The 143,248-nt window shown below is 50.2% G+C and overlaps 1 protein-coding gene and 1 long non-coding RNA gene across 3 annotated transcripts; one reads left to right on the plus strand and one right to left on the minus strand.

Moving 5' to 3' along the window:
- Positions 1-10,121: 10,121 nt before the first annotated feature.
- LOC117093571 (BRCA2 and CDKN1A-interacting protein-like) lies at positions 10,122-46,040 on the plus strand. Its single transcript, XM_033228881.1, has 3 exons — positions 10,122-10,267; positions 12,723-12,986; positions 44,855-46,040. The coding sequence occupies exons 1-3, from the start codon at positions 10,122-10,124 to the stop codon at positions 45,570-45,572; spliced, it is 1,128 nt and encodes a 375-aa protein (XP_033084772.1). The 3' UTR covers positions 45,573-46,040.
- A 20,833-nt stretch (positions 46,041-66,873) lies between these two features.
- LOC117093933 lies at positions 66,874-86,805 on the minus strand. 2 transcript variants are annotated; one of them, XR_004441300.1, is made up of 3 exons: positions 86,698-86,805; positions 86,439-86,543; positions 66,874-67,310 (listed from the first exon to the last, which is right to left on the minus strand). It is a non-coding gene; the product is annotated as an uncharacterized LOC117093933 (long non-coding RNA). The 2 variants fall into 2 exon arrangements; XR_004441301.1 differs by having other exon boundaries at positions 86,423-86,543.
- Between the last annotated feature and the right edge of the window lie 56,443 nt (positions 86,806-143,248).

Genomic DNA, 143,248 nt, shown 5'->3' on the forward strand with positions numbered 1-143,248 from the left:
TGTTTTTCTCTTCCTTCATAGCCACCATGTAGATGAAGAGTCAAGAAGTGATGGCCATCAGGTGCTTCCTTAGCATGGAACCTGACACCCAGCAGGGCCGCAGCCGTACAGGTAGTTCTTGGTGTGGCCAGTGGCGCTCCACTTGTTCAGCACATGGGTGAGAATGGGAGGAAGCTCACACCTGGGGCAAGGCTGGCCAGGAAGGAGCATACATGCAGGGGGTGCATCTAGGAGGCTTGGAGCACTCTGAAGATCTGCAGAAGGGGATGCCTGGTGGAGGAGCTGAGCAAGAGGAGGGAAGAGGGAGGCCGTGTCATCCTTCACTGAGATGAATGGTTCCAGCAACAGCCCAGACAGGTAAACAGTGGGGCTGGGGCCAGACAGGGCCCCACCACACCCCCGCTGGCTCTGCACTGGTGACAACTCCTGTCAAGGCTTGATGGGAGGCTGCTGGTTGCTTCTGCCCCTTTTGCCCTGCTAGGGGGTGGGGTTTTACTCAAAGTTGGGGAGCCAGTGTCTACTCTGTTGACTCCAGCTGCACGAGAGAGCCCAGGGGGAGAAAGAAGAGAGGTTCTCCTTTCCTCCACCTCCATGGAAATTCAGGAGGACACTAGTCCTGCCAGATGTTCTGTGCTGGTCAATGCCGCCTTCCTCCAGGAAGTCCTCCCTGACCAGTGCTGTTTATCTCTGCTTCTATTCACCACCACTTCACACCCTAGGAGAAACTGATCTCCCAAGCGATGGCTCCGGCATCCACTGTCTGTCTCATTCACTCAACACTTGCACTGCTGTTTGTACAACTGAAGTCCAGTCTTCCCTCGCCGGCTGTGTGGTCTGGTCTGCTCTAACCTTCGGTTGCTTTATCTACTTCATGGGAATATGAGGTAGATATTCTTTAAGCTGAACTTTGATCCTAGATCTGCCACTTCCTGTTTTGAACCTCAGCCTTGCATCTGGCAGATGGAGATCACAATGCTGGGGTCCAGATGAAGTGAGGCCCTCGTGTGAGGGGCTTGGTCCAGGGCAAAGACGGCAGGTACTTCCTGAGCATTAGTGATTGCCTCTTGTGACCAGGTGAGCACAGGGTTCACAGGCTGCCCTTGGACAAGAACTCAGGTGTGAAGGTTCCTGCTCCAGTCTCTCTGAGTTGGGATAAGGGATCTGGGAGAGAAAAATGGGGTGTCTGCTACATTCTCCAAAACTCTGTTAACCCAATGACCTGTTTACCTTTTGATGCCCCCCTTCAGTGTTTTTGCACCCACTGAGTATCTGATTTTGTTTGCTCCACTTTTTCTTTGTTTTTTAGCTACTCAGCTTAAAGACATTCATGCGTGATTTGGGGGTGATTAAATAAGGATTTCTTAACTACACAGTGTTTTGGTAAGAGACGGGTGTCCCTTTAAAATTTGTAAATTTACTTTGGAACACTTCAATACAATCTTTCTAGTTTTTTAGAGTTTAAGATCAAGTCACCAAAAGTAATTTTAGTTAATTAACCTTAAAGTGCATTATTATTTGAGGGAATTTTCAGTTTCATTTTTAGTTTCAAGACAACTAAAGAGATGTAAAACCACCCCCAAAGTAGAATTCACTGTAACAGGCAAAAGGCTCAAATGTTCAGGCATTTGTACTGAGGACAGAGGCTGCCTTCTCCCCCACAGGGGCTGATTTGGGGTCCTGAGGGGAGCTGTCAGGACACCCCAAGAATTGAAACTGGGGACCAAAGAGAAGGGTTACTGTGGTCTTCCAGTTGTTCCCTCAAACTTTGCAGGGCAGGGCAAATTAGAGTTGGGGGTGAAAACTATAAGTACAAGTCACTTAGGCGGGGACAGAGAAGACCAAAATCTGAACAGAACTGTAGCATCATCCTTCCATCTCATTCCTTCATCCATCCGTCCATCCATCCATCCATCCATCCAGTCAAATTTGTTCACCCACCACCCTATCATCCCTCCAGTCTAACCATCCACTCAACCACCCATCCATCCATCCATCCATCCAACCATCCATCTAGTCAAATTTGTTCACCCACCACCCTGTCATCCCTCTAGTCTAACCATCCACTCAATCACCCACCCACCCATTCATCCATTCACCCTGTCAAGTTTGTTCACCCACCACCCTTTCATCCCTGCAGTCTATCCATCCACTCAACCACTCAATTACCCATCCATCCATCCATCCATTCATCCATCCACTCACTCACTCATTTATCCATTTACCCATCTGTCCACTCAGTCATCCATCCATCCATCCATCCATCCATCCAATCACCCATCCATCCATCTATCCATCCATCCATCCACCCATCCATCCATCCATCCATCTACTCAATCACCAGTCCATCCATCCATCCATTTATCCATCCATCCATCCAGTCACTCATCCACCCACCCATACGTCTATCCAGTGAATACGTTTTTTTAAAGAGCAAAATAGAAGTAATAGTAAGACCCCTGGGGTATGTAAAAACAGAGAGTTTGAGGATTTGAAAGAGGAACCACGTGACTGAAAGTGTTGAGTAAAAAGCAAAGGGAGGGAGAGCTGTTTGGGTACCCGGGCAGGGACCAGGCAGTGCCGGACCTTATGGGGTCTGAAGTCTGGGTCTGGAGCTTGAGGCCAAGCTGGTAGCGAGGTGGAGGTGAAAAGGAAGGCAGAAGCCACAGAAAGCCCAGACCCTGAGGTCTCTGCAGTAGCTTTAGTGCCACCACCAATGACCCAGCAGCCGTGGCAGAGGCAGGAGCTGGGACTGGGAGAAGAGGGTTGGGTTTGGAATCTCCAGACCTGGGTGTGTGTTGGGCTCTGCTTCTAATTGTCTGTATGACCTTCCCAGGCCTCAGTCTCCTCATTGACAAAATGGACATAATCTTTCTATCTCCTAGTTTGCTGGGAGAAGCAAATGATGTAATGGTTGGGAGATGCACAGGTGAGGTTATGAGAAGCCAAAGAAATCCAGGTACACCTGAAGCAGCAGGTGCAGGGAGAGGGCGGAGAATGTGGGCGACTTGCCTAAGTGGCCAGAAGGCAGAGGTGGGGTGTGCCCAGGCTCTCAGACTGTCCGGGGGCTCTAGCTGTGGGGCTGGAGCCTTCTGATAGCAAAAGATGGGCAGACAATTCAAAAGGGAAATTCTATACTTAACCCCACTTGCTCAGGGGAATGAGTGGGGAGTTTCATAACAGAAACCTTCAAGAAAGGTTTCCATCCATCCCTCTGCCCCTGCAGGTGGGAGCCACCACCTATAACTGTACGACTTGGATCCAGCTAGTAACCTCATCGCAAAGTGAGGACAGTTGGGTGGCTAGGAGGTAAAGCAGAAAACATCCTTCTCTCCCCCAACCCTTGATTTGTTCCAGAAAAGTATTTAAGGCTGATGTAAAGTACCTGGCACACAGCAAGTGCTAATTCATCCAACAACATTCTCCAGAGGCCCTGAGTGGTCAGCCCTGTGCCCTCCCACCCATCTTGGCCTGGTAGAGGCCCCGTTGCTCCTTTCCCCTGGGACTCAGTGAGTTTTGAGGAAAGTAGGAGCAGTGACTCGGGAGGAGAAGGCTGGGGCACCAGACCCTGACAGCTGCCCCCAGGCTAATCTCTCAGAGATCTGAGCTGGGCCGGGACGCACTCAAGCGTGTGCTGGATTCGGGAGCATCCTGGAATCTGTAATGACTGTTTCTTTCCATCTACTCATGGCCTTTGCAAGCATTTGCTGAGCACAGGTTCTGGCTTCCCTAAGTGTGGAGGCCTGGCTGGGGGCCCTCGGGCCTCTGATTGGCCTGAACACCTGGCTCACTAAGCCCAGAACTGGGGAGAGAGGGTGGGAGGCGTTGTCCCAGACAGACAGGCAGACAGACAGACAGAGCTAAGATAGCCCCCAAGCTTAGTCACCGTTTCAACTTTTCACATCTGAACCCAAGACAGCAGATGTCAAACCCAGGCCCTGCCCAGACTCCCACACCCCTCTCCCCTCTCTGGGCCCCTCTCCATCCCCCACCCCTGCCTGGAGTTTATGGATGACTCCCAACCTTGCCCTGACACTGTGGGATCCTCACTTCCTGTGTTTATCTTGGAAAGGGATGGGGCTCTCTCCTCACACCCACCCTGTCGGCTGACAGAGCCACCCCACGCAGGTTACAGCGTGTACTCATGTGTGCACCATGAGTGTGTGTTTGTGCACATGGGCACGAGGGTGAACCAGGGCACGTGTGTGGGGCCAGGAAGCCTTGCTGTCCTTCTGGGGTCTGTGGTGTTTGCAGGTTCTCACTCGTGTGGGTGCCTTAGTGTGTGGGGGGGGCATCACAGATGCTGGGCTCCTACCAGGGGTACCCTCAGCACCGCCCCTTTCTGTCTTCACTGCATCCCCATTAAAGATGGCCCCATTTTGCTGGGAAGGGAGATGAGGCTCATTGTGATGAGGTCATTGAAGCAAAGTCAGAGAGCTGCTGAGTGGGTGGTGGAGGAGAGTCTAGAACACAAGACATTCCTTTTTTTTTTTTTTTTGAGACAGGGTTCCACTAACACCCAGGCTGGAGTGCAGTGGCGTGATCTCAGCTCACTGCAACATCTGCCTCCTGGGTTCAAGCGATCCTCCCACCTCAGCCTCCCAAGTAGCTGGGATTACAGGTGTGAGTCACCATGCCCGGCTAATTTTGTATTTTTTGTAGGGATAGGGTTTCGCCATGTTACCCATACTGGTCTCGAACTCCTTGACCCAAGCAGTATGCCAGTTTCGGCCTCCCAAAGTGCTGGGATTATAGGGGTGAGCCATTGGGCCCAGCACCCTTTCTTTTTCTTAATAGTTGTGTGATTTCTTCCCAATTAGAAAAATTAGAAGTACAAAGAAGAAAATGAAAATCACCCATAACTCTACTAGAGATAGCAGTTGTTAACATTTTTGTACATATGCTCCCAGACTTTCTTCATGCATACAAATACACACACAACTCATTTACTTAAAAAATGGAACACATACGGAATCCGTCTTTTCTTCCCTCCTTCTTCTTCCCTCCTCACTCCTTCCTTCCTTTCTCCCTCCCTCCTTTCTTCCTTCTTTTCCTTCCTTCCTTCCTTCTTTCATTCTTTCCCTCCCTCCTTCCTATTTTTCTTTTTTACTTTTTATTATAGAAAAACTCAGCTATACAAAAGTTTAAAGAATAGCGTAAAGAACCCCTAACAGACATTTTAAAACCTCCTCTCCTCTCTTCATCATGTGAGCAAATAAACACTCACGCCGTGACTTCTGCCCACCTATGAAGCCCTGACCGTCAGCCGTGTAGACCATGGGAGTCCCGAGGCATCGGTTTGTGATTTGTCTTGTTCAGGGCATGCAAGCTGAGCAGCTGTTTCTTCCCTTTCCATCCCAGCTCCTCCAGACTCCACCAGCTGGTTATAAACACTCATTTCTGGTCTCCTGAGCACAGGATGGGGCTGGAACAGGGTTTGGGATGGTTAGTTTGGGGGCACTGCCTGTCAGAAGTCACTGTCCTTGTCCCTGATTGCTTCCTCGGGAGGCATCCTTCGAAGGAGAATGACCTAGAACAAGGGGCACGGAGGCTACAAAAGACCCTGCTCCTGGTGCTGTGTGGCCCCCTCCGAGACCAGCGTTTACAGTTTACCGTCCACCCACCCATCTTCTGCCTGCAACACAGGAGACGGTCCAAGTCCCTCCCCCTGGGAACACTGGTGGTCGCTCTGCAGACCAAGAGAAGGTCAGAGGGGTCTGTGGGTGGGGGCTGCGCAGAGAAAGCCCCCTCCCTCCCAGGCATCTCCCCTGGTGGCATCCCAGTCCCCAGAGTGGCTCACCCTGTGGGGAGCTCTGGCTTTCTTTCCTCTGGGATGAATCCCTATCTTCCCCACCTGGAAGGAAATCTGCTCAGGGAGTGAACAGATGAATTCAGCCTTAAGTGTCACTGCCTGATGACCAGTTCTATGTCCTCCCCCGTAGCGCTCACATGTAACATACGGGAGAGTCCCAAAGGTGAGCAAGGCTCCTGGGGACTCAGGCAGTCGGAGAGGCACAGTGTACAAGCAGACCGTGTCCGGGCTGCAGCTGAGATACACTCAGCCTCAGTCTCCTCATCTGCAAAATGGAAATAACCCTTGCCTCGCCTTACTGGGTAGCTGTGAGGATTAAATAAAGTCATATGTGGAAAATGCTTTGCTCCTGGGAAGAGCTAAACATCATTTGCTGTTATCATCAGAAGAGCTGATGCCTGGGTCCAGAGCTGGTGGCAGAGCTGGCCCCATTTACCTAGAGGGCGCAAGGAACACATCCTCATGGGACCTTCACATAATTATTAAATCATTCAATAATCTATAAATGATAATAATTACAATTTAATTATCAACAATCTAATTGATAGGAAAATCTTCATTAAATCACCTATAATCACTACAAAAAATGATCATAAAGTGTGCCAAGTACATTAGGAAAACAGAGGGCTGGACTGGAGAATAGATTGGGTCACCAGTCGGAGGCTCTTGGAGGAGGCATCATTCAATCTGAAACCTGAAGGCCGAGGAGGTCTCTGGAGGGTGCAGAGCAGAGCGTTCGGGCAGTGTGGGCAGTGTGTGCAGAGGCCCTGGGGTGGAGGGAGATGAGCTTGCTGAGTTTCAAGGAACAGAAGGAAGCCTGAGTGGCTGGAGTAGAGTGGGCAAGGCAGAGTCCCCAGGAGTGGTGCTGGAGGGGCTCCGGGGTCATCTGTCATCACCCTGTCTGACTTTAGGCTCTCTCAAGGCCCCCTTCCCAGCATGCCAGTCCATTGCCCCTCGAAACAGGGCTCTCCGTTTCCTTTTGCCTCCCCCAGTACTTCATCTGAGGCTTTGCGCCAGGGCCTCTGGAAGCCCTAGACCCATGGGTGGGCAGGAGCCTTCTGGCCTTCTCCAGACATCCCAGCCCTGACTTTGCCTTGACCACAATGTGCAGTGGGCCCAGGGCCAGGCCAGGGCTGGGGGAGGCCGGTTTCCCTCTTGCTTTCATCTGCAGGCAAGATCTCTTTCATCGTATCTGTTGTTTTTAGGCCATGTGTTGGGCTGTGGACAGTGAATGAGAGATCAGGAACACACGCCTATAAATCTGCACAGAATGAAAGAAAGGTCCAAGAATCAGGGCGCCTGACACCCCACGGGCCCTCCCCCTTCCTCTGTCCATCTGAGGACTCCCTGGGGTCTGATGTCAGGGGACAAGCTAGGAAAACTAAGGAACAGGGGTGGGTGGCAGAGAGATGAAACCTGGAAGAGAGCCCAGAAATATCAAACCCAGCACAAGACGGGTGGGGGATTCACTCAGCACATTCGGCCAGAGCTAGACCAGAACCAGGGTCTCTGACGACGTTCCGTGGAGGACCTGAGCACCTCCTGGATGCGGGTCCTGGAAGGAATGAACAATCCCTGTGAGAAATGCCCCGATGTGGGATGACCACCTGACAGAGCAGATCCAGGAACTCTGGGCCAGCTGGGTGACCTCGGGCAAGTCGAGACCTCCCTGAGCTTTTCTGAGCTTTTCTTCTTTCTCTTCTGCAAAATGTTTCTGCCAGTGATGTTGGGAGGTTCTGAAATCACATGAAACCATCTATTTTGAGGGGCTCCTGGAGCTGTTGTATCTGTGCAAGCCTCTGAATCCTGTTTTTAAATTATTTGATTTTTTTTTTAACCAGTCAGGCGTGGGGCTTCATCCTTGTAGGTACATCCCATTTCTGTCTAGCCTGGGTTAAAGGTGGAGGACTGGGAAACAGACTAACTCACATGACATAGAGCAAACAGTGCAGCATGAATCCAGCGTCTGGTGTCTCCTCCTATGGCTGCGCAGATGGGCAGCTTACCACCAAACAAGGCTGCCGTTTTCCATGGTGAAATAGCACTGATGGGTTATAAAGTACCTCCGACACCAAGCTGCAGTCAGCTCTCACTCCTGACACCGCTAGACCTGCAATAATCCTGGTTACTCACCCACTTTCATGGTGATCCTTCTAGAATCCTCTAGCCTTGAGTGTGTTTTCCTGCCAGCTCCCAGAACCCAGGCTGACTCTAGTTTCGGAAGCCTTTCTCATCTCCCTTGAGTTTTCTACAATGAGCATGTGCTGCTTTTTCTATTTTTCAAATAGATTATATTATTTGTGATAACCAATCAATACAGAATGTAAGAAGAGGAAGTGAAAGTCTCCCTATTTTTCTCTCTCCAAACCTGGCTCCATGCAAGGCCTGCGGCACCTTGCTCCCGGCTTTTCTCTCCCTTTGGTTATGTATTGTTTGGAAGCACAGAATACCACCGAGAAGGCAGCAGCCAGCACCGGGGAGGGGTTGAGAGCACAGGCGCTGGAGCCTGCCTGTGGCCAGGACTTGAATCCTTCCCCTGAACCTCAGTCTGCTCATCTGTAAAATGGGGTCATTAGGGTACCTGCCGCACAGGGTCATTAGGAGGATCGAGTGAGTCCATGCACACAAAGCACCCAGACTGGTGCTGGGCGCACAGGAGTCATTATAGGCGTTTTGCTTTGTTTGTTTAATTAAAAACAAATGGCACCACACATACATTTCATTCTGTAGACTGCATGTTCATCATGGACGGCTCTCCGTGGGAGCTCAGGTAGGCCTATCTCATCTTGCCAACAGCTGTAGAGCCGTTGCGTGACCACACTCATGCTTTATCCACGTTTAAGATCAGGAAAAGTCACTTTTAAGAAAGGACCCAAGGTGGGGTCCTTAGGGAGCCTTTGGCTGCTGTTGATATCATTTCGTCCCAAGAAAATCCTTTGGTCCTCTCCTCGGTGGCCCATGGCGGCCCTGAGCCGGCCAGGCCAGCTCTAGGAAGTGGGAACCAGGCCCTGACCAAGAAGACAGCTGGGCCCAAACAGGGTTTGTCCCCAGGGAGAGCGTGGGTACAGATGAGAAGTGACCAGGCTCCTCCTGGTGTGGCCAGAATCCCTCAGAGAGGATCATGTGGGCAGGGCTAATCAGAGAAGGCTTCCTGGAAGAGGCAGGGTCTGAGTGAGGTCTTGAAGAGTAGGACAGAGCTGAACAGACAGAAGAGGTCTGGGGGAGAGGCACTCGTGGCAAAGACAAAGCCATTTGGGCTGGTGAGGAGTTAGGGTGTCTAGAGCCAAAGGGCCACATAAGGGAAAAGGGGGAGGACCTTGAACACCAAGATGCATATGGATTTGCCCTGCCAGCAGTGGGGAGCCACAGAAAGTTCTGGATGATAACAAATGATAACACTCTGTGTGACCCTGAGAAGGCTCGAAGCCTCTCCAGGCCTCAGCTGCCTGTGGGTGCTGGAATAGACCCGAGGGAGGCAGAGGGGACTACTTAGGTGCAGGAATTTGGGATCAGGCCCTGCTTCCTCTAATCAAGGGGACGCAGAAGCATGGAGGCAGTCCCAGAGGTCAGTCTCTGCCTTCAGATCCCCACTCCACAGAATTCAACGTTTCCTTTCCTTTTAACCTGCCGGCTTTCCAGGGAAATCTGATTTTGCAAACATGTTTTCTTAGCCAGGGGAAATGAGCACCATGCAAACAACGAAGATGACTGTGTGTGATAAGGCGTGTGGCTGCTCCAGCACGGTCTGGAGGGAAAAGAGGGACTGGTCGCTGCTGGCTGCCTTAGGTGGAGAGAGGACATCAGGCCTCAGAATGTCTGAGCTGGAGGGGGCCTTGGGAACTGTCTAGCCCTCAGATGGGAAAGTAGAGGCCCAGAGAGGGAAGGGGCTTGCCAAGCCAGGACGGAGGGCCTGAGTCTGCTGGGGCTCATGCCCCACACTCAGCTGGAGGGCTGAGGTGGGACTCCCTTTCTTTCTGTAGCAGGCTGGGCTGGTTGAACCCATGCTGGGATTCCCAGTCTGGCTGATGGTGGCCCTACTGGGTCCTCTCTGGTGGGGATTCACAGAGGTAGGGAGGAGCTGGGTACTTGAGGTCGAGAATGCGGGAGATGAGGGTGATGGGGGCAAAAGGTATGTCCCCCGCCCCACCTTGTTTTTGAGTCTTGATGAGAAAAGGACAGAGAAAGATGCAGCCCAAGCCATTGTCATGGAGGCCATGCAAGTCCCAGGGCCCTGGAAGGTCTGCCTTAGGGCCCAGGTGATAATTTGCAAACTGAAATTGGCCTAAGCCCACTGTTGACCACCTCCACGGCGATGTGGCAAACGTGGTGCCTCCATCGCCATGGCAAACGTGGCACCTGGAAGCTTCGGGTGACCAAGGTGGAGGGTGGCCACACCTGGTGCGGCATATTTACGGGAGCGTCTGTGGCCGATGCAGTCACCAGGCATCTCACCAAGAAGTGAAGAAAACTCCTAGCCAGGGGTTGGGCACAACTTGGGGGCGCCGGGAGTAACTGGCCTTCCAGCTGGGGCTGGGGAGGGGTGTTTGAAGGGGATGAGGTCTAAGAAACTTCTTCATCTGAATATTAACATAAGTGTGATGTGGGTACCTACAGGCTGGTGAGGCCTGGGCACAGCGGAATTCCAGTGAGTTGCCTGCCATCCTCCTGCACTCCGCAGCAGGGCCAGAGGCTCCAGGTCCGCCGGGAGGCCCCTCCACTCAGGAAGAACACACCTCCTTTGGCCCCTGGAACTGTGTTGGGAGTTTTCACAACCTGAGGGAGTTGATGTTGGTTCCATTTTCGAGATAAGGAAACCAAATCTCTTAGGCTGCTGTGCAAGTGGCCTCGCGTGTGGCTCTCCTTTCTTCCCAACAAGGTTGTCCTTTCTCTGGAAGCTGTTAATGGTGGAATTTCTGATGTTGCAACAGACTAAAAGCAAAGGATGTTGCTGGGCTATTTGTGCTCCTGGGGGCACCCACAGCTTCAGCTGAGCACTAGGAAAGAGTACCAGCTTCCTTTGCAGCCCCCCATTCCACCCCCATCAGTGACTGTGGGAACCAGAGATGTGGGGTGTTTTCCTACATGATTTCATCTTCCTGAGGACCATTCCACACAGAACAGGCTGCCCCCAGGGAGGCCCAGTCACTTCCCATCCCCGCTATTCTTGGGCAATAAGATGCCAAAGTCAGTTCAGTCAACATCTCGCACATGAGACTGGCATGACTGTAACATTCTGACCTGACTTAACCCTGGAAAGTGAACCAGGCACTTCCCTCTTCCCAGCCATTGTTCTTTCTAATCCTCTTTGGGCAACCTCTCTGAGCCTCAGTTTTCCCTGCTATAAAATGGGGATTCATAGAGATAATACCTCATAGGCCTGTTATCTTTCTCCATGGCTTGACATTGTCACTGAACAAACTCAGAGACAGAGGTTCAGCTGGGCGTGGTGGCTCACACCTGTAATCCCAGCACTTTGGGAGGCCGAGGCAGGTGGATCATATGAGGTCAGGAGTTCAAGACCAGCCTGGTTTAGTAGAGATGGGAAGACCCCATCTCTACTAAAAATACAAAAAATTAGGTGGGTGCGGTGGCTCGTACCTGTAGTCCCAGCTACTCAGGAGGCTAAGGCAGAAGAATTGCTTGAACCCAGGAGGCAGAGATCATGTCACTGCATTCAAGTCTGGGTGACAGAGCAAGACTTGGTCTCAAAAAAAGAAAAGAGGTGAAGGTTCACTTGCTTCCTATCCTATGAGCTCCCACCCAAGTTCCCCGTGGGCTTCTCATCCAAGCCAGGACCACCAGCAGCCCATGAGAGACCATGCAGCTCTCTGGACCTGGATCCCGATACCTTTACTTACCCAATTACTTACTATGACCTCAGAAAAGTCCCGCAGCCTCTAAGTGCCTCAGTTTCCACATTTGTAGAATGGGGGCAGTAATAGTACCCACCTCGTAGGATGAAATGAAACTCAGCCCAGGGCCTAGTTTTCAATCGCTACATAGTACATGGCAACCATGAGTGCAGCTGGGAAGCACAGTGAATATGGGGAATGGAAAGTGTTTCATCCCCGGGGAGGCCACATCAATCTCACTTTATTAGATCATAAGTGCTTTTAACAAGGCAAACAGCAGAAGGCAGGCAGCCTGCCAGCCAGGGCCAACAACCCAAGTCCAGTTCTCCAAGACCCTGGACATCAAAACAACAACACGAAAGGCCGAACATCAAAGCATGAACAGCAAGTCCAAACATTTCACTGTGCTCTTATCTTAATTAAAGCAAGTCATACTCAGAGTTTTGGATGACACAAGTTGAAGAGCAGGGTCTGGTTTTATTAGCTTTTGCTGACACCCACAGAGAAGTCTGTGACTTGCCCAAGGTCGCCCAGCACCCTGGGGCCAGAGCTGGGGTCCAAAACCAGACCTCAGCTGCTAGAGCCGGTGCGCCTTTCATAACCTCCCTGCCCCCACCCTAACCTGAGCTATAGGGACCCAGGGTTGTCATTTCAAGGGAGAAGTCTCCGTTCGTTCATCCAGCTACACACTGAATCATGTTTATTGAAGGCCTTCTGCTTTCTAGGCACTGTTCTAGGCTCTGACGATACAGCAATGAACAAGACAATCTAAAGGGGTGGGGAAAGCAGACATCAGTACATAATTATGTAGATAATCATAGTCACACATTACATAATAATGTTTTGGTCAACTCTGGACTGCGTATATGACCGTGGTCCCATAAGATTATAATGGTGCGTTCACTTTGCAGACACCGCCACCGTCGGGAGCCCCGTACTATCAGCCACGGTCAACCCCACTGTGTTCGTTGAGCAGATAAGTTTCCAAAGACAGCAGAAAACTTTCGTGCTGTGAGCACTGGAGAGAAAGGATTTGGTTATAAGGATTTCTGCTTTCACAGAATTATTCCAGGATTTATGCATCGGGCTGGTGACTTCACACGCCTTAGTGGCACCGGTGGCAACTCCATCCACCGGGAGAAATCCGATGACGAGAATTTCATCCTGAAACTTACAGGTCCTGGCATCTTGTCCATGGCAAATGCTGGACCCAACACAAACGGTTTCCAGTTTTTCATCTGCACTGCCAAGACTGAGTGTTTGGATGGCAAACCCGTCGTCTTTGGCAAGGTGAAAGAAGGCATGAATGTTATGGAGGCCATGGAGTGCTTTGGGTCCAGGAATGCAAGACCAGCAAGAAAATCACCATTGCTGACTGTGGACAACTCCAACAAATTTGACTTGTGTTTTATCTTCACCACCAGACCATTCCTTCTGCAGCTCGAGAGCACCCCTCCACTCCATTTGCTCACGGTATCCTAGAAACTTTGTGCTCTCGCTTAGTTCCCTTTGGGTTCCATGTTTTCCTTGTTCCCTTCTATGCTTAGCTGGATTGCAGAGTTAAGTTTATGATTATGAAATTAAAACTAAATAACAAAAAAAAAAGATTATAATGGTGCTGAAAAATTCCCGTCATTTAGTGACGCCCTATCAATGCAACTCATTACCTTTTCCATATTTAGATGCACAAATACTTACCATTGTGTTACAGTTGCCTACAGTATTCTACACAATAACATGCAATACAGGTTTGTAGTCCAGGAGCAGTAGGCTAAGCCATAGAGACCAGGAGTGTGGTATGGTGTACCATCTAGGTTTGTGTAAATGCACTCTATGAAGTTTGCACAATGACAAAATTGCCTGGGGATGCATTTCTCAGAATGTATCCCCATCATTACATGAGGCATGGCTGTATTTTGTTGCAATGGTAAATGCCATTTATTATGTCCCTTCTCTCTGAATCTGGCCTTGACTGACAGATTTCAATGGAATTGTTTGCTGTAATGCTTTCCAGGCCCAAAGCTACTTTCCCTTCTCCTGGGATGCTCATGTCTGAAACCCAGCTGCCATGGTACGAAGAAGCCCAAGCTGCCCCGTCGAGAGAACCATGTGGGGAGAAGCCAGTCAAGTCAGTCATTACTGTGGAGGGCAATCCCCCAGCCCCAGTCAGCCAGCCCTGGCTGCCACCTACACCACGGGGAGATAAGCTGGCTCTGTCCAGCCCTGCCCGAATTGCAAATTCACGAGCAAAACAAAGGATTGTTGTTTTGAAGCCATTCAGTTGTAGAGTGGTTTGTTATGTAGTACTAGGCAACTAGAGCGCCACCTTTTACCCTCACAGGGTAGCATAGACCCAATTATGAGCCTCATTTTATAGATGAAGAAACTGAGGCTCAGAGAGGTAAAATGATGGGCTCAAAATAACGAGTGGCAAAGCAAGATTAAACGACGTCAACTTCTGTGTTTTTTCCGTGCTACCCCTTTACTGTCAGCGCAACAGCAGGGCAACTGGGAGGTTTCCATGAACACCATTCTCACTCAAAAGCAGGAAACTCCAAAGGGGGATTCTTGGGCATGGCGAAGTGACTGGGGAGACAGTGGCTGAGCAGGGGAGCTTACAGCGGTCTTAGGGTCCTCCCGAGTGTACCAGGTAGATGGGAGTCTGCTCGTTGTTTTATAAGCAGAGGCCATGGAGGCCTTTTGAGATGAGAAACACAGGCTCGTTTGCCTGTTGAGGGCCTCTGTTTCCCCATCTGCGAAAGGGGGATGGGAAAACCACCCCTGTCCTGCTCTAGCCGGTGCTGGAGATGAGCGGGCCCCTGGTCAGCTGCTAGCATTCCATTTTGAAAGAAATGAGTAATAGCGGAGACTCCCACAATGAGAATTTTTAATGCAAGAAAGTCCGTGGTAGGCAAGAGGGAGAGGGCAAAGCCCACTCCTGAAAGCTTTGTAAGCAAAGCCCCTGCCAAACCGTGTTGCTTCTGAGGCCGGAAGCAGCTTGAAAGATTCAACCGGGGAGGGAGGCGGGGGCTCTGATTCTGGTCCCAGCTCTGATCCTCACCTACTGTGTGACCTTGGGCAAGTCACCGTCCCTCTTTGGTCCTTATATGTACAATGAGAGGATGGGCTGGCTGATCTGGAAGATCCTGACAGTGTCCAACAGGCAGGATGGACAAACGCAAAGAAACTGAGAAGCTTCTCTACCCCCCAACCCCAAAGCTTGCAGAATTTAGCTGTCAGTGAGGAACCGATCAATCCCTTAGGCTGTTCTAGAGGCAGTGATGTAGGTGAGTCTCCAGGCAAATTCTTCTCCTCCCCCTCCTCTCCTTCCTTCTCCATTGTCATCATTATTATTTATTTGCCTTTCAAATGGGCCACCCGGAGCTCTTTATAAAGATAAAAATAGCATAATTCAAAGCCTCCACCAGCCACCCAATCCCATCTGTGTGATGGAGGGTTGCACACAATCACTTTGTTCCTCCCAACTCTGACTCCTTCAGGGTCTTATAAAATGAGAGCATGCACTTTCAATGTTTAATTGAAGCCGATGAGGACGATGCCCATGCTGAGGGTGGTGGCTGTCATGTACCATCACGGGCTCTGTGCCACACTGTGTATAGCATGGTCTCATGTGCTCTTCTCAATAACCTTACAATGTAGTCAACTATCATTACTTTTTCTTTCTTTCTTTCTTTCTTTTTTTTCTTTTTTTTTTGAGACGGAGTCTCGCTCTGTCGCCCAGGCTGGAGTGCAGTGGCCGGATCTCAGCTCACTGCAAACTCTGCCTCCCGGGTTTACGCCATTCTCCTGCCTCAGCCTCCCAAGTAGCTGGGACTACAGGCGCCCGCCACCTCACCCGGCTAGTTTTTTGTATTTTTTTTAGTAGAGACGGGGTTTCACCATGTTAGCCAAGATGGTCTCGATCTCCTGACCTCATGATCCGCCCGTCTTGGCCTCCCAAAGTGCTAGGATTACAGGCTTGAGCCACCGTGCCCGGCCTTCTTTCTTTTTTTCTATAGAGACAGGGTCTCGCTGTGTCACTCAGGCTGGAGTGCAGTGGCATGATCATGGCTCACTGCAGCCTCATCCACCTAGGCTCAAGTGGTCCTCCCAAGGAGCTGAAACTATAGGCATGCACCATCACATCCAGCTAACTCTTTACTTTTTTGTAGGGATGGGGGTCTCCCTATCTTGCCCAGGCTGGTCTCGAACTCCCGAACTCAGGGGATCCATCCACTTCAGCCTCCCAAAGTGCTGGGATTACTGGCATGAGCTACCACATCCAGCCCCATTACTACTTTTACACAGATGAAGAAACTGAGGCCTACAGAGGGAAAGTAATTTGTCCAGGGTTGCAGAATTAGTGACTGGGATTCAGACCCATGCATCCTGACTCCAGAGCCTTGATTCTGAATTATTAGGCTTTTTGGTTTTTTTTTTTTTTTTTTTTTTTTGAGACGGAGTCTCGCTCTGTCGCCCAGGCTGGAGTACAGTGGCCGGATCTCAGCTCACTGCAAGCTCCGCCTCCGGGTTCACGCCATTCTCCTGCCTCAGCCTCCCAAGTAGCTGGGACTACAGGCGCCCGCCACCTCACCCGGCTAGTTTTTTGTATTTTTTAGTAGAGACGGGGTTTCACCGTGTTAGCCAGGATGGTCTCGATCTCCTGACCTCGTGATCCGCCCGTCTCGGCCTCCCAAAGTGCTGGGATTACAGGGGCTATTTTGCTTCCCAGCAGCAGCAACAACTACTACTACTATTGCTATTACCCACTACTATTTCACTGAGCACTTATTATGTGCTAGGCATGGAGCTCGGGGTTTTAATTCTGTTCTAGCAAATCCATGCTGCAGAACAAATCAGTTCAAAGTTGATTAGAACAATGAGTTATATGTTTGTGTTCATGCATCTGTAATTTGGATGGGGCTCAGTGGAGACTACTCATCTCTGCCTCAGCTGGGATGATTCCAAATGCCTGAAAGAGCTGGGGCCTGGCTGGGTCCCTCCCTCCCTCTCTTCCTGCAGGTCAGGGCCTCCACGTGACCTTGCCAGTATGGAGTCCCCAGGGTCATCAGTTTCTTTTCTTTTTTCTTTCTTTCTTTCTTTCTTTCTTTTTTTTTTTTTTTGTGAGACAGACAGAGTTTCACTCTTGTTGCCAGGCTGGAGTGCACTGGCACAATCTCGGTTCACCACAACCTCTACCTCCCAGGTTCAAGTGATTCTCCTGCCTCAGCCTCCCAAGTAGCTGGGATTACACGTGTGCACCACCACGCCCAGCTAATTTTGCATTTTTAGTAGAGATGGGGTTTCTCCATGTTGGTCAGGCTGGCTTCAAACTCCCTAACTCAGGTGATCCACCTACCTCGGCCCCCAAAGGGCTGGGATTACATGTGTGAGGGTCATCTCTTTCTTCAATGGTGGCTGGGGTCTCCTAGAGACTAACACAGAAGCAGCAAGGTCCTTCTGCCCTGGCCTTGGAGGGCAGCGGCGTCACTCCTGCTGCATTCTGTTGGCTACAAACAAGCATAACGTGGGTCCAGATCCCAGCGGGATGGGAAGTGAATCCCCCCCATCTCAGTAAGAAGTTTGTCAAAGGACTGATGGCCATCTTCAACTCACCACACTTACGTTCTCATTTAAGAACCTTTATGGCCGGGCGCGGTGGCTCACGCCTGTAATCCCAGCACTTTGGGAGGCTGAGGCAGGCGGATCACAAGATCAGGAGATTGAGACCACAGAGAAACCCCGTCTCTACTAAAATACAAAACATTAGCCGGGCGCGGTGGCGGGTGCCTGTAGTCCCAGCTTCTTAGGAGGCTGAGGCAGGAGAATGTCGTGAACCCAGGAGGTGGAGCTTGCAGTGAGCTGAGATTGCGCCACTGCACTCCAGCCTGGGTGACAGAGTGAGACTCCATCTCAAAAAAAAAAAAAAAAAGAAAAGAAAAGGAAAAAGAACCTTTACAATAATCTATGGGATCCATTTATCCACTCACATCCTTTGAGCACCTACTGTGTGCCTGACACTGCTGCAGGCCCTGGAAGACAGCAATGAATGTGAATGTCATTACACACCCTTTACAGATGAGGCGATGAAGACTTGCTGGAGTCTCAGGGACCAGCCCTTTCCCTGTAGACAGACCCTCACAAGTTCTTTACAGTGAGCTCATGAGGGTGGTACTGCGACAGCCAACCTTGAAGTGGAGGAGCGAGATCGCATGCTGGCCAGGCACTTGCTCAGCAGCCCGTCCTGCCTTGCCTTGGTGAGTCCCAAGGCTGCACTTCACTGTGACAGGGATGCATGGGTCCCACCAGACTTGGGGGGCATCCTGCAGGAGGTGCCAGGCTCATGGAGAAGAAGCTCTCGGTGCTGTTCAAATGCCAGCCCTGATACAAGCAAGGGAGGGTGGGTTGCCTGAGGGCGGGAAGCGGTGAGGGAGCCGGGATAATGGCCCAGCCTGAACCTGTCGCCACGGCAACCGCAGGGGCCGTCTGGAGCCAGCAGCCTGCCAGGCCTTGGCCCCACAAAGCCCGAGAGGGAGGCAGAGGGGGCGGGCCCGGCGGGGCATAAATCAGGGAGTTCTATGCCCCTGACTCCGGGCAGACGATTTATGGGACTACTCCAAGCCCACGAGATGCACAGGGGAGAGCTGAGAGGGTCTCCCTGTTCCCACCGCCCCTGGGGCCCCTGCTTGGACTGGGGTGCGGGTGCGGGGTGGGCAGGAAGAGGCCCCTCCAGGCCACCCTCAGCGCTGCCGGAGGCCCCTGCCCCCACCCGTCCTATAAGATACCTCTGCCCACTGTACCAGCATGCAGCCCCCACACCAACAGCAAAAGCCTCAAGAAAGAGATACCCCTAAATCCTTGAAACGCAGGCTGATATTTTCTATCTTATTCTGTTCTATTCCTTTTTTAAAATGCTGGTCACAACTCACTAAATTAATGTCATGACTCATTCATGGTTTGTGACCTGCACTGATCCAAAGGAAGCCAGAGGGGGAAACTGAGGCTCACCGACTCCCTCCCCTCCCACACCTGGAGCAGACTTATATGCATCAATCAGCTCCTCCAGTCTCCCCACACACCTGGCTCTGCCTCAGGGCCCAAGCTTGTTCCCCACCATCCATTAGAGCCATTCAAGATGGAACCAGCTTCCTTGGAAGGTAATGAGCTCCCCATCTCTGGAGTCATCCAAACAAAAGTTGAATGACCACCTGCTTCAGGGGATCCGAGCATCCCTTAGAGAGAGGCCAGACTAATGCCTCTGAGCCTGTACAGGGTGGGAGGCAGGAAACGCTGACTACTTTGCCCACATAGGGGCTGAGCCATGGACAGGATGGGAGAGAGGCTGCAGGCCAGCCAGCCCCACTGGAGGGAGCTCAGAGCTTCAGGCTGGCTCAGACAGACAAGAGGCAAAGATGGTATCAAGAAGGTGAGTGGCCAGGGATGGTGGCTCACACCTGCAATCTACCTCAGTACTTTGGGAGGCTGAGGCCAGAGGATCGTTTGAGCCCAGGAGTTCAAGGCTGAAGTGAGCTATGATTGCACCACTGCACTCCAGCCTGGGTGACAGGTGAGACCTTGTCTCAACAAAAGAAGGTGAGTATGCCTGATGAGAGCTTGGCAGAGACAACAGGGACCACTTAAGAGGTCCCAGCACCCGGCCCCCTTCCTCCTGGCCCCTTTGCACTCCCTGCCCAGACCTGCAGGGGGCTGTGCCTTCCCTGGCTCCGCCCCTACTCCTGGAACAATGTTCCCAGCCCTACAATCACCGTTTTCCCCCTATCTCCTGCCTCTTTCAGCTGTCTACCTCCAGAAACAAGTTCCTCTTAACCAGGTGGTGTTGAGATGCTAAGAATGACTGATGACGGATGACGGCGTTTCCGTACAGCACAGAGGCCTGCTGCTCCAGACTCAGACAGACCCGGATCACAGGCCCAGCTCTGCCACTCACCTGTGTGTGACCTTGAGCAAAAGCCTTGACCTCTCTCAGCCATTTTAGTCAATAACATGAGGCTATCATATCTACCTTGTGATCATTGATAAGGGAAGAAATTCAGGGTATATTAAGTTAAAAGGGCAAATATGTTCCCATGTTTGTTAAAAACAAAAACAAAAGCAAACCCTTTTATTTATATGTTCACTATACATGCAAAACCTTGGAAGGAAACGCCCCAAACAGGTGAAGAAGGGTCACGGAGGGGGAGAGGTGGATGATTTTCATTTCCTACTCTATACACTCTTTGAATTTTTTTTTGTTTTTTTGTGACGGAGTCTTGCTCTGTCACTCAGGCTGGAGTGCAGTGATGTGATCTCAGCTCAGGCAACCTCCGCCTCCCGGGTTCAAGCGATTCTTCTGCCTCAGCCTCCCAAGTAGCTGGAATTACAGGCACACGCCACCACACTTGGCTAATTTTTGTATCTTTAGTAGAGACAGGGTTTCACCATCTTGGCCAGGCTGGTCTCGATCTCCTGACCTCATGATCTGCCTGCCTCAGCCTCCCAAAGTGCTGGGATTACAGGCATGAGCCATAGCTCCTGGCCTGAAAAATTTTAAACCAATAAGCATGTACTAATTTTGTAACCAAAAAATTGAAATTAAAAACAATCTAACCCCAGCCCCCGTTCTGGCTGTGAGGACCTAAAGGGTAAATGCATACAGAAGGCTGGTGGTGGCGGGGGTGGGAGGCAGCCCAGCCCCCACCTTCTCATTCATTTTTTCTCTTCAGGGGTCTTGTTCATTCCCAGTTTGTGTGTTTCATAAACTGGTGAATTAAAGATGTGTAAAGATTAATAAAAAATTAATTAATAAAAAATTAATAAAAGATTAATTGGACACCAATAACTCTCCTTCACCCCAGAAAGCATTTTTTTGAGCACTGTCCAGTCTCCCGCAGGAGTGAACAGTGGAAATCCAAGGACAGAGGGATTTGCACCTCCCTTTAGTGACCCCCACTCCCTTTAGGGACCCCCAAGGAAAAGGCAGCCTTTAAGTTTCACACCTGTCTCAAGAAGTGCATGCAGTTATGATGGCCGTCTTATAGCGTGAGAAAGTGAAGTTCAACACTAACGCCTGGTCCAAGGTCAAAGGCTTGTGAGGGGCGGGGACGGGGGAGTCCAAGTCCTTCTCACTCTGACTCCTGTGCCCAGGGCCTCACAGGGCTTCCCTCGGACCAGGAAGTGGAGTGACTGGGTGGCTGGAGAGCAGTGCCACGGGAGGAGTGAAGTCGGTTCCTGCCAGCCTCCTCCGCAGCCGGCCCATGCCGAGTCCTCTTGCTCATTCCATCTTCACGGTGGCCCTCTATCCCCTCAGTGCCTCCGCACTGACTGTTCCCTGGCCTGGAACGCTCTTCCACCAGATGTCTGAATTTTTGATTTTCTTAATGTGCAGGTCTCAGTCCCAGAGGCTACTTCCTCAGAGAAGCCTGTTCTGACCATCCGGGAGGAATGAATGCCATCCCTGTGTCCTCCAGGGACCTTGGCCAACCACCTACCGCTGTGTGTTCCCTGCCTGCTCTGTTGGGCATTATCCGCTGCCTTGGGCCTTGCTAGGTCACCATTTGCCTCCCTCTCTGAGTATCAGGTGGGGAGCTGCACCGCATGTGTTTAGAAGGTGCCTGCACCACACTGTAGGCCCTCAGTAAAGACCCGACGGACACTGTTGCTGGTCCACCCATACCCCCTCAGAACCCCCTTCCTGACTCCCAACATTCCCAACTGGCAGCACCTGCAATCCTCACCTGGGGGCTTCTCTGGCAGCCTGAGCCTGCCTTGTCCACACATTACTCAGACCAGAAGTTTCAGGGGTGGGTGCTCCCCAGGAGAACCCTTCAGGCAAGGACAGACGGAAGCTGGTGAAAAAGACCCCAGCCTGAGCTGGGGTAACTCCGAGGCGTGATCCCCCCATCTCCTTGAGCAACCCCGAGGGACCGGGCCTCAGTTTCCCACATTGGAATCTGCTATACATGCACACTGCCCTATGTTGACTCTCTCCCCTTCTCTTCTAGTGTCCTAGCAAACTTCCACAAACAAGGTAGCTTAAAGCAACAGAAATGGACTCTCTCACAGTTCAGGAGGGTAGAAGTCTGAAGTCAGGATGCTAGCAGGCTTGATTCCTTCTTGGAGGCTCAGAGGGAGAATCTCTTCCACACCTCTCAACTTCTGGTGTTTGCTGGCAATCCTGGGCGCTCCTTGGCTCATGTCAGCATCTCGCCGTCTCCCTCCATCATCACATGGTGACCCCCATGTGTGTCCCTGTGCCTTCACATGTCTCCCTACCCTCCCTGTATGGTGATGAGCCCCAATTCCCTTCATTGAATAAGGACACCAGTCACTGGATCAGGGCCTATGCTAACCCAATATAACCTCAACTTGATCACATCCGCAAGACCCTATTTTCAAGTACAGGGTCACATTCCCAGGTGTCAGAAGTTAGGACTCTTTGTGTGGGGAACACACGATTCAATTCACAACACCTTCCCCATCTCAATCTTCTCAACCCCAAGGTCCTTCCGGAGCTTCCCTTCCAAACTACTTCACTCGAATCCTTGTCCCCAGTCTGCTTCCAGGGAAGCCCAGCCGAAGACAAAATATCTGTGGAATACATGAAAGCATGAATGAATGATTCCTGATGGAGGAGGAAGCTGAAACTCACAGGGGTGACAGCCGTTGCTCAGGATATCTGAGCTGGGATTTTACCTCAAGTTCACTTGTTTCCAAAGCCCCCCAAGAAGAGAGACTATGGAGAGCTGCCTATTAATATCATGGTTGCTTTGAAAGGTAGTGAGTTCCCCAGCTTGGCATGGTGGCTCACGCCTGTAATCCCAGCACTTTGGGAGCCCAAGGTGGGCAGATCACCTGAGGTCAGGAGTTCGAGACCAGCCTGGCCAATATGGTGAAACCCTATCTCTACTAAAAATACAAACATCAACCAGGCATGGTGGCAGGCGCCTGTAGTCCCAGCTACTCAGGAGGCTGAGGCAAGAAAATTGCTTGAATCTGGGAGGTGGAGGTTGCAGTGAGCTGAGATGGCACCACTGCACTCCAGCCTGGGCAACAAAGTGAGATTCTCTCTCGAAAGAAAGGAGGAAAGAAAGGAAGAAAAGGAAGGAAGGAAGGAAGGAAGGAAGGAAGGAAGGAAGGAAAGGAAGAAAAGGAGGAAGGAAGGAAGGAAGGAAGGAAGGAGGAAGGAAGGAAGGAAGGAAGGAAAGGAAGGAAGGAAGGAAGAAGGAAGGAAGGAAGGAAGGAAGGAAGGAAAGGAAGAAAAGGAGGAAGGAAGGAAGGAAGGAAGGAAGGAAGGAAGGAAGGAAAGGAAGGAAAGGAAGGAAAGGAAGGAAAGGAAGGAAAGGAAGAAAAGGAAGAAAAGAAGGAAGGAAGGAAGGAAGGAAGGAAGGAAGGAAGGAAGGAAGGAAGGAAAAGTCCCCATCCCTGGAAGGCTGCAACCAGAGACTGCTCAGGGGATCCCTGCACAAGGCTAAGAGTTGGCTTGGGTGACTTCAAAGGCCCTACTGGCCCTGACATCCGAATCTGCATTTTCAAAGCATGTGGTAAAACATCCAGGCCTCAGGGTCAGCAAGCAGAATAACCTTCCCCTGACCTCCCTAGAGCCTCTCAGCAAAGCCAAGTTTGTCCAGAATCAGCTTTAATTTGATGTCTCTTCTTCTCGTTTATTAAAGGGACACAAAAAAGAGAAAACCACTTGAATGGTCCTCCAGGCGGGCTGGCTATAAATGTCTTCATAAGAAGGGCCCAGCCTGGACTTTGGTGCCCAGCAATTACGGCTGCCGTGCACCCCGCCCAGACGACCAGCCTGAGGCACCTCTTTGGTCTTCTTCTTGCCCAGGCAGGTCACAGCCAGCAAGAGTCCCTTTAGGAGAAGAGCCCAATGACCCCAAAGGGCCAGCTACCTAGCAACTCAAAAAGCACACCCAACTACTCTTGTCCAGCGCAGGGATCGCGTGTCCCACAAGGGCACAGCAAGCTCAGCTGGGAGAGTGTGGAGGAAGGAGGGTCATTGGTGAGTTCTCATACACAAAGCACCCCGCACCCCTTCAGTTTCCATATGAGACTCCAGCCTTCCACAAAAGAGGGGAGGAAAGGTTTGGCTCCCCAGTTTCCTCCTCAAGAGCCGTGCACAGCTCTCTGCTGCCTCATGTACAAAGCCCCAGTCCCCAGTCTGGGAGAGGAAGAGATAGAGTTAGAGAGACCTAACAGAACAGAACAACGGCGACAAGCACAGACTCTGGTTCAAATCCCAGCTTCCACACTTCCGAGCTGTGTGGCTTCAGGCAAGTCGGTGAACCCATCTGAACTTCTGGGTCCTCATTTGTTAGATGGGTTGATAATAATGGTATCTACTTCATAAGGCTGAAATTTAGAGTTAATCCATGAAAAGTCCCTAGCACAGTGCCTGCTACCAGGCACTACTCAATAAAAGCCGGGTTTAATACCTGTTGAGTACTTGCCACGTGTCCAGCACCATGCAGGGCACTCCACACTGTCACATTTTATCTTCATGATCACTTGTGAAGTAGATGTTATTATTGTTCCCATTTTGCTGAGGACAACACTGAGATTTCTTTTTTTTTTAATTTTTTAATTATACTTTAAGTTCTAGGGTACATGTGCATAACGTGCAGGTTTGTTACATATGTATACTTGTGCCATGATGGTGTGCTGCACCCGTCAACTCGTCAGCACCCATCAACTCATCAGCACCCATCAACTCGTCATTTACATCAGGTGTAACTCCCAATGCAATCCCTCCCCCCTCCCCACTAACACTGAGATTTCAAGCAGTCAAGTAGCTTCCCCACAGCCTCACAGGAAAAGGGATGAGGCTGGGATTTGGATCCTGGTTTCTCTGATTCTAGGAGCTGAAGTCTTCCTGGGATCCAGGCAGCTCCTGGATAGAAAAGGAAGGTCTGACCAGGTGCAGTGGCCCACTCCTGTAATCCCAGCACTTTGGGAGGCTGAGGTAGGTGAATCATGTGAGGTCAGGAGTTCGAGACCAGCCTAGCCAACATGGTGAAACTCCGTCTCTAATAAAAATACAAAAATTAGCTGGGCATGGTGGCATATGCCTGTAATCCCAGCTACTCCGGAGGTTGAGGCAGAGGTTGCAGTGAGCCTTGAACCCCGGAGGCAGATGTTGTGCTGAGCCAAGATCACGCCACTGCACTCCAGCCTGGGAGATGATGCAAGACTTTGTCTCAAAAAAAAAAAAAAAGAAAAAAGAAAAGGAAGGTCTGCATCTGGCTCTGCCCCAGACACATTTATTCATTTGTCCCTTCCTTCTGTCGTGTATTCATTCAACAAACATGTAGATGGTGTGTCAGGCCCTGCAGATGGAGGCTAACGAGAAACACAGAGACCGTGCTTTCAGCGAACCCACGGCCTACTGTTCCTTCTGGCTTCCTCTAGATACCATAATTTTCAACTATAAAGGTTCTAGAATATACTAGTAACCCTTCCAAGCCTAGCTCAAATGCCTCTCTCAGAAAAGCCTGTCTCAATCTCCTCCCACAACCTGATAATCACAGGTGACATGTTATAATGCCAGTTGTGTGCCAGGCATGGTGCTGGGAGCCATTCAGGTATTAGCCCACTAGGCGAGTAGGATAAAGCAGCCTCCTGAACTTTCTGACCTCTGAGGCAGAAGGCACATGGTAGATCCACGGAAAATGCTAACTGACTTACCGTCCCTCTTTCTAGGAGCACAGTCCATTGCACGTTTGTAAAAGACCAAATCCTTCCAGTGGTTGAACTTGACCTGCCCCAGCCCTGACCTCATCTTCTACCACTCACCCCCTCCCTCACTCTGCTCCGGCCACACTGGGCTTCTTGCTCTTTCTAGGTTCTCCAAGCACACTCGCACATCAGGACCTTTGCACGTGTCCTTCCTTATGTCAAGAAGTCTCTTCTCCAAGATGCCACCACACCTGGATTCTTCAGCTTCTTTATGTTGATACTCAAATGTCATGTTATCATTCAGGCCTTCCTTGATCATTCTGCTTAAAATGACAGCTCCACCCCACCCCCTAACCCTGCTTTTTCTTTCCCATAATATTACCTATCATTGTCTGATATATTAGACTTTTTTTTTTTTTTTTTTGAGACGGAGTCTCGCTCTGTCGCCCAGGTTGGAGTGCAGTGGCGCGATCTTGGCTCACTGCAACCTCTGCCTCCCGGGTTCCAGCGATTCTCCTGCCTCAGCCTTCCAAGTAGCTGGGATTACAGGTGCACACCACCACACCCTGCTAATTTTTGTATTTTTAGTAGAGATTGGGTTTCACCATGTTGACCAGTCTGATCTCGAACTCCTGACCTCACGTGATCCGCCCACCTCGCCCTTCCAAAGTACTGGGATTACAGGCGTGAGCCACTGCGCCAGGACAGACATTTATTTACTAGCATTTATCTCCCCACTCTCCACTTTTCCCTCCCAAGAATGTGAATTCTAAGAGGTCAAAAATGTCATGTGTATTTTGTTGATTAAAGTGTTCTCAGATCTTATTACAGTATCTGACACACAGCAGGTACTCAAAAAATGCTTTTGAGTGAACAAATGAATGTATGTCTGTGGTTCCAAAAAAGGTTTTATTCATAATAAGTAATAGTTTGTGAATAGTAAGTAGCCAATAAGTGTATGTGGCTTTTACAAACAACTTTGGCAGGGTGTGGCGGCTCATCCCTGTAGTCCCAGAACTCTGGGAGGCTGAGGAGGGAGGATCACTTGAGGTCAGGAGTTTGAGACCAGCCTGAGCAACAGCAACTCTGTCTCTACAGAAATATTTTTTAAAAGGTCGGGTGCAGTGGCTCACACCTGTAATCCCAGCACTTTGGAAGGCCAAGACGGGTGGATCACATGAGGTCAGGAATTTGAGACCAGCCCGGCCAACATGGTGAAACTCCCGTCTCCACTGAAGACACAAAAATTAGCTGGGCACGGTGGTGTGCGCTTGTAATCCCAGCTATATGGGAGGCGGAGGCGGGAGAATCACTTGAAACTGGAAGGTGGAGGTTACAGTGAGCAGAGATCGCGACACTACACTCCAGCCTGGGCGACAAAGTGAAACTCTATCTCAAAAAAAAAAAAACTTTTTTAAGATAAAAATAAAAACAGCTTTACTGAACTACAGTAAGCTTGTACAGTTAGATGCATTTTGATATGTGGATGCACTTGTGAAACCAACACTACAAGCAAAAGAGCCTCTGCATAATTTTTCCTTCCTCCGACCCACCCTCTTCTCCAGGCAACCACTGATCTACTTTCTGTTACTAAAGATCAGTTTGCATTTTCTAGAATTTCATATAAGGGTAATCATACAGTATTTACTGATGGCTTTTTCACTCTGCCTAATTACATTGCTAGGCATCTATGCAGTCTCATATGTTAGAGTGTGTTCCTTTTTATTGCTCCACTGCATGAATATACCATAATTTGTTCATTAATCACCAGCTGAAGGACATTTAGTTGGTTCCAGTTTGGAGCTATTACAAATAAGTCTGCTATGAGTATTTATGAACAAGTCTTTGTATGAATAGATGGGTCACGTGCTTTTTTTTTGCTCATAGGTTATATGGTACATGCATGTTTAACTTTGTTAGAAGTTGCCAAACTGTTTTCCAAAATGATTGTACCAGCTTCCATTCCCACCAGCAGCGTATAAGAGACCCAGTCATTCCCCACACTCAGCACCAACACCTGCTATGATCAATCTTTCAGATACCAGCCATTCTAAGAGAGGTGTAGTGATAGATATCTCCTTATGCTTTAATTTACATTTTTCTAATGACATGTTTTACTTTTTTTGTTTGAGACAGGGTCCCGCTCTGTTACCCAGGTGGGAGTGCAGTGGCGCCATCATGGTTCACTGCAGCCTGGACCTCCCAGGCTCAAGCAATCCTCTTGTCTCAGCCTCCCAAGTAGCTGGGACTACCAGTGTATGCCACCACAGCCTGCTAATTGTTTTATTTTTTGTAGAGAAGAGGTCTCACTATGTTGCCGAGACTGACATGTTTTCTTTCTTTCTTTTTTTTCTTCAACTTTTATTTTAAGTTCTGGGCTATATGTGCAGGATGTGCAGGTTTGTTACATAGGTAAACATGTGCCATGGTGGTTTGCTGCACAGATCATCCCATCACCTAGGTGTTAAGCCCAGCATCCATGCTCTCACTTCTCCCAGCCACTCCCTGACATATTTTCTATCATACTTCTTTTCATATGATTATTTACCATCCGAATATGTGACTTGGTTAAATGACTTCAAATCTTGCCCATTGAAAAAATTAAGTTGGGTGCTCTCCTACTTGTGTTTTTGAGAGTTCTTATGTATTCTGGAACATAAGTCCTTTATCAGATATATGATTTGAAAAAATTTCCTCCTACTATGTGGCTTGTGTTTTCATTCTCTTTTTTTTTTTTTTTGAAATGGAGTCTCGCTCTGTCGCCCAGGCTGGAGTGCAGTGGCCGGATCTCAGCTCACTGCAAGCTCCGCCTCCTGGGTTCACGCCATTCTCCTGCCTTAGCCTCCTGAATAGCTGGGACTACAGGCACCCGCCACCTCTCCCGGCTATTTTTTTGTATTTTTTAGTAGAGATGGGGTTTCACCATGTTAGCCAGGATGGTCTCGATCTCCCGATCTCGTGATCCGCCCGTCTCGGCCTCCCAAAGTGCTGGGATTACAGGCTTGAGCCACCACGCCCGGCCGTGTTTTCATTCTCTTAACATTGTCTTGTGAATTGTACAAGTGGTTTTTATTAAAAATTTTTAATGAAGTCCAGTTTATCCACCTCTTTTATGGACCATACTTTTGGTGTTACATCTAAGAAATATTTGCCTAACCCAAGGTCATAAGGATTTTCTCCAATGTTTTCTTCTAGGAATTTCATAGATTTAGCTTTTACATTTACATCTATGATCCATTTTGAGCTCATTTTAAAAATAGAGTATAAATTATAGATAGGAGTTCTTTCTTTCTTTGTTTTTGCAAGTAGATATTCAATTGTTTCAGTGCCATTCCATAAAAAGACTGTTCTTTCTCCACTGAATTGCCTCTGCGTCTTTTTCAAACATCAGTTGTCCATATACATGTGGATCTATTTCTGGATTTCCTTTTGTATTCCATTGATCTATGTGTGTATTATTATACCCATGCCACACAGTGTTGATTACTGCAGCTTTATGCTAAGTTTTGACATCAGGGAGTGTTAAGTCCTCCCACTTCATGGTTTTTCAGGGTTGCTTTGACTATTCTAGGTCCTTTGCTTTTCATGCAACTCTTAGAATCAGCTTATCGGTCTTACACAAAAGACTGAGATTTTGATTGGATTATGTTGACTCTATGGGTTAATTTGGGGAGAAGTGACATCTTTACTATTGAGTCTTCTAACTCATGAACATAGTATACCTCTCCATTTGTCTAGGTTTTCTCGCACTTTGGCAATGTTCTATAGCTTTCAGTGTACACGTTTTGCATATTGTTTTTCAGTGTTTGCACCGTGTTTCAGTGTTTTCATGTCTTTTGAGGCTGATGTGAATGTCGCTTTTTAAAATTTTCAGTTTCTGTAGTGTTCATTGCTAATATGCAGAAATAGAATTGAATTTTGAATATTAATCTGCAATCTTGCTAAACTCAGTAATAAATTCAAGTGCAAATTAGTTTTTCTACACACAAGATTAGGTCATCTGCAACAGCTTTACTTCTTCCATTCTAATCAGAATGCCTTTTATTTATGTATTTATATATTTACTTTCCCTCATTGCTCTCGTGAGGACTTCCAGTACAGTGTTGAATAGAAGTGGTGAGAGTAGACATCCTTGTCTTATTCCTGATCCTAGTTTGTTAATAGGGTGAATTACATTGATTAATTTTCATTGTTAAGCCAAATTTGCATTCCTGGAATAAATCCTACTTGGTTATGATGTATCATCCTTTTTATATGTTATTGGATCCAATTTGATAAAATTTTGTTATGAATTTTTACATCTATGTTTATGAGAGATATTAGTCGTAGTGTTCTTTTCTTGCAATGTAATTTTCTGATTTTGGTATAAGGGTGACGCTGGCTTCATAGTATGAGTAGGGGCGTATTCCCTTCTCTTCAGTTTTCTGGAAAATATTGTACAGAATCAATATTATTCTTTCTTAAATATTTGGTAGAATTAACCAGTGAAGCCTGAGGTTTCCTTTGAGAGTTACTTGAAAAGAATATGTGTTTTGCTGTTTTGAGTGGTGTGTTCTATCAATATCAATTAGATCAAGTTGGTTGATAATTCCGTTCAGACTTTCTGTACGCTCACTGATTTTTTTCCACTTGTCCTATCAATTCTTGAAAGAGGAGTATAGAAATCTCTGATTGGCCGGGCGCGGTGGCTCAAGCCTGTAATCCCAGCACTTTGGGAGGCTGAGACGGGTGAATCATGAAGTCAAAAGATCGAGACCATCCTGACTAACACGGTGAAACCCCGTCTCTACTAAAAACTACAAAAAAACTAGCCGGGCGAGGTGGCGGCGCCCGTAGTCCCAGCTACCCGGGAGGCTGAGGCAGGAGAATGGCGTGAACCCGGGAGGCGGAGCTTGCGGTGAGCTGAGATCCGGCCGCAGTACTGCAGCCTGGGTGACAGAGTGAGACTCCGTCTCAAAAAAAAAAAAAAAATCTCTGATTATAACTATGGATTTGTCTATTTCTCCTTGGAATTCTATCAGTTTCTGTTTCTTCTACTTTAACCTCTTTATAAGGTGCTTTGAGAGAAGTTTTCTAGCTATAATTCAATTTCTTTAACAGATATGGGTTTACATCTATTTCTTATTTATTTCTTTTTGAGTGACCCTTGGTAGCTAACATCTTTCAAGGAATTTGTCCATTTTTTTTTAACTCATGGAATTATTAGCCCAAAGTTATTCATATTGTTCCTTTATTGTCTCTTTAGTATCCATAGAATTTGTAGTAACGTCACCTCTCATTCTTGATATTGTAATTTGCATCTTCCCTCTTTTTTGACTTGTGTGACTAGAGGTTTATCGATTTTATTGATATTCTCAATAATCAGCTTTTGGGTTTATTGACTTTTCTCAGGTTTTTCTGTTTTCTATTTCATTTATTTCCTCTCTGAGTTGTATTATTTCCTTTCTTCTGCTTCCTTTGGTTTTATTCTACTCCTGTTTTTCTAGTTTCTTTAGGTGGAAGTTGAGGACCAGGATTTGGGATGTTTTTTCCTTTTCTAGTAACATATTAGTGCTGCAATTTCCACCTAAGAACCGCTTTATCAGCATCCCACAAATTGTGATATGTTGTGTTTTTAATTTCATTCCATTAAAATATTTTCTAATTTCCCTTTTGATTTCTTCTTTGAGCCTTGAGTTATTTAGAAGTGTGTTATTTCATTTCCAAGTATCTGGAGGATTTTCTGGAGATCTTTCTCTTATTGATTTCCAATTTAATTCCATCATAATCAGCGAACATTCTTTTATGACATGAATCACTTTAAATTTATTAAGACTATATTGAGAATATAGTCCATCTTGCAACCATTTCATGTATACTTGAAAAGAATATGTATTTTACTGTTTTGAGTGGTGTGTTCTATCAATATCAATTAGATCAAATTGGTTGATAATCTGTTCAGACTTTCTATACGCTCACTGATTTTTTTCCACTTGTCCTATCAATTCTTGAAAGAGGAGTATAGAAACCTCTGATTATAACTGTGGATTTGTCTGTTTCTCCTTGGAATTCTATCAGTTTCTGTTTCTTCTACTTAACCTCTTTATAAGGTGCTTTGAGAGAAGTTTTCTAGCTATAATTCAATTTCTTAACAGATATGGGTTTACATCTATTTCTTATTTATTTCTTTTTGAGTGACCCTTGGTAGCTAACATCTTTCAAGGAATTTGTCCATTTTTTTTTAACTCATGGAATTATTAGCCCAAAGTTATTCATATTGTTCCTTTATTGTCTCTTTAGTATCCATAGAATTGTAGTAACGTCACCTCTCATTCTTGATATTGTAATTTGCATCTTCCCTCTTTTTGACTTGTGTGACTAGAGGTTTATCGATTTTATTGATATTCTCAATAATCAGCTTTTGGGTTTATTGACTTTTCTCAGGTTTTTCTGTTTTCTATTTCATTTATTTCCTCTCTGAGTTGTATTATTTCCTTTCTTCTGCTTCCTTTGGTTTTATTCTACTCCTGTTTTTCTAGTTTCTTTAGGTGGAAGTTGAGGACCAGGATTTGGGATGTTTTTTCCTTTTCTAGTAACATATTAGTGCTGCAAATTTCCACCTAAGAACCGCTTTATCAGCATCCCACAAATTGTGATATGTTGTGTTTTTAATTTCATTCCATTAAAATATTTTCTAATTTCCCTTTTGATTTCTTCTTTGAGCCTTGAGTTATTTAGAAGTGTGTTATTTCATTTCCAAGTATCTGGAGGATTTTCTGGAGATCTTTCTCTTATTGATTTCCAATTTAATTCCATCATAATCAGCGAACATTCTTTTATGACATGAATCACTTTAAATTTATTAAGACTATATTGAGAATATAGTCCATCTTGCAACCATTTCATGTATACTTGAAAAGAATATGTATTTTACTGTTTTGAGTGGTGTGTTCTATCAATATCAATTAGATCAAATTGGTTGATAATTCTGTTCAGACTTTCTATACGCTCACTGATTTTTTTCCACTTGTCCTATCAATTCTTGAAAGAGGAGTATAGAAACCTCTGATTATAACTGTGGATTTGTCTGTTTCTCCTTGGAATTCTATCAGTTTCTGTTTCTTCTACTTTAACCTCTTTATAAGGTGCATATATACTTAGAATTGCTATGTCCTTTTGATGAATTGACCTCTTTATTGATTATGAAATGACTTTCTTTATCCGTTGTCAAATCATTTGCTTTGAACTATACTTTGTATGACATTAATATAGCCATTGCAGCGTTCTTTTTATTAGTGTTAAGACGATATTTATTTTTCTATAATTTGACTTTTAACCTATTTGTGTCCCCATATTTAAAGTTGGTTTCTTATGGGCAGCATATAGTTGGGTCTTACTTTTTCATCCAACCTAACAGTTCTATCTTTTAATGGAGATGTTCAGATCACTTATATTTAATGCTATTATTGATATAGTTAGGTTCAAATCTAGCATCTTAGTGTTTGTTTTCTAATTGTCCCATTCGTTCTTTGTTCCCTCTCTCCTCTATTTTCCCCCTCTTTTTAGATTAATTAATTTCGTTTTCTTTTCTTTATTTGCTTATTAGCTACAACTGTTTTGCTATCTTGGTCATTGCTTTAAGGTCCACAGTATGCATATTTAACTTATCATCCTACCTTCAAGGAATATTATACCATTTCACAAATAGTATAAGAACCCTAAAATAGTATTCTTTTATTTCTCCTCTCTCAGCGTTTGTGCTATTTTCATACATTTTACCTCTATCTATGCTATAAATTCCTCATTATCTTGTTATTGATTTTGTTTAGTCAGATATCTCTTAGATTTTTATAAAAATTAACAAATAATAATTGTATGCGTTTATAGGGTACAGTATGATTTTTTAAACGTATATGTATGTGTATATATATATAGTGACATGATTAATTCAAGCTAATATATTCATCGCCTCACATACTTATTTTTGTGGTGAGGTCATTTACAATCTAGTCTCTTGGCAATTTTCAAATATGCAATGCATGATTATTAACTATAGTCCATGCTGTACCACAGTTCTCCAAAACTTATTCCTCTAATCTAATGGAAATGTACCTTTTGACCAATATCTCCCCATTTCCTGCCCTCCCACCCCAGTCCTTGGTAACCACCATTGAACTCTCTGATTCTATGATTTCAGTTATTTTAGATTCCACATATAAGTGATATCACGTAGTATTTCTGTACCTGGCTTATTTCACTTAGCATAAGGCCTTCCAGGCTCCTCCATGTTGTTGCAAATGATAGCATTTTCCTCTTTTTAAAGGCTGAATAGTATTCCATTATGTTTATATACCACGTTTTCTTTACCATTCATTCACTGACGGACACTTGTATTTATTCCATATCTCATCTGCAATAATGAATTGTGAATAATGCTGCAATGAACATGGGAATGGAGATGTCTCTTCAGTGACTTCAATCCCTTTGGATATGTTCTCAGAAGTGGAATTGCTGGATCATGTGGTAGTTTTATTTTTAGTTTTTTGAAGAACGTCTATACCATTTTCCATAATGGCTATACTAGTTTACATAGCTACCAATCCCATACAAGTTTCCATTCTCTCTACATCCTCACCAACAATTGTTCTCTTTCACCTTTTTCATTAACAGTCATTCTAACAGGTGTAAGTAGTCAGTTATCTTTTAAAGAGATTTAAATAAGAAAAAAGTTTGTATTTTTAATCTTTAGAGTGATCATGTCTGGTGCTCTTCATTCTTCTGTGTAATTTCATATCCCACACAATATCATTTTTTTATTCTGCCTGAAGAACTTCTTTGAACACTTCTTACTGTGTGAGTCTGCTGGTAGTGAATTATTTTGGCTTTTGTATGTCTGAAAAAGTCTTTATAATATATATATTTTAAGATGTGGTCTTAGGCTGTTGCCCAGGCTGGAGTGCAGTGGTACAATCATGGCTCACTGCAGCCTCAACCTCCCAGGCTCAAGCAATCCTCCCATCTCAGCCTCCTGAGTAGCTGGGACCAGAGGTGCAAGCCACTGTGCCTGGCTAATTTTTTTATATAGACAGGGTTTCACTGTGTTGCCCAGGCTGGTCTTGAACTCCTGGATTTAAGCAATCCACAAACCTCGGCCTCCCAAAATGCTGGGATTATAGGCAAGAGCCACTGCACCTGGCCTTGAAAAAGTGTTCATTTTACCTTCTCTTTTATTTTTATTTTTATTTATTTATTTATTTATTTATTTTTTGAGATGGAGTCTCGCTCTGTCGCCCAGGCTGGAGTGCAGTGGTGGGATCTCAGCTCACTGCAAGCTCCGCCTCCCGGGTTCATGCCATTCTCCTGCCTCAGCCTCCCGAGTAGCTGGGACTACAGGTGCCTGCCACCTTGCCCGGCTAGTTTTTTGTATTTTTTTTTTTTTTTTTTTTTTAGTAGAGACGGGGTTTCACATGTTAGCCAGGTTGGTCTCGATCTCCTGACCTCGTGATCCACCCGTCTTGGCCTCCCAAAGTGCTGGGATTACAGGCTTGAGCCACTGCACCCGGCCATACCTTCTCTTTTAAAAGATATTTTTCTGGGTATAGAATTCTAGATCAATATTTTTTTATTTTTCTAATACTTTAAAGACATTGCTCCACTGTCTTCTCACTTGCATTGTTTCCAATTGGAAATCTGCTGTCATCTTTATCTTCGTTCCTTTGTACATTGTGTCTTTTTGTCCTCCGGCTGTTTTTAAGATTTTCTCTTTCCCGTTGGTTTTGAGCAATCTGATTATGGTGTAACTTGGTATAGTTTTCTTCATGCTTCTGTGTTTGGAGTTCAGTGGAAGTCTTGGCTCAAATTTTAAAAAATACAATCATTTTTTCTTGGAGTATTTTTCTTTCCAATGATTTTTTGCTTTCCCTTACCCCCTTTCTCTCCTCTCCTTTGGGAACTCCATTTACCTATGTATTAGGCTGCTTGAAGCTGTCCCACAGATCAATGACGCTTTGTTCAATTTTTTAAAATTGAATATCTTTTTTCTCTGTGGTTCATTTTGGCTTTCGTTTGTTTTGTTTTGTTTGAGACAGGGTCTCGCTCTGTCGCCCAGGCCAGAGTGCAGAGGCATGATCTTGGTTCACTGAAACCTCTGCCTCCTGGGTTCAAGCAATTGTCATGCCTCAGCCTCCCAAGTAGCTGGGACCAGAGGCAGATACGACCATGCCCAGCTAATTTTTGTATTTTTAGTAGAGACAGGGTTTTACCATATTGGCCAGACTAGCCTTGAACTCCTGGCTTCAAGTGATCCACCCACCTTGGCCTCTCAAGTGCTGGGATTACAGGCATGAGCCACCTCACCTGACTTTCTGTGGTTCATTTTGGATAATTTTTATTTATATATCTTCAAGTCCACTGATCCTTTCTTCTACAATGTCTAGTCAGCTATTATCCCCATCCACTTTATTTTTCATCTCAGATGTTGTCATTTTAACAGACTTTTTATTTGGGTCCTTTTGATACCATCTCTGATTCCACTTAACCTGTTCAATCTTTCCTCTCATTTTTCTTTAACAAATAGAATACAGTTATAATAACTTTTTGAATGCTTTTTGTCTGCTAATTCGAACCTCTGTGTCAGTTCTGGGTTGGTTTTGATGGACTTTTCTCCTCCTTTTGGGGTTGCATTTTCCTGTTTCTTTAAATGCTTGGAAATGTTTTATCAAATGCCAGACATTGTGAATTTGACCTTATTGGGTGCTGCCTATTTGTGTACTTTTATAAAAATGTTTGATCTTTGTTCTGGGACACAATTAAGTTGCTGGAAAAGAGTTCGATTTTGTCTTGCTTCTTAGATTTGTTAGGAGTGACGAGAGCTGCATTTTGTAAAGGGATAATTATTCCCACTGTTGAAGCAAGACTCTTTTGAGTATTCTCCCCAGTGCCCCATGAGTTATGAGGTTTTTTCAGTTGCCAGATGAGAATAGGCTCTGTTGCATACTCTGTGTGAGTGTTGAGTACTGTTCTCTCTCATGCTTTGGGGTGGTTCTTCTAATCTTGGGCAATTTTTTCACATATGCTTATGGGACTTAGGGAATGTTCAAAAGCCCTGAAACTATGCACAGAAAGACCCCTGACTATTCACCTGTCATCTGGAGCCTCCACTCTATTTTCTTTTTAAAAAAAGAAAAGAAACCCTTTTATTTTAAGTTCAGAGGTACATGTGCAGGTTTGTTAGATAAGTAAACTTGTGTCTTGGAAGTTTATTATATAAATTATGGAATCACCCAGGAATTAAGTTTTGTACCCATTAGTTATTTTTCCTGATGCTCTCCCTCCTCCCACCATCCACCCTCCAATAGCTCCCAGTGTCTGTTGTTCCTCTCTTTGTGTCCATGTGTTCTCATCATTTAGCTCCCACTTACAAGTTAGAACATGCAGTATTTGGGTTTTTTTCCTGTGTTAGTTTGCTAAGGATAATGGCCTCCAGCAACATCCATGTCCCTACAAAGGACATGATCTAGCTCCTTTTATGTTTGCATGGCATTCTGTGGTGTATATGTACCACATTTTCTTTATCCAGTCTACTATTGATGGACATTCAGGTTGATTCCATGTCTTTGCTATCATGGATAGTCCTGCAATTAACATACATGTGTATGTGTCCTTATAATAGAAGAGTATATATTCCTTTGGGCATATAACTGGTAATGGGATTGCTGAGTTGAATGGTATTTTTGTCTTTAGTTCTTTGAGGAATTCCCACACTGTCTTCCACAATGGTTGAACTCATTTACATTCCCACCAACAGTGTATAAGCGCACCTTTTTCTCCACAACCTTGCCAGCTTCTGTTATTTTTTTTGTTGACTTCTTAATAATAGCCATCTGAACTGGTCTGAGATGGTATCTCACTGTGGTTTTGATTCACATTTCTCTAATGATCAGTGGTATTGAGCTTTTTTTCACATAATTGTTGGCCACCACATGTATGGCTTCTTCTGAAAGGGTCTGTTCATGTCCTTTGCCCACTTTTTAATGGGGTTGTTTTTTTCTTGTAAATGTGTTCAACTTCCTTATAGATGCTGAATGTTAGACCTTTGTCAGATGCATACTTGGCAAAAATTTTCTCCCATTCTGTGGGTTGTCTGTTTACTCTGCTAATAGTTTCTTTTGCTGTGCAGAGGTTCTTTAGTTTAATTAGATACCATTTGTCAATTTTTGCTTTTGTTGCAATAGCTTTTGACATCTTTGTCATGAAATCTTTGCCTGTGCCTATGTTCTGAATGGTATTGCCTAGGTTGTTTTCCAGGGTTTTTATAGTTTTGGGTTTTACATTTAAGTCTTTAATCCATCTTGAGTTAATTTTTGTATATTGTGTTTAAAAAGGGGTCCAGTTTTAATCTTTTGCATATGGCTAGCCAGTTATCCCAGCACCATTTATTCTTTTTCCCATTGCTTGTTTTTGTCAGCTTTGTCAAAGATCAGATAGTTGTAGGTGTGCGGTCTTACTTCTGGAATCTCTGTTCTGTTTCTTTGGTCTTTCAGTCTGCTTTTGTACCAGTGCCATTCTGTTTTGATTACTGTAGCCCTGTAGTATAGTTTGAAGCGGAGTAGCATAATGCCTCCAGCTTTGTTCTTTTTGTTTACGATTGTCTTGGCTATTCAGACTCCTTTTTGGTTCCATATGAATTTTAAAATAGATTTTTCTGGTTCTGTGAAGAATCTCAATGGTAGTTTAATAGGAATAGCATTGAATCTATAAATTGCTTTAGGCAGGTCATTTTTACTATATTGATTCTCTCTATCCATAAGCATGGAATGTTTTTGCATTTGTTTGTGTCATCTCTGATTTCTTTGAACAGAGTTTTGTAGTTCTCCTTGTTGAGATCTTTCACCTCCCTAGTTAGCTGTATTCCTAGGTATTTTATTCTTTTTGTGGCAATTTTGAATGGGATTGCATTTCTGATTTGGCTCTCTGCTTGACTGTTGTTGCTGTATAGGAATGCTAGTGATTTTTGCACATTGATTTTGTGTCCTGCTGCTTTCTTGAAGTTGTTTATCGCCTTAAGAAGCTTTTGGGCTGAGACTGTGGGATTTTCCAAGCTATAGGATCATGTCATCTGCAAACACAAGGAGAGCTTGACTTTCTCTCTTCCTATTTATTTCTTTTCAGTGGTGTTGGTGCCCTTTCTTTCTCTTGCCTGATTGTCCTGGCCAGGAGTTCCAATAACATGTTGAATAGAAGTGGTGAGAGAGGGCATCTTTGTCTTGTGCCAGTTTTCAAGGGGAATGCTTCCAGCTTTTGCACATTGATTAGGATGTTGGCTGTTGAATTGTCATATATGGCTCTTATTCTTTCGAGGTATGTTTCTTTAATATCTAGTTTATTGAGAGTTTTTAACATGAATGGATGTTGAATTTGATCGAAAGCCTTTTCTGTATCTATTGAGATTATCATGTGGTTTTGTCTTTAGCTCTGTTTATGTGAGGAATCACATTTATTGATTTGCATATATTGAACCAACTTTGCATCCCAGGGATAAAACCTACTTGATCATGGTGGATGAGCTTTTTGATGAGCTGCAGGATTCGATTTGCCAGTATTTTGTGAGGATTTTTGCATTAATGTTCATCATAGATATCGGCCTGAAATTTTCTTTTCCTGTTGTATCTCTGCCCGGTTTTAGGATGAGGAGGCTGTTGACCTCCATCCTATTTTCCATAGTTTTTCTATATTCCAAACATCACAGCAATGAAGACAAAGAGCCCACCCTCCAACCCAACACCTATTCTGAATTTAAAAAGCAAATCCAATGATGATGACATGACTTGGGGACACTGTAGACCTGCCAGGTGTAATCCTTGGTCACCGGTTTTGGTCTTCTGTTTCTCCCTTCTTATTCTATTAATGCCATAATCAAGCATAACAGAAAATCATTTATTAAAATGAGGGACTCTGGTGACCCAGAGATTTGAGTCTTTTTTTTTAAATTTTCTGCAAGTGTGGCACAAAATGATTTGAGGCTTGTTAAACAAAAACAATACTGATAAGATAAGCAGTTTACCCTGCCACAAAATTCCCAAGCTGAAATTATTTTCGAAGTGTACCCCAAATAAAATATCATTTTTTTTCTTCATTTACTGAACTTAATACTCTTAATGTACTATGTCAGTATATGGATGACATTTACTTCGATTTAATATTCTTATTGTGTGGTACTTTGGTGCATTGCCACGCCAAAAGGTACTAACTTGGATCACATTCCTTAAGGAGTCAGTGACCAAAAAGCAAATTAAGAACAACGGGCACAGTGACTCACACTTATAATCCCAGCACTTTGGGGGGCCAAGGCAAGTGGATTACCTGAGATCAGGAGTTTGAGACCAGCCTGGCCAACATGGTAAAACTGCATCTCTACTTAAAAAATAAAATAAAATAAAAGTTAGCCGGGTGTGGTGACGTGAACCCGTAATCCCAGCTACTGGTGAGGCTGAGGCAGGAGGATCACTTGAACCTGGGAGGTGGAGGTTGCAGTGAGCCGAGATCGGGCCAGTGCACTCCAGTCTGGGTGAGCAGAGTAAGACTCCATCTCAAAAGAAAAAATAAAGAAAGAAAGAACAACCATCCAGTTGGGCACAGTGGCACACACCTGTGTTCCTAGCTCAGTAGCTCAGGCAGAAGGCAGAAGGACCACTCAAACTTCAGCAGTTTGAGCAAGAGTTCTAATCCAACCTTGGAAATATAACAAGACTGTGTCTTTAAATAATAATAATTATAACCATCAGAGGAAGAAATTTTAACATTCACAGCTTCCTCCCACTCCCCTTCCTCTGTCCTCTTTTCCTCCCCTACTGTCTCTGCTCTTCTTCTTCTTTCCTGTCCTCTCCCCTTCTTTCTTGGCTTCTCCCACGTCCATATCAGGTTAAAGTCAAAAGGACCTGGGCTCGAATCCTGGCTCCACTGTCTTCTTCTTGGATGACCTTGGTAAGGTGACTTCTTAACCTGTCTGAACCTGTTTTTTCACATACAAAAACAGGACGATGCTCTTTAGCTAAGACAGTGGTCACGAGGATCAAATGAGATAATATGCATCGAACACCTGGCGCATCGTATGTACTTGGTAATGGAAGATATTAATTCTTCATTTGATAAACATTTATTGAGCACCTGTTCTGTGGGGGGTCTTGTGCTGAAGATACAGAAACAAAGGGGTACAATAAGGGATGTAGGCAAACAAATAAATTGCACTGAAGTATGGTAAGAAATATTATAGAAATCTGAATAAAGTTATCAGAGGACAGGGATGCCCCCAGGCTGATGAGTCCTCCATCACTAGAGGGATATAAGCAGACAGCATGCGTATCTTTTTTTTCTTTTTCTTTTTTTTTTTTTTTTGCTGCCTGGTGTCTGGGTATAAGGGTTTGGTGGAAGAGGGACCTCTGAGCTTCGGGTGCAGTTGACTCCACTCCCAGATGGTAAGGATAGCGGTGCATGTGACTAAGCCTGGCCAATGGGAACTCACATCCCAAGGTCTTCTGAGGGACTTGACAAAGGTTTGGGGCTGCTGGCAGGCACCTTGCCTCCTTATAATACTGAGAATGAGGCTACCATGGAGGGAGCAGAGCTGACGGATGTTCAGAGACCCACCCTTGATGACATGGTTAGAACAGCTGGATTCAACCGTACCTGAAGCCAAACTCTCCTTGGACTTTGATGTAAACTGAGCCCCTCAAAAAATCCCCCCGTAGTTTTCATCTAGATCAGCTTGGGTACCTTTCCACTATTCCCTGTGACCCAAAGAATCCTGTGACTGACAATGAAGATGCTAAGATGCTCAGTAAATGTTTGGTGGGAAGGGGGTATGGAAGGAGCTAGATGACCTCCAGAAGCCCTTCCGTTGAGAGAGGCTTTGAGTTGGGCATTGAAGGGGCTGAATTGCTGGTTGTTTGAGGGACAGCAGAACAGAGCGGGCAGTGCAGTGCCCCAGAGTTCCACCGACTCCAGTTTCCATTCCGGGAGCACTTCCTGGTGCATTTAAATGTGTCCCTGTGTATGAGTGCCTTCAGGGGGTTCCAAAATAGCCTGAAATATAAACAGACTGGAAACCTACTCCTTCTCTTCCTCTCCCTGCTTTTCCTCTCTCCCGGGGTAGGGATGGGGGAAGCTGGTACCGGTGCTGCGGTGCTGCAGAAGCTCCATTTGGAGGATTTAGAAAACATTTCAAGTTCGGTCTCCTTTCTAAGTCTGGCAAGCCCGCCTGCCTGGGGCACTTTTCCCCCTTAGTGCCAGGCCCAGGTGTGTGGGCAGGAAAAAGCAGCCCATTGTGTTCCAGCTTCGGGTCCTTCCGGTCCTAGGACTTGGCCCCTGCCAGGCTTGGGTTCCCAAGGAAAAGAGGCAGGGAGTGCACTAGAGAAGTGGTGGGAGCTGGCACTTTCCTGCTGATGGAACAGATCCCGTCACGATAAAATTCCAGGCCACAACAATTTATTGAGCAACTACCCCTGGGAGCTAACCAGAGGGACAAAAATCAGGGAAAAAAACATGCTTTAATCTGGGATTCAGGATGTTAGCCTGCCATGAACCTGGGGTAGCTGGTTTGAAAGCCAGCTCCCAGCACACCTCCCAAAATTCAGACTCTTGTGGGGCCTCTCCCCTGGACCTGCACAGGCTCCATGACTCACTTTTAACCAACAGAACGCAGCAGAAGGGATGCTGTGTGATTTCGGAGGGGAGGTCAGAACCCTTGCAGCCCCCACTGTCCTTCTCAGGACACCCGCCCTGGGGTGCTCCCTCTAGGGGCCCAGCCACCCGCTGTGGGAAGCCCAAGACACAGGGAGAAATCACAGATAGTATTATGTGTTCCGTAGTGTTTCCCCCACCCCACCCAAATTCATCTGTTGAAGTCTTAACCCTCAAAACCTCAGAATTTCCTAATCTAGGAATAAGGTTGTTGTAGATGTACTTAGTTAAGATGAGGTCATCCTGGAATAGGGTGGCTAATCCAATGTAACTGGTGCCCTTATAAATTGGGGAGATTTTGGGCACAGAGACATGCACATGTGGAGAATGCAATGTGAAAATAAAGACAGAGATGGGGGTGACGCTTCTACAATCCAGGAAATGCCAAAGATTGCCAGGAAATGATCAGAGCCTGGAAGGTTCTCCCTCACTTGGACTTTTATGTGAACTGAGTCCCTTAAAAAGTCTCCCTTTATTTTTCCTCTAGATCAGCTGGGGTGCCTTTTGTCTTTTGCGACTAGAGGAGTCCTATAATTGACAACGGAGATGCTGAGATGCTCAGTCAACGTTTGGTGGGAAGAGGGGACAAGAGGAGCTAGATGACTTCCCGGGGCCCCTCCTTCTGTCTATAGGAGAGAGCCTGGAAGATTCTCCCTCACAGTCCTCAGAAGGAACCGACCCTGCTGACACCTGGACCTTGGACTTCCAGCCTCCGGAACTGTGAGACAGTGTGTGCTGAGTGATGACCTGACATCTCCTCCCCCTGTTTCGGAAATTTCAAAAATGTGGGTACCAGAGCAAAATTATTTGAGGGTTGACATCAGTCAACCTCCCAAATAGTTCAGACCAAGGTGTTCTTAGCCAATATGGGACATTCTTTCCTTGCTCAGGAAAAAAGCAAATGTTCCCTTAATTCAGTGATGCCAGAGTTGTTCTTTTGCGAGGATTAGGGTCAACACATGGCAACAGAGGGCTACACGCTCATCGTGTGAGACCAGACTGGCTTGGGTCCAGGGAAGAAAAAATCCATGCTTGCTAAATGCAATGTGGGATCCTGGATTGAATCCTGGAATGGCATTCATTGAAAAATGGGTGAAACCTGAATAATCTATAGTTTAGTTAAGAGTAATGTACCGACGGTGATGTCTTAGTTTTGAGAAATGTGCCATGGTAATGCAAGATGCTCACATTAAGAGAAATGGAGTGAAAGGTATACAAGGACTCTCTGTACTATCTTTACAACTTTTCTGTAACTCTAAATGTTTTTCAGGATAAAATGTTTATTAAACAAAAAAAGCTAGCATTTGTGGTGATGAAATGTGTTTGTCTTTAGACAGGTCAAAGGAGAGTTGGCCAAATCCCTTGTTGATGAGGAGATCATCTCAAAATCAAAAATCCTTCGCCCTCCCAGGTGACAAGTGGGGTAATAGTTGTTGTTCATAGGGTTATGTCGAAGACTAAATGAAATAAAACATGTAAAGGGCTTCGCATAGAGCAAGGAACATGGCAAGCATTCAATAATCATAAGCTGCTGTTGTTGTTTAGTAAAACCACTTCACTAACAGTATCCCCATGATGCCACATCGCTGGTGTGAGGAGTTTAGAGCTCTGCCAGCCCACTGTGGTTTTGCTCGAACACACTCTCAAATGTATGAATTCTCTGTTGCTGAATAACAAAATTACCATTAACTTAGTGCGCTTTTTTGCTTGTTTGTTTTTGAGACAGAGTCTTGCTTTGTCGTCCAGGCTAGAGTGCAGTGGCACAATCTCAGCTCACTGCAACCTCTACCTCCTGGGTTTAAGCGATTCTCATGCTTCAGCCTCCTAAGTAGCTGGGACTACGGGCACCTGCCACCATGCCTGGTTAATTTTTTTTTTTTTTTTGTATTTTTAGTAGAGATGAGGTTTCACCATGTTAGCCAGGATGGTCTCGATCTCAGACCTTGTGATCGGCCTGCCTTGGCCTCCGAAAGTGCTGGGATTACAGGCATCAGCCACCGCACCCAGTGAATTTAGTGCTTTTAAAACACATTTACGGCCAGGCACAGTGACTCACACTTGTAATCCCAGCACTTTGGGAGGCTGAGGTGGGCGGATCGCTTGAAGTCAGGAGTTCGAGACCAGACTGGCCAACATGATGAAACCCCATCTCTACTAAAATGCAAAAAATTAACCAGGTGTGGTGGTACACGCCTGGAATCCCAGCTACTCGGGAGGCTGAGGCATGAGAATCGCTTGAACCCAAAAGGTGGAGGTTGCAGTGAGCTGAGATTGTGCCATGGCACTCCAGCCTGGGCAACAAAGTGAAACTCTATCCCCAAAAAAATAAAAATAAATAAATTAAACACATTGATTATCTCACAGTTTCTGTGGGTCTGGAGTCTGGGCATGGTTTACCTGAGTCCTATGCAAAGCTGCAATTGAGATGTCAGAAAAGGTCAAGCTCTCATCTGAAGGACCAACTGGGGAAGGATTCACTTCCAAGCTCATGTGGTTGTTGGCAGGTCTGAAGTCTTTTATAGTGCAACACCTCTCACACCAAATGTGTAGGGGGTTTTTTCCATACCACAATAACCAGTTCTCCAACTCTCCAGATACCAACTAGGTATCCAGTGATTCAATTCAAGCCTGACACTAACTACTGGGAGTTAACATCTGTCCCCACAGGTTAAGGGCTCGGTCTGGCAAGACTGCTTCCATTCAGGCACCAACTGCAAGTCCTGGGCTTCCTGTACTTCTGACCAACAAGCTATAAATCAGGAGTTCCCATGACCACCTCTCTATAATTTGCTAGAAAGACTCACAGAGGTAAGCGGCGGGCTGTGGAAAGTGGGGTTCTGCAGTTGCCAGACCCCCTAGTCCAGCATGATGATGAAGAGGAAGATGAAGTCGAGGATGAGGATGAAGACAATGACGACAGTGACGAGGAAGAGGATGAAGAGGATGACGTCACTGACGAGGAAGTCAATATTGAATTTGAAGCTTGCTCCCTATCAGATAATGATTATGATGGAATTAAGAAATTACTGCAGCAGCTTTTTCTAAAGGATCCTGTGAACACTGCAGAACTAACAGATCTCTTAATTCAACAGAACCATATTGGGAGTGTGATTAAGCAAACAGATGTTTCAGAAGACAGCGAATATGATGTGGATGAAGATGAGGTTTTTGGTTTCATAAGCCTTTTAAATTTAACTGAAAGAAAGGGTACCCAGTGTGCTGAACAAATTCAAGAGTTGGTTCTAAGCTTCTGTGAGAAGAACTGTGAAAAGAGCATAGTTGAACAGCTGGACAAGTTTTTAAATGACACCACCAAGCCTGTGGGCCTTCTCCTAAGTGAAAGATTCATTAATATCCCTCCACAGATCGCTCTACCCATGTACCAGCAGCTTCAGAAAGAACTGGCGGAGGCACACAGAACCAATAAGCCATGTGGGAAGTGCTACTTTTACCTTCTGATTAGTAAGACATTTGTGGAAGCAGGAAAAAACAATTCCAAAAAAGAAACCTAGCAACAAAAAGAAAGCTGCGTTAATGTTTGCAAATGCAGAGGAAGAACTTTTCTATGAGAAGGCAGTTCTGAAGTTCAACTACTCAGTGCAGGAAGAGAGCGACACTTGTCTGGGAGGCAAATGGTCTTTTGATGACGTACCAATGACACCCTTGCGAACTGTGATGTTAATTCCAGGCAACAAGATGAATGAAGTCATGGATAAACTGAAAGAATATCTATCTATTTAACCCATGTCCAATGGACAGTGATGGGCCTGTTTTTGTAACATTACCGGAAAACTCAGTGGAGATTTACTGAAAAACTCATGACTTTATTCAGATTAAGGTCCTCTACAAAAAGTAGGGTTCTGTCCCATGTGTCTGTGACACATTTACAAAATATCAGTTTTTTAAAATTTTGGTCAAATTATGAGTGGTTGATTTAAAAACTTTTCCAAGAAGAAGAAAAACATGGAGTAGTAATTTAAAGAACTTAATTAAAAAACTTCTATTTTTTTATTAAAAAAAAAAAGACTCACAGCACTTAGGAAGGCACTTTACTTACTATTACTGGTTTATTATAAATAATACAACTCAATGACAGCCAAATGGAAGAGTTGCATAGGGCAGGGTGTGTCGTGGGAGGGTGCAGAGCCTCCCTGCCCTCTCAGTGTACCTCCCTGGCAGCACCTAAATGTGTTCACCAACCCAGATCTCCAAACCTGTTGTTTAGGGTTTTCGTGGAGGTCCCATTATGTAGGCATGATTGATCAAATCATTGGCCATTGGTGATAAACTCAATCTCCAGCCCTCCTTTCTTCCCCAGAGCTCTGGGGGATAGGGCTGAAAGTTCCAACCTTCTCATCTTGCCTCAGTCTTTCTGGCAACCAGCCCCAACCCTGAAGCTATCTAGGGAACCCCAACCACCAGTCATCTCATCAGCATACAAAAGACATTCATCACTCCAGAGATTCCAAGGGTCTTAAAAGCTCTTACGCCAGGAACCAAGGACTAAGACCAAATATGATAACAACAGATGCTCCTATCATCCCATCATGCAGGAAATTATAAGCATTTTAGAAGTTCTGAGCCAGGAATCAGAGATGAAGAATAAATATATTTTTTAATATTCATCGTATCACAGCAGCATTCAGTTCCTTGTAGGTTGTCTTGCTAGTATTGGCTGTAGACCACCCTCAGTTCCTTGCCAAACGGGCCTCTCCATGGGGCCGCTTACAGCATAGCGGCTGACGGCAGCAAGCAAGCCAGGGACAGAGGTTACCAGCAAGAAGGAAGTTACAATCTTACCAAACATCATCCCAGAAGTGACTTCCTGTCATCTTTGCTGGTTAGAAACAAGTCACAGATCCTCCCGAATTCAAGGGGAGGGGATGACACAAGGCATAATAGCAGGAGATAAAAGTAAAAATAAAACTAGGTAAAAATCACTGGGGATCGTCTTTTTTTTCATTTGTTTTTGTTTTTGTTTTTGCTTTTTTTGAGACAGGGTCTGTTGCCCAGGCTGGAGTGCCATGGTATGATCTCAGCTTACTGCAGCCTCAACCTCCTGGGCTCAAGCAATCCTCCCACCTCAGCCTCCTGAGTAGCTAGGCACATGTACCACCACACCCAGCTAATTTTTAAAATTGTTGTAGAGACAGGGTCTTGCTCTGTTGCCCAGGCTGGTCTTGAACTCCTGGGCTCAGGTGATCTTCCCATCTCAGCCTCCCAAAGTGCTGGCATTACAGATGTGAGCCACCATGCCTGTCCCCTAGGGAGGGACCATCTTAGAGTCCTCCGAGCCCAGAAGTGTTGAATCAAGGCCTGGCAGTTGATGAATGCACAGCTGCCTAGTACCATGCATTAAAGGAAGCTGAAGAGGGGCTGAGGTGTCCAGGGACATAGACAATAGTAGCTACTATTTACTGAGCACTTACTACGTGCCAGATACTGTCCTAAGCACTTTGTAAATACTTGCTCATTGGCTCTTTCAACAACTCTTTGAGAAAGGGTTACAAATACCACCTTAGAGAAAAGGCCCATTGAGGGTCAGAAAGATTAAGTGACTTGTCCAAGGTCACACAGCAGAGTGGTGGCAGAGCTCAGACTGGGATTCAAGCCCAAGCTGCCTCACATCAAAGTCCTGGCTCTAAACCCTTATGGTGACTTGTCTGTGTCCGCTAGTTGAAAAAAAAAAAAAAGATTTGAATCAATGGCTGCTGAATCTGGACATTTCTCTAAAAATAAAAATAAAGGTCAGTCCCTGTCACATGAGGGAAAGATGAAAGAGCTGGGTGTGTTCAACTGGAGAAGAAAAGGAAAAAGGTCACTTTCGCTGACTTCAGAGCTCTGAGTGGCTGTTGCAGGGAAGAGCAGGGACACTTTTTCTGGATGGCTTAAAGGTAGAAATGGAGGGGCGGGGGCGAGCTCTGGGATCTGAGGGAGAACCGTGGACAGACCCCAGCCCAGGCAGCATCTTTCCCCTTCATGTGGAAGGAGAGACTCGAGCTTGTCCTTGCAGCTGAGCAAATATTTCTACTTCCCCGTTGCAGGCTGGAGTCGGCCTCTTCTCCAGCCAGCTCGGCGGGCCTTCAGAGCAGCGGCCTCAGGCCGTGGGGTGGAGGTCAGCTCGGCCACCCTGACCAGATGGGACCAGAGTGACGACTGCCAGGCCCAGGTCAAAGGGCTTTGCTGACATCCTGTCTCCTTCTGAGCCTCATCACCGTGACTGCAAGGGGCTGCAGAGTCCCCCTTTCCAGCCCATTCTCCATGCCACTGCTGAGTTGTCTTTCTAGAACTTAAAGCAGACCAGGTCACTCCCCTGTTCAAACCCTTCCATGGCTCCCTACTGCCCTCAGGATACATTTAACCTGGCCCAAAGGCCCCACATGATGTGGCCCTGCTCACCTCTCAGGCCTTGCCTCCAACGGCTTCCCCCAAAAGTCCCATCCCACCTTTCAGGCCTCTGGAATGATATGCTGTTCCCAAGACACCAGACAATTCCAGGCCTCTAGGCTTACTCTGCCTGGACTGCCCTTCTCCTGACAGTCTCCTATACATCCATCAAGACTCAGTCCAAACATCACCTCCTCTGAGAAGCCTTCCCTGGCTCCCTCCTATGGAGTTGCTTCCCCTTCCTGTACCACATTAAACCCAGGTCTCACAAAAGCTCACATGTGGCTGGGAGCAGTGGCTCATGCCTGTAATCCAGAACTTCAGGAGGCTGAGGTGGAAGGATCGTTTGAGCTCAGGAGTTCAAGACCAGCCTGGGCAACATAGTGAGATCCTGTCTCTATATAAAAATTAAATAATTAAAAAACAAAAACAAAAAACAGAAACTCACATTTCCTGAGCACTCACTCGGTGCTTCACATGCATGAGCTCACTCAGTCCTCCCTGCTGTTTCAGTTTCTCACCATCCTTATTTCCCAGATGGAGAGACAGGAACAGAGAGGTTGAGTGCTTTGTTCTAAGACACACAGCCAGTAAATGGCAAAGCCAGGACAGGAACCATTTGTGTCTGACTCCAGAATCGGTGCTTTTTAAGTTTCATTGTTTATGTGTTGAATAAAGTAAGCCATGCAAAAGGTAACAAACAAACAAATGCAGGAGTGGCAGAGAGAGAAGACAGGTGAGGGGAGTTGGGGGGAGAGGAGGGGAGGGGAGGGGAGGTCTCTACCCCCACCCCACACCAGCGACATCAGCCAGAAAACTTTTTTGATGTGTTGAGAAGCTGGGCCCAACGAAGCCCCCAGTTGCTCAAATGCCTGTGTAAAAGGTCCATCTTGTAAGGCAGAACAGAATCCCACAGAATCCCGCTGCTCAGGGAGCTCAGCACCAGCGCAGGGGCAGCTGCCACCTGCTTCTCCATGTTGGCCACAAGGCCAGACGTCCTGAATGGCCTGGGGTGAGAGCATCAGCGAGGAGTGACTTCTCACACAAATGTAGAGCAGCTTTTTCGAGCTGGGCGTTATCCCCCAGAGGAGCGCTGTGCTGGAGGAAGACAGGCGGGTCTAGGGGTTCACACCCAAGAGAGCACCGGGGGACAGATTCCCAGGCATTTCTTAAACGACAAAAAAAGACCCTTCTTTTTTCTTATGGCATATTCCACTGAAACCCACTAGGAAAAGCAAAGAGTAACAGTGGCTCGCGTGTATTGAAGACTCACCACAGGCCAGCACTTGTGAAGCATTTTATAGCATACGTTCCTGGAATCCTCACTGCACCATTCTGAGGTCTCTCCATTCTCATGTTACCGAGGAGAAAACCGAGGTGCAGAGTGATATGTGACTTATCCAAGGTCTTATAGCTCATGCATGGTGGAGATGGGATCCAAGCCCAGGCAACGTGGTCCCAGAGTGCATGCCTCTTAAATACTGTGCTAGGTAAAGCTACTCTGGTTAAAATAGGTGTGGGAGTAGGGAGGGGAGTGAGCCCTTGTACTCAACTGCCCCAACCCACTCTCAAATCCTGACAGCCCAGGAGGGATCTCTGCAGACACCACAGTTCGGAAGTCATTGTTGGACAGTTTTATGGCATCTCAAACCCACAAAACTGTTTATACCCTGGTTCTTCTCAGACAAATCCTGTGACTTGATTGGTCCTACCCAGGTCAGCCTTAAGGTCTGCAGGGCTCAGGCATAGAGATGACTATGGGTACCAGGAGGGAGGATGATGGCAAGAAGAGTCCAGGCATGGGAGACAGAGAAGCATGAGGTTCAAGCCCATCACAGCCTGGAATTAGCCAGGCCTCCCTCATTGTCAGCAGCCAAGTCAGCCCTGGCTGACATAAGCAGAGGGGAATGTACTAGAAGGAGCACAGGGGCTCTCTGAACTGACAGGAGGCTGGAGGAGTGAGCTCAGGAGAGGCAGGTCTCAGGGAGGCTCTGGAAGGGCTGGAATGAGGGGAGCAGGAAGCTGCGTGTTGTGGGCACTTCTGGGACCTGAACCCCCAGCCTGGTGCCTGGCTCTGAGTGGCATTCCGGGGATAGCTGCCGAATGAATAAATCCACGGGCATCTGATGACAGGAAAAGGCCGATGAAGACATTGCTACAACCACCATAACAACAACAACAAATCCCCAGCCGTTGTTCCTTTTGACCTTGGATCAGCGCTCAAGATTCAAAGACTTAGCAGAGCACAGGCAGCTGGTCAAGTGGGAGTGTGTGCTGGAATGGGGGTGATGGAGGGGGACTGTGGCTCCCTCTATTCTCACAGAAGGAGAGGAACCCCTAGAATTACCCCCATCGCCACCATCCCCACTGAGATGGCACACAGAGGGCATGGCCATTTGCCCCAAGGAATCCAGAAGCTGGACTCTGGCAACCAATCCAACAAATGGCTGCTGAAACGGCCTGCTCCTGTTGGTAGTGATAATCACACTGACATTGGCGCTACTATTTATGGGCATGAGGATATCCCAAGACTGTGCCGAGTGCCTCTCTGCATTGTCTTACCAAGTCTTCGTAACAGCCTTACAGTTACTACTCCTATTTTATCAGCAAGGAAATTGAGGCTCAGAGAGACAAAGTCACCTGGCTAAGGTCACAGAGCCAGTAAGTGGTATTCACAGAAACCAGACTGTTGAACTCTGAAGAGGGTCTTCCTGACCGTGATCACATGGCTTTCTCCTCTGCCGTGGTGTGGTGTGACCTTCGGAAAGTGAGTCAGACTCTCTGGCCCTCTGTGGCTCTGCTCACCAAGCCATGACTGCCCAGAGGGGAAAATTTTTGTAATATATACAAAGGTGCCCTACGGGCCTGCAGTGGTCCCGACCCTGAACCTGAGTTTCTGCCTCTGTAATGACCCACGCATTTTCTCCTACAGAGATACGGTGAGAACACAGTAATATAACCTATGCTAAAGCACATAGTAGGCTGACAGTTCAGGGAGCGAAGCGGGGCATCCACCTGCATCTCCAGCCCTGACATCATGCACATATCAGGTCCAGAGAAATTAGCATGCACTCAGGACCTCCCCCATCAGTGCCTGAGATTTTTCACTCAGCTGTACAGGCTTAGGCAAGTCACTTTCCATCATGAGCCTCAGTTTCCTTATCTGTCACAGGAGGGGGTGGTGGAGGCAATCTCCAAGGGCATGGAAGCACTGACATTGAATTTTAGGCAGTAAAATACCCGTGCTCACCTCCGGAAGGCATTTCATGCAGGCCCCACGGTGTCCTTAGAACGGGCCAAATGAATGCTGTAAATTTCCCCTCCTCCGAGGACCTCTCTCCTTCCACACCCTCCTTCTTGACGGCTCACACTTTCTCTGCTTTCAGAGAGATGTTTTTCAAGCAGCCCACGTGGGGGCCCAAGCAACAGCCGCATGCAGAAGCCCAGCCTTAGCGGTAATCCCAGGCGGAAAGTGAGCGGGAAGAAACGTGCGGGATGAAGGTGCCAGGGAAGAGGTCTTGTCCCTGATTTCCCAGTGGCCAGTGTGGGGTGGAGGCCAAGGACCAGGCCTGTGGGAAGTCCAGTGGGTCCTCTGAGAGGGCATCACTGGGACTATTCATAGCCCAGGATCCTCACCGGAATCTGGCAGGCAGAGCCAGGCACCCGTAGGGATCTTGCCTGTTTGTGGCACAAATGCAAGCTAAGTTGTTTATGTTGTTCTTCCTTCTACTGCCTCACTTAGCCTCAGACCAAATACCAACCATCCTGGAGCCTGAATAGATGTCCAAGATTCAGAATATGGTCTGTGTGCTGCATGTAATAAAATGAGAACTGGATTTGGAGTGAAGGATATAACCATGGGATTTGGCAAGACACAGAAGAGGGTTGCTGTGTGTGGTTGTTAAGGTTGTGCACTGAACAAATATACCTGGGTGATGAAGTGAATGGGGCTAACATCTACCCTGTGCTCTGCTCTCTAAGCCATGATTGCCCAGAGGGGCATAGTTTTCAAATATACACAAAGGTGCCATACGACCCACCCATTTTCTCCTACAGAGATATGGTAAGGACATAGTAATATAACGTATGTTAATTAACCTAATGGTTATTTGCAATGAATTACCATTATTAATACGAAGACTTGTTCTACAAAGCTTTAAAAGCAGCTTATGAAATTATATATGGTTAAATAGAAAATATGATTAGATAAAATATTATACATTACTTGAATGAGGGAAGGCAAAAATGAGGCATATGCACCAGTATTTCCCTTCGTGTGCCCATGGCAGACATCACTAAAGGATGGATCCATCATGCACCTTGTTCACATTCTGAAAGTCAGTTTTCACCCTGGCACAAAGGAAACGAAGAAATCGGTAAAGGGCTGTATCTTCATGCTGCGCAGTAGGTCAATAAATGAAAATTATATTCTGGGGCCTGTGGCAAGGGGAAGGGGAGGTGACCTGGATCAGGAAGTCCCATGCTGTCGTGTGTCATAGTTTTAGCCTTGAGCTTCATCATGGGCAAAACAAAGATGTAAACACTCAGGCAAGCATGTACACATACTCACAGACACAATTGGTGTCCAAAATATAAAATGATACCAGTTTCTCAGACTTCATGCAAATCGCCTACATTGAATTCTTGGCCAATTTTTCCTGGGGTTCCTCATAATGGGATCATGTGATGAATCAGAAAACACGCTTAACAGCAGCCCTAGAAGAAACACACTGGCAGATTTTCATTGGTGACTCCTTACAGTGAAAGCCCTGGGTAGAAAACTTAATCAGCGCCCAGTGAGAGCGCTGTAAACCCTTTCTCCCATTACACCCGGCTCCTGGGAAGGGAGCTGGAAGAAACAGAAGCCCAAAGCCCTACTAAGTCTCTGGTATTGGAGAGTAGGCCTTCCAATGGACCCCAGGTCCTTTTCTACGGATGAAGAAACCAAGACCCTGGGAGGATAGGGAGGGTCTCCAGGTCCCCAACTCCAAGCCCAGGAGTATTTCCCCTCTACTTCACCACTCCCCCTGGAGTGGTGTTGCTCACCCCTGAGCAGCACTTCCTAGTCCAGCTCAACCCACCAGCAGGGTTGACCCACCAGCCTCCAAACCCCACGGCCCAGCCCCCCAGGCAACACCAACTGATGGACTCCTCACCGGAGGGCAAGGCTGTGGGCTACACTGTCCCCAAGGAACCCCTCTGGGGGAATACAATCTACAGGTGGTCCTGGGGTCCCCCAGGGTAGGTGGCATTTGAGTAGGCCTCCAAGGACAGGCCCCTCCTGCCCCACAGCTTGGCCAAACAACCAGATTATGAGCTTTGGGATCAGGCAGACCACAGTTCGAATCCCAGCCCTGCTGTTCCCCGGCTGTGTCTTTGGGAAAGTTATCTCACCACCTCTAAGCCTTAGCTTCCTCGTCTGTAAAGTTGGAACCGCTCCAAGGGCAGGCATGAGGGCTGCGTGAGACCAAGACTTCACTAACTGAGTAGTTTATTACACTATTATCACGACCGACGATAACTCACTCACAGCATAGACAGCACTGGCCAGGAGTTGGACAGATCTGAGTGTGGATCCTGGCTCTGATACAACTGGCCAAGTACCTTTCTGAGCCTCAGTTCCCCCATCTGTTAAATGTGAGGCAGGACTATTCCAAAGGTCAGTGGCCTGTGAGGGTGCAGTTCCCGTTTTGGCCCCTCAGATGCTGGAAGCACAAGGGAATCGGGACTTGGGCTAGAGGGAGGCAGGGCCCGAGAAGCCCTGAGAAGCCCTGAGGCCTGGAGCTCACCAGCAGCTCCCCTCGCGGGCCTGGGCCGGGGGAATGTGTAGGAGGGAGGTCCGGGGAGGGGGGCCCTGGAACCGGGAGGAACAGCCCTGGCGGCGGGCAGCGGTGCGGTGACCCAGGAGGGAGGGAGAGCTTGGCTCTGAGCTCATCACTCAGAGAGCTGTCTCCCCCTGGGCCGGGAACCCCGGCGGTCTGTCCTCCCCACTTCCTGCGCGCTGGGTCAATATTGTGATTTCCACTGTGCCGCCCGCCTGGGACGGCCTGGCCCAGTGCGCCGCCCGGGGTCACGGGGCTGTAGGGAGACAGGGGTATGGAGAGGTCACCCGCTGCCTGGAAGATGACTCAGGACCTGTAGGCTGCAGGCGGCGCGGCCGGGAGCCAGGAGCCCCAGTGCAGCCTCACCTCCAAATGCACAGAAATGGCGCCTGAATAAGGCCTATGCACTCTCCCATCCAAACCGAGGGATCAACCAAGGCCCGGAGAGGGTGAGGACTTGCCTAAGGTCACACCGTGAGTCTGTAGCTGAAGGAAGCCGTGAATCCCATCTCCTGACCTCAGATCTTCACCAAACCTCCATCTTCTACCCTCCCTGCCCAAGTACCTACCTTCCTCTTCATCAGCATCTGGAATGGACATCTTCCTACACCTCTGCCAGAGCCCGAGGAGAGAGGACAGGCTGACCCTGATCAAGGAGGGTTGGTGTGGAGGCTTCTCCGGGAGTGAGGGGTGGTCAGGAGGACACAGTTTGGGACACCCATACACTGGGAGTTACGAGGATGGAGGGCACCAGCACCAGCACCAGCCCTGAGGATCCAGAACCTGTGGCTTCGTTTTTCCTAGTGAGCTGTCTTGTCAAGACTGAGTGCAGTCTTCTCCTCCTCCCTGGAGCACCCACTGCACCCCTGCTCTCCTCCAGACCGCCTCCTCCATGCAGTGCACTTCTCAAACCACACACCTGCCTCCCTCCGTGGATCAGGAGCTCCTGGGGGAAGGCGCCTGGGCGATCTCACTTCCAGATCCCAGGCCCAGCCCAGGGTGAGGCCATCCCTGCCTCCTGTTCCCACTTCTGAGTGAGGGAGGGGAGGAGTCCTGTCTTCCCACATCACTGTCAACTCCACGAGGGCAGAAACTCCTGACCTCCCAGTGTCGCCTCTCCCGGAAACTCTTTTTATTCTTCACGGGGTTACCTCCTGCCCTTCCTTTAGGTCTCCACTTAACTGTCACCTCCTCCTGGAAGCCTTTCCAGACCACTCTGCCAAAACCACATTAGTTGGCCCTGCTCTGAATCCATTATACTTCCCTATCAGTGCTCTTACCCCAGGGGAATATAATGGCTTGTTAAATGTTCTTCCCCTCTAGGCTGAACTAGGATTGGAGTCCCTATCTCTGAGTGAGATGAGACTCACCATTGTGTTTCTAGCTCAGGGTCTGGTGCAGAGTCAGTGCTAGATGGATGGATGGATGGATGGATGGATGGATGGATGAATGGATGGATGGATGGATGGATGGATAGATGGGCCTGGTGCAGAATCAGTGCTGGATGGATGCATGGATGGATGGATGAATGGATGGATGGATAGACAGATATGTGGGGGGAGGGAGGGAGGGAGGGAGGAAGGGAGGGAGGGAGGGATGGATGAATTGGTCATGGAGCCAGGCCCGTACTAGGGATTCAGGAGATGCTGGCAGATGGAGATGATGGTTGTGATGATAATGGTGTCTGGGATGGATATCTCTTGCTCTTTTCTGCCCAGCACCCCTCTTACCCCAACCTTAGTTTATTATCAGCCACCTGGTCCCCTATTGGAAACTGCTCTTCCTTCCTTACATGAGTCTGTCAATTACTGAACCCCAATGCCTCATCCACATGACCCAGACTTGGTCAATGATTGTCCCCTACTTCCTTAGCCACAGTGATTGCCCCACAGGCACGTGGCCCAAACAAGGTCTGTCAGTCCTTCCTTGGAACTGACATATGGATCTTAGAAGAAAGCAGTTCTCTGGTTTTAGACTGGGGTTCCCAAGCCAGGCTGATGGTAGCCAAGTTCTCCACCTCACAGAAGGGAGAGAATGAGGCCAGCCCCAAAGGGAAGCAGAGACAGCAAGGATGAATGACAGACAGAGATAATCCTGTTTTCCCTGAGCCGTGATTCCAGTCCCCTAGCTCTACTCCCCAGGGCCACTTCCCAGGCCAGCAAGTCCTTTTTTGTGCTCAAGATAATGTGATGTGGCTTCTCTCAGCTGCAACGAGAAGGATTCTGAATAACAGTAAGCCAAAGAGAAAACAGTGAGAGGAGCAGGGTGAGTCCAAGTGGAGACACAGATGTCGAGCAGCAATTGACCAGCAGACTCAAGCAGATGAAGGAATCTCCTGCTAAGGGCATAGCCAGAGACCCTCCAGCCCCACTGTGGGCAGAGCCAAAGGCCAAAGGCTGTGGGGCAGAAGGAGGGACCTAGGGTGGCGTTGGAGCACCTTTGCTGCAAATGACGGAAACCCCACTCAAACTGGCATATTTAGCAGTAAGGCAAGTTTATCAGTTCACATATCTAAAATGTCCATGGTTTTTAGCTTCAGGCATGGCTGGATCCAGGTACTCAATTGCAGTTGTCAGGAGCTGTCTCTCTCCAGGCCTCCACCCTGCTTTCCTCTGTGTTGGATCCATTCTCAGGTAGGCTTTCTCCAAATGATGGCAACTTTAGGCTTCCATCCTAACAGCAAACCCAACTGAAAGGACACCTCCTTCTCCATTGGTGCAGCAAAATGCCAGAACTTCATCTGATTTGCCTTGATTTGATCACATGCTCACCCCCAAACCAACCCTGAGACAAGACGAGGGGAATGTGGTGCTCTCATTGGCCAGGCTTGGGCCACAGGTGCACTCAAGGTAAACCCCACCCAACCCACAACTTGAGAGTGGGGAGGGGGCCTCTCTAAGGGGTGCTACCATCAGAAGCGGGAGCATGGGCTGGGCAGGCAGAATCAAAGTTGTCTGCAATCTGTGGGAAGAGGTCTTTGGCTGGAAGTTGCTCCCCACAGGAATGAAGGCCTGAGGGAGAGGAAAGGAGCTCTTTGGGGAAAAGATAACGTTGCCTTTGGCTGGGATGATCTTCGGGGGAGGGTAGAAGTCCCCCTGAAGGCAAAAGGATGGATAAGAGGAGCTCTCTCTCGGTTACTCCCAGCCCTGGAAGTCTCTGGTTCGCAGCTGTGACGCCAATGGTCTGAAGCCAGACACATTCCTGGACTTAGCCAAAAAGGCACAGATGAGATTCAAAGATGTAGGAACACCTCTGATGTCCACATCTGCATGCTCCAAACTCATGTGTGCACCCATCCTGCAGCCCTGCACACAAAATTGCAGCCTGACCTGTTCAAATTGCCCAAGTTCTGCAGTTTGCAGGAGAGAGAGCCGATGGCTTCCAGGTTATCAGAGGGCAGCAACGTCCAGGGCCACTCTGGAGTGGTCATCGAGCCCACCCTGGAAGGAGACTGCAGCTGCGGAGCTCAGAAACCCTTGCTTTGTGCTTGGAGAAAAAGAGGGAAATACCCTCTTAGCTCTTCAAGGCTGCCAGGCTCCCGCCTCGTACTTCACAGTGACAACCTGGCCTCATACCCACGTCCCCCAACCTGGCTTCCCTCGGCCAAGCACTTCCCCTTAATCCCCTGCTTCAACTCCTCCTGTCGTCTGGAAATTCAAGGATGTATGTGCCATCCAGGGAGTACACACATCTTCGTGGATGAGGCATGTGTTACTGTGAGAGTCTATGTCCTCAACTCTGTGATGAAGGAAAAACCTTCCTGGCCAACCTCTGAGGCATGCTAAGACCATCACATGGCCCGCGGCTGTGATCATGTCTTGGGAAATTAGAAAGCCTCTCTCACAGGGCACTTCATAGTGACCCCCTCTCTGGATATGGGGGAGGGGGGCAGGCAGGTTCTGAATCCTCCAGTGTGCTGTCCATTGGAGCTGGGGTTTGGGGAGAGGATGAGTCTGTCTGGTGTGAAGGCAGGAGGATGGAGGATGGCATGAGGAAGCCTCAATCCTTTAAAACCTTCAGTGGAATTGCCCAGCCTGGACATAGTGCGGTCAGACTTCTCTAAATTCCCACCAGACAGGAGCCCAGCCTCTTTGTCATCTCTCCAGCATGCGCTGAACATGCAATGTGAGCTCAGAAGTCACGTATGGAGGGAGCCTTCCCCAAGGCACCCCACGAGTGACACTTCTTGCCTTCCCTTTCAATCTGCCACTGGTCCTGTGATGCTCCTCCACAGTCCCTGCAGAATCCACCCACCTCTCACCACACCTGCTGCTACTGCCCTAGTCCAAGCCACCCTCTCTCCCAGCCAACTTCTCAGTCTCCTCACTGGCCTGTCTGCATCCACTACCCTGGCACCCTTTCTTCGTATGGTAGACAAAACACAAGCCAAGCAACAAAACACAACGGCCCAGATATTTAGGGCCATTGCCCTTCTAATGGCATCCCATTACTCTTAGAAAAATAGAAAAATATCCAAACTCAGCCAAGGAGAAAAGATGATCAAATGTTTCTTTCTGTTTCTTTTCTTTTCTTTTCTTTTCTTTTCTTTTCTTTTCTTTTCTTTTCGAGATGGAGTCTCGCTCTGTTGCCCAGGCTGGAGTACAGCTGCAAAATCACAGCTCACTGCAACCTCCGCCTCCCAGGTCCTAGTGATTCTCCTGCCTCAGCCTCCCAAGTAGCTGGGATTACAGGTGCCTGCCACTACCTCCAGCTAATTTTTTTGTATTTTTAGTAGAGATGAGGTTTCACCATGTTGGCCAGGCTGGTCTCAAACTCCTGACCTCAAATGATCCGCCCGCCTCGGCCTCCCAAAGTGCTGAGATTACAGGTGTGAGCCATTGCATCAGGCTCAATGTTTCTTTTTAAATTGTGGGAAAATATATATAAGTTAAAATTTACCATCTTAACCATCTTTAAGTGCACAGTTTACTAGAAAGCCATTCACATGGCTGTGCATCCACCTCCAGAATTTTTTCATCTTCCCATACTCATCTCTGTCATTAAACAATAACTCCTAGTTTCCTCTCCTCCCCAGTCCCTGGCAGCCACCATCCTACTTTCCGCCTCTATGAATCTGACTCCCTTAAGTGCCCCATATAACTGGAATCATACCGTATTTGTCATTTTGTGCCTGGCTTATTTCACTGGATATAATGTCCCCAAAGTTCATTCATGTTGCAGCATGTGTCAGAATTTTCTTCTTCTTCAGGGCTGAATAATATTCCATTGTACGGAGATACCACATTGTCCATATCCATTCATTCATCAATGGATGCCTGGGGTGCCTTCACCTTTTGGCTATTGTGAACAATGCTGTTATGAATATAGGTGTGCAAATATCTCTTCAAGACCCTGTTTTCAACTGGGCACAGTGGCTTACACCTGTAATCCCAACACTTTGGGAAGCCAAGGCAGGCAGATATCTTGAGGTCAGGAGTTCAACACCAGCCTGGCCAACATGGTGAAACCTCATCTCTACTAAAAATACAAAAAAAAATTAGCCAGGCATGGTGGCAGCCACCTGTAATCCCAGCTACTCAGGAGGCTGAGGTGGGAGAATTGCTTGAACTGAGGAGGCACAAGATGCAGTGAGCCGAGATCACACCACTGCACTCTAGCCTGGGTAACACAGAGAAACTTCATGTCAAAACAAACAAACAAAAAATCTGTTTTCGATTCTTTGGGGTATATACCTAGAAGTGAAATTGCTGCATCATATGGTAATTCTGTGTTTGATTTTTTTAAGGAACTACCATACTGTATTCTACAGTGATTGTGCCATTTCACATTCCCAACCCAAACGGAATGTGCACAAAGGTTCGAGTTTCTCCACGTCCCTACCTACACTTGCTATTTTCTGGTTTTTTGATAGTAGCCGTCTCAACGGTGTGAAGTGGAATCTAATGTTTCTTTCTTGCTTGCTGTCTTGCTTTCTTTCTTGCTTTTTTTTCTGTCTTCCCTTCTTCCTTTCTTTTTCTTTTTTTTTTTTTCTTTTTTCTTTGAGACAGGGTTACACTCTGTCACTCAGGTTAGAGTGCAATGATGCAATCATGGCTCACTGCAGCCTCCACCTCCCAGGCTCAGGTGATCCTCTCACCTCAGCCTCCCGAGTACCTGGGACTACCAGCACACGCCTTCACACCTAGCTAATTTTTGCATTTTTTAAAATAGAGATAGGGCCTTGCCATGTTGTCCAGGCTGGTCACGAACCCTTGGGCTCAAACAATCTGCCCACCTCGGCCTCCCAAAGTGCTGGGATTACAGATAAGAGCCACTGCGCCTGGCCCCGATGTTTCTTAATGGGGGAAATAAGAGTATTGTGTGGGACTTCTGGGTATTGCAGAACATTTGTCATCCCTCCCAGCACCAAATGCCAGTAGTTTGTCCCCCAGTCCCTGTGACAACCAGAAAATATTTACTGGGGAGGGCAGTGCCTCCCTGGCTGAGAGCCATCCACCCTGCCCACCTCCCCTGCCTCATTTCATGCAACTCTCCCCTTGCTCACCATCCGAGCCACGCTGGGCTTCTTTCCATCCCTTCGTCACTCCCACCTCAGGGCCTTTGCACTCGCCATTCCCTCAGCCTTGCCTGCTCTTCCAGATCCTCACACAATGAGCTCATCCTTCAGGTCTCAGCTCAAATAGCACTTCATCAGGGAGCCCTTCTCTGATCACCCCATCAAAAGCATCTTTCTCTCTCGCACATGGCCGTGTTTTATTGTTCCTTCTTGATACCTGAAATTACCTTATTTTCTGAAGCCAAGGTGACCTTTTAAACAAAAATAAAAATAGGCTGGTGTGGTGGCTCACACCCGTAATCCCAGTACTTTGGGAGGCTGAGGCAGGCAGATTCCTGGAGCCCAGGAGTTTAAGACCAGCCTGGGCAACAGAAGGAGACCCCATCTCTACAGAAACATTAGCCAGGCATGGTGGAATGCACCTGTAGTCCTAGGTACTTGAGAGGCTGAGGTAGGAGGATCACCCGAGGCTAGAAAGTGGAGGCTGCAGAGAGCTGTGATTGCACCACTGCACTCCAGCTTGGGTGACAGAGTAAGACTCTGTCTCCAAAAAAAAAAAGAAAAGAAAAGAAAAGAAAAATAAATTTAATAAAATTAAAAATGGAATTACCTTATTTATTATTAGTGTGTTCACCATCTCTCCATCAAGAGTACAAGCTCCTTGAGAGCAGAATTTGTCTGTCTCCCTCTCATTGGTAACCCGAACACCTGGAGCAGAGCCTGGCACATAACAGGTGCTCAATAAATGTTTGTTGACTGAATGAATGATCGGTTACATTCAATTTTAGAGCTGAAAGTTGGCTCACCCATTCTTGCCATCACTCCATTATACAGAGGGGGATCACAAGACCCAGGAAAGGGAATGGACTTCCCCAAGTTCACTCAAGGTCTAAGCCAGGGCCAGTACCTGGTTTTTATGACCCCAGCCTGGTGCTCTTTCTTCCACATCTCACACCTGGAGGGTTTCTGCGCTGGGCAGAATGAAAATTCAGGATCGTCACAGAGCAGTGAGAGGGAGAGCCTCCAGAGGGGCACGTGGAACCGAGGCTGCCTGCCACCAGCAGAGGCTCACAGGCACCAACTGCACACAAAGTTGATAGGCAACAGGTGGGCAGAGTGGCCCTCCCCGTGGAATGACCCTCTAGCCATCTTCTTTCTCTTGCTCTCTCTCTCTGTTATCTCTCCATCCTGAGGGAGTCCAGCCAAATGAACTCTTTGATCGCTGTGTCTCCCTTCTCCCGAGAATGGCCACAGCAACCTGTAAATGCCCCTCTCCCAGGTCTGCTCCAATTCCAGTCCATTTGGAGAAACTAACTTTGGCCCCTTTGATCCATGGAGCTCTCGGCCAGCGTTAACCTGACGTGAGCTGGAAGGTATTTCTCCAGGGAGGCAGTTTTCCTTAGAAACAGGGTGACCTGGGTTCAAATCTCAGTTCAGCCCCTCGCAAGTCAGAGCCAAGTCACCCGTTCTGATTCAGGGATTTCCTTGTGTGCAGGGTGAGGCCGCCTTCCCAGGGGGGTGGTGAAGAATGATTTGAGATGATCATGCATCTGCACGACTCAGCACAATTCACTGCTGTTTGTGTCCAGCAGCCGAGGCACCTGCTAAGCACCATCCTCACTCTCCCATCTTGCCCAGGCTTCCCCAGGAAGCTCCTCCCATGTCCATTTCTAGAGGATCAGGAAAGACTCAATGGCCAGTGCATCTAGAAAAACAGGATAAGTGCAATGATAACTAATAGGACCCCATTTGTGGAGCGTTTATGATGTAAAGATGCCATCCTGAGCCTTCTGCAATTGATAACAGATGCAACGCCCACAGCTAGCTTGGAAGCAGGTGTGATTTTATTCCCTTTTAACAGATGAGGAAACTGAGGCAAAGATAGAATAGAATTGGCTGGGTCACATGATTCAGAAGCAGCTGGGCCAGGCAGCCTAGGGCCAGGAAGAAGGTGCACACAAAGGCCATGGAGCACCAGGGGGTGCCCAGCCCAGCCAGGAGAGTAGGGTAGGCTTTGCTCCCAGGGCCCGAAGGGGAAGCTGATGAAGGAGAAACACTCTGCTATAGCATCACCTTCTCAGCGAGGCCCCCACGCTAATAATCCCACCTAAACCAGCACCCCTTTGCCCCAGCCCCCCCGACTGGCCTCTGCTTTGCTTACTGTTCTCGTAGGGCACAAATTTACCAGGATGGAGCAATGGACAGAGATCAATCAGGAAGGCCCAGGAAGGCTGGGTCAAGGGTTTGGACCTTACCCTTTTTACCATTGACTACCTGGGAAGAGGGGGAAGGGTCACGGGAGGCAGCCCCCACAACACACACACACACACAGACACACACACGCACACACACCCCTCACCCCAAACAAGGCTTTGCCAGTCATCCACAGGAGCATTCTTCAATTCTTCATTTGAACAGGGATCCACCACCCTCAGCATGGATCCATGGCTGAACCCTAGAGAGTTAGGTGAAGGGGAGTGAGCAGACAGACCATTCTGAGGGTATCCACAGTCCTCCAGGAGATGTGACACATGAACCCACGTATACAATGGCCTTCCATAGACAAAGTGGCAAAGCACCATGGGGGCCCAGAAGAGGAATTAAACTTTTCCATCCACTGTTGAGACCAGACCGTGCATACCTCCATGCCTCTCCCACACAATCCTGCTACCTGGAATGCCAACAACCCAAACAGCAAATATTTATTGAGCTTCTGTTACATACCAAGCACTTCAGAAACAAGGATGATCCATGACATTTATGGTTCCTGCCTGCACAGAACCCTGGTATATCTAGGAAACTCCTGCACATCCCTCAAAACCCTACTCTAATGTCCTCTCTTCTCTGTGAAGCCTCCTGACACCTCCAAGCAGCACTGCTTCTTTTCCAGTGCTCTCCTAGCATCCTACGACTTCATTTGTAGAGGAGGGAGACAGGGAATGCCTGGCCACTGAAATCTCACCATGCCCCAGGCTCCGTGCTAGGTACATCACAGGCAATATCCTTCCTCACACTCTTAGCAACTCTGCAAGGGAGCAAATAGTCCTCCTTTTTGCAGATGGAAAAATGGGCTCAGAGAGGCTGTCTTTTGCCCAAGGTCACACCGTCAGCTGGTAAGTCAGAAAGCAGTGACAGGTAACCAAAGCAGTGTCACCCCAAGGTCAACCACTGTCCGTGCTGTAGATGCCTGAAAGGCCGGGGTGGTAGGTCACACTGGGATTGCCCAGGTCCCAGTGCCAGCAGGGCACACAGCGCATGCCTGTGGATGGGAAGAACCCAAGAGATGGCCCTGGAGCCCGGTGGGGGCTGCACTGCCCTCCTTGGGGCCTAGGTGGCGATGTGCACACTCGTCTCCCCAGTCCTTGCAGACGTCCACCTTCTGCTCCCGAATTCAATGCCCTGAAAGGCATTTCTCTCCTTCCCTAACTTCCTCTCCCTAGCAGCCCCAGGGGTAAGCTCAGCCTTTGTCCCTGCCAACTGGGGTGCCTCCCTGGCTGAAGCTTGCCACCAGAATGAGGTCTCAGGATGGGCCAACTCTGCTTCCCCAAAATGTTTCAGGGAGCCGGCAGCAAGAGGTGTGGAGAGGACTCACTCACTTCCATGGTCAGACCAAGTAAGCGTCTGTGGTTCAGGCACCCAGGGGGCTGCCATGGACCCATCCTTGCCTGGTCTCCTCACTCCCTTGGTCCCAGTGGCGCCTCCTCAAATGCAAACAAGGCCAAGAGCTGCCACTTACAAAGTTCCAGGGACAGAGACAGAACATGTCGTCCACCTGCACCATTCAGATGGGAGATGGGACTAAGACAGGGACAGGAACCAGATCTTGTCCTAAGTGCCCTGCAAGTCAGGAGGAAGCGAGGGTAGAGCCCAGATGTCCCGATTTGTGTCCTCAGCAATTTCCAGCACAATCTGAAGCTGTTTCTACAGGGCCCCAGGGGCAACTGGAGAAAAATGCAGTCCAACCAGTTATCTGATGTAGTAATAATAAAAATAACAACAACTCCCATTTCTGTCTAGTTTCCAGCCTTTCACCTGCATTACCTCATTTGTCCTGTCACCTGCAGGGGAGGTACGTGCCACTGTCCCTTGTTTTATGGGTTCCCCAGGGAGGAAGGGGCTGACTCAAGTTTCTAGAGTATTAGGACCAGGTCCCAGCTCCTAGGCCGGAGTCTCTCCAAAGGGAGGGCTGGGGGGTGAGGAGAGGCATGATGGGAGGGAAAGAGGCAGGGAAGGCTGTGTTTTGGGTGGGGGGAGCAGTCAAGCCATAAAGTGTGAGTGGGGAGTGCCCGAGGGCTCTTCCTCCTCCCAGAGCTGCTCTCGCCTACCCCTCTTCTAAAGCAGCAGCCAGGCCCTCCCCCTGGCCACTTACATCTCCTCCATCCCTTCCTCCCCTCCTGAGGCCCCCAGACAACTATCCGGGCCTCCACTGACCATCAGGCCTGGCTTTCTCTGCCTGATTTAGTCAAGATCCTCCCTTGCCTTAGACTCAATTTCCCTGTCTGTTAAATGAGTAAATTTGGGCTTTGGCTTGGACCTTTGAGCTCTCATGGTCCAACCCCTCTAGGGAAAAGGGTGAGGGCAAGATAAAGGGAATAGGAACAGCTGTGTATTGAGCATCGATGATGTGCTAGGTGCTAAGCACTGGGTTCCTTGCTGGTGGCACAGAGCAGTCAAGACAGATGCTCAGGGTCTTCCTGAACCTCGATGTCCTTATCTGTCTAGTGGAGATGACTAATCTACCTCATAAGATTGTAGGGAGAGCCCAATGTGATCACATATGTAGTGGACTTCACATAGCACCCCCCCAGCACCCATCATCAGCACCAGCAGCACCACCATCTACCCCCTCCTTCTGGTCTGGTCCAGCCCATGCAGGACTCAGCCCTAAAAGGAATCTCCTGACCCCAAATCAGAAAAGCCTGGGCTTTCCTCCTAGCTCTGCCATTAACCTGCTGAGTTGCGCAAACCTCAGTTTCTTCACCTGCAAAAGGAGACCAAGGTCTGTGTGGGAACGCATTAGGGACAGGCGGCAAGATCACTCATGGAAAAGCGTCTCTTGCCAGGCCTGGCCAATGGCAGGTGCCCACGAACACTTGTTTCCTTCCTTCTTTGTTGACTCAAAATGAAATGTATGACAGGATAGCGCAAAGACGTGACAATACTACATATGATTAGTAAGCACATACCATATGCCTCTCGCTTGCCTAAAGATGTTGCTCATTTCACTCAATCTTCCTAGACAACACTATGGGGTGGGCCAAGCCATTATCCCCTTTTTACAGAGAGGGAAATAGGCCACAGAGAAGGAAAATACCATCCTCTTGAAGCCTCCAATGCTGCCTAAAGCCCATCAATAGTAAGCACTCAGGCTTAGTAAGTAGCCATTATGCACCAAGGAGTGTCTTAATCCGTTCCCTGTGTGAGTCTCTTCAACCATCCCAATAATGTTTCTAAGTAGCTACGATCATTGACTCCATTTTACAGATGAGAAACTGAGTCACAGAGAAGTGAAGTCACTCATCCAATCAGCACATGGCTGAGTCAGCTTCAAATCCAGGTCTGGGTGACTCTTCTGCCTGGTTCTCTTAACCACTACACCAGACCTCACCTGGAGCCTGGCACTCCCCTGAGGCCTCAGCACCACTCAGGGGTGTAGGCCAGACCCCATGGCCTCAGGGAGGCCAGTTCTCGTATTAAGTATCCTCAAGGAGCTGGGGGTCTCAAGTTGGGCAAAGCTACCTTCCCTGGAAGGACAAAAACTTACTCCCCTAACTCCACCGTTTCCCTAGACGGACAGGGAACAGGTGTACAGGTCCCTGGCTCAGGGCTAGATGAGGGGAAACTTGTTTGGCAGCCAGGGCCCTGCGTGAACAAGAAGAAACCCAGCCTGCAGCCCCTCAGCCCTGGCTGGAGATTAACAAAACAAATCCCCGACCAATCTCGTTTTCAACACTTGGGGAGGGGGGCCGTGTGTCAGGGGGCGGGGGGCAGGAGGGAAACGCAGAGACATTTTACCACCTAAATAACCTTCCCTCTGTTTAGTTTCACACAAATGTACACTCCAGTGCTCGCAATTTTTTTTTTACATTTTTATTTTATTTTGACAAATGCTCAAACTTTCCTGCCACAAATTATTCTTGGCCAGGTTACAAGTAGAAAGGCCGTGTGTATCCTTTACTTGACAAAAAGAGAGTGGGGGGAAAAAGGGAGAGGTCTTATAAAATATTTTGGTTGTGGGTTTGAGGTAGGATTGCTTTCTTAATGTTCCCGATGGTGCCTTTGCCCAGGAGTCCACAGGTTTTCTCACCCTCTTGTACACGAGCCGTTTCGACGTGGTCTAAATCCTTCCACCGCTGTGCTTACCTCCAGCTGTCCTGACGGGATTTTGCGGTTCTGGTTTCACGGAGCCAATTTGGAACAGCATTTGGCAAGGGCAGATTGGAGCTGGCACTTGTGCATCTCACCTCACCCAGGCCCAGCAGGATCTTGCACCTGGGCGGGCTGGAGGGTCCTGTTTGCTGAGCCTGGGGGTTGAGACAGAAGTTCCAGGTGGACCTACCCTGCCCAGGACCCAAGGAAAGGGCTGACTCTGGGGCTTCCCCAGATGTAAGGAAAGGAGTCAGTTGTTCCGTTCACCCTGAACCTGCCCCGTCCATCCTCCAGCCTCCTCCCCTCCTGCAGGCCCAGCCCAAGTTCCACTCCCCAGCCTCACCCCCACCACTCTGTCCTCTGTGGCTTCACTCCAGCCAGGGCATCTCTCAGACAGAGGGAGCCTTTCCCACCTCAGCGCCTGGGCCCGTGCTCCTCCCTTGCCTGGAATCCCCACCCCTCCCCTCTTCTTATGGAGGTCTCAGTGTGGCTGTCACCTCCTCACAAACACTTTCCTGACTGCCTCCTCCAAAGCAGAGACCTTGCTCTTTGCTGCCTTAGCCCCTGGTTGGTTTCCTCACAACACTTAGGCAATTTATTCTAGCATTATTTGTCTATGTTCTTTTTTTTCTGATTCTTTCTAACTAAAGTAAATAAATGACAAGTAAATAAATGAATGAGTGAGTGAGTGAGTGAAGGAGTGGTGGGTGAATAAATGAATAAGTAAATAAATGACGTGAATGAGTGAATGAATGAGTGGTGAGTAAATACATAAAGAAGTGAGTGAACAAATGAGTGAGTGAATGGATGGATGAATGAATGTGTGAATTAGTGAATAAATGAACAAGTGAGTGAATGAATCAATGAGTGAATGAATGATAGTGAATGAATGAATTAGTGAATGAGTGAGTAAATGAGCGAATGAAGGAGTGGTGAGTGAATCAATGAATGAATGAGTGAATGGATGAATGAATGAGTAAATTAGTGAATCAATGAACAAGTGAATGCATGAATGAGTGAAAGAATGAATGATAGTGAATGAATAAATTAGTGAGTGAGTGAGTAAATGAGCGAGTGAAGGAGTGATGAGTGAATCAGTGAATTAGTGAATAAATGAATGAATGAGTGAATGGATGAATGAATGAGTAAATTAGTGAATAAATGAACAAGTGAATGTGTGAATGAATGAGTGAATAAATGAATGACAGTGAATAAATTAGTGAATAAGTGAGTGAATGAACCTGAGTGAACAAATGAGTAAAGGAGTGAGTGACCGAATGAGTGAGGCATCCGACCTGAGAGGACGCTACAGCTCTGCTGGAGGGACTGGGGACACCTTCAAACTCTCCTCTGGGACAAAAATCCTGCCGCCACTGCAGAAACCATTAAAAGTTGATTCCTTTTGTTTCCACTTGAAGACAAGGAGCCTGGAACCATTTGCTCCCCTGGCCAAGCCCAGGCCACGGGCAGCTTTGCTTTTATCCCCAACTGCCACTGACAAGGCTGCATTTGGTTTCAGTGTAAGTGAAGACTCCACGTCTCTGAGCCTCTCACTCCCCCTGAAGCCTGGGCCAATTTTCAATTCCTAACATTGACATTAACCCTTGCCATGCCTGGCTGCCCTTTGTGAGAGGCACTCCCCATGGGCTGCTTAGCAGGGAGCACAGTGGTGCTGGCCTAAAGGGCTTGGGGGTCCACCAGTCCAGTGGGGGTTTTTGTCCCCAGCAGGGAGGGTCTAGGCCCTCTGGGGACCTGACTGTATCACCAAGAACATTTCAAGGCAGCTTCTTATAAAAGCAAAATCACCCAGCCACCGGAATTAGTGAGCACTTCCGTGCCCAGGGCCTAAGGGTGGGGGCCACTCTCTTTCCATTTAAGTCAGGCAAAACATACTCAAATCTTGGGTCTTAAGCAGATGTCATTATGAACTTTTCAATGCGTGCTCTCACTCTCAGAGGTGCTTGGAGGCAGAGATTCTGAATCCCATTTGACAGATGAAAACATTGAGGCTCGGAGAGAGGCTGTGAATAGGCCAAAACCACCCAGTAGCTCTCATCTTCATCTCTCTGCACTGTCATGGGGCCTTTTCTCCGGCTTTGATTTGTGGTCACCACCATTGCCCCCCACCCCCCAATGTGCAGGCCAGACATCTGGGAGTTATCTTTGATGCCTTCTCCTCCTCAGCCCACATCTGAGGGGTCCCCAGTGCTGTGGGGTCTGCCTCTGCACCCCTGTAAGCACCAGTAATTGCTCGACAAATGTGTTCTGAGTTCACAATTATCAGCCTCAATTTGCACGGCCACAGAACAACTGGTGAAACCATTAGCCCTGACGTTACTTCAGGAACATTTCATTTTATTAGTGTGATGAATGCGTTTATGGAGCTCTGTGATATATAATTATGCTCTCATTTTACTGATTAGTAGCTTGAGGCTGAATTTTTTTTTTTTTTTTTTTTTTTGAGACAGAGTCTTACTTTGTCGCCCAGGCTGGAGTACAGTGGCACGATCTTGGCTCACCACAACCTCTGCCTCCCTGGTTCAAGCAATTCTCCCGCCTCAGCCTCCTGTGTAGTTGGGATTTTAGGTGCCCACCACCTTCGCCGGCTAATTTTTGTAGTTTTAGTAGAGACGGGGTTTTGCCATGTTGGCCAGGTTGATCTTGAACTCCTGACCTCAGGTGATCCACCCACCTCGGCCTCCCAAAGTGTTGGGATTACAGGCGTGAGTCACCGTGCCCGGCTGAGGCTGAACTTTCTTATTCCTTCATAGGAACCCTGCCACTTCTCTCCAGGAATTATAATGAAAATTAATGGCTACTTCTATATAAGTGAGTTCTTGAGCAATAATTTTGGGACCAATGACATGTGAGTTGTGAAAAATCTTTCCAGAGAGGATGTCCAACCAGCATCCTGGATAGAGGACCCTTACTCTCATGGTGGTCTTCAGTGGGCTGTATGGTAGTTATGGCAGGGAGAGTGGAGTATGTCGCCTACCTTCTGTGAAGCTCTGGAGGGGACATGGCTCCCCCATCTCTGCACCCCAGCTCTGAGCACCACTAGAACCCAACAAGCCCTTGTTGAATGGATTCCTCCAACATTCCTACATCCACCCCTAGCAAAGGAGCAGAGAGATTAGTGGGGAGCTATGGGGGAGTGTGTGGGCTGTGAGGAGAGGTGACAGAAGGGACTCCAGGCTGGAGGAGGGCCATCCACTTGGAGCAGAGGCCCCTGGACAGGTAAGGGGAGAATGTTCGGGGAGGGAACAGGAGACCGGGCTGGGGCAGGTAATTTACCTGAACGTACAGGTAAGTACTCAACACATATGTTCTGGGATTGCTGCTATCAGCCTCAATTTGCACAGACACAGAACAATCTCTCTGCTAAACACCTTCTCCGTCTTGGGTCTGGGACCTGGGCACGCACCCTGGTCCCACAAGCAATATGATGTATTGCTTGTCTCTCATACACCAGGCACTATCTAAGTGCTGGGGATACTCAAGGAACCTCTCTGCCAGTGGCCCCTTGCCCTCCCATGGACATACTGGAGTTCCTCCCAAAGATGGTCAGGCCTGAGGGAGTCCTGAGGGCTGTCCCTGCCCTGCTCCAGAGTGGCCACCTCCCTCGTAGGCCCACTTGGGCATCCTAGCTCAAGTGCTCTTTCGGAACCTGTCACAAGGCCGTCCACAGCCTCAGCAACCTCTGCCCTCCTTTGCATCTGCACCTGCCCACTGCTGACCACCCCACAGGCCGTGCCTAGACTCTGCCTGAAAGCTGGGCTTCTTGGCCCTTTAGGACCAGAGAAAAAACTGAAATTGTTGGGACATCCATCCAGGGCTTTCAAACGCCTGGAGTGAAGTCCAGGAATGTCAGGCAGGGAGGCAGGAAGAAGAAACCCCGTGGGTCTAGGCAGAAGAGGAGGCCAGTGAAACAGTCGCATCGACCCTGGAAAAATGGAAGCAGAGCCAGATGTGGGGAGGCAGGGGTGCGCTCTGGACCCCACCCCGCTGGACAGGAGCTGGGTTGCTCAGTAATAGGCACAAGCAGCTAGGTACCAGCAAGGCCATGCCAGAGAGAAGGAAGCTTCTTGCATCCCAGGGACACCAGACCCTGCTGCCCCAGGCCAGCTGGAAATCCCCTGCGCCCGGCCTCCCCTGCAGCCCCCAGGTGTGGAGGAGGGATCTCTCCAAGGGAGCGAGACGATCAAAAGGAGGTGCTTGTAAATCACCACGGAGCCTCCCTCTCTGCTCTCCACGCACCGGGGAGCCTTCCCAGAGCTCAGATGTGGTTCAAGGACCCCTCAGAGATCCCAGCCTGGCATGGCTCCCTCCAGCCACAGTTCAGCCCCCTCTGCCAGGGAGGAGGGTGGGTAGGGGCAGGGGAGGCCTTCCACTAGACTCAGGTTTTCGCCACGCAGGTCTGACTTCCCACTCCCACCCCAACAACACACACACACACACACACACACGCGCATGCACACACACACTCAGGCCCAGCAATGCACATGCCACACAGCCAGGAGCCAGCCACCCAACACCCTCCATTGGGTGGGAGGTCCATCTTTGACCACCTGCAGCATCCCTGCCCAAACTAAGGCCATCTCAAAGGGACAGTATGCCTAGGGCCATGTGCTCCTGGAAACTGTCCTGCCACATCTTCTCCCCGGAAGCTAACATTTGCTTTAGAAAAATTGGATTGATGCTTGAACCAGGAGGTGGAGCTTGCAGTGAGCCAAGATGGCACCACTGCACTCCAGCCTGGGTGACAGAGCAAGACTCCATCTCAAAAAAGAAAAGAAAAGAAAAATCGGATTGGAATGGACACCCAGGGCCCTGCTGCAGGGGAAATGGGGGATGCCATGAGGCTACACCACAGCAGTTTTTATACCCCTGAGCAGAAGTTCCTGGACACGTGGGTCAGTCTTCAGACCCCAGCTAGTCTTTATACCCCTGAGCAGAGGTTCCTGGACACGTGGGTCAGTCTTCAGACCCCAGCTCCTTCCGCCTGCCTGGAGCTTCCTATGCAGTGGCAGCCTGAAGCCATGGGGAGCATGGCCAGGAGTCAGTTCCAATGAAAGCTTCACCCTTTCCTTGTGGCCTTGGGCAAGTCACTTGGCCTCTTTGATGAGCCCCAGGTTCCCCATTTATCAATGGTACAGGGACCAGGCACTTAGTAAATATCACTCTCCTAAGCCCTGCCCGGGGCTGCCATGGCTCAGGGTCAGTAAGAATAATAAGGGGGCCATGTGTTGTCTAAGTCCCACACAGACACCATCTCATCCAACCCTCACAGGCACCCTGCCTGGGAGATACTCCCATTATCTCCACTTTACAGATGAGATGACAGGGCCCAGGGTGGTTAAGAATTTGTCCATGGTCACAGGAAGATGCAAGCCCAGGTCTGTCTGATGCCAACACCCAGGTGCCCTGAATCAACTGCTGGCATTGCCCCTTAGTTCAGCTCAGCCCCACCTCAGCTCACCCCTGGGGCCTCTCCTGAGGCTCTAGAGGGGAGGGGTGTTGAAACTTTGCACCCACAAGAAGCCACACAGCCAAGCAAATGGGTGATGTAGCTCCCAGGAGAACTGGGCTTTCATGCCCTCAGACTGCTAATAGCCCCCAGGTTTACATTCCACTCCAGGCTTGGGTCATCAAATCCCTGATGTCCAACAATTATGTCAAACTCAACATATCTGAGATGCCCCCCTGCCTCCCCCACTCTGCCCTCTGTTCCCAAGCCATCATCACGTCTCAGTGGGTTCTGACGACAGCCTCCTCACTGGTCCCCCACCTCCCACCTACTACCCAGCATTCCTGCTGAGTCCTGCAGTGACTCCCACGACCACCACGGTCACTCAGAGCAAAAACCAAAGCCCCCCCGGGTGACCTAGAGGCTCTGCTGACTCCTCTCCTCCCGCCCTCCCCCTCACCTGTCCACCCCAGCCACACTGGCCCCTTTACCATCCCTAGAACCCCACAAGCATGCTTCCACCTCAGGGCATTTGACCAGCTGCGTCCTCAGCCTGGGCACCCTGTCTCCAGAGAATGACATCTCCAGCCACTCATGCTTCATGTCTCTGCTCAGATATCTTCTCAGTGGCCCTCCCTGACAGGCCATGTAACACAGCCCTCCTTTTCCCCTCATTCTGCTGAATTTTGTTCCCTAGCATGTGTCACTACGTGCCATGCTACAAATGGCTTGTCCGGTTTAATGTCTGTCTCATCACCGAGGACTTATGCTTCTATAAGAGTAGGAGCCTCTCCCGCCTTCTCATCTCCCATTCATGCTTGGAGCCTAGAACAGTGCCTGGCACAAGGCAGACCCTCGAGAAACATTTTTTGAAGGAACGAAGGAATGAATGAAGGAATGTTGGCATAGTGGTGGGGCTGAGGACTGGGCAGGAAGGGTGGAGAGAAGCAGGAAAGGGAACTGTATGGAAACAGACATGAAAGAGCTGCGCAGAAGTGCGCATGTGTGCACGGGGTGGACACGGCACACATACATGCACGCGCGCGCACACACACACACACATACATGCACGGGGTGGACACGGCACACATACATGCACGCGCGCGCGCACACACACACACACACGTGTCGGTATGGTAACCACGGATGAGTAGCGAGGCCAACAGGCAGAGACACAAATGCACTATCTACTAACAAACACATTCACACACCACACAGATATGCTTACACACCAATATACACACACATGCCCATCCCCAAATATACACACACATCCTCATACATGCATCCCCAAATATACACATACATGCACATACACCCTGGCGCGCGCACACACACACACACCCAGGTCTCCTTACCAGCACTCCGCCCTGGCCCTACATCCCCCCACCCCAACTCTACACCAGGCTCCCAGGCAGGGAAGGAGCTTTTCCAGGTGACCTCACTGAGCGGGAGTTAAACTCCACCAGCTCTTTTTCAAAGCGGATTTGGCTCCAGTCTCCCTTGTAATCTGCTCTTGGATCAGTGCTCACAGGGGCGCTGGCCCTGGCCTGAGGTCAGGACCTCTCACCTTCTCCCAGGAAGTCCCACTGAGTCCTCCCCCACCCCCCAGACCCCCAATCAGCTGCTTCCCCTGACCAGTATAACCTGCTGAGCTGAATTCTTGCTGGGTATTTTCAAACAATTCCAGTTATTTGGGGGGAGGGGTGGCACTGTGACTCCCAGGAGGGATTTGGGGTGGGGGTGGGGGCTAGGGAGCAGAGGGGATGCCCATCAGGGTGGGACAGGCTCTAAGTTGCCTGTGCCGCAGCAGAGACCTGGCCCTGCCCCACCCTCTCTTCCAGCTTCTTCCAACCTGACTCCAGCCTCTGTTTCCCGAAAACACGCCTCCAGGCCTTTCCACTTGCAGGGCTGCCTGCGCTTACTTCCCTAGTGAGTAAACTCCACATCCTTCAAAGCCTCAGTCCAATCTCCTTGCCACTTCTAGGCTGGGGCTGCCATCGCCCTCTGCCCGTCCTGGTCTCTGTGTTATCCTGGCCTGGCTGAGTGTCCGCCTCCTGTCTAGATGGAGGTCTCTGAGAGCAGGGGGCACAGTGATGCCGCCAATACCCAGTGCAGATCCCAGTGCAGGGCCTGACACTGAGCACAGGCCCAGGAAATGCTTATGGAATGTGAAAAGGGGGTGGGGGAGGGTAATGCAGAGGTCTGGACGAGGCACCTGGATCTGCCCCTCCCTTGCTTCTGCCTTGAGCCAGACATGCACCCTCTCTGGCCTGCTGTTCCTAAGAGCCTGGGCTCACTGAGGCCTCGGAAGAGCTGACCCCAAAAGGAGGAGGTGGGGCCTAGAGGGAGCTGCGATGGCCAGGTGGGAGTTGGTTGTGGCCCTCAGGGTCGAGAGAGTGAGGGCTGCTCCTGTCTCACACATGTCTTTACTGTCACCAGCACCACTGTCACCAGAACCATCTCTAAGACCACTGCCACTACCTTCAAGACCACCACCCTCCCCCAAAGCACCATCCTCCTGTATGGCCCCCGGCACCACCGTGATCATCAACGCACTGTCCATACAGCTCTTACATCACTCTATCTGCACATGCGCATGTGAACACACACACACACAGACACACACACACACACAGTCCTCCAAAGCACAACTGTATCATTTTTCTCTCTGGACACCCCCGCCCCGCCACCACCACCCAGAGGAGAGCCTGGCACATTCTAGAAGTTCCATGTTGAGGACTGAAGGAAGGGCTCAGTAAACGAGGACGGCTCCCCTGATTTGGCCCCACTTGCTCCAGCTCGCCCAGCCAACAGAGAAGGATGGAACAGGACAGGCCCGAGGTCTAAGAGGACTCCAATATCCCTCGTGTCCCTGCCCCTGTTCTGGCTGCTCAAGACCAACAGGGCCACCAAGGGAGTTATTTCTCTCTGAGTTCCCAAGTTCTCCTACACAAACCAGGCTGAGCCTCCACCTGAAATCCCAGGACCCACAGAGTTATATCAGAAAGCCCAAGACACAGTGAGAGCTCCTGAAGCCCACCAGCCTCCATTTCCTGGTTTGTAAAATGAGGAGCACAGCCCCACCTTTCAGGGCTGCTGGAACGGTGCCATGAAAGGCAGTAGGGCAGGTGGCCGGCTCCAGGGCCTGGCATCTGGGGGGGTTTCCCTCCACCTGGCAGCCCCTCGTCCCCTGGACTGCATGGCTGCTGGGGTAGGGGTGTTGCTGCCGCTCTAGGGTCAGTGCTGCAGAGGTGGGGACACCAAATGTGAAGCTGCCTGAGTCCTGAGCATTCCCTAGATGCTCCCATGAGCTTCTCACCAGCCCTGCGTAGAACAGTCCACATTCCCAGCGGGCACATGAGCAAACAGCGATTCGCTTAAGGCTACCCAGCCATGAACAAGGCTCCCATGGCCCCTCAGCACGTCAGGAGGCTCTAAGGAGTGCTGTGAAGCCCTGGTCACTGAGTCACCAGCTGTCTCAACCTGGCGCTGCCACCCTCTTGGGGCAGCAGGTAACCAGAGCCTGGCTTGGATGTCCCACTTGGATGCATCCTAGGAAAGGAGTCTGCCCAGCCCCTTAGGCTGCGGAGATCGAACTGCCTGGGGAAGTTCTTCCCACAGTCTAACCTCAGTCAGGACCTGGGCAACCGTGCAGTTTGGGGGTCATCCCTGCTCTGCCTCACCCCTACACTCACCAGGGAGACAGGAGATTGGCGGCCCACACCAGGCCCTTCCCCCTGGACCTCTTCCTCTAGAAGATTAAAGAGTCTGGGTCTCCACCACGCCTGCCGATCCCACCACCAGCCCAGGAGCAGCTTCCTGTTTGCAGGCATGGGCGCCCGTTGCCATGGTGACCACAGGAGGTGCTCCCTCCAGGTGGCTGATACCAGGCCCGGCCCCACCCTGGGCTGGCCCCTATCACTGAGGCCTGGCTCCTCCAGCAGCTGGACTGGTAGGACCATCTGGTCTGCAATCAAAGGGGCCGCAGGCAGGCACTACCCAGGAACCTGGGCAAGGCAGCCCTTATCTCTCCCAGGCTGGGGAACTTTCCAGACTCAGGGCATCAGCCCAGTGGGGCAGAAGGGCAGGCCACAGGGTGTGGGAACAGACTAAGGGTCCCTGTGAGTGACATGGAGAATGTGAAACTCAAGCCTGAGACTGGAGACAGGCAGGAGTGGTCAGTAGCTGATTTTTAGGGTTTGCTACCCCACATCCCCCTCATCCTGCCCTGGCCTCAGCCTGCTGTGGGGCCTGGGGCACCGCACTTCACTTCTCCGAGACTTGGTGTCCTCTCCTGCCAAGTGGGAACCACAGTGACAGGTGTGAAAATCCGAAGGTTCAAGACCCATAGGACATTGGTGGGTGCTTGGTCCTAAGAATAAAGATGTTAGTTACCATGTATTGAGCACAGGCCCCTAAAGTGCATTATCTCTTTCAATGCACACAGGCCCCTGAGATGTGGGCCTCACCGTCATCCACCCTCTACAAAACCTTAATTTTCAAAGAGGTGAGGAAATTGCCCCAAATTGCACAAGTGGCTAGTAAATATTACTATTTTCCTCCTATTATATTTTAGCTGAACTCACAACAGGCCCCAAACCTCCAGGCCCCCAACCTCCATCCTCCCACAGTCCATCCTACCAGGCCAGTAGCATGATCTTACCCAGCAGCTCGCAATTATCAGTGACTCGTGTGTCATTGATAATAACTAGTAAGTGCTGAGCCCAGGTACTGAGCCAAGTGCTCTGGAATTTTTGTGACAGCCCCGTGAGATTGAAACTGCGATATGAGTGGGGAAACTGAAGCCCAGAGAGGGGCAGAGGCTCCCCCAGCATCACACAGCAAGCTGGTGTCACAGCAGAGGCTGCCAGCTCTGACTGCCTCTCCATAAGCACTTGGGGCAGGGTGGGAATCCTGGGAGTGGCCTCATAAGGCCCAATATTGTGCACCCCAGCCCTAGCGCACTCCTGGAGAGTTCAAGGAGGCAGGAAAAGGTGGAAATGGTGAGATCGGAAGGGCGAGCATGAGTCTATTCATGAGGGAGAGGAAAGGAGAGGAGAGAGGCATCTCCCCACCCTCAACCACCATCCCCTGTCCCTCAGCCCCACTCCTGCCTAGGCAGCCTAAACTCCCAGAAAGCACTGCTCCTGCCTCCACCACCCCCTACCCTATAGGGAAGGTCCCAATGGGAGGAAGACGCAGCCACAGTTGTGGGGGGCAATGGTTGCAGGAAGTCCGTGCTGGAAAGGCTCCCCTTCTGACCCAGCAGAAAGGCCTCTTCCCTGGGGAAGCCCTCATGGAGGCCGACATCTAAACGATCCATTCTCTGCAGATGGCCGAGAGGTTGCTTCTAAATTCCAAGCCTAGTCATGCCCTCCCCTGCTTACAGCTCTCTCATATGCCCCACCCCATTGTTTCCAGTATGAAGAGCAAAGTTCCTTGGCCTGGCATTCAAGGCTCTTCAGGTTCCAGCCTCACTTGCCGCACACCTGCACGCACACCTGCCACACACCTGCACATACATGCACACAAAAATGTGCACACACTGTGCTCCGATCAGAGCCAACTTCTGTTTCTGGAATGTACTTCCCTCTGTCTCACCTCTTGGTCTTTGTGCTTTTCTCCCTGCCTGGAACATCCCACCTATTTACAACCTGAGTCTAGACTGGAACACAGGCTCTGGGAAGGCAAGGACAGCATCTTTGCTGCTGTATTCCTAGTGCAGAGCCTCGTCTAGAGGAGGCTTTGGGTATGCAAACAATGCAGGACTCGTGAATGAATCAAGAACTGCCCAGAATCTTCTTCCTATAAATGTAACAGAGCCTAAGAGACAATCATTAATCCCTGCACTTTCCAGAGTCTCCCCAGATAAAAGAATTCCAGTTCCTTTAGCTTTTCCACATTTTCCACAATAGAACCCTGAGCTTCCAGTAGAATAAATGAGTAAGTGAGTGAATAAATGACTGGATGAATTCATAAGTGAGTGAGTGAATGAGTTAGAGAGCTAGAACATGAAGCAGAGATTTGTTGAAACAATGAAGTATATGTGTGAATAGAGAGATAGATGAGTGCATGGGTAGAAAGAAAGGGAGGGAAGGAGGGAGGGAGGAAGGAAAGAAGGAAGGAAGGGAAAACGGAAGAATAAACCCATCCAGGTGGAGGGGCACCACCTGCAAGGTCAAAAGCACAAGAGTCAGGTCATTGCCCTGCAATCCACAAGCTTCCAGGAGAGCCCCCATATCCCCACCACAGTCCCTAGACCATAGGCTCTATATAGTCAGCAAGCTGTGGTTCAGGGTCCACCCCTGGCCCACTGTCTTTTTTTGTAAATAAAGTTTTATTTACAAAACCACATCCACATCCATTCATTTATGTATTGTCTGTAGCTGCTTCCAAGCTACAGTGGCAGGTTGAGCAGTTGCAACAGAGATAGTAGGATGACCCACAAAACCTGAAATATTTACTATCTTGCCCTTCCCAGAAAATGTTTGCCTGTCTCTCATACACGAGGGACCTGAACTGGCATCCTGCCTGGAACTCTCCCAGCGCTGACTGGAATCCTTCTAGTCTTCAAAGGGTACCCAGCTTGCACACCTCTGGAACCTGGTCCTCACCACCTCTTCAGGCAGCCCCTCCAGCCCTAGGGCAGCTCAGGCTCTTCTTTCTGCTGAGTGGAAATGTTGTCCTCCTTGTCACCACCCCCATCCCGACCTCCCGCCTGGAGCACGGGTGTTTACCCCGACCTCTGCCCTGTGTCCAGCTCCCTGCCAGCCAGGACAGCTCAGGCCCAGCCGGATATGATTCTCAACCAGGGAGGCAAGTGAGTCACCGAGTCCAGAGAGGGGACATCTGCTGGGCTCTGGTTCTCAGCTAATCTCAATAATTCTGTGTGAGGGGCCCAAGCCATCCCTGCTGCCTCTTGTTTGCATTTGGGCCTGGTGTGGAAGCTTGGGAGGAGATTCACTCACTCAGGATTCTGGAGTGTTTGGACCCCCGTGTTTATTTCAACTTCAGTTTTGTCTTCAGCCCCTGGGATGATTTCCCAAAAGAGCCGGGGCCTAAGAGGCTCTCTGACCTCAACCCGGGACTGTGCACTGGGAGGCAGAGTTGTTCTCATTTGACCCCCACACGGATTCCTGGCCCCACTTTACAGACAAACACACCACAAGTTGTCCAGTTTCTGGTCCCGGGTTCCTGCCTTCTTGCTGCCTTCTCTAGAACCTTCCAGAATTATCCAAGAACCACACCGAGCCTCTGTGGGTGGCTTTGGACCCATTTTCACTGTGCTCCACTGATGCCTGGCTGGTTCCTGGAGGAGACTTAGCACAGTGGGGACCAAACACAGTGTCCTGGGGTGGCCATAGTCTCTGCCAAGACAAAAGGCAGCAGCTGCATCCTCATAGACATCCCAAGGCCCCTTCCCCGAAGTCAATACCCAGCACGGCATGGCAGGACTCCTCGGCCCCACCTCACAGGTGGGAAGACTGATACTCTGGACACAGAAGGTCTGGAATCTAGAAGACTTCCTTCCCCCTAGATTCTAGGCAGTGTTTGTTTTCTTTCCTCTGTTCAACGTGCCCATTGCCTCTGTAACTATGACTACATGGAAAGGGTCAACAGACTTGGGGGAGAAGAGGAAGGAGAAAGGAATGAATGAAAACAGCCTAGCAGTTAGGAACTCAGGTTCTAGAATCAGACTGGCTGGGTTCAGAGCTGACACTGCCACTCACTTACTAACAGAGCCTCACTTTCTTCCTCCATCAAGTGGGGTGCATAAGTCCATCTCATGGCCTTCTGAGGGTGAAATGAGGTCATGTGCAACAAACGCCGGCCCAGAGTCTGGCACAGGCCAGTGGACGCCCCTTCCTTCCTCTAGACATGGGGGGTTTCTTGTCATTCGCTGTGTGTGTTTGCTTATTTGTTTTTTTATTTGAGACAGGGTCTTGCTGTGTTGCCCAGGCTGGAGCACAGTGGTGTGATCCTAGCTCACTGCAGCCTCAACTCCTGGGCCCAAGCCTTCCCTCCACCTCAGCCTCCCGAATAGCTGGGACTGCAGGCACATGTCGCCACACCTGCTAATTAAAAAAAAAAAAAATTTATAGAGACAGGGTCTCACTATGTTGCCCAGGCTGGCCTTGAACTCTTGGCTGGAGAGATCCTCCAGCCTTGGCCTCCCGACTGGGATTATAGGCGTGAGCCACTGCACCTGGCTGCCCTGGCTATTTGAACCCAGGGCACGATCTTGAGTCATAGCGTGATGCTATTTCTAATCCTTGTTAGTACGAAACCTGCTGTGCCATCCCCAGCCCAGCCCGGCAAGGTCCAGCCCAGGCCTTGCCGCCGTGGGAGCCTACCTGGCCTGCGGCTGCCCCTGTGGCGTCACCTGTGCACATTAATGAAAAATTCACGGTGCAGAGCAGAGCCAGGCCAGACCAGGAAATTGGAAAGTCGTGGGCGCCTTACCTCAGCCCTGCCGCACACTCTCTGCTTTTATAGCTCCACGTGTAATAACATAAAAGCATAATTTATTAAAGTATCACTTTAAGTGGGGATGACAGGAGGGGGTCCATGCCTGGGGAGCTATGAGTGCCATGTTGACCGGGAGATGCCAAGGGCGGGGGGCAGGGCAAAGTCTTGGCACTCCCCCACCCACTGTCACAGCACAGCCAGCTGGGAGGGCCAAGGAAGGGTCCAGGAGCCAGAAGAAGCCACGTGCAAAGGCAGAGCCTAGAGGCAGGAGCTGAGTGGCATGGCTTTGAATCCTGGCTGTGCGGTCTTGGGTGGGTCGGCTGCCCTCTCTGAGCGGCAGTTTCCTCATCTGTAGATGGAAGGATTTGCTCAGAGGCCCTGAGCCCCTCCTTAGCAGCTCTCCTCCTAGGACTGTTCCTCCCAGAGCGAGAGAGACCTCCAGGCACTGAGCTGTGCCAGGAAATGGCCCTAGGATTGCCTCATTAAACACGAAGGGCTATTTACACTGGAGAAACAAATATTTATCTCTGGATCGAGAAGGAGGAAGGGCTTTGGAACCGCAGTCTGGCTCAGCCCTGCCTGGTGGGAGGGGGAGGAGGAAGGGGCAGGGGGAGGGTGCAGCCCCTGAGAGGACAGGAACAGGGCTGGGAGTCATGCAAACCCAGGTTCAAATCCCAGCTCTGCCACCACCCAGCGCAGAGTCCTCACGCCCCTGTGCCTCTGTGTTCTCCCTGGAAGCATGGTCCTAAGAGCACCCTGACTTCTCAGGGCAAATGAAGATTCAGTGCCTGGAACAGGGTAGCAGTCCAGCTATGGCCGCCTCTATGCCAGGCACTGGGCAAGGGCTTGCGATCCTGCGGGGAAGAAGGCAACAGGTAGCAGGTACTTCCATTAGAAAAAAAAGGCATGCAGGGAGAAGGTCTCACAGGGTGACCTACAGAGCTCCAAGGAGCTGGCAGCACCAGGGAACGGGACATTCAGCACACCGCCTGCAGAGGGTCAAATAAATCGATCAATATGCACCAGACGACTAGACACACAGCAGCCCTCTCCTGGTTTCACAGGCTCACTCACCCTAAGGGAATAATGTCTGGGCCGCCACGTGGGAGACAGGATGCAAAATTTCAGAACTCAAATTCAAGAGCATCCTTTTCTGTTTTTTTGTTTTTTGTTTTTTGAGACAGAGTCTTGCTCTGTCGCCCAGGCTGGAGTGCAATGGCATGATCTCAGATCACCACAACCTCCACTTCCCTGGTTCAAGCAATTCTCCTGCCTCAGCCTCCTGAGTAGCTGGGACTACAGGCGCTTGCCACCACGCCCAGCTAATTTTTTGTATTTTCAGTAGAGACGGGGTTTCACTGTGTTAGCCAGGATGGTCTCGATCTTTTGACTTCATGATTCACCCGTCTCAGCCTCCCAAAGTGCTGGGATTACAGGCGTGAGCCACTGCGCCCAGCCAAGAGCATCCATTTCTACTCTGCATGGAGTCTGGGTGCTGAAATGGGAGAATTTCTGGAATCCGGCCAGTTTCCTCCACCTGCAGGGCTGCCAGCCTCATCCAGGCCACCATCCTCTCCTGCCTAGATTATTTTGGAAGCCACCTGGTTGACCCCTTCCTCCGCCCTCGCCCCCTACGGTACTTTCACAGCAGCCGGTGTGTTCTTGCACCTTGGTAGCAGCTGGGGGTGGTTGACGGTGGCTGAGAAGAAGCCTGTGAAATGGACAGAAAGCAGGGGAGGAGGTGATCGGATGTGGGAAGAATTCACTGCACGGGAGAAGCATCCTCGGTAAATCCTGGGAGAAGCTGCAAGGGGCCCAGCATCAGGGTTGCTATGAGCGGCTGTTTAGCCTCTCTATGGGCCTGAGGCACAGCGTGGGCCCGGAAGACCCCAGAGGGTTGCAGACACCAGAACACCAGCAAGCTCAGGGTGTGAGCAGACCAGACTGGTCAGACAGGAGCAAAGGCCTTCCCCAGAACTCCAGGGCTAAGCAGCCGCCCTGCCTGCCAGACCTTATTTATCTAACATTGTGGTTGTTGAGTTTGATGTTTGTGGAAATGATTCTGGGGCTCTCCTCCCACAGAGCTCCAGACCCACTGAGAACTTGAAAGTGACATTCCTCACCCCAGCTAAGGGAAGGGTGGGAGCCCAGCCAGAGGAGAGGGAAGGGAAAGCTAGCTGGAGACAGGGCAGAGAGATACGGTCAGTGTCCCAGCAGGAAATAGCCTCACGGAAAAGGGATTTACAGTCCAGGCACTGTGGCTCATGCCTATAATCCCAGCAATTTGGGAGGCCAAGGTGGGAGGATCACTTGAGGCCAAGAGTTCAAGACCAGTCTGGCAGGCCGGGTGCGGTGGCTCACGCCTGTAATCCCAGCACTTTGGGAGGCTGAGGCGGGCGGATCACAAAGTCAGGAGATGGAGACCGCGGTGAAACCCCGTCTCTACTGAAAATACAAAAACTTAGCTGGGCGCGGTGGCGGGTGTCTGTAGTCCCAGCTACTCAGGAGGCTGAGGCAGGAGAATGGCGGGAACCCGGGAGGCGGAGCTTGCAGTGAGCCGAGATCGCGCCACTGCACTCCAGCCGGGGGGACAGAGTGAGACTCCATCTCAAAAAAAAAAAAAAAAAAAAAGACCAGTCTGGCCAATATAGCAAGACCCTGTCTCTATTTAATACATTTTTTAATATATAAAACCCCACCACAGTGGTGTGGGTGGGGTTAAGAGGAACCGACCAGCAATGGTGCTGCACCCAGGGGCTGGTAGGAGTGGAAAGCTGCTACTACCCTCAAGCCTGAAGGGGGAGGGGGAGGAACAGTTACTAGAACAGTTACTGTGTCCAGAGCAGGAGAGGGACAAAGCCAGCCCATAGCACCTCAGCAGAGACATAAATCCCACGACCCACTTCAGCTCTCATCCCGCTGTTCACCAAGGCCAACCAGAAACCAGACAGCAAGGGGCCCAGGTGATGCCACCAGGGTCGTCAGGTCCCAGAGCCCAGGGCAGGTCTGGGGAGGGGGGCGGGGTGAGTCTGGAGGGGCCAGCAGCTCCCACAGGCCCTAGGAATTATCCTTCTGCAGGTGGAATTTGAGCAGGGCCTACTGTGGGTTCACATTTTCTACCTTGGCCTTGACCTAAAGTTCCAGGCATCCCAAAGACCCCCAGCAGCGTGTGGCTCCGTTCCCTGCAGGGACTAGGTAAAGGGGTGCTAAGCTTTTCCTCGCAGTGGAGAAAAAGCACAGGCCACTGCGGAAGTAGGACCCTGGGCCACCTCCCTGCCTTTGCTCACCGTGTGCCCTCTCCCGGTCTCCTCTCTCTGCTCCCCTGCAGAAACCCTGCTCCTATTGGAAGGCCCAGCTCCAGGGCCACTCACTCTTCCTCTAAGTTCAAGCATGAGGCCTCTCAGGGGAAAGCTGATGAGGAAGAGGGGTGAGTGGTAAAAAGGGCCAGAGTTGGGGTCGTCTCCAGCCTGGCAATCTCACCCCCGACCCCATCAGACCTACCACCTCTTGCCCAGATGGGGCATTCGGCTCTTCGGTGGCAGTGAGCCCCAGCAGCCCCTCCACCTCCCCACAGAAGCCAGTTCTCCTTCTGAAACCCGAATCTGTGCCCATCCCACCCACCAGCTCTGACCCTCTAACCCCTTCCAATTCCCCTCAGGAGCAAACCAGCCTCCCCAGGCTGGTGGACTGGACCTCCACAATCTAGTCCTGCCTGCTTCTCCATGGCTGCTCCCCCAAAACACAGACATCGTGCCTTTCCCTTTCACAGAGTCCCCTACTTTTCTAAAAGTGGCTGCAGCTCAGAGAGCATTCTTTCCACCCAAGCACCCTCCACCCCTCGGCTTGGCCCAATGCTTAGCCCACAGCAAGTGCTCTTCAATGGCCATTTGCATCGGAACCACTGACATGGGAGAACTGAATTCCGGACCCAATCTGCTCCCACTCATTTGTCCAGACATGTCCCCTCCCTGCCCCTAAGGCTTGGGGTCCCCATTTGTACAAGGAAGGGCATGAGCTGGGAGCCCGCCAGCTTGGAAGCAATGCAAGTGTCTCCTCTCTCTCTGCTTGCCTCTCTCTCTCTCTCTCTCTCACACACACACACACGCGCGCACACACACACACATGGCCCATGCCAGCCTCTCCCCAGGACACCGGGCTTCACCATGGATTGAATTACCAACATTTCATCGGTGGGAGGAGGGAGGTGGGGCAGGGGAAGGAGTTGTGAATTCCGCACACTGAGCCTGTCCCCGCAAGGCCTGGACCAAATGCCACAGCGTGTCTGTGCCCATCTGCCTCTGGGCGGGGTATGGGTGGGGGTGGAGGTGCAGGCAGGGAGAGGCTCCCTAAAACTAGAATGCCAAAGAAAAGACACCGAGGGTCACACAGACTCACACACACTCTTTCCCATGGCCACTTCTGCACACGCATGCATTCCCACGTGTGGGCGTGCTTAAACACACAGGCCTCTCCTACACACACAGTCTCTCACATATGCTATCTTCTTTTTTACGTATGCAACAAATACCCATTGAGCCAGTCTGCCACGACAGCCTTGCTCTCCATCTCTTTTGTGAAACAGACCCCCACATCTGGTCACACCGCAACACACCCATGCCCTCAGTCACTCACACAGGCTCACACATCCCAAGGCTGGAGCTGCAGGCTCCTTCCAGAGCCCCGGGAGGACCCTTGCAATGTGTTCACACGATGGTCAAAGCCAAAAAGAGAAATAAAAATCAGTAGTACAGGAGTGTGCCAAGGAGTTAATTAATAAAAATATTATGATTTTTTCTGGATTTGGTAATGTTTGTGGTATTTGTCAGCTTAAAAATTGAGTAATTCGTTGTGGTTTCTTTTCTCGTTTTAAAGTCTCTTTAGTATTTGTCATTTTGCATTCTTTTTCATCAAGAAAGTCCCCAAACTGAAGACATCTTGGGCCTTACCAAGCCTGACCCGCCTCTGCAAATATCCAAATAGTCAGACAATCACATCCACCCTGTCTCACACTCACACTGTTGCACACGTGTTCACACGCCCACACATTCTAATAAATCAAAGACTCATCACACATGCCCCAGTGTGCATGAGGCTCACACACCTGCCCGCTGCAGACAGGCAGCCCACCCGGGGCACCCCCGGCCGGGCCCGGCCTCAGAGCAGACCAGACCCCATCTCTCTAGCCTCCCAGGCTCCTGGCCCCTGACTGCAGACACTTGGCACTCCCTAGCCTACGACCAGCTCCCAAAAGCCCCACAACTGCTTGCCACAGATGTCGACCACTCACCCTCCCTCTCCAACCCCGGAACTGGACCATAAGCCACACACCTTGATTCTTTCTCACCTTGGACCCTCGGATGCTCTACGCCCACCGCCGCCTCAGCAGGTAACCACCAAAACCCACAGAATGTTCTGGAGTTTCCCTGGAGACCTCGTCGCCCATAGGTGGCTGGTATGGAAAAAAGGATATAAGAATTGGAATTGTACAGCCTTTCCTGGGTTCAAATCCTGACTCTAACGCCTGCTCTGTGCTCATGGGCAAGTGAGCACACCTCACTGAGCCTCAGTTTCCCTATCTGTAAAATGAGGGGCAATCATCTTACCTTAGAGGCATGTTGGGAGGATTAACTGAGCAAACACAAGCAAAGCACAGAGCGAGAGCCCAGTGCACGGTAGCGGTCATTACCACTTTTCTTCTCCACAACAGCAGGAAGGTGAGAGTGGAGCCCCATCCCCTCGGGACTGGCCCCTCCTCCAGCTCTCAGCCCAGTCCAGCCCCCTTTCCCTGTTGCCTCAGCCACATCACCCTCTCGGCCACCCGAGTGTTGGGATCCCAGCGCACCTGCTTCCAAGGGCTCTAATTTCCTGTAAGTGTAAGAATTCAGGTCAGACACGGCCCGCGGCCTGCAGCCCCCCTCCCGGCGGAAACCATAAATAACCCAGCTTCGCCAGCCTGGCCCAGGCACGAGACTTTCCCTCCTTACCCACTGTGCCAGGTAGGTACAGTGATTTCCATCCACACACAGGGAAACTGAGGCCGTAGAGAGGAATCTGGGTTTGAGATCCTGACCAGTACACTAGAAAAAGCTTCCTTCAAAATATGCCCTTCCCACACCCCCTGCCAAATAAATGCCTTTCCTCTAGTCCCCAGCAGGCCAGTGACTTATACCTGAAATCTGCCCAGTAGTGCGGGGTGGCCAACAACCTTTTCCTCTAAGGGCCAGATAGAAAATATTTCAGGACTTGAGGGCCGTACAGTCTCTGTTGCAAGTACTCAGCTTTGCTGATGTAGCCACAGACAGTGCAGAGACTTTTTTTTTTTTTTTTTTACAAATGCAGGTGCCCAGCTGGATTCGGCCATGGCTTGCCCACCTCTATGCTGTGCACCAAGCCCCTCTGCCACGCTGCAAAGGAATTGAGTCTAGAACCCAAGACTGTCACAGCTCGGGCCCTCAGAGTTAGAGATTTCAGCTCAGCAGTGACCAGAGGACAAAACTGAGGCCCGAAGATGGGGACATGGCCTGTCTGTGTTTCTTCAGCTGGTCACAGCTGGGACTGCGGACTCCTTGTCTAGTGCTCTTTCCCTGACATCATGGGTCTGTCCTCCAAGCCCAAGACTCGTGACCTCCTGCTTCTCCTCTGGAAGTTCCCTTGCTATGGTGGCTGAGAACAAGCCAGGCACTTGTCTGTCTCCCACGCTGGACTGGAGGGTTCCTGGACCACCAGGATTTGAAACTGGATCATCTCAGCATCTCCAGTATGAGCCCCAGGGTCTCCCACAGTGAGAGGCTTACAGAGAGTGTCTGAAATGGGGACATTGGATCCCTATTCCAGCCCTCGGCCCAGGGACTCTAGGCCAGTGTGCCCCAGCTTTGAGACAATCAATGGTTCTCTGTTATGGGGGCTGTCTTGTTCATTGCAGTACGTTTAGCAACATCCGTGGCCTCTACCCTTATCAATGCCAACAGAATGGCGGGGCACACGAACACCGCCAGTTGCAACAACCAAAAATGTCTCCAGACATTCCCAAAAGTGCCCCAAGGGGCAAAATCACCCCGACTGAGATTCACTGCCCTAAGCCAAGGGCATCCCCCAAGTGAGAAGGTCTTCTTCCCTCCCTCACTCTGTGTGGCACAGCATGGAAACCAGCACCCGCTCTCCAGCGGCCTCAGTCTCCACAGCCCAGGATGGGTCAATGCCATTAGCAGCAGCTCCAGCTGGAGGGACCCGCGGGAGGGGAGGGGAGGAGAAGGAAGAATGCGGCCACAGCTGCAGGGCCCAAAAGTGCTGAGGAGACATGAAGACGAAGACGTTTCCCTGTGAGTCAGGACCCAGGAATGTGTCGCCCAGAGTGGCCACGAGCCAGAGCCCCCCACACGCCACCCCCATCCACCCCCAGGGCATCTGCCTTTTATTAGAACAGAAAAAGCAGCAGGTGCCAGGTCTCTGAGAGCCCATTAAGGACCCAATAAACTCCACGGAGGGGGCTGCTGAGCCCCTGCTGAGTCCCTGCAAAGGAGGCCCCTGCCCCAGTCCAACCCAGAAAAAGGAGCACAGGCTTCAGCGGACACCAGGGACTTCCACCCAGCTGTGTTGCGTCCTGACTCTACCACCCCAGCCTGGTCGCCTGGGTTCCCCAGCGTGCGTTTCCTTCTTTTTCAAATTATTGTTTTTTAATCTTTGTTTGATGAGGGTTTTTAACATTTTGTTGCTTGGAATGAAACCCAACACATCACAAGCTCAAGCAAAGCTGCTCACGGCTGTCTTGCCCCTCCCCATATGAGTCACCAGCATGAATAGCTGCCCAGGAGCCCTCTATGGGCCTCAGTTTTCACATCTGTGTAGTGGGGCTCACCCACACATCTTCCCCACAGGGTATTTGGGAAGGCGTTGAGAGAATATGGGTCTCTCTTCTCCTTTCCCTTCCATCCCATTCCTCATTTTAAGGCAGACCTAGCAAGCCCAGTCCCTCAAATCACTTCCCTCCCTCATCCTCAGGGCTCTACCAGCAACCTCCTGAGCTCCCCGTAGCCCACCCTAGGTGCCCACAGCCCCCAGCTCCTCCTCCTGGTCCTGTTTCCACAGGCTCCCACCTGGACTCTCAGAACAGCTTCGAAGGCCACGCCTCCTCCAGGAAGCCTGTCTGCATGGCACATTTCTAACACAAATCAAGTGCAACACTTCAAGAAGCATCTCCATGGACCCGTGACTATCCCTGCACCAAGCAGAGACCAGGCGCTCTGTAAACACTTGATCGTCTAATCCCCACATCACAGCAAGGAGGCAGGAACTGCTCTCCCCAACTTCCGGATGTGGAAACGGAGGCTCAGAGAGGTTGAATGACATGCTCATGTCTCCTGCATTTTCTACAGTGCCAGGAGGCCCAATTCGATTTTTCAAAAGCTGTATATTCACTTTTCAGAAATGACGCCAATCATTCACATGCACAGCAGAAACTTCTGATTTTTTATTTTTTATATTATTCGTTTGGATTATAAATTTCTTCTTGCTTAATGAAACCCTTTGTGAAGCAAAATAACTTGGATGAAGAAACTGCTTATCGATAGATGATAGACTTGATACAGAGACAGTTAATATTGATATGGAGACAGCTCCTGCACACACACACACACACACACACACACACAACCCTGAAATCATGTGGCCCCAGGACATTTCGGGAACTCGCCAGCCCCCTGCATCCCCTCCTACTTCCCGGGGTCTCAGTGTGGCTTGAGGAAAGGCAAGCTCCCCTCCTGACTTGGTCTTCCCCAGGTCTCTGGACCTAGAATTGTATCTGCAGCCTCCTTCTTATACCCAGCCCTGGATCCAGCTTTTCATTAACTAGTAAATGGAGATCTTTCATATTTAAAAATCTGGGGGCAAAGGAAGGCAGCCGTGGGTGTTCTGGACCAAGTCCTGGACTCCAAAGCAGGAGCCCTTCGGCCTGGCCCTGCCTGCAGGTGGTGCTGGGAGTCTTAGGTCCAAGGCCCCTCCCCTGAGAAGTGCCCTCATCCTCCCACAGAGCCTGCGGCCCTCTCCCAGCTGACCCTGGCCCCAGCCTGTAGACCCCCATGACTATGGGGTGTGCAAGGCATCATCCTTTGCTTTTATCATTTCATCCAGGAGTACCCGTGTCCTCATTTTACAAATGGAGCAGTGGAGGCTCCAGAGAGGTTAAGCCATGTCTCCATGGCATGAGGCGTGGGTTGGATAGATGTCCTGGGAGCTCCTCCCCCCTGCCCCACACCCAGACCTTGCCAGAGCGAGGTCCAGTCTCACCAGCTTCCCAGAAGCCCTGGCTCAACAGGGCTCCATGAGAGCTTATGCCCAAGGCAGCTTTTCCCCAGGGTCCAGGCCGTGCCAAGAAGGCGGCCAGCACCCGCCCAGGAGGCTGCAAGGCAGGACAGGAGCCCAGCGTCCTCAGGGGCTCTCTGTCCATGCTCATACTCTCGCTCTGCGCCTCTGGCAGGCATTGCCGTCAGCAGCAGCCCAGTGGGTCCTGGCAGAAAGGCCGGGGCAGGCAGAGAGTATCAGCTGCTCTCCTGGCCTCAACTCAGGATCAGAACGGGCCAGCCCTGGGGGGCCACCTGCACCCGTCATGACCACGGCTTGCCCTCCCATGCTCCCTCTCTCCCAAGGGCTTCCACTCTCATGGGCTGTGCTCTAGGGGCAAATATGCTTTCTGGACCACCTAGTGATCATGTACTATCCCCAGTATCAGTAACCCAGAATGCTCGAACCATTCTTTTTACTCTTATGAATTCTTCCCTTCATCTTAAAATGTCTGAACCAGCCCCTCTGTCCCTAGAACCTTCGAGCGTGAGGATCTTTTCCTTTCTTGCCAAGAAGATGGAAACCCAGAGCTGGATAAGACCTGAAGTCTCCAAATGACACCAATGAGGACACTGAGGCCCAGAGAGGGAGAGTGACTTGCCCAAGGTCACATAGTGAGATGCTGGCAGAGCGATGACAAAGACCCCTAAGCATTTCCTCTGTCCCTGCCTGTGGGTCGGGAGCCTCCAGTCCCTAGAGCAAGGGAGACTTTCTTTGGGGCCCTGGCCCTACCTTCCAAGTTTGCCCACCAGGGATCAGGAAGAGGTGCCCCGCCCCTGCCCTCTGTAACGGCCCATGGGCCAGGGCCTATGTTCCAAGCCTGTAGCAGGGGCAGGAGGCACCCCTTCCCCCAGTCAGGGTGCCTGGGCCTCCAGTGCCACCCCCGAAATAGAGCAGCTCTCAGCCCAAAGATCAAGTTGCAGCCTCGCTGTCCAGATGGGGCGCCTGGCAGGGCGGGAAGCACTTCCCCCCTCAACGCTGCCCCCACCTGCTCCCCCATCACATGTCAGCACTTGAACCAAGCCTTAAATCACAGCCTCCCCTGGAGGACACAGCCTTTTCTGGAGGCTGTGGGGACAAGAGCAATGGGTGCAGTGTCTGGGGCTGGGGAAGGGGGACGTTAGTAACCAGAAGAAATAGTGGTAGGGGGTCCCAGAGGGGAGACTGATTTAAGGGTTCTTGTACTGTTGGGGATATGCTGTGTGGCCTTAGAAGAGCCACTTGTCCTTTCTGAACCTCAGTCTCCTTGTCTGTAAAATGGGGAGAGTGCTTCAGTTCATGTAGAGGCTGCGACCAGATAGAAGTCGCCATCCTCAAGGAGTCCACCTTCCACGGGTCAGCAGACTCTGGTTCAGGCAGTGGGGCTCTAGAGCCCGTGTTAGCAGCCAGTGGGCCATATGCCAGTGGGTGCTGGGAAGCCAGAAAAGGGGTTACCCTCTTTTATTTAGAGTGGTCCAAGAAAGCGTCATTAAGGATCTGAGCAGGGGTCTCTACCCTGGCTAGGAGGGATGGGGGTTATGGGTGGGGCCGCAGGAGGCATACCCCTCTGCCACCCCAAGGCTCTAGGGGTGCAACTGAGTTTTCTGTTGCAAGTCTCCAGCTGGACTTTGCCCAACAGTTCCCATTCCCCTAACACCCAGCAGTGCCTGGCCCCTGCAGTTCAGAGGAGCCCGGCTAGCAGGAGCCTGGACAGCCCGGGAGTCCTGTTCTCCAGCCCTAAGACAAAGGAAGAGGCTGGTGTCCCTTATGGCTTCTCAGTGGGGTCCTGGGTAGTGAGCAGGAGGCTGTAGTGTGAAGTCCCCAGCTTCAAGGGTGCCCCTGCATGACAGGGTTGGGGTCCTGGAGCTTCAGGGGTGCTGGTGTCTGCAGTGGGTGGGCGCTATGACAGTCCCACAGTGAGGGGCTCCTTTCTCTTAGGGGCCACAACCTCAATACTCTAGGGGCTGAGAGCAGTAGTGACTCACATGACCTTCCCAGCCATGACCCCATGTCATCCCCCAGCAGCCCAGCGAGGGTACAGATGAGGGCATTTAGACTCAGGGAGGCTGAGTCTTGCCCAAGGCCACACATCTGGGAAACAGCAGATGTGGCTGAGTCCAAAATTCACATGTTTTATTTCTTAGGGGAAAAATACAAATCTTATACTTCGTTTGTTGTCATTAAAGCACTTGTTTATTCAGTCTCTTTTTCATTTAAAGGTTTTCTTAGTCGCTTTTTCAAAACACAAAATAGCAAATGCACATTGGAACAAGTGACGCAGCGTTGTGTCAGCTGGTCATCACTTCCCCACCTCCCAGTGTCGGCAGGCTCAGGCGTCTCCTTCCAGGCCTTTCTCCAGGTCCAAGCATCCTCTTCGCCCTCAGGGTCTACCTGCTTCTGGATGGTTCTTTCCTTCTTTGCACGGGAACACTTCCAAAGAGCCTACTATATGCCAGGCTTTGTCGTGAGTGCCGAGCCGGGCAGGCTCAAGGCAAAATCCCACCTTTCTGGAAACTGTGAGGACACGCACACAAACAGGTAAATGCAAGGCTCTCAGCTCCACAGAACAGAGAACTCGGGTGTGCTTATTCACGGCTGCACCCTCTGCCCCTAGAGTGGGACCAGCCACAGAGTAGCTACTCAATAAATGTGTGTTGGTTGAACGAATGAATGAATGAATTTGCTGAGATGAAGAATCCAGAGTGTGGAGCCAGTCTAGGGGGAAGTTGATGTTGAACTTGAGATCCCTGTGGGCCACCGAGGGAGGAGGGCGGGGGTCAGCCACCCTGTGGTGTTGGATGTCAGAACTTGGAGTGTAGCAAAGAAATGCAGCAGGAAGAAGTGTCCCTTTGGCTCCAACTCAGCTGCTCCACCCCCAAAGCCGGCCCCTCCCTCATGCCCCCACACCTCCCTTCCCAGGGTACAGACAGGAGGGTCTGAGCAAGGCCCCCTCCCATCGAGCCCCTCCAGCCCGAGACTGGCCAGTCCTGCCTCCCTCCCTCTCCTAAGCCGCCCCAACAAAAGCTGCCGTTGTAGGAGCCGGGACCATTGTAATTAAAAAGGAAACATAATAAAGCCCCTCTCTGAAGCCAAATCCCATCCCTAGAGCAGACGCCCGGGCCCGCCCCTCACTGCCCACCGAGGACACATGGCCCCTTTGTGTGCCCCGGGTGAGGGCCACTCCTGCCCTGCCCCATCCAGTCTCTGCCCACCCTCCCCTTCCTTCCCTCGCACTCTGATGGCCCAGTATCCCTGCTGAGAGAACCTGGCCTCCTTTTTTCACAGGGGGGAAACTGAGGCCTGAAAAGGCAGAGCCTGGACCTAGGCCTCCTGACTTCCAGCCCGCTGCTCCCTCAGCCCAGCATCTGCCCAGAGGGAGCCCTCTCTCCTGGGATCCATGCCCCAGAGCAGGTGTCCCAGAAAGACAATAAAGAGCCCCTTCTCATACAGTTGAGCTCCAGGGACCTCTGAGAGACCGGGCGCTGAGGCCCAGAGAGGTTTGATGGTCCTGAGGCCACACAGCAGGGCAGAGGCAGACCTAGGACAAAGCTCCGAGTCTGCACAACTCTCTGTATGGAGCCACCAGCTTGTCCTGAGCACAGAATCTGACAGGGGCCCTGAAGGACTCGGCCTCCAAACGTTGGCGTCAGGTCTCTGGGCAGGCTGTAGAAGTGGGTGAGGGATGAGGAGCGCCCCCTGCCTTCCTCCTGCACTGGAGTGAAGACCGCTGCAGGGGATATTAGAACTCCAGGAGGCCTCCAGAGGTGCAGGACAGGCCTCCCTGCACCATCGCACGTGGAAGGTTGGCCATGAGTTCTCAGTGAAGACAACAGCCAATCCCCTGTCTTCTGAACTTCCGACCTTCCGGAAACTAAGCAGTCTCTTCAAGGCCCCCGTTCAGCATCTTCTCCCAAACCTGCCAACCCCAGCTACCCTGGCCATCTGAACAGCCTCCGACACGGAGGTCAGAGCTGTCCAGCCGTTTCAACTTATCCCAGGGGACCTCTCCTCCGTCATCCCCAGGTCCTTAGCTGGGATCAGCCCATGGCTAAATCGTGGCATTGGCTACGGTTATCTGTGGTCCTGCCTGCCTCCCCTGTCAGGGATCCTGTTCCAGACTCTGGTTGTCTCCCCCTAGCACCCCCACCCACCTTCTCCCCTGGTTATCAGTAACCCACACAGAGGCGATCACAGCAGCAAAAGCTCAGAGGGCAGCCAGGGGAACACCACAAGCCTTCAAGTGACCAAGGATTGGGTCCCCTTCCCAACAGCGCAATGTTAGGTACGGTGATGGCAATATCTGGGGCATGGCGCCCCACCACATGCACGGATGGTCACATCTAGATACTCGTTTGAGACACAGGCACCTCAGGGTGTGCGGAGAAGCAGGACTATGACCAGGAAATGGTGATGTTCACAGCAAGAAGCCACCATTCATGGAGCATCTCCCGGAGGAGCCCTGTTCATGCTGCCTCCTTCAAACCTCCCTTCCTTCCGGGGAAAATAATCATTCCCATTTGACAGATAAGGAAACTGCTCCCGCACATCCGGCCAGGAAGTGGTGGAGTTTGGATTCTAAGTTAGGTCTGTCTGGTCCCCACCCTCTGTAAGAGGATGTACAAAATGTCTAACACCCAGCCCGTCCCATCAGACACTGACATCAATCCCACCCTTTGCACGGCTGACCTCTTCAGAACTAAGTGGGGGTACAAAGGTACCACTCACCTGCCCTTTCTAGTCACATCAGCCAACCCAGAAATTCCCCAAAAGTGTGTGTGCATGTGAGAGTGGGCGTGAGTGTGTGTACGTGTGTGCCCATGTTTGTGTTCAGCATCATGCTAGACAGGCCTGGGACCTGGGACCCATCCATGGCCTGCCATTTCCACCTCTCCCCATGGTCCAACCACCTTGGCCAAAAGGACTGGGGCAGGGATGCGCCTGGGCACCAAGGGCAGGGAGCAGCCAGGAGGGGGCAACGTGGGCCCCACGCACTCCTGTGCCCCAGGAGCCAGCAAGGGCGGGCAGGGATTAGGCAGATAATGCCTCTTGTAAGAACAAGGGATTGTTGCAAAGGGGAAACTAAAGTGGGGGATTGGGGGGCCAGTTCAGATTTCCCTGGGGGTGAAAATTGAGCCCCCGGGAGGAGGCGCCCTGACTGCCAGGCCCTAATCCCTGTGGTTCTCACCCAAACCCCAAAGAAGAGGCTGTTCACGGGCAGCAGATTCCTGGGATTCATTAATTCAGGATTTGCAAGAGGGGCTGCCCGGCATCCCTCCCCACAGGCAGCAACCTGAGCAGGGCAGGTGGGTGCTGGTGGTCAGGGACACTCTGAGAGCCACAGGGAAGGGAGGCTGGGCTGGGAGCCCCAGGAGCCTGGGGGCAGCTCAGGGTCTGCTCTGGCGATGAAGGGAGCAGAATCGACTCCCAACTTTGCCTCACCCCAGAGCTGTTTGCCTGCCTGCCCTCCTTCCTTCCTTCCCTCCTTTCTTTCTTTTCTTCTTCTTCTTCTTTTTTTTTTTTTTTTTTTTTGAGACCGGGTCTCACCCTGTTGCCCAGGATGGAGTGCAGTGGCACGATCTCAGTTCACTGCAGCTTCAACCTCCCATCCCACCTCAACCTCCCGGGTAGCTGGGACTACAGGCGTGTGCCACCACACCCAGCTAATGTTTGTATTTTTTGTACAGACTAGGTTTCAACATGTTGCCCAGGCTTGTCTCAAACTCCTGGGCTCAAGCAATCTGCCCACATCAGACTCCCAAAGTGCTGGGATTACAGGTATGTATGAGCCACCATACCCAGCCATCCCAGAGCTATTTCTGTTTTACCAGTTTTTAGCTACTAGATTTTTCTCCTTCTCTTTATGAGATATAATTTACACACAGTAAAATGCACAGGTCTTAAATGTACAGTTGGATGAGTGTGGCAAGTATCTACGCCCAGGTAACCACCACGATTAAGATCTAGAACATTTTGTCACCCTAGAAGATTCCCCTGTACCCCTTCATGTGAGTGCCCTGACCCAGGCAGCCACCGATCTGCTTTCTGTCGCCATAGATCAGTTTTGTGTCTTCCAGAACTTTCGTAAATGGAATCCTGCCGCCTGGCTCTGCAGTAGCTCCAGCCCCATGTTCATGTGAGCGGTTGGGTTTCTGTGGAAGATTTCATCCCAGTTGAGGGCTCCCTGGCTAAAATCAGGGTGCAGACCCTGGGATCTTCCCAGGCCTGAGGATTCTGGACTCCTGTGCATCTGAGTCTTTGGATTCACCTCCTGGATTCTTTCAAAACTTCCACCCCCTTCCTGTCCCAGCCCAGTTCTGTGTCAGTCCCTCCTCCTGTCACTTCCACCTCTGACCTCCACCCCAACCCTCAGGGTCCCCACAATTGCTTGCCAGCCCCTCCCTCAGCCACTCCCACCTCCACCTCCACTTCAGAGCAGCTTTCCAAATGCATAAGCTACTCTCCTTCTAGAATCCTCCATGTCTCCCTATTGCACACAGGAGAAGGTCTGAGCATCTTTGCCTGGCGTTCTAGGACCTTCAGGATCTACCCTGTCTCCATCCCTTAAATCTCATCCCTCATACTCTGGGCTCCACCCACAGAACCACTCTAGGCAAAACCACTGCACCCTTTCTCCCTCTTACTCTCTTCCACGCCTGTACTCATGCCATTCCCTCAGGAGTCACCCGGAGCCTACTCAAGTACTGCTGTCCCAGGAAGCCTGCCTTGAACTCCCCCACCCAGACTGGGTCATGTTCCCCCCGCACCTCCTGCCCCGTCGCCAGGTCTTCCATGCCAACTCCTCCCCGCCTGCACCGCCTCCCCCACCTTGAGTTCCAGCCTCCAGGGATGGTGTGTAGTTCAAATCTGGATTCCAGGGCCCAAGCCAGGGTTGGCACATCATAAATCCAGCAAGGTCCTGCCCTGGCATCTCCCCTTACCCTCCTCAGCCCTGGCCTGCACACACCTGGGCATGAGGTTTGAACTGGACTGGATTGAATTGGCAAGATGGCACTGGGACACAGCTGAGACCCAGAGTGGTGGAACAGGCAGGAAGGAGGGGGCACATCAGGTTTCTCCAACAACTGGACAGGTCTGGGTTCAAATACTGCCCCAACAGTTGCAGGGCTTGGCAAAGTCACCTCAACCCCTAGGCTTCAATTCCCCTGTCTATAAACGGAGCCTGCCAATAATATCCACTTCACTGTGTGTGTGTGTGTGTTGTGTGTGTGTGTGCAGTGTGTGTTTATTTGTATTTTTTAGGATCCATTGACATTCTGTGCTCAAAAGGCCTTGCCATAATGTTGCCTCTGACTGTCACTATTAAGGTGAAACAAGAGAGGACAAGAGGGAGGGAGAGGTAAGTGTCCCCATGGGAACAGGTGGAAAAGAGGTAGTCTCTACCCCTCTAAGACCAGCTATCTCCTCCCCAGCCTCCAGAATCCCCGCCTCACACACTAAGCCCAGCTTGTCTAATTGACCTCCCACACTGGCCTGCCTGCCTCCCAGCTTGGCTAAAAGCCAAGAGGCTAAACTTAGAAAGTCAGGCAAAATCAGGCAGAAAGCAGGTAAGGCACGGATGTTCACTGCAGCCTACTTACAACAGAGCAAGCCAAAACACAGAAACAACCCGTATGCCCGTCACCAGATGAATGGATAAACAAAACGTGGAATGTCCCTGCAATGGAATATTATCCAGCCATGAAAAAGGAGGGAGTGACACATGCTACGACATGGATGAACCCTGGAAACACTGCACTAAGTGAAAGAAGCCACATATCATCTAATTTCTCTCACACAAAATGTCAAGAATAGGCAAACGCATAGAGACAGAAAGTGAACCAGCAGTTGCTCAGGGCTGGGGGGTGGAAGCATAGGGGAGTGATGACTAAACAGTGCACAGTTTCTCTTTGTGGTGACGAAAACGCCCTAAAATTGACAGCGATGGCCAGGCATGGTTGCTCACACCTGTAATCCCAACATTTTGCGAGGCTACGGTGGGAAGACTGCCTGAGGCCGGGCATTCAAGACCAGCCTAGGCAGCAAACTGAGACCCTAGCGCTACAAAAAAAAAAAATGTTTAAATCAGCCAGGTGTGGTGGAGTGTGCCTGTAGTTCCAGCTCCTCGGCAGGCTGAGGAGGGGGGATCACATGAGCCCAGGAGGCCGAGGCTGCAGTGAGCCACGATCACACCATTGCACTCCAGCCTGGATAACAGACAGAGACCCTGTCTCTGAAATAAATAAATAAATTGACAGTGTGGCAATAAATTGGTAGTGGTGATGGTTGCACTGCCTGTAAACATACTAAAAGCCATTAAACTATGCACTTTAAATGGATGAATTATAGGGTATGTGACTTCGAGCTTGATCAAGCTGTTTTAAAAAGAACAGATGTGGCCCGGGTGCAGTGGCTCACGCCTGTAATCCCAGCACTTTGGGAGACCAAGGCAGGTGGATCGCTTGAGGTCAGGAGTTCCAGACCAACCTGGCCAACATAGTGAAACCCTGTCTCTACTAAAAATACAGAGAAAAAAAAAAAAAGAAAGGAAGAAAATTAGCCGGACGTGGTAGCAGACACCTGTAATCCCAGCTACTCAAGAGGCAGGAGTTTGAGAATTGCTTGAACCCAGGAGGCAGAGATTGCACTGAGCTGAGATCTTGCCACTGCAATCCAGCCTGAGCAACAGAGTGAGATTTTGACTCAACAACAACAACAACAAAAACCCCAAAAAACTAAAGGCTGGGTGCAGTAGCTCACGCCTATAATCCCAACACTTTGGGAGGCCGAAGTGGGTGGATCACCTGAGGTCAGGAGTTCGAGACCAGCCTGGCCAATATGGTGAAACCCGGTCTCTACTAAAAATACAAAAATTAGCCAGGTGTGGTGACACACGCTTGTAATCCCAGCTACTCAGGCGGCTGAGGCAGGAGAATCACTTGAACCTGGGAGGCAGAGGTTGCAGTGAGCCGAGATTGCACCATTGCCCTCCAGCCTGGGCTACAGAGTGAGACTCCATCTCAGAAAAACAAAACAAAACAAAACAAACAAAAAAGAACAGGTAGGGACAGACTGGGGAGTAGGCCTCCAGCTGGGGGACAGAGTGATGGCCCCCGGCAGGAAAGTCAAGCCCTGGATTTCACACTAGCTTCCTTGTTCTCCCAACAACCACGAGGGAAGGTTGTCACTGTACCTATTTTGCAGAGCAGAAAGCTGAGGCTTGGAACATGCCACCTGAGGTCATGGAGCTGGGATGCTGAGATTCAAAATCAGAGAGAAGGGCCTGGCCCAGGCCTGCCCACCGTGCCCCTCCTTGGGCTTCCCTGACACTCCCAGAATGTGAGGCTGGCATCCCCAGCCTGGAACAGGCCACCCTCCGATAGGCTGGAGGGTAGAGGGAGCGGCCACTGTGCTGGCACCAGCCCCAGGCATGTCCGCACAGGTGTGGGCATCCTGGCTCTGCCCCAGCGACTGCCTGGCCCTGCACCCCTGGCCAGGGCCTCATCCCCACCCTCGGGGCAAGCCCAAGCAGCTGAGAACATCTGCCCCACCTGAAGGGGATCACCCTGGATGCCAGAGGCACGTGGTGTCCCTGGGGTGGCATCTGGGACTGGGCTGGTGGCCGAGCATGAGGGGTAGCAGGTGTGTGGCTCAAGAGGGGACTCAGACCACGTGCATCTGCATAGTGTGTGAGACCAGCTGCAAGCACATATGTGTGGGTGTGGAGGATGCGCCAGCTCAGGGCTGCGAGTGCGTTTCAGTGTGTCCTGCTGAAAATGGGGATTGTGGGTGTGCAAGGGATGAGCCTGGGGACAATGAGTGTGCAAATGTGGGATGCCTGGGAGGTAGACACGAGGGCGACAGCGGGCTGGGGCCTAGTGAGTGTGCGAGTGGGTCTGTCATCACAGGCGTGTGGTGGGATGCGCACTCGCTCGTGTCTCCTCCTCTCAAATGGCTGTCACCCCCCAGGGCCTGCCCAGCCACCTCCTTCATTTATTTTTCTTTCCTTCTTGTCTCCCTTCAGGCTGTGAGCATCTAGGGGGTGGACACAACCCCCGAGGCCTACCTGCCACTTGTTACAAATTACAAAGCCGTGGGAGAGTGCTTGCCTCTGAGCCTCAGTTTACACATCTGTACAATGGAGATAAAAAGGTTCCTACTGCAGGAAGTTGCTGGGAGACGTGGACGAGAGTAAATACAGAATGCAGGGGCCCAATGCAGAGAGTAAATGCAAGAATTCAGCGGCCCAGTGAGTGGAAACATGCGCCCCCACCTCTCCGCTGATTTTGCCCTGGGCACTCCCCTCCCACCAAGGCCCCTGACAGTGACAGGCTCTAGGCAGCTCAGGGATGTAGGAGACTTCTGGGGTCAGGACTCACCCTCCTGGGCGGGCAAAGGCAGGCCCAGGGCAGCTTCTGGGGAGGTGACGCCCAGAACACCAGGTGTTCTGCCTTGATGAGGACAGGTGAAGATCACAGGACAGGGTGTGGGCTCAGTACCGACATGTATTCATTCAGCAACCCCCTTCTAGGCACTAACCGTGCCAGGGCCTGTGCCAGAATCTACAGAGCCCCCAACCCTGTCCGCCAGGGGTCTGGTGAAGGAGGAGGTTTTCATCCAGTGTGGTGTGTGCAGGGTGGAATTGCAGAAGCACAGATGAGGACCCCAGAGCCAGCCTGGGATGACCCAGTGACGGGTCCCAGAGGAGGGGGCTATGGAGATGGGACTCCCGAGGAGCAGTGAGGCAGGTGTTCCAGGCTGAGGGGACGTCTTGAGCAGAGGCCTGGTGCCACATGAGCATCCATCTTGAGGTAAGAAATGATGGAGACAGTGCTGGAAAGGCTGTTAGCACCAGTGGCAAGTTAGACATGATAAGGTTAAGGCCTAAGGTTCAGTCCCAATGGTAAAATCAGATATTGGTAACAATTGTTACTCTCACCCCCCCTCAACAGGGGTCTCATGATTTGCAAAGTGCTTTCATATCTAGGATCTTACTTGGCCTTTGTTGCAATCCTACCATGAAAGTGGGATAAAAGGCTCACTCACCCCTTTTTACTTTGGCCACTAGGGAGCTCAAAGGCTACACTGAGCACTTACTGGCAATTACAAAGACAGTGCAGACATCACTTCTTTTTCTACACCTGTACACCTGCTTTTCTCTCTTGTACTTTGATTTTTCTCCTGGTAGTCTTTTTTTTTTTTTTTTTTTAGATGAAGTTTTGCTCTTGTCGCCCAGGCTGAAGCACAATGGCGCAATCTCAGCTAATCACAACCTTGGCCTTTGGTTCAGGTGATTCTTCTGCCTCAGCCTTCCGAGTACCTGGGATTACAGGCATGTACCACCACGCCCGGCTAATTTTGTATTTTTTATAGAGACGGGGTCTCACCATGTTGAACAAGCTGGTCTTCAACTCCTGACCTCAGGTGATCTGACTGCCTTGGCCTCCCAAAGTGCTGCGATTACCAGCATTAGCCACCGCACCCAGCCTCCCTGGCAGTCTTTTGGGGAGTAAGAGGGCAAAGAAGAGGGCAAAGAAGAAGTTGCCACTGATGGCATATTTTGCTGGGGTCGGGAAGGCTGTGTGCACACACCCTGACCCAACCAAGCACCCAACTCCCTTATTCTCCCACCAGGCTCTCTCCCATCATCCCTTCCAGCAGACCCTCTTTCTAAACTCTGCCTGGCACACTGTCAGCTCCAAAGGAAACTGAACCCCGGAGGGAGATGTCACCTGCCCCCAAACCTCTCAACAAGGCCAGAATCTGAGTCTCTGGAGCCCTGGCTTAGGATCATGCTACCCTTCACCTACAAGAGCAACCCTTCACCCCTGTGTGATGGGGAGTATGTCACTAAGCCTCTCTGAGCCCCCGCTCTAAGCTGGCTTCCACACTCACAGGAAGTTGCTTAAGCAGCTTAGAGGCTTGTTCAATGCTGATTGACTTTAAGCAAAGCAGAGCCCCTCCCTCTATTTCTACTTTGAAAAGAAACCATTTTCGGCTCCCAAGGCTGAGAGGAAGGTGTCCAAAGAGCCCTGGCTATGGGGTCACAGGACAGTGGCTTCTCCTTTCTGTGCCCCACTTACCTCATCTGCAAAATGGGGAGGAACGTGCTCTCCACACCCATGCACTCTTCTTCCTGGACTTCACACAGAGGACCTTCATTCCATCTTCCCCGTAATGACGGAAGGAGCTGGTGCTGTGCCCATTTTACAGATGAGGATACTGCAGCCTAGGCCACACAGCTCCCAGGTCTGAGTGAACAGCTGAGGTTCTTCACCGTGACACCACATCACCTCTCGGAGAGGACAGCCTCCTGCACACAGCAGCGGGTACCTAAGGGTCAGGGACCTCTGGGTCCCCATGGTCCAGAACCTAAGAAGGAGGGTATTAGCCCCAAAGAGGCGTGGACCCCACCCTGGGAGCTGCTGGGCTAGGCATCACTCCAGCAGGGTCCCACCGGGGCCGTGTCGGCCACATGTGATGCAAAGTAATGACACAGCCTAATGGGAGAAGGTGCCAAAAACATGTGTATGTACAAACCAGCTGCCATCCAGCCAAGCTGCAGCCCAGGATGGTTGCGAAACTCAGCCTGGCAGGTGGACCCTGGAGGTAGCTCCCAGGCGGGTACTGGAGCCCAGGTTGGCACCATCTGAGCCATGGATACCAAGGGCTGAGCAGGGCCACTGCAGGCAGGCAGGTGACACTCAGGGGCAGGCCTCTAGGGAGAGCCGGGCGGAATCCGCCCCATGCTGCTGGTTCTTGGCCCCCTGGTCTTCCTGCTGTGAGGCTGGAGGCAAAGCAGGATCCAAGGGAGCCCTTTCCGGCCTTTGAGGCTCTGTCTGCCTCCATCTCATCAAAGGTCAAGTCCAGCCTTCCTTGTGGGGAGAAGAGGACAAAGGAAAGGTCGGGACTTGGAACACGTCTCGGCTACCCTCTCACCCAGACACCCACCGATCCAGGAACCCTTCCAAGGTCTGCTGCTCATTATGACTCTGAGAAAATGACTTCATCTCCCTTGTACCTCAGTTTTCATAACTGTAAAATGGAGACAATAACAGTGCCACCCTCACAGGGCTGCTGTGAGGAGGCAACATAATGCACGGATAGCCTGACAACAGTATAGCCTGGCATGCAGTGAGGTCTTGCTAACTGTTAGCCAGCGGTGTGCTGGTAAATGCTTACACACAGGGTAGGGCATTGTGGCTCATGCCTGTAATCCTGACACTTTGGGAGGACAAGATAAGCGGATCACTTGGAGTCAGGAGTTCGAAACCAGCCTAGCCAACGCGGTGAAACCCCGTCTGTACTAAAAATACAAAACTTAGCCGGTATGGTGACAGGCACCTGTAATCCCAGCTACTCGGGAGGCTGAGGCAGGAGAATCACTTGACCCCAGGAGGCGGAGGCTGCAGTGAGCCAAGATCATGCCACTGCAATCCAGCCTGGGTGACAGAGTGAGATTCTATCTCAAAAATAAATAAATAAACAAACAAATAAATAAATAGAAATAAATGCTTAACAACAGGCTTCTGGGGGTATGAGGGGTCCTGGGTTTGTAGCACTGCCCAGTTTCCATGGTACAAATACCCTCACCACCACCACTATTAAGCCACCAACACAACGTCCCAGAACACGGAGCTGGGGAGAGCTGACAGCCAGCACACTCCTGCACAGATAGCGTTTCCACCCTACATGAAAATGGAAGATTTTAGCACTAAGAGACGTTTATAGGCAGACATTTAGAGGCAGCTAGCAGAAGTTTCTTACACTCTTAAAGTAAAAAAGAACCACTATTATCCATTAAGAGAATAGATCATAGTATAATTATAGAGAGAATCTATAAGAGAATATGTAATAGCGCAAATCTGTAAGAGACAGAGAATAGATAAAAGTGCAATCCATAAAAAATAGATAACAGTACAATTATTAGGAAGTAGTGCACGGAGTGCTTATTATCTTTGTAACATGATTTGTTCAATTGCAACTTTATAAAATTTAACTTTTGGTGATAGCTGTCCCTAACAGCCGCTTTGCAAATTCCTGAGAATTCGCCAACCGGCTCTTGCAAGCCGGTGCAAGCCAGCTCCAGCTCACCCCTGATTTTACTATTCCGATTCTATCACACCTCCTTGTTTTCACATAAGCCACTTCTGCTTGGAATACCCTTTTTTGCATGCCTTTTCTCTTGGCAAACTCCCACTGTTTCCCCAATAATCTAGATAATTCTGTGAAGACACCATGTCATTGATTAGAATCTCAATGAGCCCTCATGACTATGAGCTAGATCTTGATGGCTCCATTTTTCAGATGAGGAGACAGGCTTGGCAATGTCTGTCAGCTGAATGGTGACGTTCCCGGGGGGCCAGACTGTGTCAGGCATTGACTTTTGCAGAGACGAGGTGCGCAGATGACTTCCCAGCATGCTCGGAAGAACGTTTCACTGCCCGATTGCATGTTCCCTCTCATGCCCTTGACTCGAGCATTGGGCTCCATTTCTCTGGGTTAGCATTGCCCTGTCTGGGTAGTCTGGGTACAGTAAGCTGGAGGAGGCCCTGGGATGGACCAGGAGAGCCAGGCAGAAGCTGGATGGGGCTGAAGGAGCCAGGAAGCTCTGGGACCCATTGCCAAAGAGCTGGGGAACAGAGCAGGAAGGGAGGGCTGTGCACAAGGAGGCACTGACCGCCTGCCCGCCTGGGGGAGAAGCTTCTGGAGGAATGTAAGCTATGAGGGAGGAGGGGGCAGGCAGGCCCAGGCAGTCGCAGCATGGTCCCCTGGGGAAAGTGGTGGGGGAAGGGGGACATAAGCCAGAGAAGACCCTGGTAGGGCTCTTGGCCTTGGCAGCTGCCCGCAAAGAAAGCAACCCCAGACTCATCCACCATGGGAGCTGGGAACCGAAGGGAGGAGGTACCTACTGGGGCCACAGCTGCCCAGCGAGGGCAGAGCTACTCTCCCAAGGCTCTGCTGGCACAGGGAAGTCACTGGGGTGTGGCAGCCAGAACTGGGTTCACACCCTGCCCAATCATTTTCTGGACGTGTGACCCCTTAGCATGACACCACCAACCGGAGCCTCAGTTTCCCCTCCTATAACTCCACCTCTCAGAGTCATGGTGAATCACACCCTGCGGGCAGTATCCGAGGTGTCTGGCCCATAGCAAGTGACCATTGGAATCACAATAGTAAGAGCAGGCAGCCTCTACTGGGAGCTTCCCTAGGCCAGCACCGTGCTGCGAGCTTCCCACAGTCCCAGCCTTCAGCTTCTCAAGGCCCCTCGGAAGGGGCTAGCCCAGAGCTGCCCTGGATAGGAAAGAAAACCCAGGCACAGAGGTTCAGGGTGTTCCCAGGGTCACAGTACAGCAGTGAGTAGCTGGGAGCCTGGCCCTGACCCGAGCTCTGTGCCCCTCAAGACAGCAGGCTCCTCAAGGGTGGGCCCTGTCCTCAACCCCAAGCACGGAGCGGCAGACCACAGAGCTCAGTGGCCGCTGAGTGAACAGAGATGCCTCCCAGATGTGCCACCACCCCAGTGATCCCCCAGATTTGAGACCAGGTTGGTTCCCCACCCCCACCCCGGATCCAGGCCTCCATTGGCCAATGCAGACCCAGACTTTTTTGCCCCCACACCCAGCCTTGGCCCTGAGGGGCTGTGGAGCTCAGGCACCCCATCTCAAGCTCAGTTTCCCCACTTTGCTACTGGGTGATGGGAAGAAGAACTCAGATGGGGTGGGAGCTCCAGCGGCTGCCTTCAGAACAGGAGCCAGAGGTGGGTGAAGGGGCTTCCTGCCTGGCGGGACTCGGGCCTGAGGACTTCCTACCACCAAATGGCTGCTTCTAAATCATCCTTACAAAATATAGAGATGCCCCAAGAGTGCCCATCCCCCCAGCCCTTGGGGGACAGAGGGAAGCTGGCTGAGTAAAGACAGTCCATGGAGGGGGAGGAGAGGGCTGCGGGGAGTAAGAATGGACAGGGAGTGACAGGGCTGCCCCCTGGTCATCAGGCCCCAGCCCTGCGTGCTCAAATGCACACACCCGAGTCCAGCCCGGTGAGGCCCTTCAGTGCCTGCCAGGCCAATCCCTCCTCTCCACACGCCCTTCCAAGGGCTGGAGGCCCAGGAGTCCTCACACCCCTGGAGCCTTTCAGGACCTCACAAACGCAGGGCACAAACACGAGGCACTTTGTACATTTTACCCCATTTTCCCCTTCCATCCTCCCTGTAGGACAGGTGAATATTTCTCCACATCTACTGATGAGAAAATTGAGCAGCCCAGAAAGGTGAGGTAACTTACCCAGGGTCACATGGTAAGGAAGGAACAAAGCCAAGACCATGACTCTTGTCGGACCTGTCTGTCCTATCCCAAACCTGTGCTCTGGCTACTAGAGAACAGTTGGTGACCACATGCATCCTCCGCCATGTGTGCATGGGACATGGGCTCTACAACCTGGTCCCTGGGGAAGGGAAGACCCATTTAGTCTCTCTGGGTCTGAGTGATGATGAAGATGGTGGTGAAGGAGGAAGGAGGTGCTACAGGGCTAGAACAGCGGTTGCAGGTGCATGGTCAGAGAAAGAAGCTGAGACTCAAGTCAAGGGAACCTGGGATCATTCCTGCATTGACATTCACAGGCTGTGTGGCCTCAAGCAAGGCACTTCCCCTCTCTGAGCCTCAGTGTTCTTGAGTGTACAGTGGAGGTGAGAATGCCTCCCTCTAGTGTTGACATGAAGGTCCAGGGACACCCATCATGCTGAGCATGTGGCACCTACTAGGTTCTCAATAATGGCTTTGTGTGTCCCCTTCCTCCACAGGATGTGAGTCCAAGACAACCTTTGTCCAAGCAGGTGGTCTTTCTGGAAGAATAGCAGGGAACTTGGTTCTGGTAGCATCCATGACACCGCCCCAGCTTCCAAAGCTGCTCAGTAAAGACTTACCGGATGTCCTCAGACCAGCCCTGGCACTGGGACAGGAGGGCAAGTAAAGCCTGCGTGAATCCCTGTAACAGCACAGGGCTCTGTGGTTACAAGCAGCCAGCCCATGAACGGGGACTATGTTTCCTCAGAGGGGCTTCCTGGAATGACAGTGGCACCAGCTATCTCTGGAAGCCTGTGAGGAGCTGGGGACTCATGAGCCCAGACATCCAGGGTGGGGGAGCAGGGGCTACTAGCCACAAGAGCCAGCCTGCCCACTCCCATGTTGTCTAGTCCTCACAGCAACCACCAGAGACACACAGCCCCTTCAGGGAATGGGGGTGACTGAAATTAAGCCTGGAAAATCTGGACCTCCAGGGCCTCGGAATGTGCCTGAGACCCAGGATCTGGGAGATGATGGGTGGATGATGAATGGATGGATAGATGGATGGATGGATGGATGGATAGATGGATGGATGGATGGATGGATGGATATATGAGTGGGCAGATGGATGGGTGGATGATGGATGGATGGATGGATGGATGGATGGTTGGATGGATAGATGGACGGGTGGGTGAATGAATGGGTGGATGGATATATGAGTGGGCAGATGGATGGGTGGATGATGGATGGATGGATGGATGGGTGGGTGAATGAATGGGTGGATGGATATATGAGTGGGCAGATAGATGGGTGGATGATGGATGGGTGGATGGATGGGTGGGTGAATGAATGGGTGGATGGATATATGAGTGGGCAGATGGATGGGTGGATGATGGATGGATGGATGGATGGATGGATGGAGAGATGAACAGATTGGTAGGCAGATGGGTGGGTGGATGCACAGATGGATAGATAAGTAAATGATGGATGGGTGGGTAAGTCAGTGGATGGGTAGATGGATGGATGGGTGGACAGATAGGTGGGTGGGTGGGTAGGTGGGCAGATGGGTGGATGGATGGATGGATGGATGGATGGATGGATGGATGGGTGGATGGATGGATGTGTGAATGATAGATGGACAGATTTTAGTTCTGAAAATCCAAGTTTTGAACATTTCTGTGGCAGCAGCTGTCAGTGCCCACCTATACTCACTATCCCATTACTCACTACAAATACCCATGACTCTACCTCTACAGCCGCAGAACATACTGGCCCAGAAGTGCCTGGAACAGCGTTCAGCCAGACACAGGTGGAAGTGGAGGAAAAATATCCCAATTTCCTCCCCTTTGGAGGGGCAATGCTGAGGCTTGTTCTGCCCCTTCTCCCAGAGGTCCCCAGGGGTCTATGCCCAGCTGGTCAAAGTGCTCACCTGACGACTGACACGCCCTCCTCTATTGGCCTCTTTCCCTTCCCATCTCATTTCCTGACTCATCAATCTGGACATTAGGAAATCACCTCCCAGGTAAACTGTTTGCACTCAAATCCTTGACTCGGGGTCAGCTTTTAGGGTATCCAGCTTAAGACAACTACCTCTGCCTTTTGCCTGTTCTAGGACCTTGAACAAGTCATTCCATTTCCTGTGCCTCAGTTTCCTCACCTGTAAAATGGGGACGATTATTTAATGTTCACAGCACATCCATGTGGTTGGCACTAGGCAGGGTCTACCGTGTGCCCTGCCTCACACTGGCACTGAGGGCAGAGAGAAGAACAGCCACAGTCCCTGCCCTGGAGGAACTCACCGAAGATGGTGGAGAGGGTGGGTGCGAGTCCAGGCCACTGGGTTGGAAGACCCAGAGCCAAATCCTAGCTCTTCATATCTTCACTGGGTGCCCCGGTCAAGTGACGTGTCGCTGTAGGCCTCAGTTTACCTTTCTGTCAAGTGAGGAGAGCACCAGCAAGCACTTCATGGGTCTCTTGTGAAGAGAAGGAGAGAGAATGCAAGAGAAGTGGTCAGTACACGGCCTGACACACAGTGTGTGACAAAAGGAAGGCAGTGCCATTGTCATCATTGTTAAGAAGGAAATGCATAAAGTCAAGCAAAATATGAGGTTGTGTAACTAACAGTTCAGTTGTTACTGAAGAGAGGGAGAGAGGTCAAAGAAGAGAGCCATTAGGTGACCTGAGAATGAAGCTGAGATGAGGAAAGCCTCATGGAGGAAAAGAATCCTTGCTGGCCTTGAATTTCACTCTTAGTCATGCACGGAAATTCCCAGCCCCTGAAATTTTACTCTTAGACATGCATTCCTTTTGCTTAGACATTGCTCTCCCAGGCCTTGAGCTATACCACCTTTGTCCCCACTCCACAACTCACCACTTTCCCAGAGGGCCTCACAGTTTCTCTGGCCTTGCCATGCTGTTCCTTCTACAGGCAGCTGTGCCCTCCCTGCGGCTAGAGCTGTGGGAAGCCTTTCTGAAGCTCACTGACAGCGATCCTCTCTGGCCAGTGCTGCATGAATAGGCAGGGGGGCTGGACCAACCGCATCATGCTCCCCATGGGGCTTGGGCAAAATGCAGGGTCCTGGGCCCTGCACGCTCAGATTTCATCTGGGATGGGGCCCAGCCAGATTAGAAAACCACTTATTTGGCCACTCATACATGCCATGTTACATATGGAGAAACTGAGACCCAAAGAGCATACATAGGAAAAGTGCCCAGACCAGCGTTTCTAACTCCCCACCAAGCCCCCACCTTCCCCTTTGGGATAAAAGTTGCCTGGTAGGGGCTTCAGCACAGCCCCCTCTGGGTCTTCTGCCAGCCAGATGTCCCATCTGCCAGCCACACCTGCTCAATCTGGGGGCCACAAAGCTTCCATGGGGCCACCAGGTGTGCAGCCCCAAAATGCTTCCCAGAGGCTCTGCCAGCGTTTGGCAGGTCACAGGACTTGGGTGCGGGGGTGGAGAGGACCCAGCCTTGAGTATTTAAATATTTGCTTTCTTACAGAATGGCATTCTTCAGAATATTAGCCAATTTGTATAGAATTAGTCAGTGCCTGCCCCCCCAGCTGCTGCACGGGGACTCCAGGGAAGAGAGGAATGTACCTGCAGCCTCACCTAATGTGGAGGCTCTGACAAGTCCCAGCACAAGATCCGCCTGCCTGCCCAGGACCAGGAGGGGAGGGAGGTGGCAGCAGGGCAGACGTGGATCCCAGCCACTCCTGAGAAGCCTGTGCCCCCACACGAATCATAAGCTGCAGCTGCCACAAACTTGCTCAGGAACAGCAGGGGTGAGGCCACCGACTTCCTTCACACGTGTGCACGCAATCACAATCACACTCACACATATCCTGGCTGAGCAAGCCCAGGGCCAGCCCTAGCCCCTGGGTCCATGTCCCCGTGGACCAGCCCAGGAACCCCTGGAAAGGGGCACAAGATAACTGGTTGAACTCTTTGCCAGAGTTCCAGAAAAAGCCGCAGAGGTTATGCAAGAGCTAAATTCAAATTCCAACACTGCCTCTTAACTTGCTGTGTGACCTTGGACAAGACACTTTACTTCTCTGGGCCTCACTTGCCCCACGTGTCAAATGGGAATCATAAAGTGCTTACCTGCAATCATGTACGCAAATGTGCTTTCGGACACTGTGAAGTGCTGAATGCGCTCTGGGAGTCAAAGCCATGCTACCTGAACTTCCAAACAGGTCGTGCTCCCTCTGTAATGCATGTGTTTATGCTGATTCAATCAACAAGCACTTAGTGAGCACCTACTATATGGTGACTTTGAGGACATTATTTCTGCTTTCTGTGCCTCAGTATCTCCACTTATAAAATGGACAAGTTAGAACACAGCCTCCAACACTCCTTCTATAGCTACCATGTTATTCATCTACAATAATCGTTCATGTAAAATTCTCTCACTAAGAGAAAAGGTAAGAAGAAAGAAAGAAAGTCTTGGTCAGGCATGGTGGCTCATGTCTGTAATCCCAACACTTTGGGAGGCTGAGCTGGGTGGATCACCTGAGGTCAGGAGTTCAAGACCAGCCTGGCCAACATGGGGAAACCCCGCCTCTACTACAAACACAAAAATTAGCCAAGCGTGGTGGCAGGTGCCTGTAATCCCAGCTACTTGGGAGGCTGAGGCAGGAGAATTGCTTGAACCCGGGAGGCAGAGGTTGCAGTGAGCAGAGATTGTACCACTGCACTCTAGCCTGGGCAACAGAGCAAGACTCCATCTCAAAAAAAAAAAAAAAAAGAAAGAAAGAAAGAAAAAAAAAAAAAGGAAAAGAAAAAGAAAAAGAAAAAGAAAGAAGTTCTTGAGAGGGCAATGTCCAAGCAAAAGGAATGCATATCTAAAAGTAAATTTCAGAGACTGGGAATTTCAATGTAAGAATGACAGTGAAAATCCAGACCAGCTAAGATTATGTTCCTGCAAGTCTACCGCCTGTGTGGGCTTCGTGGGTTATTGAACGTTTTCCCCCTTAGTTCTTCATCTCTATTTTTTTTTTTTTTTTTGAGACGGAGTCTCGCTCTGTCACCCAGGCTGAATAGTGCAGTGGCCGGATCTCAGCTCACTGCAAGCTCCGCCTCCCGGGTTTACGCCATTCTCCTGCCTCAGCCTCCCGGGTAGCTGGGACTACAGGCGCCGCCACCTCGCCCGGCTAGTTTTTTGTATTTTTAGTAGAGACGAGGTTTCACCGTGTTAGCCAGGATGGTCTCGATCTCCTGAACTCGTGATCCGCCCGTCTCGGCCTCCCAAAGTGCTGGGATTACAGGCTTGAGCCACCGCGCCCGGCCTAGTTCTTCATCTCTAAAAATGGGATAATAATACAGGTTTCCCAGGGCAGCTTTCGCTGTTAAGGGAAAGCATATCTGTGATTCACAGGTTGAGCAGGATCATCCCCTTTCAAGTTTTTCTCCTTGTTCTTCTTCAAGTAATTCTGTCCTTTCTCATTCATTCATTAACTTACTCTGCTCATGCACTGAGAACCCATGAAGCACTGGGGTGTTATTCTTAGAGGGGGTTGTGGCCGGGAGCCCAGCGGATGGGGCCCTTGCTCTTCAAGGTCTCACTTTCCAGTCGGAGGAGACAAGGAAAGGCAACAAATAAAACTGAGACACGGGGTGATATGACAGAGTCGGACCCTGGGGCCTTGGGGGAAGCAACATTGCAGCTGAAATCTCAATTAACTTTTTGTTGTTGTTATTTTCTTTCTCCTTTTTTTTTTTTTTTTTTTGAGACGGAGTCTTGCTCTGTCACTCAGGCTGGAGTGCAGTGGCACGATCTCAGCTCACTGCAACCTCTGCCTCCTGGGTTCAAGCAATTCTCCTGCCTCAGCCTCCCAAGTAGCTGGGATTACAGGCGTGCGCCACCACGCCCGGCTTGGTGTTGGTTTTTTGTTTGTTTGTTTTTTGTGTTTTTTTGTTTGTTTTTGGTTTTTGGGGGTTTTTTGTTTGGTTTTGTTTGTTTGTTTAGTGAAGATGGGGTTTCACCATGTTGGCCAGGCTGGTCTCAAACTCCTGACCTCAGGCTATCCACCCACCTCAGCCGCCCAAAGTGGAGAACTCAGTTACAAGCAAGAGCAGCATGCAAGGATCAGGAGAGAGAATCTCCAAGCCAAGGGGAAGTCTGTACGAAGGTCTGGAGGCAGAAAGCAGCTTGGGGAGCTTTAGGATCCAAAAGGCCCAGGTGGCTGGAGCTTGTCAAGTGGACAATGAGGTTAAAGAGGAAGCTCACATCAGGCCTTGGAGGCGGTTAACCACCGCCCCCGACAGGTCTTCATTCTTGCCAGCATCTCCTTCACCCATTTCCTTGGTGGCACAAGGCCCGGGACCCAGGCAGCAGAGACCACCGTCTCCTTCAAGGAAGCAGGTCAGACACTCCGGATTCTCTCACGGCCGTCTTAACTTTCCCTGGATTTATGAGCACTGTCTTTTTTTCCCAGGGACGAGGAGCCCCATGCCGGGCTTGGGAGAGACCCTGATGAGTTTCCTCCTAGGAGCAGGGATGCCGTGGGCAGGAATGTGGGCCCCTCTGGGAGTCTTTCAGGCCAAAGTCAGATCTTGAAAAGGCTCAGCCCCACGGGTGGGGATTAGACAGGCTGCAGGGAAGGACTGGGATTACAGCAAATCCCTGAATCACAAAGCCAGGCAGGGCTCCCCCTGCTCTCGCTGCTGCCCCGGAAAGCCCCCTCGGCTGACCCCAACCCCAGTTGGGGGCTGAGCCTTTGTTCCTTCCTGTCCATCAGCTCAGAGAGTTAAGGAGGTGAGACTTCAAGCCAAGCCCTAGGGACTGGGAGGTCCCAACACGGCCGCCCCAGCCCTTTTTCTTTCTATCTCATGACCTGAATGCTAGTCTTCCCCTCAGAGGTTTCCAGGCCTATAACCTCTAAAGCAGTGCTCATCCTACAGCCAGATGTGACTCCTGAGCAGCCCAGTTTTCACCCAGCATGCACCCTATTCCAAACCGGAAGATTTTTCTGTAAGATCTAATATACAAACATGTGTACAAGTCATATGTCCACAACTCAATGAGTTCTCACAAACTGAATGCATTCATGTAAGAAGCACTCAGAAACCCCCTTTCAGCCCCTCCTGGCCACTCCATCCGCCCCTGCCCAAGGATAACCACTATCTTGATTTCTACCCCTGTGGATTGGCCTGGCCAGTCTTTGTATATTATATGAATGGAGTCACACAGTATGTGTTGCTTGGTGCAGCTTCTTTTGGTCAAGATGTTTGTGAGCTTCATCCACACTGTTGTCTGTGGTGATGGCTTGTCCCTTCTCATTGCTGTATAGTATTCCATCCTAGGACTATATTATAATCTACTGTTGATGGGATTTGAGCCATTTCCACAAAAATGAATGCATCCATTATCTGCTGCTGCATAACAAATTATCCCACAATGTAGCAGCACAAAACAACAAGAAGTGTTTATTATTTCATCGATTCCATGGTCAGGAATTCAGAAGCAACTTATGGAGTGGTTTTGACCCAGATCTCTCCCTAGGTTGCAGTCTGGCTGTCAAGCAGGACTGCAGTCATCTGAAGGCTTGACTGAGGCCAGGGAGACAGGAGAGATCTGCTTCCAACACAGCTCCCTGCCATGGCTATCGGCAGGAGGCCTCAGTTCCTCGCCAGGCTCGCCTCTCCATAGGACTGCTTGAGTATCCTCATGACAGGGCTGCTGGCTTCCCCCAGAGTAAGTGAAGCAAAAGAGAAGAAGGAGGAAGCCACAATGCCTTCTGTGACCTAGTCTTGGAAATCACACACATCTGCCATATTCTATTCATTGGAAGTGAGACACTAGGCCCATACTCAAAGGGAGGAGGATTAAACCCCCTCTTGAAGAGAAGACTGTTGAAAAATGTATAAACACTTCTTAAAACCACCACAACAAACAGATCTTTTTTGCATCAAATTCAAGGTCCCTGGTCCTGGGGAGTGCGGCTGACATTTCCTCCTCCAGTTCAACCAGCCCTGAGGGGACGATGGCTCCACGGGAAAGGCATGCTCAGATTCTGGTCTCAGCTTGGTCAAGACCCTCTCTGAGCCTCAAGTTCCTCCTCTGAAAAACAGGGATAACAAGAGTGCCCATTTACGGCAATTTGAGGGATAGAATTCCCCAGAGAAGTCCCGTATCCCTGAATTTCATTCCCTGATGGCACTTATTTTATAATCTTTGGTGTGAAATCAAGTCAAAGGCTTTTAGAAGAGTCAAAATAAGTCAGGCAAATCTTCTTGCAGAAACTCCCCTGTCTTTCCTGCCTCCCTTAACGGCCCCACCCACTATCCTGCTTCCAGTCAACCCACCTACTGTGGAGCTGAGACCTCAGCCACGTGGGACCCAAACTCCCCATGGACCCTGCTTGTGTCCAGATGCCAACCTGGCTGTCCACCACTCGGTCCTTCCTCTCAAGCACCTGCTTTTTGCCAGGCACTGTGTAGATGCCACCAACACATAGCAAAGGCAAGATCATACCTCCTACCTCACAGAGCCGACCTCTCAGCAGAGAAGGTGAATATGGTAGAATTGCTGCAAGGGCCGAGGACCAGTGCCTTGAGAGCTGAGACATGGGCACCTGGCCTTGCCAAGGTAGAGAGGTGGGGAGGGGAGGCTCCCTGGAGCTGGGCTCTGAAGGCTGAAGCCCAGGAAGGGAGCCAGGAACCTGGCATCAAGAAGAGACAGCAAGAGTCACTGCAGTGCCACCCAAGGCTGGAGAGGTGGCAGGGCCCAGACCCCACAGTTGACAGGCCAGGTGCTTGGGCTCTAGCCTGAGGGCAGGGGAGGTTGCAGACACATTTTAAGCCAAGAAATAATGTAACTCGTTTTGTGTTTTTAAACGTGCAAGGAACACATTCTTCAGCACGTTCCTGGTTCCCCTCGAAATGCTGGCCATTCCTACCTGGCCAAGGAGCCTTCCATGACAAGGGAACCCGTTCCTGGACCTTTCCTGGCTGTGTAACCTAAGCCAGGTCGCCTACCCACTCCGTGCCTTGATTTCCCCAGCAGACAAGATCGACCCTCCAGGGTTTCCAAGTGAAACCAATGGGAAGCAGATACTGAACCCCTGCCTGGGTGCCTGGCATATGGACTGCGTCACAGATGACAAGCCTCACAGCCCCCAACCCCAGCTTGTCTCCTCTGCGCCATCCTCAGAGACTTCCAGGGCACCAGAATGGATTCGTCTTCCCCCAGCCTGCCAGTGCTTTGGCAAGGAGGCTTCTGTGCATGGCTTCACGTCCTGTCCTGTTTGTTCCTCCTGAGTCACCCACCCTCTTCATCCAACTCCCAGGGACTGACAGTGCGATGGTATCACATGAATTCAGCCGGTTCAACTCCAAGCACATCTGCCAGGCTATGGAAGGAAGGCATCACTGCAGGTAGAATTATTCTGGCCCACTCACCGCTGCCATCATGTTTGAGAGCCTCGGTCAGTGGTAGGCACTGTGGCAGGCTCTTGATCTGTGTGATCACCTTTAATCCTCACAGTAACCTGGGATTTAACTCCATCTTCCAGGAGAAGAAACCTGGAGGCTCAGGAAGAGATACCATATCTGCTCAAGGTCACATAACAAGGCTCAAGCCCAGGTTCACCTGCTTGGAAACATCAATCTATCACACATACACATACACACGTGTGTGCTCATTCATGCACACACACACACCACTGCCACCATCACTCTGGCTGGCTGCCATACTATCGACCGCTTACTCTGTGTCTGACGCTGTGCTATGAGGCTCCTTTCGACGATCTCACTCAATCCCCGCCACAAGCTGTTAAGATAGATCCTACATCATTGCCATTTTGCAAATGGAGAAGACAAGGCCCCGAGAGGTGGAGTCACTCAGCTGAGCTGGGCTTTGAATCCAGGATCTTCTGACTATGCTGGGAGACTGCTTGTGAGGGATTGGTTCCCTTGGCCAGTGCGACACAATCAGAGGCCTTAGCACGCCTCCAAGCTGGACACCTGGAACGCGGAGACTGTGGGTGGGCTCCACCATGACCTCCCCTCCCAGTCTTGCAGTGACTTGGCAGGGACCCCCTCAGTCTCACACTACCTGGCTTCTGGGGTTCTTTCTGACCATGAGATCCCCACCCTGAGGTTCCCGGGCCCCGGGCTCTTCTTTTCTTCTTTCACTCTGCACCAAATAGGCTAAAAACACGCCAAAAATCAGCCGCCTCTCGCTTTAGTGCACTCACATAATATGTGGCAAAGAAGGCCGCATTAATCGCTCGGGACCCACATTTTTCAGTGACATTAATCTCTAGCCGGAAAAGCCTCTCTGGACGGTTCTTTTCAGTCTGAAGGCACTTAACGTTGGCCAGGGGAGCAGAAGGGGCCCGCCTGGAATTCCTCTCTAACTCCCAAACACCACACCCACAACCCAGCCCGGCCAGCTTCCCTGGTTATGACGGGGTGGGGGAGATGCCTGCAGGGGATGTGGGGGGACAGGGGGCGGGCAGGGTGGTGAGTGAGCCATAGGTGTGCCGTGGGGCATGCACGAAGGTGAGAAAGGCTGGGTTTCAGCCCTTGCTTGTTCATATCCAGGCATCTGCTCACCTGAAGAATGTGCATCGTGTGTGTGTGTGTGTGTGCGCGCGCGCACGCTAGGACACACATGCCAGTGACTCTGAGACACCTATGTGCCCTCATGGGTGTGCCCTGGTGGGTGTGTCTGTGTGACTGAAACTGTACAACTGTGTGAGAATATGCATGCAGGAGGAACTGAGACTATAGCCATGGGTAGAGCTAGGTGTGCCACACTTAGGTGCAGGGATGATTTCTGTGTACACATGTTGCTGTGAGCAAGATGGTACACAAATGTGTTTGCTGGGGCACACCAGTGCTTGGGAGCCATTGAGGGCCTGCCTGACCAGGTGAGTGTGCACAGATGTGGGGAAGGCAGTGATCAGGTCTGGGGTGAGTGACAGGGATGTGGTGTCCCTCACATGCGCACACAGTGCATTTTGACAGACATAGGTGAGCGCTACAGGCTGGCCACTGCAGTGGAGAGACAGGGCTGGGACAGGTGCAAGGTGCTGGAACCCGTTTGAACCTGCACACAGGAGCCGACTGCACATCTCTCCCCAGTTCCACATTCAGCAACTTCACACTACGGGCTTGACATTGACCACAGTAGGAGTATTTACACCATGGGAATTGGCAAATGCCAAATCAGGACTTGCTTTCTCCAGAGGGCCTTTTGTGAAAGATTTGCCAGCACACCACTGAGTAAGCCCAACCCCATATGTGCTGATTTTTTTGTACTAAAGTAAGTATGTGTGTGCGTGTGTGCACCCCAAAGTAGTTCCAGAATTGTGTGGGAGTAGCACATAAGATTAGAACACAGATTCGGAAAAAAGGGACAGAAGAGGCAGATTGAGGTGGCTTGAAGAACATCAGTTTTGCAACACTCCAGAGGATGGATCCCTTTCTGTCTCAAGGGCTTTTTGTGAAATTCTCCAAAAAATAAAACAACTGCCAAAGAAAAACACTTAAACTCACATGAACGTGAGAATTGTCATTATCCTTTATTAGCACTGAGCACTGTCAAACCAAACAGAAGACTCAGGGCTCCAGAGAGGCAGGGACACTCTGGGCCAGGCAGGCTAGGATGGGGAGGATGGAGACAGCTGTCCGAGGGGGAAAGGTTGCCAGGATCTTGAGAAGAGAACCGCAGTTTCCAGTCCTGTTCCCCCACCAGGTAGCTGTGTGCCCTTGAACAAGTGGCTCAACCGCTCTAGGTCTCAGTCTACTCACTGCAAAATAGGGTCTATAATACCATCTTCCTAGAATTTTGCTGCGTGGATTAAATGTATGTACATGGAACATAAAAACTAAGAGTTGAGCAAAGCTCTTGTTAATGCAAAGCACGTGGCCTAAGCAAGCTCTTTAAATTGTCCCTGTTGTTAAAAAGGCTGACTCTCAGGGGCCGAGACAGGAGAATCACTTGAGCCCGGGAGTTTGAGATCAGCTTGGACAACATAATGAGACCCCCGTCTCTACAAAAAACTGTAAAAATTAGCCACACTTGTAGCCCCAACTATTCAGGAGGCTGAGGCAGGAAGATCACTTGAGCCCAAGAGGTGGAGATTGTAGTGAACTGTGATTTCACTGCTGCACTCCAGCCTGGGTGATAGAGCAAGAACCTGTCTCTTGGCCAGGCGCAGTGGTTCACACCTATAATCCCAGCACTTTGGGAGGCTGAGGCAGGGGGATCACCTGAGGTCAGGAGTTGGAGACCAGCCTGGCCAACATGGTGAAATCCCGTCTCTACTAAAAATATAAAATTAGCCGGGCGTGGTGGCACACACCTGTAATCCCAGCCACTCGGGAGGCTGAGGCAGGAGAATCACTTGAACCCAGGAGGCCAAGGTTGCAGTGAGCCAAGATTGCACCACTGCATTCCAACCTGGGTGACACAGCAAGACTCTGTTTCAAAACAAAACAAAACAAAACAAAACAAAAAACTGTCTCTTAAAAAAAAAAAAAAAAAACAGACTCTCTTCTAGAGCAGGAGCACTGAGCCCCAGACTGAGAGAGCAGGAGAGGACGTAGCAGGTGATCAGGCCTCCAGCTGCGTCGTGTTAAGACAACCCCTCCTCCTGCCCCAATCTCCGTTTACCCTTCTGTACCCTTCAGAGAACCCTACCTGCCTCCCGTGGCTCCGGGGAGAAACAAAGAAGAGACCATCTGGGCCCAGGATGAGACAGACACTCCCCTCCCCCACCAAAGGGGTTGGGGTCCAAACAGTCATCACCATTGTCACCACTACTGAACATTTATGCACCAGCCACTCTGTGTTAAACATGTCATGGCTTTAAGTCACATGATTTTCTGTACAAGCATAGCTATTACCAGCCTCAGTCTACACATGGCATAACGGAAGCTCAGAAGGGTCCAAAGACTTGCCCAGACCACACAACTGAAAAGCAGTGAACCCAAGTCTGCGTGATACTCAGACCTGAAAGATCAGTGGCTACTCTGTGGGAGTCCTAGACGGCCAGGGCAGAAGGACCTTGGACAACTTCTAGACCACCAGCCAGTTTGGGTACAAACCAAGCCTGGAGGAAAAGTGTTTCACCCAGATGGAACAGTATGTGCAAAGGCCCAGAGGCAGAAAAGGAAAGACCACTTGCTTGCCTGGATCAGAGAGTGAGAGGCAGCCTGGTCAGAGAGGTGATGGAGCCCAGAACCTAGCAGGGAGACAAACCTGGGGGCAGAGAGATCTGCTGGAAAGCGGCTGCATTGTCCAGGTGAGAGAGGGCAATGGCTTGGGCCCAGACAGTGGCCGGGGGATGGAGAGAGATGGACAATTCAAGAGAAGCTTGGGAGCCATCCATCTCACAGGATCTGGTGATGGATAGAAGGCACGTTTGAGGCAGTGGGAGAAATCCAGGTTGAGACCACTGTTTTCAGCCAGGGAGACTGGGTAAATGGGGGTGGCCCCGAGATGGGGACTCTGGACGGGGAGCAGGCAAGAGCTTGAGTTCACTGGAATCTGTCCAGTCAGTGATGCCTGTAAGTATCTGGGTGGGTTGGGGCCCTGGAGGCAGGGCTATGGGGCTGTGGTTCAGGAAACAGGAGCAGAGATGCTGGAGGATCGCCCAGTGGAGCTGGAGAAAGGGATGAGCTTACCCAAGCAGAGTGGGCAGAATGAGAAGAGCTGAGTGACAAAGTCCTGAGGACCAGCATTTAAGAACCTGGCCCAGGAGAGCACCTCAGCCAGCCCAGCACTTCCACCTGCCGGACACCAATGCACTTTACTTACATCAACTTGCTGAAGTCTCATAGCGACTCTCTGAGGGAGGCACCAGGATGGGCCTCCTTCTGGAGATGAGGAAGGAAGGGCTTGCAAGGTTAAGCCACTTGCTGGGATCACTGGGCTAGTACGTGGTGGTGCTGGGTCTTGAACCCAAGAACTATACTGGCTGGAAGTGAGTAAAGAAGACAGTGTGACCAGAGAAGTAGGAGGGAGATGGGAGTGTGTAGGGTCACCCAAGCCAAAGGACAAGGAGTTTTGAGAAGGGAAATGACCTTCAAGACCTGAAAGAGAGGTCCCTCTCTCCCTGTTTTACACAGGAGGACCCAGAGATGCTAGAGGTCAAAGTCAAAGGACAAGTTCAGAAGCAAAGCCGAGATGATCTGAAGTCAGGACACCCAGAAGAGACTGTGGTGAGAAGGGCAACTCCAGTCCCTTTTCAGCTTCCCAAGGCCCCAAAGCACAGGCTCAACTCCTCTGCCCCCTCTGACCTCGGCCACCAGCCCAGCCACCCAGTCACACTGACCATGCTACACGAACCCCAGCCAGGCAGGACCCAGCCTCGGAAGCCTCTTTGGGAAGCTCGACTGCAGCTAGCTCCCAGGGAGCTGAGCACCAAGGAAGCGAGGTGGGCACCAGGGAGAGGCCAAGGAGACCCCTGTCCCCCAGCAGGCCCACTCCCCTCGGCTGCCTCCATTGATCTCCCTGGCGGGATAACATCAAGGGATGTTTTTAATAAGAGGGCAGGAGGCCTTGGGAGCTGACCGGGCAAGGCAGTGCCGGGCAATTAATCACCTGGTTGAGAAGCCATAGCCATGGGTAACCGGATCCCCAGGGGACCGTTAGGCACACCACGCCTTTCATCTCTGCCCGTGGCCGCACTGTGTGGGCTCCTGGGGCATCTTCATTAACTCTGGGCCCCAGGGGACCAGCCAGGCATGGGGGGGTGCGTGTGTACCTGTATGTGGATTCCTCAGGAGTGTGCACAAACACGCATGTGTAGGCACATGGCCCTCTGTGTTCATGTGTGAGACCAGAGCCCTAGTTAAGAATGCAGGCTTCTGGCCAGGCACGGTGGCTCACGCCTGTAATCCCAACACTTTGGGAGGCCAAGGCAGGTGGATCACCTGAGGTCAGGAGTTCGAGACCAGCCTGGCCAATGTGGTGAAACCCTGTCTCTACTAAAAACACAAAAATTAGCCAGGGGTGGTGGCGGGTAGCCTGTAATCCCAGCTACTCGGGAGGCTGAGGTGGGAGAATCGCTTGAACCCAGGAAGTGGAAGTTGCAGTGAGCTGAGATCATGCCACTGCACTCCAGCCTCAGTAACAAGAGCAAGATTCTGTCTCCAAAAAAAAAAAAAAAATAGAATGCAGGCTTCAGAATCAGACAGACCTGGGTTCAAGTTCAGGGCCCACTCCCTAGTAGCTAGGTTACCCTGGGCAAGTTATTCAACTTCTCTGAGCCCCTATTTCTTCATCTGTAAACCAGAGATAGTAACAGTGGTAGTAACTACATATCCTTGAGGGGATCAAGTGATACTATTTCTATAGAAGTATCTAGAATGCAGTACGCTTAATAAACATACATTCTTATTCTTATTACACATGCATGGGTGTATACATGTGAGTATGTGTGGTTGGCAGAGGTCTAAGAATAATCCCAAATGACCCTTATGTAACCTCCACCCCTCTGAGTGTGGGTGGAGCCCAGGAATATGATCAGATATCACTCCCATGATCATGTTCCATCGTATGGCAAGAGGGAGATGACCCAAGTGGGCCAAGTCTAACCACATGAGCCCTTTCAAAGCTGAGTTTTCTCCAGCTGCTGGGCAGAAATCGGGGAGAAGAAGCACCATGGGAGCAGACAAAGGGAGCCACCCCTGCCCAATGCAGAGATGAGGGCCCACAAAAGCGGCCCCAGGAGCTGAGAGGGACCCCTGCCAACCTCCAGCAAGAAGATAGGACCTCAGTCCTACAACTGCAAGGTACCGAATTTGGCAATGACTTGAATAAGCTTGGAAGTGGATTCTCTCCAGAGCCTCCAGATCAAAGTCCAGCCCAGCAGACACCTTGATGTCAGCCTTCAGAGACTGGGGCAGAGACCTCAGAGGAGCTCACCCCACCTCTGCCCAGGTCAAAGGGCCACTGGTAGAATTTTGACAGCTTCAGGAGACTCCCAGGGCCCTCGTAATGTATGGTGACACACAGGTGTCTGATCTGGGCTCTAGGTGACACCTACTGTAGCCTCCAGTTCCAAGCCATCACGAACAGAGGGAACCAAACGTGTGGCCTAGAGCAGGCAGAGGGGTGCCCTGAGAGAGCCTGGCTGAGCGCTGTGGAGGGGACTCTAGCAAGTCACTCACTCAGCACCATCTGCATCATGAGCAGAGGTGGACTGAACACAGTGCAAACACTGGTGAGGCAGAAGAGCTGTCCAGCAGCAGAGGCAGTGACCAGCTCCCTGAGTAAACAGTCTCGGGCCTGGGTCCAGAGTCCCTCAAGAGGCTGGCTGACCTCAGCCCATACCAGGGCACCATGGGAAAGGCCTGGGCCTCACCCTGGCCAGCTTCCCCGCCTCCACCCACCTGGTCTACTCAGCTCCATGGCTGTCAATTCCACCATCCAAAAGCTTTTCAAGCACCCTCTCCTCCCCATCCCCACTGCCTTGCCTACGGTCCAGCACCTAAGTGTTGCCTGGATGACCACTCCACCTGCTCCTGGCCTCCTGTCTCCAGCCTCAGCCCCTAATTCAACCTCCACTCACTCACCTGCTCACAGCTAGTCCAGGGCTCCTATTGTTGTCAGGATGAAGTCTAAACTCAGCCCTGAAGATTAAGAGTCATTTTCACTTTTGCCAAATGGATGAGCCAAGAACAACAGAAAAATTTTGAATTCTTGCTTCCTTGATATGAGTATGCTTGAACAGCTTGAACAGCTTTGCATCTGTTTATTACCCTGGCATCTTTTTACCCACCCAACTCTTACTCATCTTAAAATTTTTTAACTATTCCAGTTTTTTTGGGGGGGGATTGCTTTTGTTTGTTTGTTTTTTGAAACAGGGTCTCACTCTGTCATCCAGGCTGGAGTTCAGTGGTGCGTTCTTGGCTCACTGTAACCTCCGCCTCTCTGGTTCAAGCGATTCTCCTGCCTCAGTCTCCCGAGTAGCTGGAATTACAGGCGTTCGCCACTATTCCCAGCCAATATTTTGTATTTTTAGTAGAGACAGAGTTTCACCATGTTGGCTGGGCTGTTCCAGTTTTTAAAAGGTAACACATACACATGGCACAAAATTCAAGAGGTATTTAAAAAAAGAAGAAGACAGTGGAAGGGCAGTTCCCATCCAGCCACTCTGTACCCAGTCATCCAGACACCACCCAAAAGAAAGTTCCTCTTGCCAGTTTTCTGGGTGCACACAGATTTATTCCAGGCAGATACCAGCAAATACATACATATGTCCTTTTTTATACAAGTAATAGCGTATTATACTTCATTTTTCCAGCTAACAAAATATCTTAGCAATTGTCCATCTTGGTACATAAAGAGCTATCTCCTTTTTTTGTTGTTGTTAATTACTGCGTAATGTTCCACCATTCCACCGCTGGAAGGTTGTGCAGACATTAACTTTTCCTCTTGGTGGATATAAGACTATTTTCCATCTCTTGCTATTACAAACAATGTGTCACTGAAGTATCATTTCACACACATGCAAGTTTGTTTCTAGAAAGTTCCTGGAAGTAAGATTGTTGGATCAAAGGCTACATCAAAGGCAAAGATATTCTCAGTTGCCCTCCATGGAGGTGGTAAAATCTGCATTTCTACTAGCATGTTATGAACATTCCTACTTCCCCATATACTCACTAACCTGGTGATTTATTTAGTTTCATAACTTTTATCTGATAGGTGAAAAATGGCGTTACATTGTAATTTTAAATGCAGTTTGCAAGGTCAGGCATGGTAGCTCATGCCTGTAAACTCCCAGCACTTTGGGAGGCTGAAGCGGGCGGATCACCTGAGGTCAGGAGTTTGAGACTGCCTAGCCAACAGGGTGAAAGCCTGTCTCTACTAAAAATATAAAAAAATTAGCTAGGCGTGGTGGTGTGTACCTGTATTACCAACGACTTAGGAGGCTGAGGCAGGAGAATCATTTGAACATGGGAGGCAATGGTTGCAGAGAGCTGAGCTGTACCACTGCACTCCAGCATGGGCGACAGAGGGAGACTATGTCTCAAAAAATAATAATAATAAAATAAATAAATAAATGCAGTTTTCTTGTTTTGAGTAAGATTGATCATCTTTTCATATTCTTCTCTAAGAGGAATTGTTTTCTTTTTCTGTGAATGATCTGTTCTTATACTCCATCTGTTTTTCTATCAAGTTGTTCGCCCTTTCTTTTTGATTTACAAGAGCTCTGTATATATGAAGGAAATTAACCCTGGGCCAACTTAAAGACTAATTAAAATCACTGAAATCATTCTCTAAATGTTCAGTTAAATTCCCCTGTGATTTTTTAAGGAGTAATTATCTCTATTTCTTCTGTGGTTACTGGTCTGTCTAGATTTTCTAACTCTTCTAGGTATATTTTTATAAGTTATATTTTCTTTAAAATTCATCTATTTCATCCCAATTCTCAAATATATTTGCATATTCTTTTGATTTCCTCTGAAACTGGCATTATTTCGCCATAACCATTTTTTTATTTTAGGAAATAGTGTTTTTTCCACTTTTTGTCTGGATTAGATTACCTAATATTTTATCTATGTTATTCGTCCTTTTCAAACAACCTTTAGTTTGTTAATTCTAGCATTTGTATGACTTCTAACTCATGAAGATCCACTTTTATCTTTATAGATTTCTTTCTTGTGATTTCTTTAGGTTTATCTTATTGTTGATTTTCTAACTTCTTGGATTAACGTATGGACTTTTGATCTTTACTTTTTGTTAATGAAAACACTTAAAGCTATGAATTTTTCTCTGAGTTCTGCTTTAGTGGTATTCCATCATCCTGATATGGATTGCTATTATTATCTCCATTTTCTGGATTTCTGCAACTTAATTTGATTTCCTTCTTGATTCAAGAAAGAGAGGTAAAGTTTGTTATGTTTCACTGTTAATTTCTTCTTGTATTGCATTGAGAATGTAACCATCACAGGAGGATTGGTGGAAGTAATTTTTATTTCCTCTCCCATCCCCTTCCCATCCATGACTCAAATTTATTATTTTGTATTTTTAATGTTTACCTTCATATCTTTAATATTAAAATTAATTATATCTCTATTAATTTCACATTTAACCTCTATCTTTTGTCCCTGGCTATATAAGATGAGGAAATCTGTGTATTTCATTTCCATTATTTCATATCTTCCTTCCCCTTTCCCGAGTATTCGTCAGTCATCATTTCTACATAGTTTTATTCATTCCACATTTCATTCTGTTCCATAATCATGACTCTCGCATAGGTTTTAGTCTTGGAGACAAATGGGTTTAATTCCCTGGTCAGTCCTCCGTCCTTCTGCCATAGTTTCTCCAAGTTCATCTGAGGATCACAGCACTTATTCCCGGAGTCCTTAGATATTAAAAGACTGCTGATTTCTCCAGAACCCAGCTCAGGAAAGGCTGGTGCAGCCCAGCTGCTTATCATACATAGGGAAGCTGCAGCCCAGAGACAGGAGCAGTGGCCCCCGTGGCCCAGGCTGGGGCCAGGGACAGAGCCAGAGCAAGCCACCTTGAGGGGGGCTTTCGCCTCCAACCCCTCTCATCCTGTCTTCCTGCCTTCTTAAGTAGGGGGTGGGAAGGTAGCAGCGGGCACCCCACGGTGCTGGGGATGCCCTTTTCCACTGACCCCCTGGAATCCCACCTGGAACTCGGTGGGAAGCGACTGGCGGAGGATTCTCTCCCCTCCCCAGAGGATTAGCATGGCTGGGAGGCCCCCAGCGGCACATCCTCCCCTGAGAGAGGGAAACTGTGAGCTCATCTTTGCCGCCGACGGCGGGCAGAACGGGTGGGGGGAGGGGCTCCACCTGTTCCCGATAATCTCTCTAATCCAGGCCCATAATTATTCTTTATTAACAGAGGCTGCTGCCTTCGTTACACGCTGAAAAGAGGGCGTCAAGAGTGAAGACACAGGGATGAGAAACTGGTCACATTTTCCAAAGGGGTTTATTTGCCACGACCAAAATAACCTCCCCAGGAAAAGGTTGAGTTCCTGCCTTGCCCCATCCTGGTGCCCAGCCTGGGAGGTCCAGGACCCACATCCCCCAAGTTAGGCCCAGAGGTCCCTGCCAGGCTCCCACAGCCCCCAGACTTCATGCATTCAAACAGTTCCTAAGAGCAGGAGTTTGCACAAGGCCTGGTACGGGGCTTTGCAGATACACAAGTAAATCACACATGGCCCTGCCTGCTTGGGGCTCGATATCTAAAAGGAAAGGGACGAGTACCCCAATCACACAGGGCAAACTGCTAAATGTGTGCCATCCTAGGGAGGACTGGGGGCTCCAGGAACAGCATGGGGGTTGTGAGGAAGCCTTCCTGGAATGAGGGACAATAGAATTCGGCTTTGAAGTATAGAAGTTCCCCAGTGGACAAGGTAAGGGAAGGACATTCTGTAGAAGGAACAGTATGGTAAGACAAAACTGAACCGTGATTCCTTGTGACCAGAGCAACGGTCTGAGATGGCGAAGGGTGATACTGGGGTTGGAGGGGTAGACAGGGCCATGTCACACAAGTACCCATCCTGTGGGTTCTGGGGAATCATAGAAGGTTTCAGGTCAGATTGTGCTTTAGAAAACCCTTCTGGCGGCCGGGCATGGTGGTTCACGCTTGTAATCCCAGCACTTTGGGAGGCCAAGGCGTGCGGATCATGAGGTCAGGAGTTCGAGACCAGCCTGGCCAATATGGTGACACCCCGTCTCTACTAAAAATACAAAATTAGCTGGGCATGGTGGAATGCGCCTATAGTCCCAGCTACTCAGGACGCTGTGGGAGAAGAATCACTTGAACCCGGGAGGTGGAGGTTGCAGTGAGCCGAGATTGCACCACTGCACTCCAGCCTGGCAACAGAGCGGGACTCTGTCTCAAAACAAACAAACAAACAAAAAAGAAAAGAAAACCCTTCTGGCATCAGCAGAGCTGGCTCATGCCTGTAATCTCAACACTTTGGAGGCCAAGGCAGGAGGATAGCTTGAGGCCAGGAGCTCAAGACCAGCCTGGGCAACATAGCAAGACCCATCTCTCAAAAAAATAAAAAGACTTAGCCGGGCATGGTGATACATGCCTGTAGTTCTAGCTAGTTGGGAGGCTGAGGCAGCAGGATTCCTTTAGCCCGGGAGTTCGAGGCCTCAGTAAGCTAGGATCACATCACTGCATTCCAGCCTGGAAGACCCTGTCTCAAAAAAAAAAAAAAAAAAAAGGGAAAACCCTTCCAGCTACAGATTGGAGATTGGATTGTCTGGAAGCTACTGGATGCAGGGAGTAGTTAGGGATGCTTGTAACAGGTGAGAAATCAGGAGTTTGGAACCTGAGCCGTAACAGGAATAGAGAGGAGAGGCAGGAGTATCCGGTGATGAAGGCACAATCCCTCTGACCCTAGTGGCCAGACTGTCCACTAGAGCACGTGGTCAGATGAGGAATCAGAGTGTCCATTGGTCCCCAGGATTTCATGCTCCTATCACCAGCACCTATGTTCAGCCTGACATTCGATCTTTGCGGGGACCAGGGGACCTTGGGCCACATTTCCTGCTCTTACAGCTCAGAGGGATGAGATGTAGGGAACTGGGAAGTTTGAAATCCAAACTCCTGGCTCCCTGGCCTTCAATGCCTCCCTCCTTCCCAGCCCATGCACCTGCACTGCCCTCTCCTCTCGCACACACCCCTCAGCCTCTGCCCAGCCACATCCTCTTCCCCCCACAGACAAGCCCTGCTCGCTGCCTCCTCTGAGTGCTTCCTGACCAGCCCATCCCTGCTTATTTCCTGTCCACACCTAGGTCTTACTGAAAAGCTTGGCTTACAGGTCCCTCCTCCTGGGAAGACGATCCTCCAATGGCAATGGCCTCGCACCTGCCTCCCCCGGTCTCCCTGCCTCTCTGGGGGCCTCTGTATCCGTGCATCCCTTTCTGCCTCCACCCGTGTCTGGGTTCTCCTCTGCATTCATCCTTCTCGGCATCACAGCTTCAGCCTCAGCAGGGACAGAGCTCCCTCTTCGGCCTCCTCCACCTGTTTCTCTCCTTGCTCATTCTGTACCTCATCCCCTCCCCAGAACACATACAATGCACAGTCCCTTCATTCAAACCAACACTAGACACAGAGTCTGAGCCAGGCCCGGGCTGGGGTCACAGAGGAGGCTCTGGTCTCTCACCCTTCCCTGGCTGCTCCCACCCTAGCAGCCAAGGTGGGAGGCACCAGTCAGAAGCAGCATCAGAAGGGAGATGCTGCAGGAATGGCAACAGGCAGGAACGGTGCACGCTGGGCTCTGAGAGACAGCGATCACATCGGAGCCCCCACACTTGATTTCAAGATCCAGCAAAGGGGCTGGCACTGGGGTCAGAGATGAGAGCAACCCCTTCCTGTCCTCCAGAAGTTCGCAGTCCGGTATTGGAAACAGACAGATAAGTTCATCCATAGGAAATCATGTGGCCTGTCCCACAGCAGGGCGGGACTAAACACTCCCTATGGGCCCTGGAGCCTGGAATGATACAGGAGATGCTCTGAAATTGGGCAGGCTGGGCTCAATCCCAGCTTTGCCAGTCATCTTGACTTCTCTAAGTCTCAGCTTCACATCTGTATCATGGATACACAATAGTTCTCTAGAGGTTAATATAGGTAAATAGACCATTTATGAGCCAATGTATGTAAGTGTGGCTTAGCAAAGAGCCTGCCATTAGGTAAGCGTTCAATAAATCATACTTATAACTTTTATTGCATTTATTCCACTGCTGGCTGGGAGGCACTGGACTAGATGTTAAGAGACCCGTATCTGGTCCCCGTCTTGCCACTACCTCACTATGTAACTCTGAATGATTCCCGTCCTCACCTCGCCCCGTTTTCTGAACTATGAAATGGGGGATGAATATGGAACTTCCTTCCTACCCCAATCTCTGAAGATGTGAAGGGAAGGTAGCCCCCACCATGCTCTTCTCTCTCCTCCCTGCCTCCTCTTTCTCTCTCTCTTCTCCCCCTACCCTGCTCCCTTACTCCAGCCACTCAGACCTCCTTGCTCTTCCTTGAAACCCCAGCCACACTCTAGTCTCAAAGTGTTCACATTTGCTGTTCTCTCTGCCCCAGTCTCTACTTGTGGCCACCTCCCACGTCCACACGGCTCCCTCACACTTCGTTCAGGCCTCCACACAAACGTCCTCCACAAATGTCACCTCCCGCAGGGGGCCTTCCCTGACCACCTCCATCACTCCTCAGCCTGCTTTATTTTCCTTCACAGCACTCTTCAGAACCAGATATGTGATGGGTTCCCTTCTCTCTCCACTCACTTGAATGCAAACTCCAGGAGACAGGAATACTGTCTGCCTGGTTCACAGCCATAGCCTCAGAATCTACACAGTGCCCGGCCAGAGGCGGCACTCCATTCTCAAATGAGGACTAGTGTGTACCCAAAGCTCTGGGGAGGCCATACGGGTATGGTGGGGGGAGAGAAGTCTCCAAAATCCCCTCTGTGCCAGCTCCCAGCCTGCTGTGCCTTCTCACAGCCTGGAAAAGAGCAAAGCCCCCTCTGCCCCTGCCGGGCACATGCCCCCTGCCCTTGGGGTCACAGACCTGAGACGACCACCCCCGGCCCCGAAGCCCTCAGATGTTTCCAGGTCGAGGCCATGAGGGAGGGGACGGCCGGCTCAGGGCCCCATCCTTTGTCCCAGACCCCAGCAGAATTTAATTCCAAGGTTCAAAGCGCCTTTGCCTCTTCCCAGATAAAAGGCCACTCAGCCAGAGAGATGAGCTGGTTAATAAAGGCAGGAGGGGGTCCTGGAAAGACAGGCCCACCATCGCTCCCTGCCCACACCCTCTGCCAGTGAATGCTCTCAGCCCTCGGCCGCCGTTCCGGCCCGCTGCCCTACAAGAAAAGCCCATTAATTGAACACTAATAGGATTTTCAATTTGTCACAATCTTTAGAGATCCCGGGGAGGCGGGGAGGAGAAGGACAGGATTCCTGACATGTCTGTGTTAAAGGCGATCTTAGCAGTGAGCCTGGCTTGGATGCCAGACAGGTCCCTGCCTCTCTGGGCTTCAGGCAAGCTGCAGCCCCTCTGGCCTCAGTTTCCTCAATAGAAAGTTCCTAAAACCTACTTCAAAAGGAGGCTGTATGGATTCAATATGATCCTGAAGGAGCAGCCTCTGGCAAGTGCTGTCCAGCTGGTAGTGGGCGCTCTGCAATGACCGCCCCTCCCGCGTCAGCCTCTCTCCCTGCTTTGGCCGCGATTTCCCCACCAGGTAGCACTGGCCGCATGGGCTGGAGCCCTGCCCCAGCCACTGTGTCTCCATTCTTCTGTGGCTTCAGCCAAACACCCCCTAGGGAGTAGAGGGTGGGGTGTCTGGGAGCCCGTGGCCTTTTCATCCGCGGTGGGATCAGCGTCCTGAATTCCTCGTTGTTCAAGGAGAGCCAAGGATTTGGAGCTTGCAAACACGGCGGCCCAATCAGAAGGCCCTAGCCCGTGCCAACCAGCTGTGTCTCGGTTACAGCACACCAGCTGCCCAAGCTCTGTTCTCCAGGCGAATTCCTCCCAGATCAGGAGATGCCAGACAGTGGGGACCACATCTGTGTTGCCCCCTGGCCATGGGCTCTGCTCTGCACTTCCCCATGGCCTGAAAGTGAGGGACACCGTGGCACTGGAAGGGGTTTGAGGGTGGGGGGCTGGAGGAAACATGTCTATTGCTACAGTTGACAAGTGACAGAGACAGACAGGGTACAAGGACTGCCTCCAGGATTTCCAAAGCCAATGGACAAGCCACCTGACCGGGCCCCACACCTGGCTCAGAGCCACACACCCTGGATTCGCTGCTGTTGACACCACCCAGGAGTGAGAGGTGGGAAAGGGGGACTCAGGAGTCTGCCCCCCAACCCCCAATCTGGCTCTGGGCAGCTGCTCCCTTTGCAAAGCCTTCATTACTAGACTGGACAGGAGTGGAGGGAGGGAGGACGGCAGCCAGCACCGCCTGTGGTCCCTGCTTGCTTCTGCCTGATCCAGGCCCCCCAGGAGCCCTGACCGTAATTTACAACATCTCAATTCCTCAGCACCACGTGGTTCCAACCCAGACAGAGATGGGAAAGGGGAAGGGAGGAGAGACAGCAAGGAGACAAAATTGAGGGTGGTTTCAGTTACTCTATATTTCAGTCACCACAGACCCATTCAGGTGCAAAGAGAGTCATATATCTTGTTAATAAAAGAAATAGAAGAAGCAAATTGGCATTCACCTCATTTTAATGGTCACAGGGGAAGGTGTGATGAGGCTCCCACACGTGGGAACAGTAGGTGAGCTTTCACCAAACCAATGACGATGAGCCCTAGGATCCTGGAATGGAAGTCTGTGGGTTCTCAGGCCCAGGACGGAAGGCTGGGTGGATGCCAAGGAGAAGATTCTAGAAGAGAATACTGTCTGAGTGCCACAGTGTAGACTGTGGAACGTCTCTGTGGGTTTCAGGTGGAATTCTCAAAGAGGCTAGAAAGAGGGGCAGCCTGCCTGATAGAGGGAAGTGACGTCCTGCCCCAGCGGCAGATGAGAGGGCAAGGAAGGACTCCTAATCCATGGGCCCCATCTGGTCCCCTAAACTTTTCAGAACATCTTTGCTTGGGCCTGAGTCACATCTTTGACTCATGCAGCCAGTGTCCAGCTCTGCCCACAAGCAGAAAGTGGCCCCAGAAGTCAATGGCAGTGTGTGCTCAAGCAGGAGAAGGACCATGTCACCACATCGGAGAGTCCCTGGAGGGGTCCCCTGAGGCAGCATGCAGACTACCCACCCACTGCTCTACTGGGGATTCCTGAATTGTCAGCTCCCACATGAGGAATGATCCCCAGGATCCTCTGAGCTCCCAACTAGAATCTGATCTGTCTGTGTGAGCCTAAGTGAGTTGGTCACCCTCTCTGTGCTTTTGGCTCACTGGGCAGAAGATGTTAAGGAATAGGAGAACGAAGAGTGTTCCCCTGCCCTGTGGAGGGGGAGGGCCCTTTATAAAAGAGTTTGGTGAACTCTATTCAGGGTGAAGAGAGTAGTCTATCCCTGTAATGAAGAAATGATGGCATTTATTCATTAGAAAGCGTTTTAAGAATGGGATGGAAGTTACGGATTGGGAGTGTAAGATACTCCCATTCATGGCCGGGCACGGTGGCTCACACCTGTAATCCCAGCAATTTGGGAGGCCAAGGCAGGCGGATCATGATGTCAGGAGATTGAAACCATCCTGGCTAACACAGTGAAACCCTGTCTCTACTAAAAATATGAAAAATTAGCCAGGTGTGGAGGCAGGGCTCCTGTAGTCCCAGCTACTCCAGAGGCCGAGGCAGGAGAATGGCGTGAACCCAGGAGGCGGAGCTTGCAGTGAGCTGAGATGGCGCCACTGCACTCCAGTCTGGGCAATGGTGCGAGACTCCATCTAAAAAAAGGAAAGATATGTCATTCATTCATTTATCATTCATTTATTCATATAACAGTGATGTCTTGAGCTCCTACCTTAGGTCAGACCCCACCCCAGGGACACAGTGAAGAACCAGACAGGCCCTGCCCTCAAGGATCCCGACAAGTAAATAAGGACCTACCAGGGTGATGGAAGCTCTGCCAGAGCCCACACAGGGGGCTGGAAAGCACAGAAAAGGTCGGTGGAGGGACTAGTCTGGGTGGGCACAGAATCTTCTAATAGAAGTAACCTCTAAGCTACCGTTTAAAAGATGAGAAGAGGTAGCCAAGCAATGTGGGGGTGAACAGAAGGGAACCCAATGAGGGGCCTGACATTTGCAAAGGCATGAAGCATCTTCCTCCTCGCCTCCCTCACTTCTAACCACCATGCAATACCTTTGCAAAAATGAATGAATGAATGAACAAAAGGTGGAAGGGTTACAGACATACCTATTACAAAAGAGGTATCCAAATACCTGAAAACAACTCCATATATTCAGTGAGCACTTTGCCTAAGGTGGACTCAGCCACCTGGTTATTTCAGCAACAAATGGAATGGTGCAAGGCTGTGGCTTCTGATGGCCTCAATAAACCCCAAAAAGGAAACAACGGCTCTGCCCCCTCAGCCACTGATGTGGCCTCTGCTACACATCCAGCTCCTTCCACTTCCAAAGCTGGCACCATCTCATTCATTCGTGCATTCATGAATCTCTTGATCATCACCCGCGTGCCAGGAGCTGTGCCAGGCACATGGAGTGAGTGCCAGTGGGAAAAGCCTGCCTTGGTGCTGCCCTTCTTGGCACATCCGTCACCCTTCAGTGGTCACGGTCACAACAGGAACCTGGAACTACCTGGGAGGATCCTGAGCTGTGGGAACTTTTCCAGTAAGTCCACAGTCAAGGGCAGGACAGGGCCTGTGAAGGGATAGTCCTTCTCCTGCCCTCCCACCCAAAATCGTGGCCAAAGGCAAGGCACATGCACGGGTGAAATCCCATCAATGGCACGTGGCCAACTGGCTGCCACTTGCTTATTTGGCTTGGAACAGGAAATACATTTTTCTACTATTTAGATTGCTGACCTTGGGAATAAACTAATGACTGTTGCGAAGCTGCATTCCCACAATGTCCGGCTCACATCTGTAACCCCTGGTTGGGACCAACACAAAGGAGGTGCCAGATGGCTGGGAGGTCCAAGAGTCCTGGTGCAGTGGACACTCTTGTCCTGCTCCCTGGGTCTTCGGGGCAGAAGGACTTGAGACCACAAGTCACTTTTCCTGGATCTTCATCTCAGACCCAGAAGAGGTCTGTCTGCATCTGCCCTTTTGCCTTGAGCAAGTATCTCTCCAGGTCTTGGTTTCCTATCCGCGCAATGAACGTGTGGTAATGTTGACCCCCGGGGACTGTCATTAGGAGTAAATGACACCATGTCTGAGAACCGCTTCGTGGAAGTGTGATCACCCCAGAAGACCCGAACAGCCCAGCCCCAGAAGCCAGCTTGGCTCAGGCCGGCCCCACATCTGGGCCAGCAACAGCATCAGCCAGGTGTGCTGTAGATCCCACCACAGGCGTGTGCCCTGGTGCAGAAGCAGGCATCTGCCTCTAAGACTGCTGCCCGCAGGAACCAGGCCAGTTATTTGAACTCAGGCAGGAGGCAGGCAGGGCCAGCACCATCAAAGAGGCCCAGGAAATAGAAGATAAATGAATGAAGCACTGATAGCCTAAGCATAATACTATTTTAACTGGTTCTAATAAATTTACCGAAATAAAAAACTATTCAGCTCAAGAGTCAGCAAACTGATCTGTAAAGGGCAAGATGATAAATATTTTAGGCTTTGAGGGTCATATAGTCTCTGCCACAAGAACCAAGTGCTGCTGCAGTGTAAAACCAGCTCTTAGACAATGCATAAATGAATGGCCATGTCTGTGTTCCAATAAAACTTTATTTACAAAACAGCTAGTGGGTCAGATTTGGCCAACCACTCGGGTGGAACCAGCCAAATTGTAACTACATAAGCTCAGCAGTGTCCTTGAGACTTCCTCATCACCCCTTCATCTGATGGATCACCAGGGCCTCTCTATTCTTCCTTCTAAATAGCATTGCCTCTTCCCACACCACAGCCATTCCCCAGTCTAGCCGCATCACCCATCACCTGGAGACTCCAGCAGCTTCCCACCTCTTGCCCCTCTGGTCCATCCTCTACTCAGAAGCAAAAGAGATCTATCTCAGTGGCTGATCTGACTGTGTTGTTCCCCTTTCCTGGCTCCTATGTCCTGATTGTCACAATCATTCAAGCCTAGATCCCACTGTTGGTCCAGCCTCATGGCTCACTGCCCTCCCCAGCCACCAGACTCAACTCCAGCCAGATTGAATATCTCTTCTAGTTCTCCTAACACATCACGCTCAGCCTTCTCCTATGCAAGATCACTTCTCTCCCTCCTCTTCCCCTGGCCAACTCCTATTCATTCTCCAGGTCACCTACCCTACAAAGCTTTTCTGAGGTGCCCCCACAAAACTTCTAGCGTACCTCTAACTTAGAAGTGATCACATTTAGGCCAGGCGCGGTGGCTCAAGCCTGTAATCCCAGCACTTTGGGAGGCCGAGACGGGCAGATCACGAGGTCAGGAGATCGAGACCATCCTGGCTAACACGGTGAAACCCCGTCTCTACTAAAATATACAAAAAATTAGCCGGGCGAGATGGCGGGCGCCTGTAGTCCCAGCTACTCGGGAGGCTGAGGCGAGAGAATGGCGTAAACCCGGGAGGCGGAGCTTGCAGTGAGCTGAGATCCGGCCACTGCACTCCAGCCTGGGCGACAGAGCGAGACTCCGTCTCAAAAAAAAAAAAAAAAAAAAAAAGAAGTGATCACATTTGTGGCACAGACTACAATGTGCTCAACAAACCACATCTCCCTCTCTTCCCATTCACCCAGCTAGACTACATTTCCCAGCCTCCTTTGGAGTTGGCAGGGCCATATTGTTGAGTTCTGGCCAATGGAAGAAGGTCAGAAGTGATGGATACCATTGTAGGCCTGGCCTTGACTTCCCACAAGATCCTGCATGCTTGCTCATTGTCTCCATCTTCCAGCTGAATGGAGAGGATTCTGAGGATCTACAGAAGGGCAGAGCCACCAATAGGAGCCTAAGTCTCTGAATCACTTAGATGAGGGCAGCTAAAGAAAGCCAACTACCCAGACATCCCATGTTGTATTAAGCTCCTGAAATTTTAAGACTGTTTGTTACAACACTTGGTCTACCCTGATGAAACCAATATTCAAATGCAATCAGTTGTTTATTTGTCCACCATCCCTAGTAGACTGAAACTAAGATGTATGCGGGAAGGGACTCATTTAAATCACACAACACCATCTTCCCAAAACTTAGTGGTATATCATACATATAGTAGAAACTCAATAAATGCTTGTTAGTTGGATGAATAAATGACTGAATATAACCTCAGTGGATGGCATAGCCTCCACGTGACACCATGGGGACACCGTAGCTCCTGAGAGTTCAGATAAGCTGAGTCTAAGGTAAGGGGATTGAGGTTAATGCTTCAGCCTAGGGGAGAGCAGCCTGTGCAGATTCCACTCCAGGGGGCTGAACTCAAGTGATGCCAGGGTAAATGTCACCAACCAAGGAGGGGGCTGAGGGCAGCATACCCATCCGAGGCTAGGGATGGTAGCCCCAGGAAGAGATGGGAGGTTGCAATCAAGCCAGCACTGGACTAGGCGTTAGGAGTCCCAGATTCAGAACAGTTCTTCCCTCTGACTTGCTGCAGAACCTCGGTAAATAACTTTCTGTTGGCCGGGCGCGGTGGCTCAAGCCTGTAATCCCAGCACTTTGGGAGGCCGAGACGGGCGGATCACGAGGTCAGGAGATCAAGACCATCCTGGCTAACACGGTGAAACCCCGTCTCTACTAAAAATACAAAAAAACTAGCCGGGCGAGATGGCGGGCGCCTGTAGTCCCAGCTACTCGGGAGGCTGAGGCGAGAGAATGGCGTAAACCCGGGAGGCGGAGCTTGCAGTGAGCTGAGATCCGGCCACTGCACTCCAGCCTGGGCAACAGAGCGAGACTCCGCCTCAAAAAAAAAAAAAAAAAAAACTTTCTGTCTCTGAGCCTCAGTTTTCCCCTTCCATTAAAAAAAGGTGAGGCAGGCCAGGCGCAGTGGCTCACGCCTGTAATTCCAGCACTTTGGGAGGCTGTGGCAGGCAGATCACAAGGTCAGGAGTCCACCCTGGCTAACATGGTGAAACCCTGTCTCTACTAAAAATAGAAAAAATTAGCCGGGCATGGTGGCGGGCACCTGTAGTCCCAGCTACTTGGGAGGCTGAGGCAGGAGAATGGTGTGAACCCAGGAGGCAGAGGTTGCAGTGAGCTGAGATCACACGACTGCACACCAGCCTGGGCGACAGAGTGAGACTCCGTCTCTAAAAAAAAAAAAAAGGCAACATTAATCCATGTTGGCAGGAGTCAGGATAGTGATTGGTGATTTCCTTCAAGAGATGGCTAGAGAATGGAGTGGGACACGTGGAGGGCTCCTTGGGCGCAGATGACATCTTTGATCTGGGTGATGGGTGTTCGGGGACCATGTGAAAGAACACTCACTCTCTCTCCTGGTCTTCCTCCCCATGCTCCTGCACCACCTCTAAGCCAAAACTCTCTCTCTAGGCAGCTAGAAGATTCCAACAGCAGCCTCCAGACTTCATGTCAAGGGTCTTAGACAACTTTCTCCAGCTGAAAGCCACCCCAAGCACTCCTGGGACCCTCATCAGCGCCATCACTTCATCCCCCTTCCTGGTTCTCCCGCTATTCCCCCTCCACTGGCCCCTCTGCTCTGCATCCCAGCCAGCATCCTCTCTTTAAAGCCTCCTAATGGTCTCTGCCCCACTTGGACTCCCTCCCACTCACTCCTCTCCCCATTGCAGATCCAGAGAGGCATTTCCTTTCATCCAGTCCCTCAAACACTTCAGCACATCTGCTTGGCACACCCTCTGGCCCCTCTCCCCCAGACTCCTTCTCCAGACAACTCTTCTCCTCCTTCAGACCTCAGTTTAATATCATTTCATCAGAAAAGCCTTTCCCAACTTCATTATACCCACCCAGAGCTTCTCCCTCAGTGTCACTCAGGGCACTTGTCATCATTTGATATATGCACATCTTCCCACTAAGTTCTGTGGAGTCAGCATTGTTGTGCCCACTGTCTGGCACACAGTAGGTTCTCTCTAAGTCCCTTTGAATGGTCAAACGAATGAATGACTTACGCGGCTACATCCACAGTTATTACTGTCTCCTCTGGCATGTGACCCTCATGAAGGCTTCTCCCTTTCCAGACTACATTTTAGGAAAGATCATTTACTGAGTGTGACTATTTCACCCCCCCAAAACCAAGCATTTCAGAACAAAATTTGCCAGACTTCTCACGGCCTTGAATTAGCGTTCATTACTCAAGACTATTTTAATTACAAGTAACAGAAGCAAGCTCTAAAAGGAAAAGATTTTTGACTCACATGCATGAATCTGCTTTGATTTCAGGCAAGGCTGGCTGCAGAGCATCAAGGCATGACATCAGGTCTTAATCTCCCTCTCTCCACCTCTGGACCAGCCTAATCCTCAGAGGGGGTCTCTTCCCTCATGGACGCATAACAACTACCAGCAGCTCCAGGCTGGTCTCCTATCCTCTCATCAACCCCAGCAGAAAGAGGGCCTTTCTTTCCAATGGTTCCAATAAAAGTCCCAGGGCTTGAATTCATTGACCAAGCTTGAGTCACATGTCTCTCCAGAATCAGTGGAATCCTCTGATTGGCCAGGGCTAGTGAGGTGCCTACTTCTGAGGCTACGGACCCACCATGTTAGCTCACTCAGCAAGAGCTCCTGGTATGAGCTGTAATAACAGCAGCCACCTTTATTCCATGCTTTGTATGGCCCATACCTTACACTTGGTCCTACATCTGTGCTTCCGTTTCATGTTCACAGGGACAGTATTATGATCTCCATCTTAAAGAAAGAGAAATGGAGTTCTGGGCAGGAAGTAACTTTCCCAAGGAAATGGGGGTTAGGGGAGGATTAGGATAAAAATCTGACTCCCAAGTCCGTAGCTTTGGCCACGTATCCCAGCCTCCTCCTGCCTCCCTGATCCCATCCCCCATCCCCAACCTGTGCCCCTGCCCACTAGACTGCTATCACCCAGGAGTCAGCACCTACTAAACACCAAGAGAGCCCTACAGGAGACTCTGCTGAATGAGAAAGGGCCCATCTTCCATCTGCCCAGATGCCCAAGTCTCCTGCTCAAACAAGCAGGCTGGAGAGGCTCAGCCTTGACCCTTCTCCATTCTGGCCCTCCTGCCCCCGTCAAGTCCCAGGGCCAGCTGCCAAAGCTGGGGAAGGAGGTGCGATGAGTCCTGATGGGGCAGCTGAGGGGCTCCTAGGCTGCCTGGTCTGAGCAGGGGCCAGCCCCTTTGGGAGGTCAAGTCTCTGCGACCCTAGGAGGTGAGTTGGCTCCCACCACTCCCATAGAGGAATGAAGAAAAGGAGTTAAGCCCAATGCCAATTCAAGGACAAGACAGGATTAGATTCGTGTCTTACATGGATTGCCCTTTGCAAACTCTTGGTCAAACTGGGATATTCCCCACACCCCCTTTCTACACCCTTCCTCAAATTAAGTCCCAGAAATAAGGTTCTATCTCCAGCCATGCCTGTGGGTTTGTCCTTTAGTAATAGTAAAAACAACAGTGGCTCCCTCTTAAATTCCAACAGCTCTGGACCAGGATGAGTGTCAGTCAAAAAGTCCATAGACTTAGAGGTTAGGAGCATGAACCATGCAGCCAGATGGTCTGGGTTCAAATCCTGACTCTGCCACTCACCTGCTTCAGGACCTTGGAGAGCTGCCTAACGTCTCTGAGTCTTGATTTCCTCGTCTGTAAAATGGCGCCTGAAGAGTACCAAGAGTAGTCATGAGGACTAAACGATTTTGCACATGTGAAGTGTTAGAACAGGGCGTGGCGTACAGTAAGTGCTCATGGAGCGCTCGCCCCTAAGGGTTTTAAGCCATGTCCTCTAGAGAGAGAAAGGATCCCTTTTTGTTACCAGGAGACTGAGGTCTGAGGGATGTGGCCACCTCCAAGATGGCACAGGTAGCTGAATCACTCAATAACCATATACAAGGGCCTCCTGAGTGTCAGGGCCCATGCTGGATACTGGAGCACCACGCTGTGCCAGAACACATCCCAGAAGTGCTCAGCCAGGTGGGACTCAGTGGGAGAACCCAAGTCACTGAGTTCTTGAGGAAGCTGGGGCCACAGCCCAGCTGACCCTGGTGATACGGAAGCTGCGGTCCAAGGTCGAGCCCTTTTTGGTGTTCCAGTTACCCTCTAACCAAGCTCAGCTGTGCAAGCTCATGGGACCCAGCCAGCAAATCCTCTGTGCAACACATACCTTGGCAAGCACCTGCCAAGCACCCAGCACTCAAGGAAGAGGCCAAGGTGCTGTGCCGTGATCCCACCTTTAAGGAAGTCCTCTGTCATCCACATCCCTCCTGGCTCCTCCTCCAAGACAATGGAAGCGAGATAACATCCATGAAAGCCCCAGGCCAAGGTGGGCGCACAGTAGGCACTTTGTGAATTGTCATCCATTTACCGTGAGGAACACCTCACTGGACAAGTGCAAAGATCTGACTTTACCTGTGCAGAGGAAAATACCCTCAGAATAGGACAGGGCCACAGATAACTCAGCATGCCTGACACTGACCAGTCAGTGGCCTCTCTCCGCAGTACCTGCTGTCTCACCTTCCTGGCTGTGTGCTCTGATGGGACAGACACTGAAATGAGATCCAGGCACTTGGGCTGGAGTCTTGGCTCTGCTGCTAAATCCATTTGAGACCTCAGACCTCCTGTCCCCATGGGTAAAACAAGAGATTTAGACTGTTTGTGAGCTCTATACAGCCACTGGGTCTCCAGTCCACATCCACTGGGGCCATTCTCACCCTGTGCCAGGCCCTGGGCTCTATCCCACCATGCTGGAGGGGAGCTCCTGTGCTGGGGACACACAAAACAGTCACTGGATCAATCCTGGAGAACCCGCTGGAGGAGGTGGTACCTGAACTGAGTCTCACAGGATGAATAGGAGTCGGGTGGGTGAAAGAATGAGGATTCCACCTTGTAGCACTGAGCAGTCACAGTGGACCATTATGACTTAGAGAAAGCACTGTGACAATTTGTGAAGGAAGAACTAGAGGGGGTGCCTGGAGTCCAGGGTTAGGGGCAGGCAGAGGGATCCTGATAGACTCTGGACATCCCAGACTGAAGGTCATTACACAGTGTTCTGGGCTGAAGGCTGGGGAGTCCTCAGGCAGTAGCTGGTGACTGAGGCCATGGGAGACAAGACTATCAAGAAAGAGCATGTGGAGAGAGGCACAGGCAGCAGGGAAGGGAAGGAGGAGAGTGAGCGCCAGAGCAGAGAGTGGAGGCGCAGAGCAGGCACAGCCCCTGCACTCACACACAGGAAGACAAGGATCCAGAAAGTCTGGCCACCACATATCCCCACTTAGCACCGCCTGGACACAGGGCAGGTGCTCGACAAAAGTTTGGGTTTTAAAAAATCCTTTAAATGGAAAGATTAAGAAAACCCAGGAAAGGCCGGGCATGGTGGCTCATGCCTGTAATCCCAGCACTTTTGGAGGCTGAGGTGGGGAGATCACTTGAGGTCAGGAGTTCAAGACAATCCTGGCCAACACGGTGAAACTCTGTCTCTACTAAAAATACAAAAATTAGTCGGGCATGGTGGCGCATGCCTGTAGTCCCAGCTACTCAGGAGGCTGAGGCAGAAGAATCAATTGAACCTGGGAGGCGGAAGTTACAGTGAGATGAGATCGCACCACTGCACTCTAGCCTGGGTAACAGAGCAAGACTCTGTCTCAAAAAAAAAGAAAAAAAAAGGAAAACCCAGGAGAGTTGGAGAAAAGTAAAGCCCAGGAGAAGAGCAGACTGTGAGGAGGAGGGGCCAGCCGCAGCATCAAGGCTACTAAGAGGTCAGAACCACTAGGTTCTGCCCACAAAGGTCCTGGTCACTTTGGAGGGATGCGGGAAGGGAAGACAGACCTCAGGACTAAGGGGCGACTGGCAAGTGCAGACATGGAAATAGTGAGTGCGGAAAACTCTTTTGATGAAAAATAGACAAGGAAGAGGAAGGAGAATGGAGTGGAAGAGAAGGGGCTGGAGGAAGGGGAGGGGAGAGGGAAAGGAGAGGTAGAGAAAGAACAGTGGCTAGAAGGAGAACGTGAGCCAGGGAAGGATTTAAATCCCAAACTGGGTACGTGCTGAGTGATAACTCAGGTGAGTCACATCACCTTCTGAGCCTCATTTTCCTCAAGTGTAAAATGAAGAAAATTCGTCTCCACCTGAAAAGTTACTGGGAGCATCCAGCGTTACCTGTACAAAGCATCTAGCACAGCGCCCAGCAGGCCACAGGTCCCCAGAGAATGTGTCCTTGTCGTCCTCTCGCCAGAGCTCCACACCAGCTCAAGAGTAGCAGGACACTCATTATCAAAGCATTATCCCTATTTTACACACGAAGAAACTGAGTCACAGACTTGTCTCTACCTTCTCAGCCCTACCGCCTCGAACGCACAGGGCAGCATCTGTTCCTCACCAGTGTGGGAAAGCTGAGTGTGGCCCAGGGCCTGGCATGAGAAACATTTGTTGATTGAATGAATGAGACAGCCAGGCACAGTGGCTCACACCTGTGATCCCAGCACTTTGGGAGGCCGAGATGGGAAGATCACTTGAACCCAAGAGTTTGAGACCAGCCTGGGCAACATAGCGAGAACCTCTACTCCACAAAAAAATAAAAACTATAAAAAATTATAAAAAACAAAAATTAACCAAGAGAGACCAGGCATGGTGGTTCACACCTGTAATCCCAGAACTTTGGGAGGCCAAGGCAGGTTGATCACTTGAGGTCAGGAGTTTGAGTCCAGCCTGGCCAACATGGTGAAACTCCGTCTCTACTAAAAGTACAAAAAAATTAACTGGGCGTGGTGGCGCATGCGTGTAGTCCCAGCTACTTCAGAGGCTGAAGCAGGAGAATCACTTGAACCCGGGAAGGGGAGGTTGCACTGAGCCGAGATGTGCCCCTGCACTCCAGCCTGGGCAACAGAGCAAGACTCCATCTCAAAAAAAAAAAAAAAAAAATAGCCA

This window comes from Trachypithecus francoisi, unplaced genomic scaffold (assembly GCF_009764315.1).
Source record: "Trachypithecus francoisi isolate TF-2019V2 unplaced genomic scaffold, Tfra_2.0 Lachesis_group12, whole genome shotgun sequence".
NCBI classification, from domain to species: Eukaryota; Metazoa; Chordata; class Mammalia; order Primates; family Cercopithecidae; genus Trachypithecus; species Trachypithecus francoisi.

What these genes read in the sequence shown, in the direction of transcription:
- LOC117093571 (XM_033228881.1), top strand. Translation starts at nt 10,122, where the DNA reads ATGTGGCAAACGTGGTGCCTCCATCGCCATGGCAAACGTGGCACCTGG. An exon ending in ACCAGGCATCTCACCAAGAA is followed by an intron (nt 10,268 to 12,722) that starts GTGAAGAAAACT and finishes CTGCTTTCACAG; the next exon opens with AATTATTCCAGGATTTATGC. An exon ending in AATGTTATGGAGGCCATGGA is followed by an intron (nt 12,987 to 44,854) that starts GTGCTTTGGGTC and finishes ATAATTTGCTAG; the next exon opens with AAAGACTCACAGAGGTAAGC.